The sequence below is a fragment of the Manihot esculenta genome, chromosome 13 (genome assembly GCF_001659605.2).
Source record: "Manihot esculenta cultivar AM560-2 chromosome 13, M.esculenta_v8, whole genome shotgun sequence".
Classification (NCBI taxonomy): domain Eukaryota; kingdom Viridiplantae; phylum Streptophyta; class Magnoliopsida; order Malpighiales; family Euphorbiaceae; genus Manihot; species Manihot esculenta.
The window spans coordinates 1,871,965-1,989,669 of NC_035173.2; the positions used below are offsets into that span (position 1 = coordinate 1,871,965).

Consider the following 117,705-nt stretch of genomic DNA (forward strand, 5'->3'; position numbering starts at 1 on the left):
ACATGCCACGTGGCACAGATCATTGGTTAAATCATAGGGATCTAACGGTTAGAAACGTGCAATTATTTAGCTTTTAAGATTTATTTTTTCATTTCCAAGACGAGGATGTCTTAATAATATTTGTCTGATACATGACCATTTTCAGAGATCTTACTGGTCAAAGTTCAACCAACTGTTTCCTCAGCACGAGTGCCCCTAGATTCTCGCTCTCCTTTCGGGCCTCAATTTTGGTTGGATCTCAAAATCTAACAGATTATTTTTTGAATTTTACTATTTAATATAAAAATACTTATTAATTAATTTATCAGTTTTAAAAAATATATTAAAATATATAATTAATATTTTTATTAAATATTATAAAAATATATATAATATACTTATTATTTAATCATTATAGAATATTTATTAATTAAATAAATTATTTTAAAATATCCTTCAAAATTTTAAAAGTGTAAGAATTAATATTTTTATTGTTGTCTCCCATGATAACAGATAAATATACTCTTATTAAGTTTTGAGATAAGAAAGAGAGAAAGAAAAATTTTAAAGGCAAAATGAAAAAAAATTCTTTGACGAGTGTTTCTCTTTGCGTTCATCGGTTGGTTTCCATTTAGGTTTGTTTTTTGAACATTTTCATACTTTTTGGCTAGATGAAGGTTCTTTTAGTTTTGTGGCCGTGACTTCAGCATTGCATTACTCCTCATCATCGGCTTGACTTTAGAATTGTTATTTGTTTCTTATCTTGTCATCTTTCTAATCGTTGATTTTAGGATTAATTTATGGCAATTAAATATTAGGGTTTGTATGTTATCTCTAGTTTGCTTGATTGATATTCGTTAGATTGAATATGGACTGGTGATAATAGGTGTCGGAGTTTTGTATTTGACTTCTTAAGATGGCTTATTGACTATATGAAATTTAGAATGTCAAAGACTGATCTGTTATCTAGGAATTTTGATCGGCGAAATATATAATGATTTAGAGAAATTATATTTTTTTGTGCATAATTGTTTTCATTGGTTTCTCTTTTCTAACTTCAATTTGATTATTTTTTTTTAGTCTTTGTTTGATTTGGTACTTTTTCTGTGAATTTTTCATTAAGTGATCGAGTTTGTTTTGTTGTGAGGGAGAGTGCTTGATGGATAGATGTGAGAAATGACGACTTCGCTGACTTTTTTTTTTTTTATTAGTCTTTCTGAATGACCTTATATATCTTACTATTGGGAACATATCTTGTTTATATTTTGGATTAGTCTATTTAGACCTTGCAAAAATGCAATGAATCATGCATTTGATTAAAAAATAACTTGGCTCTATTAGTCTAGCATTCAGATTTTATTCAAAAAAAGTTAAATATTTATATAAAAATTTATATATAATTAATTATAGTATATATTATAAAATCAAAATTTAATTAATTATTATAAATTTCTAAATAAGGCTATTTTTCATATTTTTTAATATTAATAAAAATTTATTTTATGGGTTAAAAAAATTAAATTATTTTAAGAAAATAATTTATTCTTTTAAAAATAATAAATTATTTTTCACACATTAAAATTTTTATTAATATCGCTACATATAAAATTGATAATAAATTTTATTTTTTAAAATTAAAATTAAAAAATAAAAAATAAATTATCTTATTAAAAATATTCTCGAATATTTTTCATATAAAATATTTTTTATGAAAAATATTTTATAAATATAAATTATTTTCTGCAAATAAATCTAATCCATATATAAAGTATTTATTTCTGTTTCCATCATTTATCTTCCTCCTTTTGCTTCTCTATTGTCTATTGTACATCTCCAAAGATTTGCCTCTCTCTCTCATAGCTTCATAAAAACTCCAGGATAAGAACAGATTACCACCTGGGTTTTGACGGCCAAATTCTAAAAGAATTAGGATAAAAAGACCTAATGGCATAGTTAAGCATTGAGCATTTAAAAGTTCAAATGTTGCCAGCAACTAGCTCCGTCGAGTAAAAATAGTAAGAAAAGAAAGATAGTTGTATGGAGAAATAAAATTTAACTGAAAAGAGTTAAGAGAAATAGATGAGAAATTAAAAATAAGAGGATTTTTGAATTTCAAGTAAATCAAAGTGCTGAGTTATATAGTTCAATTTTAAGAGGTTTTAAATTTAATATTCAAATTTTCCATTCTCTTATTTATAGTGAAAAAAGAAAAAATTAACTTTACAAATCATATATGAGTTGCAGTAAAAAATCGTATTACCTTTATTTAGAGAACGATATGTAACCAAGTGTATGAAAGATAAAATAATATATATCCAAATGATTTTTTTTAGAGAAATTTAAGGGATATTTTTAAATTAAGTTGGATGTTTTTTTTTAAAAAAAAAACTCAAAAAATCATATTAAATTAAAAAAAAATATGAAACGATATCGTTTAGAAGAACGACCGTCGTAGTTAGATTGGTGTACTCCTTTCTCTAAGCTTCTGCCCTTTCAAGTGTTGCGATCCCAATGATGGCGGCGGTGCGATCTCGATCTCACCTTTTCTGTTCACTACCATGGAAGCTAGGCTCTTTAGGCTCCCGTTACGCTTTCTCTTCATCAACCGTGGGATCCATCAGCAGTAACAAAGGTATACTGGACCTAAACGAGGTTGAGAAGGTTCTCAGCGATGTGAGAGCGGACGACGTGAAAATCATACCGGTCGGAAAGCACTGTAATTGGGCGGATTATATGGTGTTCGCCACTGGTAGGTCTACCTGGCACGTCAAAAACATCGCTCAGGCGCTTATTTACAAGGCAGGTTCGTTTGCTCATTTGATTTTGAAATTCATTTTACACCTCTAATTCCAAATTGTCTTGCTTCTCGCGAAATTGTGGTGGAACTGTTTATTTGTTGGTGTTTGGTTATGGTTTCTTTGGTGCCTAAGGATGAATTTTTGTATAGATTGGAAATTTTTTTATGTTGCTCATTTATTCGCGTATTTGTAAGACCAGGCTAAGGAAAAGCAGAAAGGAGCTCAGCGGATGATGCTTCCAAGCGTGGAAGGACAAGAGGGAGGAAAGTGGATTGTCATTGATTCTGGTTTGTTCTGCACTCTATAACGCTAATTAGTTTTGTTCCTTAAAGGATTTTGCATAATCTCACGTTCTTATCTAATAGTCTTTAATTACCCAAGTTGGGTTACAAGGCAGTTCAAATTGCCTGAGTTTTTCTGGAATTAATTCCAGATTCTGGTGTTCTGATGAAATTTATGGTATTTATGTTCCATGTTGTTACTTTAATCATCCTTTTCGTTTCTGTATTTTCTTTAGGCAAGGTGATAGTTCATGCTCTTGATGAGAAGGCCCGAGCTTATTACAATTTGGAAGATCTTTGGACTTCTGACACTCCCCCAAAAGAATCAGTTAAGGTAAATGATAAATTGAACCAAATGATATGGTCTTAGTTGGATCACTTGTTTTTATACAAAAGAAATTGAGGAATGAAGAAATATAAGATTGAGTCTTTAGTTCCATTTTTCGTTGTCTTTCTGGCGTTAAAATAATGGACTTTTAGGGAGTAGCCATCATATGTTATAATATGGATTCCTTAGTGTGCCGCCATGACTGGGATTTTTGGAGATTTCTTATTCCCTTTATGTGATGTTCTTCCCTCTGAAATCCCAAGTTGCTGCATACAAATATGATGTAGATTATGAAGGTGACTCTATGGGGAAGTTATATTTTAAAATAGTTGTCATTTTCTGTCCTCACACCATTGTCCTTTTATTACAATGTAGATTCAAAAGTCTATTATGTGAAGACAAGGTAAACGAGAGAAGATACATCTACTTATCACATATTAGTATCCAACATAATGTTCTGTTTAAATTACTTATGACTATCCTTAATCAAACAGTGCCTGTTGCACAAACAAGCATTTAATTTGATCAGAAATCCAAGATGATTTTGGAAATTAAGTTTAAAGTTCTTATGTACGATATTCCAGGAAAAAAAAAACACTTATATTTGTTGAAGAATGTTGTTATTTTGAGCTAGCTATTGCTGTCTACATTTATATCTACCATTTTTTTTCTCTTTTGAATTTGTTAACCTGTTAAGTTTCAATTACTTTTTTGATTAGGGAGTGTGAAGTGAGAAATAGTATTCTGAATGTTCCTGGTTCAATAGTACAGAATGCTCATGGCTGCTAAGTTGTAAACTAGAATGGATGCCAATAATAATACAATGGTCTTATTTATGCATATTGTCGTTGTCTGGGCTTGAGGTGTTTTATGCCTGTGGTATGGTTTGTGTCTTGGTGCTTGGTTTTGAATCACTTCCTATATTTTGCCAAAGAGCTTTTAAACATTTTAATTTGAAGTTATTTTGCCACAATATGCGTCTAACACATTATTGACTACCATGAATGCATACCTTGTCCTATCATGTTTTTTTTTTTCATGGGGATTATTCTGGTTTATGTGGTTTCATTTTATGTTTTGTGTGTAGAATATCCAGGAAAACAACAGGAACTTAATTTTTACCATTATTTTTGTCTGTTCAGGATTTAGAGAAAGCATTTGTGAAGATTCGTCCCAAGAATAATTCAAAAAGACCAGCACAAAATCGTGCCTAAGCCTAAACAAATAGTTACATGACCAGATGACTCGATATCTGCTGATTTAGTTTTCACTGAAGTTTTCTTTTCTTCATTACATGTGAACTTGTACATTGTTATCTTGTGAATGCTCATCTGCAGTTATGCTGCCTGTTATTTTATATAGGGATAATTGCATAAAAATTACCATTTGTTTTGACTCTTTTCTCAAATATGATCCTGTGATTTAACTTATAACAAAAAGAATTTTCTTTGAGACTTTTCTCTCTAACATTATTAATAAATACTGAAAGTGGCATTTAAAAATCTGTAAATTATATTTTAATCCTTAAAGTGTTGGACAATATATAATTTAATTGATATATTTTTAAATTTAGTTATAAATTTTTATTTTATTGTAAAATAATTTTTTAAGTTATAATTCATTTCTATATTCTTATAAGTTGGTTTGTAAATATTATAATTGCTTACAAATAAGTATTTATATTTTTTTTACAAATTAATTTTTCATATTCATTAAATTTAATGTATTATATTTGACAATCAATTAATAAAATAAAAATTAAATAAAAAATTTTGACACAATAAGCCTTTATATTCAAGCCAAAAGAATTTATTTTTGTCTAATTTTTCATTTTTTAATAATTTTTTTATTTAATTAAGATAAAAAGAAAATGACATTTCTTCTTTTAATAATGTTAGTTATAGTTGTTTTTAGTTTACTTATTACTAAAAATAAAATAAAATAAAATATATATATTAAAATTTTTATTTTATTATAATAATATATTATATTAAAATGTTATAAAAAAATTAAAAAATTACATACGAAATGATAGGAAATTAAAAAGTTATATATACATTGTAACAATAAAGATAATAAATGAAATTATGGATAAGTAATTAGTAATATTATTAAATATGAAAATATAATTTAAAAATAAAAATAAGATATATTATTTGGCATAAATATACAAATATAGGAGTGATACATGACATAATTATGTGAACTCATTTATCCATTTCTACATAATCTATTTTAGAATCTAATTTTATAAATATATCTAAATATATAGATTTGTGATAATATGAAAAATATGATTTAATTGAAATACAAACCGTGAAAATTAAACGAATACGAATCCGATTTAATATCCGAATTCATTTTAAATCTACAGTTTAGTTTTATATATTTTAATTAATAATTTATATAAAAAGTATTTTTTATTAAAAAAATATTTTAATTTTAATTTTTTAAATGATAATATAGAAAAAAGTTTATAAATATTATTATAAAATATATGTTTATATTAAATTAACTATTCATATAAACAGGTTTCAATAATGGTACTTATATATAAAACATGAATCTGATTTAAACCCGCAACATATATTATTTTTTAAATTTGAATCTATTTTAAATTTAATTAAAATTATTCAAATTGAGTTTGATTATATCAAATATTTAAAATTATTTGATCCGTTGCCACTCCTATTTCAATTTGTTATCAATGTGAGACTTTTCTTTCTAATATTACTAATGAGTGTTGATGTAACGATTAAAAATCAATTAAAACTGATTTTTAGTTTAAATAAATTACAATTTATGACTAATATTTAATTATTTTGAAAGAATAAAACTCAATTTGTTAATATAAGGCTTTTTTATTACAAATTAAAATAGAAAATCCTACTAAAAATATGTGAAATTAGAAGGCATTTAAAAAAAAAAAAACAAAGAAAATTATTATTATTATTAAGAATCAGATAGCTTTGTAATTATCTTTATTCTAATTATTATTCATTCTTGTGTGAATATAGACACGTGACACAATCTGTACATACCAAAATCAGCAAACCATAGTGTATCAAATTTGAATCTAATGCTCCTAACTTTCGTGCTCCCGGAAGAAAACTGAAATAAACAATGTATTTTTTAATTCTTCCCCTTTGTTATATTGAATTTGTTAATGTAAATGTTTTTAAAGAAATTTTTTTAGGGGTTGTGAATCTGAATTATGATAAAAATTGGTGTATGTACTTTGATTCTCAATGATTAAGATTGGTAATTAACTAGTAAAAATCGGTCTTAAATACTTTCAAAATCAATCATGGGAAAGAAAAAGGAAATAATAAAAAATAACATCCAACCTTGTGCAAACTGAAAAAGGAAAGAATTTAAAAATAAAATTGAAATCCATGTAATAGAAGAATACCAATCCACGTAGGAAAAGGATTCATTTGTTTGCGTATAAAATGAGGCAAATTCTGATAAATCCCTCACCTAACTGGTTCGTTTGTTCTTATTTGATTTTGAAATTCGTTCTTCTCCTTTAATTCCCAATTGTCTTGCTTCTTGAGAAATTGTGGTGGAGCTTTTTCTTCGCGTATTTGCAATTCTGATCGTGCTTTCAACCATCCGCTCAATGGCTCCATTAAGTCCACATAAAAACATAAAGAAATGCAGAAAAAAGAATCAGCATCATTGGTTTAAGCATGTTCCTAAAGAATTGGTGACAGAGATTCTTGCTCGAGTTGCCTCTTTATCCGTCACTGATCTCATCAATGCCAAAACAAGTTGCAAAGAGTTTTTTGAAGCAGCATCAGAAGATTATGTCTTTGAGCATGTGAATATCACTTCTTTCCCTGTCATCCCATGGTGGATCAACCATGGAGCTTCTTCTTTCTTGGAAAGGTGCAAGAAGAGTGAAAATCCAGAAGCTTTATTTAGACAAGGAATGATAGATTATTTCAGCACATTAAAACATGATTCTGGACTAAAATTCTTGAAGAAAGCAGCCAGTAAAGGGCATGTGGAAGCTACATATGTCTATGGTATAATACTTGTATGCTATGGTGGCAAACATCAAAATAAAGGAGTGAAGTTACTGTCTGATTTGAAAAGATCAAAATCTAGTTTCATTATTACAGAATGCAGAAGAAAAGTGCAAAAGATTGTGCGGATGATGTGGGTGAAGAATTACATAGTTGGAATTGGACAAACAGAAGAAAAAGAAAAGTTCCTGAAGAAGAGGAAATCATGCAATTGTTGCAATACAAAGGCACTGTGTTCTTTGGCCGGTGATCAAACGAGAAACTATTCAAGATGGAAATCTGATGAAGATTTTGAAGATGACCATTTTTCATGCGATTCTTGTTTATGGGATCTTGAAGCAATGAAGTTTTGTAAGATGCTAAGAACAGGAAGCTATAGATGAATTAGGATGGTGTTTTAGTAATTTTGATGAGTTAATATATTTTCAACGTTATATTTTTATAAATAAATTATTAAAAATTATTTTAAAATATATATTAAGTTAAATATAAAATAATAAATTATTAGTTTTAAATTGTATTTTTTTGTCTTATATAAATAAATTAATTTTTATAATCTATGAAATTTATTTTTTTATCATTGTAGAAAATTACCAATTTTTTTTATCTAGCTAATAATTTCCTGTTATATTTGTACCTATATTATAAATAAATCATGAATATATATAAATTATAATTTCATCTTATAAATTAATTAAAAGAAATAATAAATTAATAAAAAATAAAGTATAAATTTTGTAACTATGAAAACTAACAAACAAAAGCATACATTATTGATTTATTAATACATTTTCTTATTTATATATTTAAATATATTTTAATAAAATAATTATTTTAGTAGTTAACTAAAAATAAAAAAGAAACAAGCCATCGAAATAAAATTAACAATATTTAAATTTATATGATATTCATTATTTTATAAATATAAAATTATAAAGAGTAAATTTCATTTTTCATTAATTTTTTAAAAAGCGACGAAATTAAGAAAATGAATGTTCATTCTTTTTTTCTTTTTGGAAAAAAAAATCTTAAATATGTAAGAGGAATGACTTTTTTCTTTTAAAATTTATGTAGACTTTAATTTCAAATTTATGTCGACAAAAATTTATACTTAAAATTTAATTTCAAAAATATAAATTTAAATATTTAAAAATTTTTCATTGAATCTTCTTTCGGAAAGAATTTTGTCGACCGGTTTCTAAATCGCGGGTGTTCATTGGAACAGGCCTAATAATTGGTGTCCATCAGTTGAGTGAAATCCACAAAGTACCCTTAGAACTTAAAAATATCACGACTTTGCCATCCAGTTGCAATTGCGTGCCTGTGAACGGCTGCTTCAAGCTCAATGGTTGCGTGGTGAAATAGTCACAAATCCAAATCCATTAACTAAGTAGTGCACAGGCGCTGACCTCGTTTCCTCCTTTCCATTGCCAAAACAACAGTGTTTCTCTGGCTGCTTCTATTTCTAACTCTCCTCCTCTTCTCCAAGCCTGCTCCTCTTTCATTCTTCGGAGGCCCTGTGCAGCTTTCGTCATGGCTGCTTCTGTTGCTGGATCCAACGTCGTTGCCTTCATATCCGCCAATTTCGGAAGTTCCGGTGACCGCAGATTTGGTCAGTTCCGTCAATGGTCTCCGATTACTACGGGAGTCAGGCAACTCCAACCTGGCATTGACTACAGTGTGTATCGAGGAAATGTTTTGCTTCCTCTGGTATTTTGTTTTTCTTCTCTTCTATAGTTTTTTGAAAAAGGGTTTTGAATGAGAGTAGTAGTTTTACTATGGTGTTGCTGATTTGGAATTTGCGGATCCGTCGAAGATTTTTAAAACTTTTGAGTGGTGGTTCTAGCAAATTTTGTAATAGAAAAAACTCTATTTGTAGATGATTTGGCAATGATATATAGTTGATTCATTGATTGTGATTGCACATACAGGCATAAGAACTCAGGTTGCTAATGCTGAAGCAGCAAGCGCCGAGGCAACTCACAAGGTGGAAGCGCCTGTTGGTGTAGTGACTGGAGCTTCTAGAGGTATTGCTAAAGCAGTTGCCTTATTCTTGGGAAAAGCTGGTTGTAAGGTCAGTGAAGTTCCCTTATTTCAGAGCTCTTCGCTTTGGTGTTTTAGTTGAAATGCTTCTTACTCAACTGCATTGTTGTAGTGCCGGAAGTAGTTATTTGTTTGTTTATTTATCTATGTACAAAATAGGCATATGCAGAAAATCATCATCTCTGTGCATTGTAATTTTCAAATGTTTGAAGTTTGAATGCCTTTTAATAGTGTGGTAAAAAGTTATTTGCTAATATGGAGTTATGCTTGCCATTGTGTTTTATCTGGTTTCTTGAAGATGGACTTAATACTGAATTTTCTTGCTGTTAGTTCATTATATTCTGAATAGTTTTCTAAAGTCTTCATTGCACATTACTGTTATTAACTGTATTCTGAATATTGTAAAGTTTAATGTGTATTTATTAATTTTTTATTACTTCTAAATTCGTTATTCATAAAATTTATATGTTGCCAAGCTTAAAATTGAATTTGCTATTACAGGTGTTGGTAAATTATGCTAGGTCATCAAAAGAGGCTGAGGAAGTTTCCAAAGAGGTGAATGACCATTCTTGAGAAGTTCATATAATTACCTGTGTGGGATTGGTTATAATCCTGGTCACTAGTCTATCCAAAAATATAAAGGACTTCCTTTATTTAATTTATTGTTTCTTATTTAATTACAGATTTCTCATTCTGTTCTTTTGCCATGTCCTCCTTCGCTTAAACTCATTGAAAACTTCTCCAGAAGTTGAAGAATAAGGAAAAATGAAAAATAACACTCATGTATTCAGGATGAAATTGTCATGGACCATAATTGACTTGCTTTTATTCGTGCTCTGTCCCAGTTGTTGTACTGCCACAAAAAGGGAAAAAACCTTCACTTCTTGTATATGCTGTTGACATCTCTCATATATATTTTTGGTAACGGCAATGTTGCTAATTCATACTGCATGTTTGAAACAATTACTGACTTTCTATGCGTATATCTTGCAGATTGAGGCTTATGGTTAGGCTCTCACTTTGGGGGTGATGTTTCAAAAGAAGCTGATGTGGAATCAATGATGAAAACTGTAAGTGAATGTACCTTATGTTGGTTTAATTTATGAAATTAATTAATTACGGTGTGCTTCATGATTTGTTTCATTATCGGATCCACAGGCTATTGATGCATGGGGAACAGTTGATGTACTAGTCAATAATGCAGGTGAAAACAGCATACTCTATTTCTCATTATTTATTGCTTTCTTTTTGGTTGCCCTAATTTTTTTTTTACCTTGGTTTCAGGAATAACACAAGATACATTGTTGATGAGAATGAAGAAATCTCAGTGGCAGGAGGTTATTGATCTGAATCTCACAGGTGTTTTCCTTTGCACACAGGTACTTGCATTAAGACCCAACTAATTGTTCTATTGGATATGTGAGTTCTCCTACTTGATCTGAGGTAATGCATTCTTTGCAGGCAGCAGCCAAAATTATGATGAAGAAGAAAAAGGTAAGATCACATGCCTATCTTAAGTTCATTGATTTTCCTTGTTTTTGGCAAATTAGGCTTTGATTTCTTCACTAAAACCCAATTAATACTGTTCTGTGCCTTTCTCTTTGCATGTTTGTAGTTATTCCATTCTTCCATGCTGTCTTTCCTATTGTCAATTCTTCTTCTTAAATAATTATTGATAGCTTTGGACTCTCTCTCAAAAGGAAACTTACAAACTTTGGAACATTTCTCCAATTCATTTCTCCAATTCCATAGTAGTTTCAATTGGTGCTTTAAGTGTGAAAGCAAGGCGGACTTTGAGATTGGATCAGTAACATACTTAAAGCCGGTAATTTGCAGAAATTAAATGAAAAGAAAAAGGAAATTCCTCAAAGTTCAGCTGAGATAGAAATAGACTTTTGTCTTTGCCTCCATTGATCTCTGTTTACAATCTAATGCTTTCAACTCCTAATGTTATATGGGTTTCATAGGGAAGGATCATTAACATATCATCCGTTGTGGGTTTGGTTGGCAATGTTGGGCAAGCCAACTACAGTGCTGCAAAGGCAGGAGTTATTGGATTGACAAAGAATGTTGCAAAAGAATATGCAAGCAGAAATATTAACGTGAGTTTTAATAATTTTAATCTTTGTGTTTTGGTGTTTTGACACATTCCAGGATTTATGCAGTCAGTGTGACTTTATGTACATTAGCGCTAATGAATATATTTTCTAGGTAAATGCTGTTGCCCCTGGATTCATTGCATCTGATATGACAGCCAAACTTGGGGCCGATATTGAGAAGAAAATCTTGGAGTCAGTCCCCTTAGGTGAATTACAAGATCATAAAATAAAAAATTTCTCATTATTTTTATTCTCATGACGAGTCATTTCGCTTATTTTAAGAACTTTTTGAAAGTCACATCAAGTCTTCCTAGTTAGGATTTTCATGAGTTGACAAATTTGAATGAAATATTTCATAAAACAATTGACACTATCATTCATTATGCATTCAGGAAGGTATGGCCAACCAGGGGAGGATGCAGGATTGGTAGAATTCCTGGCTATTAGTCCTGCTGCCAGCTACATCACTGGACAGGTTTAGAATCTTTCTGTTTTTCTTTCTATTTTTGAATATTTAACCAGTAGGATTATAGCCCAAAGTTCTTCCATTTAACTCTTTGTTGGGGTTGCCTTTATCATGCTAAGGCACTAAGCTTGGGCATGGCTTATCTTGGCATTGGTTTGACTTCGCCTTGTGCTGTCTTCATTACAGCAGGAAGTAATGCACTATTTGAAAAAGACTCAACTTAGTAATTATATTTAATTATTTATTATACAATTAGGAGATTTAGATTTCTATTTTTAGGATTTTTTTTTATTATTTAGGAATATTCATAGTTATATTAGGTTTAGCATTTTGTAGCTAGAAAGTCTGTGTGATTTGTAATTCCTAATTAGCATTTGATTTTGGACTACTAATCCTAATGTTAGTTAAACTCCTAATCCTAATTAGGTATAGCATTTTGGGTTCCTAATCTCCACATATTTTTGTGGACTTTTGGTACGATATTACTATTGAAAATTTAATATGTTAAGTCCCCTGGATATGGATCGCATCACAGGTCTGTTAACAGTGAAATCAAAGTCTAAGGATAACGAAACATAATGTAATTTTTTTTACCAATTGTTGCTGTAGTGAGCTCATGAAAGGAGCTCTCACCTTTTTGAACTTGTTAAGAGAGGCTTCTGATCTCAAAAAAAGATGAAAGAAAATTTTGCTTAGTTTTATGGATTCAATCTCAACAATTTATAATGCTGGGTGTTACAAGCAGACTAGAAGTCTTACGGAAAGATAGAAATTAATCGACATAAGAAATCTAAAGCTGGAAAGACTTTGAAAGCTACTCAAAATAATTCAGTTAAGAAGTCTAAGCAAAATAGAATTTGAAAGCTATCGAAAGTGTTTTTTGATAACTTTGAAGGTTATCAAAATAGTGTTGCCGTTACTCATTCTTTCTCTTGTACGTGGTCCCTACAAAAGGGTCCATAACATCACTCCCCCTGGATATTGAGCTTGTACTCAAGCTCAAAATGTGGATAAGCTAAGTTGCATCAGTTTCGGGCAGTCCTTGCCACTGTACGAGGATTTCCCCAACACCCCTGTTAAGTCGAGAGCATAATACTTTCAACGGAGTAGGCACCACTTTCCCGTCAATTATGTTGGGCAAATTTGGTATGATCTGCGGAGGAGTCCTTTTATGAGCTTTCAACAAGGAAACATAGAAGACATCATGTAACTTATTAGTTGATGGTAGCTCTAGCTTATAGGCTACTTCTCCAATGCACTGTAGAATTTGAAAGGAGTAGTTTGGAGAGAACTATGGAATGATAGGAGTAGTTTGGAGAGAACTATGGAATGATGTATTATAGCAGTATTCTGCCCAAGGTAGCCATGTGACCTTGTTTAGGTGTATCTCCTGCAAGGCAGCGGATTTACATTTCTATGGTACGGTTCACTTACATTTCTATGGTACGGTTCACCACCTCAATTTCCTCCGTTGGATTGGAGATGATAAGCAAAAATTTGGCCGTCCGATTTAGATGATAAGCAGAGGAAAATGCTAACTTAGTTCCACAAAGGCGAAATAATTTTCACCAAAAGTGATTGGTGAAAATAGTATCACGATCACCGACTCGGGTAACCCATGCAATTTAAAAGTATTCTCAAAGAAAACATGTGCAATACTCATTGCTGTATAAGGATGAGCAAGTGGAATAAAGTGAGCAAATTTGGAAAATGGTCAACCACCACTAGCAAAGAAGACTTCCCACCAGATTTAGGCAACCCATCCACAAAGTTCATTGATATGTCGGACCAGATTTGCTACCAAATTTGAGCAACCCATCCACAAAGTCCATTGATATGTCGGACCAGATTTGCTTCGGATTGTCCAATGGCTGAAGTAGACCAACTGGACTCAGATGCTCAGTTTCGTTTCGTTGACACACAATACAAGCAGCTATGAATCCTCGAACCATTGATTTCATCCCTTTCCAAAAAAAAATCCTGGTGGATGCGTTGTAGTGTCTTTTGTAAGACTTCATGCGTTCCATGATGAATACCAGCAATAACAGAAGATGTTAAGGGGATGTCGGGAGCAAATAGACTTTATTATGATAAAGAATGAGGCCACCTGCAACAGTCCAAGAAGCTGGCCTTTTGCCTTGTACAATTTGGTCCCGCAACTCCCGTAATTCAGCAGAGGTTGCAATCTCTTCGCGTACAGAATCAAATCAAGTGACAATGGGAAGTGAGATGGGACACTATAAGGCACTATCTTCGTCCAATGTTGTTGTGGAGATGTAGTAAGGCGTTGTTCGAGAAGGCACTTGAGGCTAAAATGATCCGTACGGATCAAGAATGATCTTTTCCAAAGTTAGGGCCGCCAATGCTGCACTGCCTTTGCCAATCCAATCAATTCTCGTTTATAGGCAGGTAATTTTAAGTGGCGATCTGCCAATTTGCAGCTGAAAAATGCCAATGGGTGCCCATCCTGCTGTAATACAGCTCCAATTCCTCCGCCGGAGGCATCACATTCTAACACAAATGCTTTGGCAAAGTCTGGTAATTGTAGGAAGGGAGCTTCGGAGAGAGCCTTTTTCAATCCTTGAAATGATTTTGTTGCTGCTTCACCACAAAAATGGATTCTTTCGCAAGAGTTGCGTCAAAGGGGCTGTTAAGATACCATAATCTCTTATGAATCGGCAATAATAGCCGGCCAGGCCCAAAAAACTCCTGAGAGCTTTGATGGATCTTGGTTCAGGCCATTCGATGAATTTTATTTCTATCGACTGATACTCTTGCACCTGTAATTACATGGCCCTAATACGCCACCAGCATTTCTCCAAATGAACACTTAGAGAGCTTAAGAAAAAGATGGTGAGCTCGTAATAATTCAAAGACGGTTTGGATGTGCGTGAGGTGCTCCTCCCAAGATGTACTGTAAATTAAAATATCATAAAAAAAAGGAGCACAAACTTATGTAGATGCTTCTTAAACACGTCGTTCATGAGAGCCTGAAATGTCGAAGGAGACCAAAAGGCATGGTTAAAAATTCAAAGTGACCTTGACGTGTGCCCTGAAGTTTGTACTATTGGGATGGGGAATTTATCCTTCACTGCCTTGGCATTCAATTCCCTATAATCCACACAAAATTTTCACAAAATTTTCACTAATCTTGTTTGGAAACTAACAACACTGGGGAGAGAGAGGAAATTTTCACTACTCATCTTGTTTGGGGACTAATAACACCGGAAAGAGAGAGGAAAATGGAGAGCGACTGGGTCGAATAATCCCCCGTTTCAGCGTGTCATCACACTGTTGCTCTATTTCATCTTTTTGTAGATGTGGATGGCTGTAGGGTCAAACCACCACCGGACCAGTATCAGGTAGAAGACAGATTCTATGGTCACGTGAGCGGATCGGAGGGAGACCCGCTGGCTGCTGGAATAAATCTGCAAATTTGTCGAGCAGGCTGCTCAATTCAGTTTGTCCCGGTGATGATACTGGTAGTGCATTTAGAATTGGTTTGGACAAAAGTTGTTGCCCCTGCAATGTAATTTTGTTCCCTGCAATTGCAAAATGCATTTCTAAAGTTGCAAAGTCCCAAAGAATGGGACCCAAAGTGGCCAGCCACTTAACTCCAAGAACTAAGTCAAAGCCTGCTAATGGAATCACAAAGAGATCAGTTGTAAAAAGGTGAGAATCGATACTCAAGTTTACTGCTTCACAAATGCCCATACTTGGCAGTCGGTCCCCATTGGCAATTGATACCTGCAACTTCCATTGTGGTTGAACTGGAAGATGTAACCTTCGAACAGCTGTTTCACTAATAAAGTTGTGGGTACTTCTCGAGTCTACCAATACCAATATTGTCGCATCACCCACTTTGGTTTGTACCTGCATTGTTTGGGAATGTTGCAACCCACATATAGCATGGAGGGAAATGGCTGGGTCTCCTGTCATCTCATGATCCACTTCCTTTTTGTGCTCCACTCAATCTTGAGATTTTTTTTAAATCATACATAATTAAAAGATTATTTATCAAATCATGCAGAATTTGAAAATATTTTTGACATTCTGTGTATCAAAAAAGCATATTCGACACCATTGGTGTCGAACTGCCACGGGAGCATATTGTTCTGCCACAAGAAGCATGTTCGACACCATTGGTGTCGAACTGCTACGGGAGCATATTGTTCAACACCATTGGTGTCGAACAATGAGGTTTCTGCCACAAGAGCTCATTGATCCCATGGTGGCATACGTGGCATATTCGGTCTAAGGTGCCGATATGTCTGTCTAGCACTCTAAATACTCTAGGTGCTGGACAGGCTTAAATGCTCAAGTTCGGCACTTTGAGTGCTGAAATAGCCACAACGGCTAGTTCCCATGTCTAGCGACTAGTTCGACACTCTCAATGTCGAACTAGAATAAAGCTACCCTAACGTTTAACTCAAACGGCTATATTTCTAGCCACCCCTCTATAAATTGCCTTCTATAAATTGTTTAACGAATGACAAACACCATCCCAGTCAATAGACTTTCTCATTGCTTATTTGCATCCTTTGTTATTTTCTTCTCTATAATCTTGCTTATTTTTTATTAAATCTTCGATAAAAATTAGTTCTTTTTCTCTATAAATTTTATAAAATTACTGTATCTAATTGTTTCGACTCGACTAAAAAAAAGAAATGCCGGTAAGTTTTAGATATTTTTTATTTTAAATTTAAATTATTTTTATTTTTATAGTAAATAAAAATAAATTCTTAATAGAAATTATTTTATTTGCAGGAATTGAAAATTTTGATTTCATTGATCGACTCGGTGAAAACGTGTGATTCATATTTAAAATGTATGTATATGAAAAATTATAATTTTTTTAAAATAAATATATCATATTTATTGTGTCTAATTTTAATTTATTGTAATTTTAAAAAATAAAAAAGTTTACTTATCAATTATAGAAATATTAAATTTACAAGGTTTTTTATTTATTATCAGAAAAATGGCCGTTCTTGCGTATGCTAATATTCATTGGGACAAATATTATAAATAGTTATTATGGATACGTATGATGGAGATTTTTTAAAGGTTGTTCCAATAGGTAAAATGATAAGTTTTAATCAATTGATCAAAAAAATTATTCGTGCAATTAGATTAACCGAGAAGAATGAATATATAGAGATAATTAATTTTAGAAAGCCTACAATTGTGGATGAATTCTTAAAATTTGAATGCATGGAGATATGGAGAAGATAATGTATCTAGTATGTTTAATTAGTATCAAATTGGTGGTATGCCTAGTATATAAATATATGTTAAGATACTTCGCTCTGTTGATGCGACGAATGAGGATATTGATATAGGTTCATCTGGAACTGCTGTGAAATCAAATATTGAACAATGTGAAGGGCAAAATTCAGTGGATGATTATAATTTATCTGATAGTATTGGAGGTAGGTCAAATAATTTATCTGATAGAGTAGAGGATGAGAATGACGATGACGATGACGATGATTCATGGATGTCTACTGAGAATAATGATGAGGAGGATAGTGGGAGTAACTGTTGATATTAAAACACTCGATTTCTTAATCCTATTTTGTCTGTTGTTCATCCTCTCCCATACTCAGAAATAGACTTTGATTTACTTAGGATGGATCCTTATGATAAGCCAGAAACTCGTTCCTTTTGGGATCCATCTAACAGTTTTCAGTTGAGATAATATTTTCTTTGAGAGATGCAGTGATTGCAACTGCAAAAGAATATCACCTAAGACATCATCATCAATTTTGCTACCTTGAAATAAGAGAGAAGACTTATTTTATAATGTGTAAAGACAAAGACAGTGGTTGTGCATGGAGACTTTGAGTATAAAAAAAAGGAGAGAATATATGGAAAATTACGATATATAGTGAACCGCACACATGTACAAATCCTTAGTTGATGAAAAACCATAACCAATTGGATGAAAATTTCATTTGTTCATTCATCTTTACATTAATTGAACAACAGTTTGATATAAAAATTGCTGCCCTACAAGCCGAAGTGAGATAAATTTGGGTATGAGCCGTTTTATAAAAAAACATGGAAAGCAAAGTAGAAGGCAATTGCAAAGCTTTATGGGGGTTGGGATGAATTATATAATTGGTTGTGTAGATTCATGACTGTTCTTCATTATTTCAACCCCGAAATAGTATACATGATTGAGGATAATCCATATTAGATAAATAAACGATTAAATATGATATGTTGTGTATTTGACCGAATGTTTTAGGCTTTTAAGCAATCGATTAAAGGATTTAAACATTGTTGACCTGTAATCTTAATCGATTAGACATTCCTATATGAAAAATACACCGGGTGTATACTGTGTGCAACCACATTCGATGGAAATAATCAACTCTTTCCATTAGCTTTTACCATTGTTGATAAGGAGGATGGTGACAATTGGTCGTGGTTTATAGATTGCATAAAAATCTGTGACCAATCGAGAAAATTTGTGTGTAATTTCAGATAGTCATGCTATAATTCTTAACGCGATGCAGAAATATTGGTAGCAACCTCCAGCCGGTTATCATCGTTACTGCATAAGACATGTATTGAGTAATTATAATAAGACATTAAAAAATGCTGCAATAAAAAAATCGTTGCGCATAGCAGGTATGCGTTTTTATATGAAGATTTCTTTATCTATTTAATTTAATATCACATTTTGCTGATGCTAATTTTACTTTAATGAACTTGCCATTTATATCAGCAAATCAAAATCAAAAGAGAAAGTTTTACGAGGCAATAAATAATATTCGGAAGGTGCACTCTGAATTTTATGACTGGGCAGTTAAAATAAATTTACAGAAATGGACGAGATCACACGATGGTGGACAAAAATATGGCGTGATGACAACTAATATGTTTGAATCCCTAAATGGCATGATGAAAGGATTTCGAGCGTTGTCTATAACGGCAATGGTTGAGAAAATATTCTTTCAATCTGTCCATTATTTTGATACACGAAGGACAACATTTTTGGATCAACAAAATAGGGGATATGATTTCACTCGGGCTTCCAGTGAAACTTTGTGTGCTAATACAATTAAAGCGAATGGATATAGAGTTAGACGGTTCAACAGCCAGACAATGGTTTGTGAAATAATTATTGCTCAAAGTAGGCAAAAGCAAGTGGTGAAACTCATGGATCAAACATGCACATGTGGCAAATTTCAAGAGATAAGGATATCATGTTCACATATTATTGCTGGGAGGAGGAGGAGGAGGAGGAAAGAAAAAGATAGGGATTATTTCGTTGACAAAAAGAAACAATAAGGACGTGAAACTCATGGATCAAACATGCACATGTGGCAAATTTCAAGAGATAAGGATATCATGTTCACATAGAGGAGGAGGAGGAGGAGGAGGAGGAGGAGGAGGAGGAGGAGGAGGAGGAGGAGGAGATTGCCACCAATATTTATGCATCGCCTTAAGAATTCTAGCATGACGATCTGAAATGACACACAAATCTTCTCGTTTGGTCACAGATTTTTATGCAATCCATAAACCACGACCAATTGTCACCATCCTCCTTATCAACAATGGCAAAAGCTAATGGAAAGAGTTGATTATTTCCATCGAGTGCGGTTGCACACAATATACACCCGATGTATTTTTCATATAGAAATGTCCAATCGATTGAGATTACAGGTCGGCAATGAGGAGGAGGAGGAGGAGGAGGAGGAGGAGGAGGAGATTGCCACCAATATTTATGCATCGCCTTAAGAATTCTAGCATGACGATCTGAAATGACACACAAATCTTCTCGTTTGGTCACAGATTTTTATGCAATCCATAAACCACGACCAATTGTCACCATCCTCCTTATCAACAATGGCAAAAGCTAATGGAAAGAGTTGATTATTTCCATCGAGTGCGGTTGCACACAATATACACCCGATGTATTTTTCATATAGAAATGTCCAATCGATTGAGATTACAGGTCGGCAATGTTTAAATCCTTTAATCGATTGCTTAAAAACTTAAAACATTCGGTCAAATACACAACACATCATATTTAATCGTTTATTTATCTAATATGGATTATCTTCAATCATGTATATTGTTTCGGGGTTGAAATGATGAGGAGCAGTCATGAATCTACGCAACCGACTATGTGATTCATCCTAACCCTTATAAAGTTTTGCCATTGCTTTGCTTTCCATGTTTTTTGATAAGACGGCTCATACCCAAATTTATCTCACTTCGGCTTGTAAGGCAGCAATTTTTATATTAGACTGTTGTTCAATTAATGGAAAGATGAATGGACAAATAAAATTTTCATCTAATTGGTTATGATTTTTCATCAACTGAAGATTTATACATGTGCGCAGTCCACTATATCTCGTAATTTTTCATATATCCTCTCCTTTTTTGGGTACTCGAATCCTCCATATACAACCACTGTCTTTGTCTTTTACACTTTATAAAATAAGTCTTCTCTCTTGTTTCACGGTAGCAAAATTGATGATGATGTCTTAAGTGATATTCTTTTGCAGCCGCAACTACTGGATCTCTCGAAAAAAATCTTATCCTAACTGAAAACTCTTTAGATGGATCCCAAAAGGAACGACTTTCTGACTTATAATAAGGATTCATCCTAAGTAAATCGAAGTCTATTTCTGAATATGGGGGAGGATGAACAACAGGCACAATAGGATTAGGAAATTGAGTGTTGTAATACCGACACTTACTCCCACAGTCCTCCTCTCCATTATCATCATCCTCAGTAGACATCCATGAATTATAATCATTCTCATCCTCTACTCTATCAGATAAATTATAATCATCCACTGAATTTTGCTCTTCACATTGTTCAACATTTGATTCCACAGCAGTTCTTCACATTGTTCAACATTTGATTCCACAGCAGTTCTAGATGGACCTATATCAGCATCCTCATTCGCCGCATCAGCATCCTCATTCGCCGCATCAACACAGCGAAGTATCTTAACATATATTTCTATACCAGACATACCACCAATTTGATATAAGTAATTAAACATACTAGATACATTATCTTCACCCCATATCTCCATGCATTTGAATTTTAAGGATCCATCCACAATTGTAGGTTTTATAAAATTAATTGTCTCTCTATATTCATTCTTTTCAGATAATCCAATTGCACGAGTAATTTTTCTGACTAATTGATTAAAACTTATTATTTTACCTATTGGAACAATCTTTGAAAAACTTCCATCATAATCGTATCCATGAGAATTATTTATAATATTTGTCCTAATGAATATTAGCATATGCAGAACTGTCATTTTTCTGATAATAAATAATAAAAAAAACATGTAAATTCAATATTTCTATAATTGATAATTAAACCTTTTTATTTTTTAAAATTACAATAAATTAAAATTAGACACAATAAATATGATATATTTATTTTTAAAAAAATTATAATTTTTTATGTACTTTTTAAATATGAATCACTGTATTACGTTTTTACCGAATCAATCAATGAAATCAAATCTTTTAATTCTTGCAAATAAAATAATTTCTATTAGGAATTTATTTTTATTTACGATAAAAATAATTTAAATTCAAAATAAAAAAAATCTAAAACTTACTGCCGTTTCTTTTTTTTGTAGTCGAGTGAAATAATTAGATACACTAATTTTATGAAATTTGTAGAGGAACTAATTTTTATTAAAGATTAATTAAAAAATAAGATTATAGAGAAGAAAATAACAAAAGAAGCAAATAAGTAATGAGAAAGTTTATTGGCTGGGATATTGTTTGTCATTCGGTAAGCAATTTATAAAGAGGTGGCAGAGAATATGGCCGTTTGAGTTTGCCATTGAGGTTGGACATCTTCACCTCTAGGGTGTCGAACATGCCACATCTTCACCTCTTTATCAAGGGTGCATAGAATCTTTGCACGTCTGAGGTGATAGCTAGTCCAGCACTTAAAGTGCTGGATAGCATCTTAGGTACCGAACATGTCAGTGAGCTCCCGTAGCAGGGGCCTCATTATTCGACACCAATGGTGTCGAACATGCTTTTTTGACACTCAGAATCCGAAAATATTTTCAAATTTTGCATGATTTGATAAATAATTTTTAATTATGTATGATTTGAAAAAAATCTCGTCAGCTGCTTAGATATGGCTTCCAATAGCCCATACATTTCTTTTTGTTCTTAGCATTGCTGTTGATAACGTTCTTCTGAAAACTGGATATAGGAATCCAGTTTATGTTGCAAATTGGATTGTTCCGTCATGACGCTTGGTTCTGATAACAAGATGTTAAGTCCCTTGTTTTTCATCTATTCTTACCTTGACCAATTGTTGCTGTAGTGAGCTCAAGGAAGGGAGCTCTCACTCTTTTGAACTCATTAAGAGAGAGAGTTCTGATCTCAAATAAATATGATAGAAAATTCTGCTTAATTTTATGGATTCAATCTCAGCAATTTATAATGCTGGGTGTTACAAGCAGAATAGAAGTCTAACGGAAAAATAGAAATTAATCGACATAAGAAATCTAAAGCTGGAAAGACTTTGAAAGCTACTCAAAATAATTCAGATAAGTCTAAGCAAAATAGAATTTGAAAGGTATCGAAAGTGTTCTCTGATAACTTTGAGAGTTATCAAATAGTCTGTGGTTACTCATTCTTTCTCTCGTACGTGGTCCCTACGGAAGAGTCCATAACATGATATGATTTGAGAACTTGTTGCTATGTTTCTCTGCCTATTGAGGATGTATTTCTCTATCCCTTCAGAACTCATTTCTCCCCGACTTCCCCTGTTTTTCTTGTTTTACATCACCATGCATCTTGGGCTAATTTGGGTAAAAAGTTGAAAATTGACTAAATTGAACTTCTCAATAAAGATACAGGTGAAATTGAGCATTAAGTTTGTAGTAAATTGTTAGCTAAAGAGAATCAACTCATGAGGAGATCACTACTAACTAACATCTTGATCAAGAGATTCCCTAGTCCTTCATTGTCATATAAGGGCTTGCCTTGCTTTTATTCAACAGATAAGGACCACTGAGCTTCCTGCACTAGGTTGTCGTTCTAATAAATTCCTTTGTTTTGCTAATCGCATGGTATCTGGATATTCTCATTGATACAGTTAGTCTCATCGTCTGCTGGCCATGATGCAGCGCCAATTATAACCATTGGGGTTTAGTACCAGCAATGGAGTTCATGAAGCCCATTCTTCATTTTATTTTCATGATTAATGAGTTATATCAATATGTTGTATTTTCGCAGGTGTTCACTGTTGATGGAGGAATGGTTATGTAAGTTGGAAGTCCTGCCTGGTTGACCCTGAAATGGTTCTACACTTCATCAGGATGGGGAGATTTTTTTTTTTTTGTTTTTTTCACGTGGGTATGACTAGCTTTGGCGGTTTTTGACTATATACTTGTGTAATAAAGTCATGCTTGAAGTTTTGTTAAGATCTTGCCGGAACCAAACAGATGTACAACAGTTGTCCTAAGCTTTCTTTTAGCAAACAGAAATGTAGATCTTGATCTTATTATTTTATTTTAAAAAAAAAATATTGACATGGCGCTTGGTGTAAATTGATGGTATTTCAGTTGATTCTGATTTTTCCGCAATCCCAGTTGTTGGGATCTGGGAATTGGATATGTTCTGCAGCTTTCGAACTGCTCAAATTCTTTTATGCTATATCTTTTATAATTTGGCATTACCTGAGAAATATAGAAGTTTAACATTATTATAGTGTATATTAAACACTAAGTTTAAATAAATTTCAGTGATTATGTTTGTATACTACACATTTGTCTCTAGATTTTGTTAAAATATACGTGTCCCTTTCAAAAATTTGAATTGAATTATTTTTAAAGAATAAATTGAATTCTATAAGAATAATCATCCCAAACAGTGTGAAGTATAATTACTTAAAAAAAATATATTGATCAATTGTTGCAATTAGAAATAAAGAAAAACAAAGCAGGAGTGATGAGACCCGGCTGGTTCGCCCAAACCATGCAATTAACTAATTAATTGCAGCACTGATGCAGATTTACTGTAATAAGATCCTGTATGGCTATAGTTCAACTTATCAGATGAATTGGTGAGTTCAGAAAACTCCGATTCATCTGATGAAGTACTTCGTGTTTGAAAGGTAGAATAAGAATATCATGAATTATTGTGACATGGAGAGCTTCTGGAGCAAGTGAAAAAATCCATTAGAATATTTTTCTGTTGGTGGTGGATATAGCATAGCAGCTGACGCTGTTACAATAACAAGAAAAAGTTTTAAAATTATCCAAAACTCTGATTTTCTCAATCAACTAAAGTATCAGTTTTTCAAAGATTGCATTTAGAGCATGCCTCCGCTGGCTAAGAATATGATTTGCAAGTCCACTCATTCTATCACTGGGTAATTAACCTAAAGCTTTAGCCTAATCAGAAGGCATCCCAGGTTACAGAATAGCAGAGTATTTGGTAAACTTTAAGATCACTATCTTCTGTGACAACAAGATTTCTATAGCAGAGACCAACTATCAACCTGACAAGGATGAACAGGACCATATTGCATCACACAACTGTACATTTCTGCCATGTCTCCACGATTTGGTTTATTTTTTGTATGATCAATTCAGGCTACCAGCGAAGAAGCATGCTTGTAACTCCTTTTTTTTTGTGAATAACTTACAGAATTTTCTACAGCCACACCTTGTGCGCCAAAGCAAAAATACTGGTTCATCAGCTTCTTATTGATGGGCGGTTTATGCTTCAGAGATGGATTCAAGCTCGAGGGGCCTGCAATATCAATACCCTTTTCTTTATCCACCGAAGCAGGTGAAGCCATGGATGATACTGAAAGAGGACTTGAAGGTGATTCAACTGAAACAGCTAAATGTGGCATTGCCTGAATGACACCATGCGTTAGCCCGGCAGTAAACTTCTTTCTGGCTGATGGACTGGGAAGACTACTTCTGGAAGAAAATGCCCTTTTGTTGCTTGAAAGGCATGACAGTTTTGAGTATCTCTGCCTAAGTGTTATCGGTCGGTCTTCCAAACTTCTGGATAAATTAAAGGAGTATAAAGAATCATCATCTGTCAACCCTGCACTAACAGCTTTTTTCTCTTTTTTCTTAGGCCACTGGAGAAGAGACTTTAGATGCCTTGCTGCATTATTTAGAGAAGCTGGCTTTTTATTATTCACCGAATTAGCTGTGCCGAATTCGCTCACTTCACTCAAGCACGAACTGTAATCTACACTTGTTACCTCACAACTCGCATCAGATTCATTTTCAATACCAGTATACAAGAATATCTCTGCATCAGGAATTCTGAAAGAAGTGCCAGGACTGCATCCTATACCCTGCCCTCTTAAATGGAAAGCAATAGCACTTCTAGCCACATTATCCTGACAATTAGACATCCCTCCAGCTGAAATCAACTGCTTGATTAGAATTTCAGAAGAGGCTGTTCTCGGCCGTTGCTTGAGGAGATCTAGTGGAGTCATGCTATCAGCATCACGAATATTTAAGTTAATTAATGGTACAGTCATGAGAAGTTCCACCAAATTAGATTGAATATTCTCAATCACAGCCAAATGAAGGACTGTTCTTCCATCATTGTTCCTCACATTGATGATCTCTTGGATGTTTATGATCTTACCCCCTACTAACTGCTTCATCAGCTCTATCTGCCTATCTACTCTGTGGAAACCTGGAGTTCGAAAACCTGACACTGCCATATGGAGAAAAGTATCTCCATACTTGTTTGTTATGGAGATTAATGAGGGAGATGCGTGTATCAGAACCTCCACCACAGATAAATATCCCCTGTAAGCAGCTACATGTAACGCCGTGTTTCCTTGATAATCTGTGGATGTGATAAAGCTGAAGGATGCTATCAGATCCTTAACTACCTGCACAAGCAAGATGATAAACATAGTCCAATGTCATTTTCCTGGAAGATCCAAGAACTGGATGTCTAATCTGCATATACTTGAGAATTGCTCTAAGAATCCATACAACATGATCAATGAATCTGTAGTCATGATATCTGATATGCTGTCCATTTTACTGAGATGCTAAGTGAATTGTAATCAGAGATCTTTCAAGTTCTCTAAAGAACACATTGGCAGTAAAAGGTTTTGTAGGAAAGGGACGGCGAAAGGGGGAGTGCTAGCACCCCGCTGTGTAGCTCATCCAACAGACAAGAAAGAAAAACTATAGAGACCTATAATTTACAACTAGTCTTAGAAGCATAAGCTTCAAGAAGCTGGCCAAAAATTTGAAAACTTACAAATTAATCTTCTACAAGAATCAATGGATGAATTAAAGCATTTTATGAACATGAAATGAATAGGGCCTACCTCAACCTGTCCTCTGCCTGAGGCACTATGCAAGATAGTGGATCCTTGAGCATCTCTATAAATAAAAACATCAGGGCAATCTCCAAGAAGCTCCTTCAATATCTCCAAATTGCCACCTCTAGCAGCAGCATGAACAGCTCTATTCATCATCTCCTGCTTAAACTCTGAATAATTCTCACCCAGCTGCTGCTCCAACTCTTTTTCAGAGTTAAGAACACAACTCCTTGAAATAGAAAAATCAAGCAGGAGCCTGAAAACATCAGAATTCTTGCTCCTGGCTGCAGCATAAAGTATATCAGTAACACCATATTCTCCTTCTCCAAAAACAAGAAGGGGGTCTCTCTTCAACAATTCCTTGATGAAGTTCACATCACCAGCTGAGGCAGCAGTGTACAGGAGCCAACCACCATAGCCACCTCTAACGAGAGTGTTATAACCTCTCTTTGTTTCACATTCTATGAGAAGCTTCTTAGCCACGAAAGCACGGCAATTGGCAACATCACTGAATTGTTCCTCGTCGTCCCACACGGTTTCAAGGCGGCGAATTCTGCGAAGGGAAGTGAGTTTAATGAGGAGATTAGTGTCAAGGTAGAGTAGCTCCCTCACCAAGTCATAGTGACCGTTGGCTGCCGCAAAATCAATTGGCGATGCATACCACCATTGGTCTCCGGTGCTTTCCCACCTAAGAGGGAAGTGTGAAGGTGGCATTTTTGGCTAGAATATGTAAAACCCAGTTCAGGTTTTGAACTTCTTAACAATAAAACATGGAGAATTCAAGAATTCAGGAGGAGTTGAAGAAATGAGAGCAAATATACTAGTTAAAACGCCATTATCCACATCTGATATGCCAACTAAAGCTTTAAACTTTGAAAGTTAAAGAGAAAAAGCCAAAGAGACTGATCCTTTTCTACTTAGGAAAGTTCTAGGAAAGGGAACGAGAACAAAGAATCTTGGATTCGAGGAATAAGAAACAGGTAGACTTAGGAAAGGGGCAGACGCATCATTGTGATCCTAATAAACAGTTGATAGAGGGAAAATGAGAAAGAAAAGTAGCAGAGGAAAACATTATGATTCAGTTCAGAAGAGGCTGAACTGCAAGAAGAAAGAAAAAGCAGAGGAATTTAAGGTGAAATTTAGGAAGACAAAAGAGGAATGTAAGATTACTCTGTTAAAGGAAGAAAAGGAAGCAATTTTAGCAGTAGATAACAAAACGAGAAAGAAGAAGGGCCACCCACTTGATTATGGATTTTTGATGAGGTTCTTATGGTGGAGAAAAAAAAAAACTAAAAGCCTGAGATTCCTTTAGCTCCTGAAAGTTACTCTGAGAGAGAGAGAGAGAGAGAGATCATGGAAGTGGTAACTGATCATGAAAGGATTGTATGTGTTTTATTTTCACTACAGGAAAATGAGAATGGCGACAATGAGGTAAGTTTCGGTCTACTGAATGACACTTTGTTGATAGGTTCTTTCTCTTGTTTTTCTTTTTTCAAAAAATTATAATTTAGTTTCTGCAAAAATTCGTTAATTAATTTTTAAAAATATATTAAAATATTTATAATATTTTTAAAAAATTATTATTTAATCACTCAATTATTTTAAATATTAAATATTACAAAAATATTTAAAATATTTTCCATACTAAAATTAAAATTAAAAATAAAAAATTTAACTAATAAATTTTTTTAAAATTATAAGAATTAAATAATTTTTTAAAATGTTGTAAATATTTTATTATATTTTTTAAAATTAAAAAAAATTAATTAATAATTTTTTTTTCATAAAAATATTTACTTTGTTATGCATTTTCATCCTCTTCCAACACATTTTAGATTTTTCAGATTGATGTTCGGAATTAGTCTTTTTCACGTGTAAGATATTGCTCATAAAATATCACCAATTAATTCTTATCCAAAAGAGATTTTATTGAAATAAAAGAAAGTCAATGCTAACAATCCAATACTCATTTAATATTTCTTTAGTGAAAATTTTTTAATTGTAGTGTTTACATAAATTACAATTTTTTAGTTCTACTCATATTAAACTTTAATACAATACAAAATTTTATAAAAATAATTAAAAGAGTATAAAATTTATTAAAAACGTAACTTCTATTTAAAAAAATATAATTGCACTCACATGTTTAATCTGATGTTAAAGTGCATTAGAATAAAGCCGAGAGATTTCAGTTCTACTCCTTCAACCTTCAATTTTCGATTCAAAAAAAATAAAAAAAAATAATTAATATATTTTAAAAATTAACTAATAATTGCAAATTTATTTTTTTTTTCAAAAAGTTTGATAATATTCTAAAAAATTAATAATGAAATTTATTTTTTTATTATATTTTTATTTTTTATTTTTGAATTTTAAATTTTTTTATAGTCTATAATTCATATCTGAGAAGAAAATTAAAAAAAATCTAAAATACTTGTATTATTATAATAAAAACTAAATCTAATCAACTATTAAATTAACGTATTTCAATTTGTTGTTATTTAATTATTTATAAAGTTTATATAAGTTTAAAACTTTTTAATTATTTTACTTAAATTCTTTTAATTAAGTTTTATTTTAGCATAATTTAATTAAAATTAAAAAAAATAAGTTGCTTTCACTTTATAAAGCTGAAAAACTAAAATAATGATTTTAATATGTGATGTACATTAAATATTATCTTAGAAATAAAGTAAAAAAAAAACATTTATTTCTTTTAAATTGATTTGCATAAAATTGATTAAAAATGAAAAAAATAAATAAAACGTTTTTTTCACCATGGAAAAGCTGAAAATCTAAAATATAATTAAAAAACCTTTTATTTCCTTTCAGATTGATTTGTATTAAAACTTATTAAAAATAAATTAATAAAATTTTAACTGTATTTAATTGGTTGAAAATTATAATATATTACATTTAAAATAAAAATAATTTATATTCTATACTTTATTTATAACTTTATAATATATAGTTTATAGATGTATCATTCACTTAATTCAACATTATAGTAAATTTGTATAAGAGACTATGCATAATTAATAAAAATTATAATAAATTTTTATATCAAGTTTTATTTTTTATTATTTATATAGGTGTAAGTGTAGTTTTTTGTTTTCTTAATTTTTAATTTATTAAACTAATTCACTTAATAAGTATTAATAAAATCTTTTTAAATTTCAGTCTATCTAATGTATTATATTATAGAAAAAAAAATTTATTTAATTAAATCAATGGCTATTTTTGTAATATAAAAGTTTAATTTTAATTTCTATAAAATAATAATAGATTTTATTTATAAAAAAAAGACTTTATGTAAATAAAAATTCAAGGAGAAAAGTGAGTTGGACAAAATAAACAAAATTTTAATTAATATATAAGTTGATAATCCATTTATAAAAGCAATAAATAATTAAAATTTAACAGCTAATCAAACTTATTACTTGAAATCTTCAATAATTAACTACTTGAGGGGATAAAACGGAGCGTTTTAAGTTGCTCGGGAATATTTGTAGGACAATGATGGAAATCTCATCCTTCTCAACTATTGGTAAACCGGTGCACACGGCTGGCCAGCCAATCGGGAGCAGCCATGTAGGCTTTATCGAGGGCAGGGGCAGCCATCATCAATTTCATACAATTCAACAGCATTTCTTATTGCTTTCAAGACCAATTAAGGCTAAATTTTGTCTTGTAGGTTAAAGAAATTCTCTTTGGTAGTTGCTTTCGATTTATATATATATATTTTCAAGTTAATTTATATACTTTGAAAATAAATTTCTTGTTTTAAGATCTTAAAACACATTATTCCATATTGAATTAATGCATTCGAGGTTTTTTAAATAAATAATTTTTTTTATTTTTATAATATAGTCAAATCTTAATGATATATATACAAAAAGGGTATAATGAGTGGCCAAGTGACCAAGTCTTTAGTTTTTCCCAAAGTATAAAAGAGACAATATTTGATGGCTTCAATCAAACAAGTGGGACTACCACTACTCATTGTCTCTACATTCATCATCAGAACTAATTCAAACATCCTTGGATTAATCTCCCCTAATTCCCTAATCTCGTTATTATTAACGTTAATGGCCTTCATCACTCCCAACAAAGCCATGCCGGCATGGCTTTCTACTAATCGCCCCCATTGGATTGTACTATTAAACCAGGGACTATCAGCTAAAAATTACTGAAGAACACTTGCATCTTTAGCTCAATTGCCCCAGCATTTTTTGGGCGCTGTCCTTCCAAGGATTTAGAATTCTAGGCCCAACTGAAAATTTCTTCTAATTTAAGCTTCAATTAATAAATTCAATAAATATAATTAGTAGATCCAATTATTAATTAATGACGTGTTGAAAATAATTAATAAATTCAATTATCCAATCTCTTTTTCTTTCTCCCCTTTGGGTGAAGGATCAAAGGCAACTCATTTCCATCCTTCAATTTTAAAATGAAAGCAAATGCAACACTTTTCCAACAAGATTGCTCCCTTTTGTACGTGTGATGAAGATGTCAAGTGGATTTTTCTAATTAATAGTGATTAACATATATAAAAATAAAAAGGGTATTATGGCCTTAGAGGTTAATGAACGTAGCCCTTTACAAAACATATAAAGATGAAGAAACAAAAACAAACATCTCCCAATTGAGTATTCATCACAATGAAGAATTCTTGTGCTATTCTTCCTCCATACAACGCATGTTTTGCACAGTCCACTTGTTACTAGATAAATAAGATAAACAGATGACAATAATAATAGATTTCAGGACTTGACAAAATAATAAGAAACTGACCCATCTTGCACGTTGCTGGGGCTTCATGGCCAGAAATCTATGGGGACCCCTTGTATGCCTAGTGCTTTGAGCTGATTTCATCTTTCATGCATTTGGCTTTATTTTCACCTCCCATCATCAGAAAACATTGGATCACGAGATTACTTCTCTTTATGGTAATCAGGTAACCTCAGACAAAAGCATGTGATGCTGCATCTTCACTATGAACCCAATAGTCAAAAGTGTACAAGAAGAGATACCTTCAAGAACAAATGCCAAAAAAATGCAAAGACCCAAAGATAAAGAGACAAGAAGCTCAGTTCCAGGTGGTACATCTTTCAACTGCATAAACCCCACTTAGATCCCCAAGTTTACTTCATTGTGACCTCAACGTAGGTCAAGAAAGATTATCACCGACAAATATCCTAAACAACCAATTCCCATAGAAGTGAGCAGGTCATGTTCATCTTAATGTGCAAGGCCAAAATGAGGAGACAAAAAAATATGAGCAGAACACTAGCAGATCAATTATTAAAATACAATAACTGAAACCTTGAAAAGGTCTAAATCTAACCAACATTTTTATTCCTTCATATGGCGGCTGGAAAAAGTATCAATTTCCATGAGCACATGTTTTTGTTTGAAGGAAATCTTGGCTATCAATATTTGACTCATATTTCAAGGGGTATTCTTCTTTAGAACGAAAGAACTGAATCATAAGGAGATTTCAACCGGCATCTATCAGCCTGAATCCTCAGTATCATAGCATCCCAGGTTGCTAAAAATTAATTTATGGAAGTCAAGGCTACCGAAAACACAAACTCAAGCCATGGCCCTGTGGGTGAACCAGCTTTAATCATCCAGTGGTTGCAAAAAAGCATTCCCTTTTTTCCCACTTGCATCATTTGGTTATTATAGCTAACCTTACAGAAGGCACATCCATCACATATGCATCATCTCCTATATAATAATCTATTTTAAACTTGAACTGCTATTGATTGATCATCTGTAAACAGAAAAAGCATAGAAATGGAAACTGAATTCAAGAATGCCAATACTTACTAGCAAAATTTGTCTCCACAAATCCTCATGCAAGAAGTTGGACTACAATCATTCAAACTGCCTGATTGCACGCACATTCACAATACACGAACCCTTGAGCAAAATAGAGTAAAAATGTTAGTTAACAGTTATTTGCAACTAAAACTGACACATCAACAGCCTACAACTGATATCACAATTGCCAAAATGGTGATAAGTTTAAATATATCCACAAGTTGAGAGTGAGCTTCTGTTACTTTCAACAAGATTGGTGATACTAGATCTCTACATTTCTAACCACCAAAATTTTAAACGGCCAAGAACTATCAGTACAATGACAACCCTATATTTTTCTGTTAATTTGCTTCTTTTATTATTTCTAAGGGATTAATTGCCAAAGAAATGATCCATTTTACCAGAAATCTTTCTCAAAACCATTCATTAGCCATTTGTCTTTGAAACAATTGAGAACATTATAAACAATAATAAAGAAAAGGGAAAAAAATACCTGTGTTGCATCTTATGTTTATAGTTTCTGCATAACAATTTCAATTTTCTTAGCAGCATCATACAAATGCTTTAGCTTGACATTTTCCAAGAGCAACTGACATGTCTGATATCTAGGCATTATATCTTTACCAATCATTTCCTCAAACAAGCGGTAGGCCCATTCACATTGGTTTGCTCTACAAAGTCCATGAATTAAAAGTGTGTAGGCTGATACATCAAGACTGAGATTATGCTTTTTAATCATGTCATCCAATAATTGACGCAACAGACTATCTACCTTGCCGGTTCTAAAGCATGACTTAAGCAATGGGTAGTAAGTCTGAACATCAGGCTTACAGATCCTTGAAGTTTCCATCTCCTTAAGCAGTTTCAAAGCTTTTAGTTCTTGAGCATGATGGCATAACATGGCAATCATGGAATTGTATGTAGATGCATTGGGGGAGACACCAGTACTTGGCATCTCCTCCTCAAAAACATGAACAGCTTCCTGTTGTCTGCCAGCTCTCCCTAATGAATGGATCAGAGAATTGTAAAAAAGTGTATCAGGTTTACATCCAACTGACTTCATCCTATGGGCTATTTGCAAAGCCTCTTCATACTTCTCTGATTTTGCCAGTGCACTCATCACAGTGGTGTAAGTAACAACATTAGGTGTGGATCCTAGGGCTTCCATTTCATCAAGGAGCTCATAAACCTTGCTGAAGTCACATCTACGGCAATAGAATTGGACAATGGTGGAATAGCTTATGACACAAGGAAGAAAACCATGTCCTCTCATTTCCTGAATTGTCCAATATGCTTCTTCAACACGATTGATTTTGCACCAACCATGAATAAAAATGTTAAATGTGTTAGCATTTGGAGAAATGTGAGATTTGAGCTCCAAGAATATCTCACGGGCTTGCTCCACTTTGCGTTCTTTGCAAAGGGTGTCCAACAACAAGTTCATAGACTCAGTATTCTTCTCCAACCCAAAAGTTCCTAACTTGTCAAATAACCTTACAGCATTTTCCCATTGCCCTGCCCCAGAAAACCTTCTCATAGCCTTACCTAGTGTCTTAAGTGTAACAAGTTGACCTTTCTGCATTTCCTCTAACAAAGCCGTCATCTCATCCATTTGTTTCATTTTCCCCAGACTGTCCACCAACGTATCATAAGCTTCTGATGTATGCTTATAGCCACGCGACTCTGCCCATCTAAAGACACCCAATGCAGATTTCCAATCATCCTTAAACTGGAACAACAGTTTGTTAACAAGAACGGGAGAAAGCTGTATGCTATTACACAATTGATCATGCGCAAGAGATTGAAGAATCTCATCAAGACTATTCCCAACTCGAACTTTCGCTACAAGAATCCCTATGTCTGCTTGTGTTGTCGAGTCCAGACATTGCTCTCGACAATCAAGTTTACGCTTGGCAAAATGGGGACTCTCAGTTTTATCCAAAGAAGAAACGAAGAGAGAAGAAAGAGCACGAGAACAATTATTACAGTAAGCAAGGTAAAGGGCACAAGAAGGTGATGGGTCGAGAGGGACACGGGTGGTTCTAAGGCAATTTCCAAGAAGTGCAGCCATGGAGAAGGGGCAAGATAAACCTGCATCTCAAGTGAATTTACAGCATGATTAGTGTTCAATCGGATGATCTTAACTAAATTATACTAATTTCACCTCCTAAAAATGATTTTCATTTCCTGTTTTTGAATTAAACAAACCCAAATGCTAGTGAAAATTGAAAAGGCGAACACATGAACTTCATTAAAATTAAAAGGATGCTCTTGAAAAAATTAGAAAGCAAACAAAAGGGACAAAGAAGAACGGAATGAGAAGGTGTTGAAACCTTACCTGATGGATTAGAGATCACAGAGAGAGCAGCGACCATAAACCTTCCTGGCCCGTTCAACCTAAAAAGGGAATCAAGCCTGAGGCCTACCTCTTCCAATTTCAAAACATCTCAGATTTGAAGGCCAAGCCCAACAAACATTCAACTCGCATCTTCATTTTTTCTTCTTTTTTTTTTTTGTTTTTATTTAAAAAACCATCCACATTAATAATAATAATAATAATAATAATAATATTAAAAAAAAGTAATTTTTACTATTAACTTTAATCACTAATATACTGCAGTCACTCACTTCAATTTATTTCAGAAAATCTATTTAATGTTTCAACACTTGCAATTTCCGATAAAATGCATATATAGCTTATCGCTTAAAATAATAATAAAATTCATTTATCATATAAAATAGAAAGAAAAAAAAAAAAATCTTTTTAGCAACTTCCGATAAATTTGTAAAAAAACTTCCCTCTTATACTTTTTCATCGAAAATTGTTAAAAATCCAAAAAAAAAAGTATCTCAAAAAAGTTCAGATTATAAAGCATAAAAATATGAAGAATGAGTCTTTTTGTTTTTTATTCGATCTAAATTTTTTTTATTTATTTTTAATGAAAAATTAAAAAAATATATTTATTTTTGATTAATTAAAACTTAATGCATTAAAGATACTTTAACATTTATATTCAATTATAAAAATTACTTATTATGAAAGAAGTTGTAATAAGGTTGAACTTTTCTTAATTTCATTAATATAATTTTTATTTTATTTTTTCCTCTTACAAAATTCATTGGCCTATATATTTTTTATTTTTGTAATCACATCAAATTTGAATGCAAGTTGTTTTATATAATACTTATTACAACTCTCACATTCTATGATAGTTATATATATCTTTTATATTTATTTTACATATTTAAGTGAGTTAACAGAAAATATTTTTTTATATAATTAATTAAATGTTTTTTAATTAAAAATATATGAATAAATTTATAAAAAAATATAATTTAATAATTAATTTATAATTATTATTTTTTAATAAAATAAATATATAATTAAAAATAATAAATATATATTATTAATCTTTTTTATTATTCTATATAAATTATAAAATAAAAATATATTTAAATTTCAGATGGTATTCTAATTACTAAAGTTTAAAAATTGAAAGATTAAAGATTATAATAGTTAAAAAAGAGAAAGAAAAAGCATTTCACTTGACATGACCTCGTTACTATTTTATAAAAGTATTTAAATATTTATATATTTTTTAAAATAAATTAAAATTTAGTGGCAGCAGCGAAAAAAAAAAGGTAAAAAAATATCTCAAAAGATTTTATTAATTATTTTATTTAATTAAATATTTCTTATATTTAATGATCTCATATGGACCATGCAAACGGTCCATTTAATTTGAAATTAAATTAAATTGAAAAAATTAAAAAATTAAATTTCAATTTAATTTAAAAATAAAACAGAACTGAACTATATATAAACCGGCTCGACTCTATTCCAAAATTCGGTTTTCAACTTCTCATTTTTCATTCACGTTGAAATGAGTAATCAATGTCCAAACAGCCAATGTAAACCAAAACAACAAAGAAGAATCTTAATCACACAGAAATAAGTTTCATTTAATCCATCAAAACAAAAAGCTATAAACCATCCTAAACAGAAAGAGAAATTATACAAATAACAGAAATTTTATTAAAAAAGAAAAACATACAGCGAGCGAAGGCTTTATGAGCGCGTGAGTGTTGTGATCTGCTGCGCAACATTCCAGCGTGAGGAGCAATATTTCCAAGTTCAACATAACACCTAGATGTCGTGCGGGCAGCAGCAGCGGCGTCCAAGAGTGCTCGAGGCTGCAGCGGCGTCAAAGGATGCTTGGAACTGCGGCAGCGTCCATCGGACTGTGACGCTGCAGTGCAGCCGGCGTTCCAGATCGTTGGGCAGGTAAAGATGGCAAGGTAGGAGAGAATAGAAAGAGTAGGTGGAGAAAGAGACGAAGGAAGATAGAAAATTGTTAGGGTTTAGTAAAAGAGGATTATATATCAATGAAATGAATGGTTGAGGTTGAGATTTATTTAAAGGCATGGATGGTTGGATTGAATGATCAGTAAAATAAAGAGTTAGTAGGGATTGGAGACAAGGACCCCAAAAACCAGTACAATGAAGTTTTTCTGTTCAAATTAAATACCGTTCACCTATAATGCTTTCCTTCTGCTCACAATTAATTCTAATTTCACAAATTTATGTGAATATTTTTTTTATTTATTTAAATAAATACATTAATTAAAATAACAATTAAATTTACAAGTAAAATACATTTCTAATTGATTGAGAAGAAGTACCATAATAACAGACTGGTTTTGAACTTCGCTCAAGAAAAATGATTTATTTGTTGCAATTTGGGAATAATTTGATTTTGCTGATCAAGATTTTGTAAAATAATTATATTACTATGTTAAGTATACATAAACATAATTCTCAAGTGTGATGTTGTTAATTAGTTAATTTTTTTTATTGTAGGCAACTTTTTTCAAGGTTAAATAGTTTGAACAGTTTTTTTTTTCTTTTTTTTCAGAAGATTAAAGGATTATATTGGATGAAAAGGCTACATAAAGGCAAAAAGAGAAGGGATTTGGGTTGCCATGCATAAGAAAAAGGGGAGGGGGGGGGGGGGGGGCAGGTTGCCAAGCCCAACACTATATTGCTGTGATTTTTTTTCCTCAAAAAATAATGCTATGATTCTTAGAAGCAATAAGGAACGAATGTAAAAACCATATGGCACTTTGTATTATTCGTATGGAATACAAAATACAACAAATATTGTTTTCAAACTCCATAGCTTAGACAACTACAAAACATGAACCAAAATCAAAAGAACTGCACTCCATTTTTGTTTAAACATCAGATGCCTGCATCTAAACCTTTCATTCATTACACCATTCAAAAAAAATCTCCAATTTCCTCAAGGTAGGGTGGAGGCAATGTGACGAATCAAGTCAAGCACACGGGTACTGCAGACACAAATGGTTAATGTCAAAAGAATGTTCCTTGAGATGCAAATTATGAGCTTTTGCAAAGGAAAAGGAAAAGTGAATAGTGAACTGATCACAAAGGAAAAGGAAACAAACCTGTAGCCCCATTCATTGTCATACCAAGAGACAAGTTTCACAAAGTTTTCATTCAAAGCAATTCCAGCCTTGGCATCAAAAATACTTGACCTGCAACGACAAGTCATCTTTGATAAGGCAATGAAATACCCAAAATTATAGCGCAAGGTCCTAGATAATCTGTCGAAATGTCCAATTACAATGCTCTACTGTAACTTTACCTGCTATCTCCAATGAAGTCGGTGGACACGACATCTTCTTCGGTGTAACCCAAAATTCCCTTAAGCTTACCCTCAGACTCTTCCCTGCAGATCACCAGAGTAGACGAGTAGATTAGAAACCAGCTAGGAAATCATTACATACTGCATTTTAGAAAGAAGGCATGATTGTATACTTGATGGCGTTTTTGATATCCTCATATGTTGCCTTCTTTTCAAGTCTGACTGTGAGATCAACAACAGAAACATCCACAGTTGGAACACGGAAGGACATTCCGGTCAATTTTCCATTGAGTGCTGGGAGAACCTTTCCAACAGCCTAGGTAAATTGCAACAGCAGAAAACACAAATTACTCAAGCTGATCAATTTGCCAAAAGGGTACACTCATGGTATAGCCATTAAAGAACAAATAAACCACACAAGATACTGGGGTTACCTTGGCAGCTCCAGTGCTGCTAGGAATGATGTTGAAGGAAGCGGCTCTTCCACCTCTCCAGTCCTTCATTGATGGCCCATCAACAGTCTTCTGCGTGGCTGAATCACGGCATTACAAGCAAAACAGGAATATTTGTCAACTTAATACATCCTGTAGGTGCACACATCAGCAACACGAACAAGGACGTACCAAAAGCTTACCAGTAATGGAATGGACAGTGGTCATTAGACCCTCAACAATTCCGAACCTATCATGAATGACCTGTAATAGAAGATGAGATTAAAAAATAACCAAAAACAGTAAAAAAAAATGAACTTGAGTTTCAACTATAGAGGAACAAAGCATTTACAAAGAACAATAGATATTGAGGATACCTTGGCCAAGGGAGCAAGACAGTTGGTAGTGCAGCTAGCATTGGAAACAATGTCAAGTTCTGGCTTGTATTCATTCTCATTGACACCTACAACAAACATGGGTGCATCTTTGCTAGGGGCAGAAATTACAACCTTCTTAGCTCCACCCTGAACAATAACAAAATGGAACTCAATCCCTTATCATTTAAATTTAGATCCAAAGGTTCCTAGATCTCTACAACAATTCTTTTAAGACAATCTAATACCTAAGCAAATTAATTTTTAAATTGGAACAAAGAGTAGTGACATATAAAATGAACTTATCCCAATAAAGCACATATGCAGGAAATTTTTTTAATCGAGATTAAAGAATTCGAGAAAAATGGGTTCTAAATCATTATATCTTCGTATACATCTGTAGATGATGAATATCTATACAGAAATTAATTATCAAGAACATCAAAGCAAAACAAGAGAGCACGAAACAGACCTTCAAGTGAGCAGCAGCCTTTTCCTTGTCCGTGAAAACTCCAGTGGATTCAACAACAAACTCAGCACCAGTCTGGCCCCATGGAATCTCCTCTGGGTTCCTACCGATTGCACAAACAAACATAAAAACAGCTCACACCCACCATTTCCATGCATCAAAACCCCAACTACTGCAAGTGATAAACAAGGTTCTTACCTAACCCCAAACACAGTAACTGGCTTATCGCCAAAGAGAAGTGTCTTCTCGTCCTTGACCTTAACATCAGTGTGCTTCCAGTGACCATGAACTGTATCATACTTAAACATATATGTCTGCATTTCCATAAAAGAGCATTACCCATTAGCAACAAAAGCACAGAAACAAAAAATAAAAGTGACCTAGCAATGGAAATTACCATGTACTCAGTACTAATAAAAGGATCATTAACAGCTACGAGTTCAATATCATTTCTCTGAAGTGCGACTCTAGCAACCAACCGGCCAATTCTTCCAAAGCCTGAAAACCCATTTCATAATAATCAAAATCAACTCCAATTAACCAACTCAGATACTAAAAGTAGCCTAAGATCAGAAAATTACCATTGATACCAATCTTAATCTTCTTATCACCAGCTGCAAAATTAAATAAATAAATAATTAATTAAGGAACACAAGCTCACATTACTATCAATACAGCAAAGGGATTGGGCAAATACCCATCGTAATTGATTGAGAATTGGAAATTAGAAGCTGAAATTTAGTATTAGAGAGCTAAAACGAGACAGATTACAGTGATGGAAGAAGACGCTAATCAAGGGGTATATAAAGGAATAGAGTGAAAAAACCTGCTTTTTCTGAACTTTCTTGGGGAAAAAGAAAGGTAAAGCCGCTGATTAAGCATGAACCTTGCACCGGCCGCTGATTCTTTTCACCGTGGGTTTAAATGAGGGAACTACACGCGCTATCGTGGCATTTGAGATTACTTTCTAGTGGGGTTGACGGTGGAAGTGTTGCGCACTTCCCTCATTGAGAGTATGGATCGGATTTTCCTGGAATGGGAATATTCGTTTCTCAGAGTGATTATCCGGTGGGCTCGCGAGTTGGCGCACCTGCAGCTGGGAAAATGAGGCGCGCGTGGGTCAATTGCACGGGGTTGGTCATCTGAGGTAAGTTATTAACCGTTTAAATTTACTGCGTTTAGAAAAAAACATTTTACCGTTTCCAGACTCTTCTAAGCTCCGCCAAAAGAAAAGTCTATCTTTATGATTCCAAGTTTTCTAGAAAAGAATAATTTTCCTGTCTACGTTCAAAATAATAATTAATATTTTCTTATAAACGGTATTTTAATTACATGTGATTTAATGTTGATTTGTTTTTTTTTTTCATTTTATTATTATTTGATTAGGTAGAATGAATCAAGTGTTAGTTTTGACCAATTTTGAGGTGGCATGAAGGTTGACATCAATATGATTACATGCCAACCACTACTCAAGCATTTCATTATTATTTACACATATCAATTTCTTATAAAAGTCAGCAAAAAAATTAATACTTTTTTAGAATATTTTTGTTATTTTAAAATTTTTATAATTAAATATGATATCTATTTTTTAAATATTTTTATTTAATATATTCTAAAATATTTTTATTACCAATGCTAAGTAGATTTAATATTTTTTAATAAATATAATTTAAACTTATTCCCTCAACCTAAATTAATGACAAATGAAAGCATACAAAAATTATATTATATGAAAAATATATAAAACATAGGCAACATTAAAAATAAAAAAGAAATGGCGTCGCCCGGACTCGAACCGGAGACCTTCAGTGTGTTAGACTGACGTGATAACCAACTACACCACGACACCATTTTGGTTTTTTTTTCAATTAATAAAAATATCATATTAAATAATTTCAAGTGAAACCTTCATAAATTATATATTTTAATTCATTAAATTGGTAAATAACTGATTTTGGATTGAAGTTCTACTTATTTCAAATATAAAAAAGAATAATCTAGAATATTACACCATTGTTTGTGACTGCACTCTTCTTATTAGTCAAAGAATGTGATTTTTCTAGAGAATAAAAAGAAGTAGCATGCAAAATTAGAAAAATGAGTATTGATTCCTGCAACAAAATGGGAACATTGAGACAATTGATGGTTGGCTGAAGCTGGTCATTGCTGACCTCTTCCTTCTTTTCCTTTTAATTATTTTTCTCTAAATTTAAGGACTTCGTATCAAAATCTCTTTCTTTTTATTGTTTTCTTGCTTTCTTTCCACGTTTTCTTTTGTTGGTGAAGGTGTTTATTTTTTCTCTTCTCTACAATGGCTACTTCAAGATGGATCAGGCCTGAGGTATGCAAGTTTCATAACCCCATTATGTTGCACTGATGTTTTGATTCATTGTTAGTTTTTCAGATGAATAATGTCATGTCTGTTCCTATGATAGAATTCATTCTAAATCTGATTGGCTAGAATTATAATTTTTTACGGACGAAAACCCAAAATTTGCACACGCAGTATGGAGATTATAAATACTTAGTAGTTTTCTGTGATCAGGTGTTTCCTCTCTTTGGAGCTGTTGGTGTAGCTGTTGGCATTTGTGGGATGCAACTTGTTAGGAATATCTGCACAAACCCAGAAGTCAGGTGATCTTTTTCACAACAATTTTGTTAACAAGGATTTTTGTTTCATAAATTGGTCATTGTTTTATAGTTTATACAATAGTCTATAGCTTGGAATAGGATCAGTTCTGTGTTTGAGAGACTGAGTTTATATTGAATGTGGCCTAGGGTGACCAAAGAGAACAGGGCTGCAGGAGTGCTGGAGAACTTTGCTGAGGGTGAGAAATATGCAGAACATAGCTTAAGGAAATTTGTCCGCAAAAGGCCTCCTCAGATCATGCCATCAGTCAATGGCTTCTTCTCTGAACCTGATATTCCAAGTTCTAACTAGAAATTCAGTTCAACCATTGAAAATTTGAATGTAATAGGACATTATTATTATTATTATTATTCCGTTTTAAGGGAATGAAGCAAATGCACATTGCAAGTTGAAGTCTTTGATATATGGCGAAACAGTATTGCATAATAAAGTTCATCTGTACTATTTCTGTTTATTTGTTTTTTTGCTTCTCATGTTCTCTGATGTTAGCAAATTCTCTGTCATTGTCATGTGTGATAGTTATTATTCCTGATATCAGACAAAGGAGTGACAATACAATGACAGAGAATTTGCTATTAGACATGACAATGTCTAGATTTCAGCACAATCTCATGAGATTTGAAGAATGGATTCGATTGAACATGAACGCCAGCTGGTCTGCCGTTTCATCAGTATACTGTACTTGCTTTCTGGGAAAAGTTATGAACTGAAAATTTTGATGCTCTTGAATTCATTTTGTCTATTATTTGCCTTGCTTCCTAGTTGTACTGTACAAGGTATGAGTTTGTTTGTTTACACTTCTGCTGGTTAGTTTTGCCTTATGCCTTATGCCTAAGTGCTACTGCCACTTTTTATCAGATTGCACTACAATGAATCATATGACCTAATTATGAACCAAATTTCATATTGACAAATACTGAAGCTGGGGCTTAATGTCTTCTATTCTCGAGATAATCTTTCTTCATTTCTTGTTGATGATCTCCTTGAAAATTCTGCAACCAACTTCGAAAATGAAGAAGAACTGTCCTTGAGCAACTGCCCGGGAGAGTCATACTCTATCACCTTCCCTGCATTAACCAAAATGTTTGCAGCAATGAATTCAGATTGTTCAGAAAAAGCAGACTGCAGCGTGACAATAAGTTATCCACCTAATTCTATTCATCTTTGTATTACATCCAATTATCCATCTCTCATTTTCTGAAGCCAAACCTAAAAAAGCAAGTTGCATTCACATTTTATGAAGCATATATTGTGGCTGTCCCATGTTCAAAGCCTAGTGAATGTAAGTTATTTTCGTGAAATGAATACTTCATTTTGTGTAGGATAATCAGGTTACCTTCACCAAGAACCAAAACCAAGTCATTGTCGATGACAGTAGGTATTCGATGCGCCACGGTGATGACTGTGCATTTACTTGTTTCTTCTCTTATAGTCCCCTGAATGATATTGTCTGTTGCTGTATCAATCGAAGCTGTGGCCTCATCCAAAACCAAAATTCTTCTCTTCTTTTGAAGCACTCTAGCCAGACAAACAAGCTGCCTCTGCCCAACACTCCAGTTTTCACCATCTTCAGCAACTGCTTCATAACCAATAATTCAGTATTAACTAGAACATACTACATTTTCTGAAGACATATCAAGTAATAAACATATACCTGGTGCTTCAAGAAGCCTATGGTCCTGCTTCACTATATCAGCAAGGCGACACTTATTGAGAACCTGAAGAACACATTCTTTCAGTGAATATAAATTTCAGATCCTGCAGTGAAAGGAAAAGAGTTATGACATTTACCTCCCAGATTTCATGATCTGAGTGTTCTTGCAGAGGATCCAGATTATTCCTCACAGTTCCTTGAAATAATGTGGGGTCTTGAGGAATTATACCTAGCCTAGACCTCAAATCTTGCAAACCTATCTTGGAAATATCCAGCCCATCAATGAGAATGTGTCCTTCTGAGGGCTCAATCATCCTAAAAAGAGCTTGAATCAAAGTAGACTTTCCACTTCCAGTTCTGCCCACAACACCAATTTTCTTTCCCCCAGGGAAAGTGCAATTTATTGATTTGAGAACCATTGGGAGAGCAGGACTGTATTGGACACAAAGGTTCACTAGTTCAATTTTTCCATCCACTGGCCAATCAGAATTTGGCCTACAATCTTCAATCACCAAGGGAGCTTCACTGGGTACGTTAGTAAACTGAATAATTCTCTCAACTGATATCATTTTGTTCTCAACATTGCATAGATTCCATATAACCCAAGCCTGAAGAACATTCAGGTTCAGACCATAGGTAGCTGCTAGCCCTGCCAAGCCTGATAACCAGTTTAGCAGTCGTTAGTTTAACATTGACACCTAAGGGGCTTAGACACAGTCAACTTCAACGTAATTTTCACTGTAATTTGCACTTCAACGTAAGTAAATATGACTCTATCTGTAAAATATTCACATTTGATGACATTGTTGATTAATCAGGCGGAGGGATTGATAAATAGGAGGAGCATGAGGAGCTTACTTGGATCAATAGCTGAACTGGGAAGGCTCACCAAGATGATCAAAGCAAGGAAGAAGACGAGGTTGAAAAGAAAGTTTATTCTAACGCATAGCCATTCCATTGCACCTGTGTTGTGGAAGACTATGCGAGAATAATCATCAATGAGGCTCAGGTTTCTCAAAAAAAAGCGATCTTCCTGATTGAAACAATGAATAGTTGCTGCCCCTCCAATGGACTCTGAAAAATGATGCAAGATAGGAGCCTTCCTGATTCCAACCATCCTGGCTAACTCTCTAGCAGTGGTAATGTAATAGTCCTGTAGAAAATTTTAATTTTCTCAACTATGAGTTGGATGGAAGAAAAAAAAAGAGCATCTATCTATTTTTCCATTTCACGTGTGGAGGAGATATGGTCGAGAATCATCCCAATAGTTTGATTTTTTGGGGGTAGTGTTCTTGCCTGATACCAGATGGAGATTCCGATGATGACAAGAAAGAGAAGGAAGATCTGCCAGGCGACCTGAGACATTAGGATAATTATACTTAGAAGTTGAATTAGTGCAAATGCCAATCCAGCTAATCTGTAGGGAATGTCTGTGTCCACTGTGCTTTGATCTGTGGAGGACTGCAAGGAAGAAGATAAAAGGAGAACATTATTTCTTGGAGATACATGCATACACAATACTATCTCTTTCCTTTTTGGTTTAAAGAACTTGGAAATGGATAAAAATGCTCACCCTGCTGAGAATTCTACTTGAAGGCGTTGAATCGAAGAATGAAATAGGTGCTCTAAAAACTGATTTGATCATTCCAAGGAAGAGTCTTTGAGCAGTTTCAACTGCAATAGTTGCCAGCAAAACTGCTCTACCTAATATAAAGATTGAGCTTCCACCAGACAACAAAATGAATATTCCAATCAACTGCTGTCTGGTTACCTTGTGTCTGTCCTCTGATGCCCAAGCAATCCAATAATTGCTTCCCATCTGGAGTCCTTGGAAGAGGACTTGACACAGAAGAATAACTGGAACAAGGGCACCTTTATAAGCTGAAGTAACAAAAGTTGAGTAAACACTCCATTTCACTCTACCAGTTTCTGTTAATTCTTCCTGAGTTCTCTCTGAAATTCTACTGTCACTGATAAGTTCTTCACATTTCTCTTCTGTGACTTCATTTTGATTTAACTGAGAGGGTCCACTGGTTAAGAAATTATCTTCTGGGGGCGGATTTACTTGGTTTAGTGACTTTTTATGAGCAGCCATTTGAGTAACAAGTTCCCCAGTTGAATCTGCAATTAAATCTTCATATTTTCCTGACTGGACAATCACACCATCTTTCATCACCTGTAAGGATGCAGTTGTGAGTAAAGATGAGAGTCTTCAGAGGACAATAATCTTCATATTTTATGACGCATGGATATGTGAAAATGCCAACTTACTTACCAGAACAAGGTCAGCGGCATCTAAAAATTCCAGTTGATGGGTAGCATAAATGATAGTCTTCTGGGACAATAGTTGCATGAGACATTTCTGCAGGAAAATAAGAAAATCAAGGTTATCAGAGACATTGTAAGATATGAATGAAAATACAGGAGCAAATTGGTTTGATTAACAATAAAAAGGCTTTAAAAAATAAAAGTAAGGTGCTTACCTTGAACAGATGTGTTCCAGTATGTGCATCAACAGCACTAAAAGGGTCATCCAGGATATAAACATCTGAATTACTATAAACAGCCCTTGCAAGTTGAATTCTCTGCTTTTGTCCTCCACTCAAGTTCATCCCTCTCTCCCCCACCACAATCAAATCTCTGTCCACCCACATCCCAATATCCTGGTTCAAAGCACATCCTTCCAGAACTTCCTCATAGAAAGCCTTATCCATATCCTTGCCAAACAACACATTTTCTCTCACTGTGCCTGTTTGAATCCAAGAACTTTGGGGAACATAAGCTTTTGTTCCATAAACCTTGATTCCTGCTCCAGAAGTTCTGGGGATCTCGCCAAGTATACTACAGAGAAGGCTTGATTTGCCAGACCCTACTGTTCCACATACTGCAACTTTGTAACCCTTCTTTATTTTCATTCTCTCTGTAATTTTAATAGTAGGTTTCTTTGAGTTCTGATCATTTGTTTCCCAAGCATATTCTCCAGTCTCAATTTCAATTGAGATGTCAGATGCTTGTGAAATTTGATAAGGTATTTGCTTTCTCTGATCCTCTTCTTTCAAGAACTCTTGGATCCGATCTATTGAGACCTTAGTTTGAGCGATCATGGAAATGAGCTCAGGCAGGTTGTAGATGGGTTCTTGCAGAATTCGGAATGTGGCTAATGCTGAGAGGACCGTATCAGTTGTTAATGGTGTTTTTAATAAAATGCATACTCCAAAGGTAATGACAGAGACTAGAGTTGGTGAAGCCCAAAAGAGAAAGGCAATGAATGAGCTTGTATAGAGGTATTCTTTCAGCCATTTTCTTTCTGTCTTTCTGAGTTGAAGAAGCTTCTCCAAAAATGCAGATTCCCATGAATACAGTTTCAAGACTCTCATGCTCTTCAGAGTTTCTGAAGTTGCTTTAATTCTTGTGTCCTTGGCTTCCATGATCCTGGAGTGCAGCTTTTCTTGCTTATTGGCCAATGGTGTATTGCTCACCATAATCAAAATTGTGGAAGAGAAAGCAGCAAATGAAGGGGCAGCACCCAGATTCCTATACAAAATAACAAGGGCTAAGAAGACCTGAAGTGGTAGCAACCATACTCCATGAATGTTCCAGCAGAAATCCCCAATTCTTTCCACATCCACATTGATCATATTTATGATTTTACCAGCGCTTGGACCTGCAAATTTGACAGACAGAGATTTCTTGTAGACCAGTACCATAAGAGCTGCTCTTACTCGTATCCCAATGCGTTGAGCACCAAAATACCATTGTCGTTGAGTTAGTGATTCGATTGTCTTTGAGAGAAAGAAGATTAAAGCAAGAATTAACCCATAGAGGTAGCTTGAATCCTTATGTTTCTCAGACAAGAAATTCACAAATCTGGTTATCAGAAGGGGACCCATGTAGGAGGCAATTGTATTAACTCCTGCAAAAGATGAAAATAAGCTTTAGAGAGAGAGAGAGAGAGAGAGAGAGAGAGAGAGAAGTAACACAAGAACGAAGAGGTACCTGCAAAAACACCATTAATGGTCAAGGATTTCCATATGGCATAAGCAATGGCCTCAGGCAAGTTAGAAGTTTCAGTTTTCCTTTTCCCAAGTGATTCTTCAAGCAAAGAGGAAGAACACTTTGCAGTTTCAGATTCAGGAACTAGAGGAATGTGAGACAATTCTAGTTTTTGGATTCTTCCTTTTCTAAACAGTGGATTTAGCCATTGGAAGGTGAGTTGGCTCCAAATTCCAGCCTTAGTAAAAGGTGAATCATTTAACAAGCTTTTGTGTTCTTCTTGAAGCAAAGGGTGTTCAAGACTACTTTGTATCTTAGCATTACAAAATGTTAGAGCATTGAAGCAAAGCAGCATTGATAATGGCAAGGAAATGAAATCGACAATGTTAGTTTCAGGCAAGAGACTAGGCAATTCTATGGGACTGAAATGGGTAATCAAGTAAACTGACACAGAAAGCGAATAGAAAATGCAGGAAAATACCCACCAAAGAATGAGGACAATGGGCCATCTGTTCCCTTCTCTAAGAGTTGTCTGTTCAGAATATAATGCAACTAATGTAGCTAAAATCCAAGTCACAGATGAGAAAACAGATTTATTGTCAATAACTCTTAAATCCCAGAACTTCACAACCCCAAAACCAAGATTCAAGATGACAATTAAGAAATTAGAAAGAACAGTGATAGTGGTAAACAGGGTAGATTCTCCCCTGCGAATGGCACTACCACGTCTCCTTCGTCTCCAGATTTCTATCAAACACCATGCCAATAACAATATTGAGAAAGCTACATTGGCAATATCTATGGAGAGATCCATTTTTACTGCTACCCAAAAATCCCACTTCATCTTCGTTCTCATCCAGTCAGAAAACTTGAACCCAAAAGCTGAAGCCATATCCAGGAAATGACAAGAGTTTCTGCAATGTTTAAACACCTGACGAAAAAAATGAGAACCCATTAAAGAAAACAGAAAGGAATAAAAAAAGCAAGAAAGATTCGAAGATCAAGTCCAAATAGTGAAATTTTTGTTATTGGATTAATTTAGAGAAACGAACCTGCTAGAAAAGGTGAAGCAAAATGGTGATTTATGGGTTGGCGATGGTAGGACGTGTAGGATTCAATATAAATACTAATACTTCCAAAGTGCTTTAAAAGAAATTACATTTTACTAAATTTTGAAATAATTTAGTAACTTCACTAAATTTCATATTAAATAATCAAAATAAATTTGATTATTTAAATTATATAATTATATTTTGTAATTTAATTAAAAATATAAATGAGTTTATTCCACCATTTCAAAAAAAAAAAAAAAAGAGTTTATTCCAATAAGATGACAAAATAAAAAAAAAGAAAAATTTCAGTCAACATCGTCAGACTATCATTAGATTTCTGATAGCCTATGTCTTTTGAATCCGACCTAATACCCTCTGAAAATTATGTCTCTAGCATTTCTATGATGAGAAAAAAAAAATTATATATATATATCAAAGTGTTTTTTTTTATATAAATAATTCAAAGTGTCAATTTATGAATTAAGTAAATCAAAGCATAAACAAATTCTATTCCTTATGCAATGGCCAAATTTTATAATGCTACCTTGAAAAGATATTGTTAGTTTGACTATGTCTAAAATTATATTAAGATATATTTTAAAATAATTTATAATAATCGTTAAAATTTATATTCGCATATTTAATCTGATAATAAATGTATCTGAATAAATTTAAAAATATCATATTCACTCCTCAATTTACATTTCAAAACAAAAAATAGTCTTTAAAATTTAAAAAGCTATTATTTTTATATTTTATTTTTATTAAAATATAATTTTTTATTAAATTTATTTTTATTATTTAATTTTAATTTAAAAAAATAAAATTTATTAATAAATTTATATATAAAAATCTTAATAAAAATATTAAAGTGCGTACTTAAAATAACTTTTTTATAAGAAAAATATATTTTTAAAATATCTAAAATGAAGCTTAAATGAATAAAATTTTAAAAATAAAATTATTTTTAAAAAAGTAGTCGGATTAAATTGTGGTTTATCAAATTTTAGGAATTATTAATTAATTGTATTTTTTTTAAAATCATGCACGTGGAATTCCATATGGGGATACTATTATGTCTGCTGCACTAACCGAAGTCATATCCCTAATGCCTCGTAGGTACCAACTCACTTTTCCACAATTTTTGTGTCTCAATTTTCAATTTAGGAATAATGGATATATATATATATATATATATATATATATATAGCTTTTTAATTTAATATTTTTATTTTTATTATCTTTAAAATTTTTATCTATTAATATTTTTATTGTTGTTTTTTTAAATTGAATTAATAGATTCAAATTCTTTTATTGAATAATATAATGAATTAAAAAAAATAAAATTAAGGTCACATGCACAAGGAATCTATGATGTGAAATGGCATTATCCCAAAACAAAGTGGAATATTTTTTCTTTCTTTTTATCAGTAACATTGAATGCTGCTGAATCTTTTTGGATGCCACTAACTGTAAAGTAATGATCAGAGCCGTTGATTGACTTCAGTCATTTTCAATTCTCAAGTTTCCAATTTGGTGATCTATAAAATTTCTAGGACATTGCTAAACCCTAATTTTATTTTAACCTAATAATGGCACGTTGCTTCCACACAATGGACCTGTGGAAGGACAAACCAAAGGTGTGCGCATCACGTGGCTCAACAAAAGGAAAGTTGGATAAGGACACGGAAAGCTGAAATCTATGTGAGAATGATAATAATTATTAATTAAATAATTTTAAAATAGTAAAAAAAGAAAAAATAGATAAAATTATAATTAATTATATATAAAATTAATAAAAATATTTAAACTTGGAATTCATATTAGATAAATTTTAAAAAAATATTATTTTTCTGATGGCGCCACCAAGGATTTGCCATGTCGTCAATTGCAAAACATGACAGGTAGGCCATAAATTGAATATTAAATTCCGTATGCTAACTGTGCAGCTGCCAAAGTGGAAAAGTTATGGACTTGATTTTTCTTCTTTTTGGGTAATTGATGCGTCATTGGGATGATCTAATTGCTGTGATTATCCTCAAAATATATAATTTTTAGGTAAACATTATCCAAGAAAAATGTATACTATGTCGTTCCATATCTATATTATAGTCAGAGGTGAATATTCATAGGTTTAATTTAAAATTAAATTAAATTATATAAATTTAAAATTAAAATTTTAATATTTATAAAAATTAAATCGAATTAATTTTAATTAAAAATTAAATTAAATCGAATCAATTTGATTCGATTCGATTTGATCGGTTTAAATTTTTAATAAATTTTTTATTTTTTATACTTTATTTTTAATATTTTAAATTTAATTGAAATATTTTAATATTGATATGAGTTAATATATTATTATTCCTAATTGGTTCAGTTTATTTTTTTAAATTTTTTTTTCATTAAAATTAAATTAAATTAAAATAATTAAAGTTTTTAAAATTAAAAATTAAATTAAATGAAAATAAATAAAAAATTAAATTAAAATTTTTAATTAATTTAATTCGATTAATTAATAGCATGAAATTGACGTTTTTAATTTAGAATTGGCCGCCAGGTTCTGAGGTTCCTCGTTAATTCCTTCTTCCACCATCTTTTTCCAAGTTAGCTTAAGACAGGTAAAAGTCCTTCGCATTTGAATGCAATTGGTATTTAAAATCGACATCTTTCAATTCTGAAAATAATTTTCTTCGATAGTGAGAAATTATATAACTTAATATATTTCAAATACAACGTATATGATTTTTTAAAGTTAATTGACTGAAAAACATTTACGATTGACTTATTTTAATTTAAATATTTAAATTTTAAAAATTAATTAAAATTATATTAAAATATAAACATTGAGTTAATTTTTCTAAATTTCGGTCAATTAATTTTTTTTTAAATTCGATTCCATATTTAAAACTTAGTTCTTTAAAATGCAAATTTTGATTTATATTTGATTATTATCATTTTTATAAATTATTCTATTGTTATATTTTTATTAAAATTATTATAGTTTTCTTAATAAATTCATAAATTTAATTTGGTGATAAGTGTATTTGAATAAATATATGAGAAATTAAAAAAATTTTACTTTTCAATCTCTATCTCTATTTTTTTAAAAAAAAATATTAAATTTAATTTTATTTTTTTAAAAATTATTAATATCTAAGATTGAGGTGAGGAAAATAAGGGCGAAGTGAAGTATCTGAGATTAAGGAAGGAATGAAGGGCAATTTGCAAATAATAAATAATTTTTAATTTTTAAAAATTAAAGGAAATAGTTTTTTTTGGGCACGTGCATGTGTTCCAATTGCCATTTTTCTATGAGGGATTGGACTTAAATGAGACTAATTGAAAAGTTAAGGGTTTATTAGAATGAAAAGATGAAATTAAATCTAGTTAAACTTTTAAAAAATTGAGTAATTGAATTGAACTTATTTTCATAAGATTTTTAAATTTCAGAAAATAATTTCTTATTTATAAAGAGAAAATTATTTTTTTAAAAAAAATTATTTTAATATCTAAAATATTAAAAATGTAAAATAAACGAAAAATTAAACAATTTCTTAATTGCTATGCATAAACTTTAACTTAAATCAAAATCAAATTGAATTAAATTATAATAGTTAAATAATAAAATTTAAAAAGATAATAATTATAATATAAAAATAATTTTTATTCAAATTTAATTTAAAAAATAATTAATACCATCAAATTGACATTTTTAATTTAGAATTGGCTGTCGGGTTCTGAGGTTCTCGTTAATTCCTTCTTCCACCATCTTTCTCCAAGTTGGCTTCAAAAGTCCTTCTTTGCATTTCAATTCCATTGCTATTTGAATTCGACATCTTTTAATTCTGAAAATGATTTTTTTATATTAATAAAATTATAATTTACTAATATTTTTTTAAATAATAATTTAATTATTAAAAATATAATCCACACATTTCACAATAGATATATAAAAATTAAAATAAATATAATAAAAAATTATAGTCAAATTTTATTTTATAATTGAAAAGTCAAGGGTTTATTAGGATGAAAAGATGAAATTAAATCTATTTAAACTTTTAAAAATTGAGTAACTGATTTCAACTTATTTTCATAAGATTTTTAATCGTAGAAAATATTTTTTATTTGTAAAGCGGAAAATTATTTTTTAAAATATATAATTAATTTTACTATTAAAATATTTTTTATTAATTATTTTTTAATATTTAAAATATTGAAAATGTAAAAAAAATTATAAAATAAATGAAAAAGTAAATGATGTTATGAGATCACGTGAAAAAGTAGATTTTTCATGTGTATGAAAAAGTTTAGTTTTCTGTAAAATTTTTTTAAAGTACATTTCCTGTTTCTTAATGGCCACTGCTAGAATCCTGATATCATAGGTTTGAGATCTACCATCACATCTGCCACTCTTACCAATTTCTTTTCTCCCAACTACCTAGACACTTCCATCTGCATTATTAAGTCTCCATATTGCAATGAGAGAATCGTCTCTTCTCTGCCAGCGGATTTAATGGACCCCAGCAAGGTCGCAGCTTGATCTTCTATGTCAAGCAGCGCGACTTCGGATTAACCTTTCCCTTCTCTCCCTTCTTTATCAAGGTTTTCGTCACTTCAAAGTAACCTATCGAATGCTATCTCCCAATTCTATCCTCTTCGTGTGCTCTTCCGAGTCAATCAGCCTATCCTGAAGTTTTGCCTTTTATATCGCTCTGTTTTCCACTTTTTTTCGCTTGGTTCGGACAAACCACAGATTCTACTACTTTGCTCTCCAAGAAGGAATTCTACTACTTTGCACCCCATGAGAATTTTACATCTTCTCGAAATATAAAAAACTAATAAAAGGCTGGGCTAAGACTTTTGTGGTAGTAGAGTTGAAGGAATGCTCTGAAATTAACTAAGATGTTGATTTGTCATGGAGGGAGGTTCCCTAGTATCGTATCGACCTTCCTTGACTACCTAATAAACCAGATCTGTCTTGTTCGACTAACCTCTGTCCGAAGGAAATATGATATCAATAATTAATACCATCAAATTGACATTTTTAATTTAGAATTGGCTGCCGGGTTCCGAGGTTACTCGTTAATTCCTTCTTCCACCATCTTTTTCCAAGTTGGCTTCAAAAGTCCTTTGGACCTTTGCATTTCACTTCCATTGCTATTTGAATTCGATACCTTTTAATTCTGAAAATGATTTTTTTATATTAATAAAATTATAATTTATTAATTTTTTAAAATAATAATTTAATTATTAAAAATGTAATCCACACATTCCACAATAGATATTTAAAAATTAAAATAAATATAATAAAAAATTCTAGTCAAATTTTATTTTATGATAATAATTATAAATATTTTATAATAAATATATTATTCTTAATTATTATATATATATATTATTATTTTAAATTAAATAATATATATGTTATAAATCTTCACAATAATTGATAAATTATATATTTAACGATTAAATTTTTTATTTTAATTTTGATATTTGAAAATTGACTAATCGGTATGTTAATTTATTCATAAAAGACTAATTGAAAAGTTAAGGGTTTATTAGGATGAAAAGATGAAATTAAATCTATTTAAACTTTTAAAAAATTGAGTAACTGATTTGAACTTATTTTCATAAGATTTTTAATTGTAGAAAATATTTTTTATTTGTAAAGCGGAAAATTATTTTTTAAAAATATATAATTTATTTTACTAATTAAAATATTTTTTTAATTATTTTTTTAAATATTTAAAATATTAAAAATGTAAAAAAATTGTAAAATAAACGAAAAAGTAGATAATTTCTTAATTGCTATACAAAAACTTTAACTATAAATTAAATCAAATTGAATTAAATTATAAGAGATAAATAATATTAATCAGAAGGTATTAAAATAAAAGAATTGAATTAAAAAAATAATTTAAAATAATTTTTATTGATTTTTTAAATTCTATTCTTACTCTTTTAAGTCTATCATTATAATAATAATAATAATAATAATAATAATAATAATAATAAAGCAACTAAATTTTTAAGTTTTTGTAATTATACTGTATTGTTCTAATTTTAGTAAGTTCATTATAATTTTCATGATTAGTCGTAAATTTTATCTAATGATGCATCAAATTAATTTTAAATAGATATATAATTATAACTAACCTTTAAAATTAAAATAAAATTTACTAAAATGAAAAAAAAATATAATCATTAAAACTCAAAAAGATTTTAAAAAAAAAAACCATTAAATATTTATAAATTTATTTTATTTTATTTAATAAATTTGAAATTCTTTTTTTTTAAATGAGAATCGATAAGTTGAATCTGAGAGCGTGTATAAATTTGAGATTCTTAAAATGATGAATTATTATATCAATTTAATTTTCTTTCACTTTTTAAACATTTGTACAAATTAATAAATCAAATATCATATAGAAAAAGAAAAAAAAGTTGCATTTTTCTTCATTTGAACATGAGAGAATGAAGTGGGCATGATTACCAAATTGGATTAATTTTCTCTTAAAGGCGCATTTTAAATGTTACCGTTAGCCTCGAGATGAAACAGAAAACTAGCCGTTGCCTTAGCGTTCCGGCCCCGGGTTCAATTTTCTTTGAAACGCTTGCTCTTCTACGCTGTCAAATATCCTCCTAGTTCCATTAAACACATCTTCTGTTTTGATCCTTCAATCCAAACAAAACCACTCCAGATTCCTTTTTCTTTCTTTCTCCCAGTGGATTTACTAGCCACAATTGTAATGGCATCCAAAACGGTTGCGAAAGACATCATCACTCTCCGCGGTTCTTCGGCAATTGTGAGCGAGTTCTTTGGTATGTTATAGTCAATCTCCTTTTTCTATAATTCAATTCTTGATTTTCTTTGTTGGGATTTGGAGAAAGGGCTGATATTTGTGTTTCTGTTTGATCCTTTTCAGGTTATGCAGCGAACAGGTAAAAGAGTTCATTGGGTTTGGATTCCAGCGTCTTTGATTTTGTAAATTTCTTGTCTTTATTGGTCTTGAAAGGATTAGTGATAGATGATTTGTTGTTTAGTATACTGTACAATCGAGGGGTTTATCCAGAAGAGAGCTTTGTGAAGGTGAAGAAATATGGGCTCCCAATGTTGCTTACTCAAGATGAAGGTGTTAAATCCTTCATCGCCAACTTAACTGCTCAGTTATCAGGTAGGAATTTTTCGCATACTTTGGTTGGGAAGAAAATCCTTTCTCGACACTGTTTGCTTGGTAGGAAAATTAACCAAATCCAGATTTTCTTTTTTCCCCTCATTTAATCATTGGAATTTATGGGATTTAGCTAAAAAAATATTGAAATTTTGCATAGAATGGCTGGAAGCTGGGAAGTTACAGAGAGTTGTTCTTGTGATAATGAGCAAGGCTACCAGTGAGGTCCTAGAGAGGTGGAATTTTAGCATTGAGACTGATAGTGAGGTGGTAGAAAAGGGGTAATATTTTCTTTAAAACCCTTTAGCATTTATATTTGTTTCCCGTTTCTTGAAAGATCTTATACGATTTCTTAAATGAAAATGAATGAGATCAGGGTTTCAAGGGAAAAGAGTGATAAAGAGATAATGAGAGAGATACAAGCAATCATGCGTCAGATAGCTTCAAGTATTACTTACTTGCCATGCCTGGATGAAGCTTGTAAGAATCTAAAATTCGTTCTTTCTCAACCAAATTTTTTTATACTTTGCTTCTCAGGTTTTGATTCTGTATGGTGCTTTTATCTGATTACGTGTTGGATGGTTTGTAGGTGTTTTTGATGTGTTAGCATACACAGATAAAGATGTTGCAGTACCTTTCACTTGGATTGAGAGTGATCCAAAATTGATATCCAATCCACAAATGGTGAAATTGCATTCTTTTGATACTAAGGTAAGAAACATGTCGATTTTAAAGAGTGTGTGCGCGTGTGAGAGAGAATTATTAATGGAGTGTTGACATCTTTGATGGGGGTAATGCAGATACACAAGGTTGACACTCTGGTTTCATACAAGAACGATGAATGGGACGAGGAGTAGAGAAAGCTTACCTTTCATCTTGGATCTTCATGTACTGTGAATCTTTTATTCACATGATGTATTATGAATTCATGAAGAGGATTTCAAACTATGTTCTGAAGCTTTTACAAGTTTTCCTCACTTTTGTCACTTTGTGTTCTTAAACTGATATCTTTTTTTTCCCCTAACAAAAAAAAAAAAAGAAAAAAAAAAAAGAAAATGCAGCAACTTAAAAGTAGAGAGGTTTATAGAGAGAACATTCCAGTTGAATTAACATACGATCAAAAATGAACAAGCGGTCTAGGAATTCGTCAGAAAAATCTGGGACGACTCCGTCGTTTGTCAATGGAGATACACACATATTTACAATAATTGGATGAGCATATGCAACTTGGTCCATTCAACATAATACAGCATTCTTTCTATACACAATTGCTTGATACAGTTCCACAGTGGTCTGGCATTCAGGACGCTCCAAGATGTGAAAATGGACTAATAGATGCTATCAACTCACACCACGATATATAGCACCAGGTCGAAGATCATCCATGTTATCAATATTTCTATACCCATCAAACTCCCTCAGGCATGACCAGCCCCGGCGAGTTAGAAAATCACGGTAGTCATCTTCTGTGTAAAAAATTTTTTCCTCCGTATGCACTGGCATGTGGTCTGAATCATCATATAGACACACTTTTACAGCTAATCCTGAAATTGGAGTCAAAATGTGCAGGCTATACTTAGTATCCTACTAGTCTTCAACCTTCTAATTTGTATGCAATATAAATAGTGATATATATATATATATATTTATCAATAACATGACTAGGAGTAGGAATTATCTCAATTACCTTCATCAAGGTGAAGGGTGTAATTTCCCACAGGCATGTCCCTGTCAAGACTACGAATTACCTGGTCTTCATCCTCCAACCAAAATGCACGTTTGGTCCTCAATCTGAAAGCTGACTTGATTGCCTCCTTGATGGCATCTGCAGTGCCATCAATACCAATTCTCCTTGTATAGTCCCCATACTTAACTGTTATTACTCTTCCAACAAATGATTGACTCTCAGCACCTACCAAATGGGAGAATTAATGAGATAGTAAAACAAGTCAAGGTACAATCTCCATAAGCACAAAACTGGTATTTCTGTCAAACAGATATTGAAACAGATTCCTTTTAGCAAGTCATTATGGAGGAAGATTTGACATCCTAGACAAGTAAACAATTAGATTTCAGTCACCATTTCCAGGAGTCTCCCTCCAGTTCCAGGGAGGAACTCCACTTGCTGCAACTGCCTCAGCTGCAGTGATGGCCAGGGGATGTCCATCATGATCCAGACGTCTTTCAAGGTTGAGTGCTGACCTGCCACTGGCTGCACACCAAGGAAATTCAACGAGGGTAATGCATAATTCTTTAAAATAAAATACAAGGACAAGGTGCATAGAACATGTAAATAGCAACACAAGGTGCCCAACTGATTATGAAAGACTGCATGAAGATAACATCTAAACTCTTTCCTTTAACATCTAAGCTCTTTCTTTAGCCAAAAAATTATGACTCAGAAGCCAGTGTAGTGGATGAGGGAGAGAATGAATTCGGTTGTGCAACTAAATTAACAATTCTTTAGTATGAAATCAGGAAAAACAAGTGTTAGCCTGCCCTGGCTAGCTGCATGCCTAGGAACTTTCAACAAGGGGAACTGATTGTGGAAGGCTGCATGAAAATGAAATCTAAATTCTTTCTTCCACAAAAGTGGATAAGGTTGAGAATGCATTTGGATTTTGGAGAGTATAAAGTGTAAACAAACAAATAAATTCCCCAGAAAAAAATAAAGAACATAGAGCAATTGAATATGATACTGTTCACACACCCATGGAACTCTAGGAGGGAAAAAGATCTATTTTTTCTGTCCATGGTTGATCCACACAGCTACTGCTTTGACCAAGGCCAAGGAAAACGGCAATGTCCAAGGGATAGAATCAACATCCATTGAGAAAATATTCCAGGGGAAAACAACATTGTGTTGGCTTCTCTTTTACCTTGGTCCTATCTACACCAGCAAAATACATGGAGCTATGCAACTACATGTTCAGCCATGTCACAGTGTGCTCCATCAAATACAAATACAATCTATAAGAGGAAAACCATATACAAATTGGAAAAGGCTGCAAGGACATCATATTGCATGGGACACAAAACCTGAATGATTGACCTTTTCATAAAATATTCTTCACCAATTCCACAATTATCTCTAGCTACATGTAAATTAGAACAAGTTTAAAGGACATCATATTGCATGGGAGTTGGGACATAAGCCTGAATAATTCACCTTTCGATCCAATATTCTTCACCAATGCAATCATCAGCTCTAGCTACTAATAACCAGTTGACAACCAAAAGGCTGCTTGGTATTACCGCTACTAAATAGTAAATACTATCATGAAATGTCCTTTTATTTTAGTCATTTTGCAAATGGTTGAAAGATTCTTTAATTTCTCCATAATGCATTTTTAAGAAATGACACGTAAAAAAAAAAAAACAACTTACAAATTACTGTGAAAATATATTTCATTATCTAAAAACTAGCCATTCAACTTACTAGCTATTTGTATGGTAATGAAGAATTTTCTTGAGCATTAACATTTCAGAAAGAAATTGTGGAAGCTTCTCGGCTAGACCCTTAAAGAACACATTCAGCATCTAGTACCAGAATTAACTGATGGGATAAAATGGAAGATTTCTTGATTGTTTAATCTTGCAGACACATTAATATGTTGGTAGCAGCTACGATAGTGATGGAGCAAAAGGTAGTAGAGATTCACCTACTAACAAACACATACCCATATATACACCCACCTAGAGAGAGAGGGAGAGAAAGGAAGTTCCTAAGATAAATTACAAAGCTTATAAGTGAGAATGACTTACCTTCTACAGGTCCAAAAGAGATACTTGCTTCATCAAAGCCTGGGGAAGTCAAACAGATATTGCAATAAATATTAATGTCATGAAAGTCTTCATATATGTTGCATAACTGCAATTAGGGAAAGCAATTTAAGCCATAAATGTTTATGGAATTAAATTATCAGAAGAAAATGACCTAAAAGTTAAATAATACCAAACAACATAGACAATGTCTCCACCAAATGTTCAATCAATAAATGAGGGGACTTAGGTATATTCAAAAATGAAATTATTAAAGGGCATGAAACAATAATGAAAGCTGAAAGAAGAAAAAGAATCACAGTAAATTAGAAAAGCTAGATATACAATCGTGCTTTATTTGCACAAGTATATCTGGAATTGTGTGTGAATACATATCTATGTGTGTGTGTATGTATATTAGCACGAGACTGGAATTATAACATTTAGTAATTCCATGATCAATGCATAACTCCTCTTTAACCCAAAATAAGAAGTAAAAGAAGAAAGCCAAATAAGCTACCAAGTTAGCAATAAGATAGCACCCCAAGGGTTCATAATAAGTTTAGTGTGGATAACACCGTTGTTTAGTTTGTCATATTACCTACTCCAGACTTCACCAGGGTAGAGGCGTAAAGCTTAACAAATAAAAAATGAATAACAGTCCATAAACCACAACAACATACAGTTGAACATATAAAATAAAATAAACAGTCAAGTCAGTTATGTCCCATGGATATAAGACGCGATCGTGGCCGCATTCACAGTCATGGTCACAATTAATAGAAACAGATGCCATTACGTGGCAGTAATGGCCTACCGCTACATAAATTTTTTTAAAAAAAATTGCAAAATTCATGAAATGAAAAGATATTTAAAGATATGAGTATAAATAAGATACCTAATCAAATAATAAGCATTAATACTTGAACAAAGACACTTAATCCATTATTATTAGACATCTTTAACAATAATAAATTTATTCAATCCATTATTAGACATCTTTGACGATAATTAGTTTATAGCTAAAATAACAATGTAGATAATATAGATAGTAAAAATAATTCTTCATACTCTAGATTTAACAAAAAGAACTTGGCATCCAACATTATTTTCTTTAACAAAAAAGTAAAAAAATGGCAAAAACAAAGATAAATAACTCAAATTTTATAAGGTATAAATGTGTGGAATTAGAAAGATAGTTGATGATCTTAGCTTAAAAGAAAAGAATTGAGACATTTGTAGATATATAGTAAATTTTTTATGGAAATTTGAGAAAAGTGAGATACAACAACATAAAACTTCCCAATCTAAGAAAAAGAAAATGAGTTGTTGCCCCATATGGCGTTAAAAAAAAGGTAACGAACTGTTACCGTTATTCAACAGTAAATAATGGCTGCCACAGGAATAAACTTTTTTGCCCTTCAAATAATGAGTGTAACCGTAACGAGAGGTCAAAAACCTATAAATAACAGTCGTTGCATTAGTACCGGCCTTTATTTAAAACCATGTTACGTCCACTCCCACCCTTAAAGTCATGATCATCACTACAGTTAAGCAGTTCTATTTTTGGCGTTAGCTCTCCCCCAGCCATTACATAAATAATCTCTTAAAAACCTTAGCCAAATCCCCACTTCTTGCAGAAAGATAAATGTTACCATCAAACTAAGAAGGGCTCACATTCACAGACTGAATCAGCTATAAGAATGCAGTCATGGTATTAAGATCAACACGAAAATCAGACCTGAGAACCACATATGTTTGAAATTTACTATAAGATATCTTCATATATTTTGAATGTTGATTCCAAAACCCCCAATTTCAATAGTCACAAAAAATTGGAGTCGCCAGAACCACTCAAGTTACTTCTCTTGGGAACAGCTCATAGCACAAGAAGTAAGAACATCAATCTGATTTTTCTTTAACTGTTATATTTCAGGCCAAAATTTTATTTTCCTAGCACCATTATAAATCCCCATAACTCCATAAAACCTTGTTTTGACACCCAGTCACAAAAATGAGCCCCAAAAACGCTCTCTACCAACTGTCAAGGACTTCCAAGAACAGGCAAAATTGATCATTTCCCAGCTTATTTCAGATTTAAAACACCCTAATTCCACTTCACCATCACAACATCCAAACCACATGTTTTTATCAAAGGCAAAGCACTATAGTTGTAGACGCCATTACTTCTATTCTTGCTAGTGTTGTCATACATCACATCAGCCTGAGCTTAAGAGCATATCAATCACAGAACCAGGAAGCATCTAAGCACATTACTTCTTAGCAGACAGAGAACAACAACTTCTAAGTTGGGCCAAAATAATAATAAGAAGAAGAAGAAGAGGAAACCTTTATCACTTATCCAAGAAGAGAAATTGTAGAAATCTAGTACCACTCAGTAAAATCTACATCCCGAAAAGCACACAAGTTTAAACAGCTCATGACCTATTCCGCTGAGTTCAATAAGCTAATATCAAAACCAACCAAAATAGGAAAAACACCGCACAAGCATACAAAGTTCCTTATTACCTTTATCAGCAAATTGCATGTAGGAATCAACTTTAGTAGGAGTGGGACTCTTATACTGTGCATTTTTGCTCCGCTCCCTTAATATCTCGTCAATCTCCTTATAATAAGACATTTTTGCGGACCCACTTCCTCTATCTTGATGCTTAGCCTTCTTGAACTCTTTCAACAAGTTCCTCCACTTGTCGGTGCACATAGTAGGAGATCGATCAAATCCCTTCTCCCTCATTTTAGCCGATATTTGCTCCCACAAGTGCTTGTTAGACTTAGAAGTATTGAACAAACCATCCATTTCTCGACGAAGAGCTATCAAGCTTCGAGTTTCATCTTGGACCCATGTCTCAGCTCGCTTTTTAGGCGCTTTCACTTCATGATTATCCTCGCCACTGCTCTCACCGAGAATCATCTGTTGTTGCTGCTGAGGCGGCTGTTGCTGGTGAGGATTGTGAAGATGGTGTTGATGAGGTGGCAAATCACCGTTGCTTGAGACAACTTCGATAATCATGTTATCTCTGGTGGCGGGTGGAACTTCTTCCTTGTAGAAATTGATGGGGCGAGGCTTTTCCGATAAATACATGGTTGAAGAAGATCAGAATCTGGGGGTTTGGGGAAATGGGTAGTTTTAGAAAGAAATGGGATTGAAGAAAGTGAGGGATTTCATGAGAAGAAGAAGAAGAGAACCCATGATCGTGAAGAATGAATTAAAGGATAGAGTAGAATTTTGTTTGACGATGCTTTTCTTCACCTTTTTGAAGACGGTAAGTTGAGTGTGCAGTGGGCTTCAGCGCATAGCGATAGACAGAAAGAAAGAGAGATGCGTCAAGTAAAAGCATGATTTTTTATTTAACAACAATTACTATTTACTTCATATCACAAAAATAATTATTTTCTAAAACTATATTATAATTTATTTATTATAAATAGCTAATTGCCGCTAAAATACTTCAAATTTAATTTTATTATTGCATAAATTTGTAGTTAATTTAAAATTTAGATAAAATTATAGAAATTAAAAATTGATATAATTGTAAAGACATAAAGGATTTGATTCGTTCATCTTACAATAAACAAAATTGGTAATATATGTTTAAAAAAAAAAAAAGGAAATTGGAGAAAAACGGTGCATTTTGAGGTGAAACTATTACAGAAACGACATCGTTAATAACGGCTAAATCACAAGTTCTGCTCTCCTTAGTAATCACACCCGTCCATGTCTCTATCTTTTTCCGTCTCTCGCTCTCTTCTCTGCCCCTTCACTTTCCAGCTGCAGCTTTTGTAATGGAACCAAACCCTAAATGCTACTGCTACCAGCTGGTATTCTCCTAGAGAAACCTAGTTAAAAAGTTATAACCTTTACTGTGTTTTGATACAAAATCCTCCATGGAAAAAACATTGATCATCATTACAAGATGATTTCTTTTTCAACCCCCTTTCTCTCAATCAGGAGCTTCCGTTGTTCTTTTCAATTTTATACCCTTTTATCGTATTTCACTTTCAGCCAATAAGGTTAGCTTTAGCAACCTGAAGTTTCTCTCAGGTATTGTACCTAACATGTTATGTGCGTTGCTGATTAGGCTTTGGTTGGGGTTTTAGCGAATTGAGTTTTCTTCTTTTATGGGTTGAATTCACTCTGTTAGTTTATCTGGCTAGTTCTGATGTGGTTTTGTATAAACCGTTGGCCGCTACTCACTAGCCTGGTTATAGGCCCAAAGCGTATTGCCATTGCACTAGTGACTGGACATTGGACATTGACAAGAAGAAGATTTTAATGATTGGAAAAGGAATCACCAACTTGTGTTTTTTTTGCTGCACTAGTGCATGGGTTTTAGGGGTTTGATAAAGATTCTAGAATTGGCTTCTAATATTTAATTTGATGGCTGTTTTGATACTTGATTCCTCAGTGCAACTTTTCTTTCGGTCAGAGGTTAATTGATTAACTAACAATATCCTTTAATTCTATAAAGCATTGGTGATTCCTTCTGACAGTCTTCAGTTGCAGTTTAGCAGTATCCTTTAATTCTATAAATAGTTTGAATGTGATCATTATGCTGATTTGAGGAATTTTGTTTGCTTTATTTTTTTTTCATTTTTCCATATATTATATGAGATGAGGAAAGTTTTGGCTCTCTGACTAATCTCCCTGCCAGTGTGTGGTTTAAATAGGTTCTATCAATCGAATAAAGGTAACAGCTTCTTTTCTTGGCTATGACCAAGGCCTGTCTAAGTAGATTTTACAGTTTCTACCATGAAGTGGCAAGGTCATTGTCTTCAAGGAGAAGCCATGGAGGTAGATCTTTCAGAAACTTATCCACTTGTTTTGCACCTTTGATCACTCCAACAGACTCTCTCATTGTCTGCCCCTCCTCATCACTGTCGTTGACTGCTTGCATTACGCATCCTGGTGTGCTCCAACGTTCAGAGGAATGGTTTGCGCTGAGGAGGGACAAGCTGACAGCAAGTACCTTCAGTACTGCCTTGGGTTTCTGGAAGGGAAACCGTCGGTTGGAGCTCTGGAATGAGAAGGTTTTTGCACCGGAGTTAAATATCATTGAAGCTTCTAAGAGAGCCGTGGAATGGGGCGTTCTAAATGAAGCAGCAGCTGTAGACAGTTATAAAACCATCACAAGCCATGAAGTTAATCATTTGGGATTTGCAATCCATCCAGCACAGGAATTTGATTGGCTTGGTGCTTCCCCAGATGGTCTTCTTGAGGGAGGCATCCTGGAAGTTAAGTGTCCCTATAACAAGGGAAAACCAGAGAGTGCTCTTCCTTGGTCAATCATGCCTTTCTATTATATGCCTCAAGTTCAAGGGCAATTGGAAATAATGAATAGAGAATGGGCAGATTTGTATTGCTGGACACCGAATGGAAGCACAATAATCCGAGTGCATAGAGACCGTAGTTATTGGGAGCTAATACACCCCATTCTACGTGAATTTTGGTTGGAGAATGTGATGCCTGCCAAGGAAGCTCTGTTGCTAGGGAGGGAAGAGGAAGCTAAATCATATAAGCCAACATCCACTCACAAACAGACAGGACTTGTAATTGTTAAGAGCTTAAAGGTAGCTAATGAATCCAAGCTGTTGTGCAAGGAGATTGCTGGTCATGTTGAATTTTATAGCTGATAAAGTCCAAAATAGTATTTTTGCAGTTTATCAGTCCTAGAATAGGCTTCTTTACTGTGCAAGGAGCAGCAGAAGATTAACAGCATGGTCAAACAGATTGCTGGTAAGAAGCGGTGGGGCGAAAAATTGCCATTAAGTTTTGGTATTCTGCCAAGTATCTAATGAGCTCCTTTGTTTAGTATTTCATCTATGATTTAATGTATGTATTTTCTTATTATCAAAATTGATTCATGGCTAGATGTTCCCAAAATAGCCAACTTTTTATAACGATGCCTATGCAAGAGAGTGACCAACTTGAAGAATAAGCAGGTTGATTAAAGCAAGCATTCAGCTATAATAAGCACTGCTAAAACCAAAAAAACTAGCTAAAGTACATCAGCCAGATGAAAAAAATAGCCATTGAGCCAATTCTGCAAATTTGTTGATCCAAAATAACAAACCGCTAATTTAAAATAAGTAAATGACCGTTTGCCATGAAATTCTAAGAATGCCACTCTTATAATGTGGAAATGTTTCAAGGAGTAAAGCAGGAGGAAAAGGAAAAAGAGAAGGGGAGATGGATTCAGGATTATCGTGGGCTGACCAATGGGACTACGACAATCCTGACCCTCCACCACAGCCAGAGCCAGAGAAAGACAAGGAGAAGGGGAGCAATGAAACCAAGAAGAAATTTGGGAAGAAGATACTGAGCCTCAAATGGATGAAAGATCTGCGCAAGAAGTCTCAGAAATAAACGAGATGCGTCTCTGGCTCCCATCAACTTTCCTTTCAATGTTGATTCAATAATGAAGATATTGTCAGTTCCATGAGAATGTTTCAACCCTCTTGTCCTTTTCTTCTTCATCTATCATTTCCTCTGGAGATAAATATTTGTGCAGATTGTTAATTTTATTTCCTGCAGATTGCTTGGACAAAGGGGTTGTAATGAGCCTAATCAAATAGAATATCCCAATAACTTATTCTGAAATATTATCTTGTGGAAGGGGAACCCAATTGGGACCTAATATACAACAAGAAGAAACCAAGAAAAAGAAAATCACTAGTTGGAAACTCTGATTTCTCTGAGTTCTATTCTTTTTTATATGTTTAAACTTATTTGAACATGTTTGATTAAAGTGAATTTAATTAGAATATTATGAACTTTGTTTTTAATAATTAATATTAAATTTATTTTTCCAATAAAAAATCTAAATTTACGTTCTGGATAAAAAGAAATTTATTTAAAATTTTCAATAACAAATTGATCAATTGACTTGGAAGGCAGCTTTCTCCAGTTCACAACTTCAGATTATAAAACAGTGGCAAAATTAGTAGATGAGTAGAAATCACCAATACAACAAAAATCAAAGAATCCATAAAAGAAGCAAAAGTACTAAGATAAGTTTAATGCTCTTATACAAATTAATTTCTAAACTTTTTAGTATATAAATTTATGTTCTTCCCATGATAATCATAACTGAATCCATAGAAAAAATCAAATTAAATCAATTCTTCACCTTAATCACATGCCCACATAAAATCATTTAACATTCATTTCTTAAGTTAATCATATTCGTTTTATACTTAAAACATCCATCAAACTGAATTAATTTAAAAATTCAATTCCATTTTTATTATTTTCAATTTATTTAATTTTTATTTGTAAAAAATTTAATTTTAATAAAAAAAATTCAATTTGATTTTTATTATTTTCAATTAATTTAATTTTTATTTTTAAAAAATTTAATTATTTCGATTTGATTTTAATAAAAAAAACAGTAAAAACCAACTAAATCAAGTAGTAGCAAGACTATGTTATTTTTTATAAGTTATTAATTCAAAAAATTTAAATGTTTTGATCAAGTTTATATTCTAAACTTTTAAACAATTAAACAAAACTTTTAAGATTTATCATGATTTTATCTATAAATTCAAATAAATTTTGATCAAAATTTAAAATTAATATAAATGATCCCACGTTTTTTAATTAACTATATTTTTAGTATTTCAAATGAAATAATTTAAAATTTTTATAATTTCACATTTATCTTCCAATCTTTTTATCTATTAAATAAAATAAATCACATATTTTCATAAATTTATATTTATATTCTAATATACAAATATTGAAAAAGTAAGAATAAAATTATCAAAACACACAAAAAGATCAACAATCATATTCTTGATTAAGAATCTAAATAAACTGTGATGTTCTAAAATCTAATAGAGGATAAACTTAAAGTATATATTTATGAATTTGGTACAAATGGCTCATTCCTTCTTTTCTTTATTCTTTTCCCTTTTGTCCCGTAGTCAAATGTAATCACTTTCTATTATAGTATAATTTGTCGTTATCACGTGGAACCATACATGCAAATGTATTGCGTATTTTTTCATTGTCATTTTTTATCGTCAGATGATCATTTGATTCTTTTGACACTATAAGGTCATGATCCTGGATATAAGGAGTGTGTAACCCTACTGGCCCATCAAGTCAATGGGCTGAATCTCCCTTCGATGGACCTGAATTCTGTTCTGTCCGGTCTATTTACACGAAGTCAGAATTGGGTGCTAATAGATGGACTCACGTAGTGGGTTTTGATGAGACTAGAGTTCCTTTTTTCTGTATGGTTTAACTGAGACAAGAGTATTCGAGACCTAATAGTTATCAGTAATAATAAAGAAATAAGTAATAGATAAGTGAGATTAATTTTAAAAAAAAATATTTATCTATTTCTAACTGTTTTCTTTTCTAAATTAACCTTTATTATTATTTTTATTTTTATTGTTATTCGTTTAGGTTTTATTCTTTATATTACTATTAAAATTGCGAAAAAATTACTGATTAATTTAATTTTTTTTCATCTACTTTAACTAAAGATGCAACAAATATCATGATAATTGATTTTACAACTATTCAATATTGAAAGACAAACTAAAAAGTTAAAATGTAAATGTGAATTTTCTGAAAAGTTTAAATTATTTTATTTAATAAATTAAAAAATTAAAATATAAATATGGATCCATAAAAATATTTGGATTATTTTAGTTTCTAAATAAAAAATATAAATTAAAAAATAATAAAAATGTCAAATAAGATCACAGAATGTCAATTTTAAATTTGGATCAAAATTAATTTGAGTTTATAAATAAAATCATGATAAATCTTCAAAATTTATTTAATTATTCAAAATTAAAAGCTTAGAATATAAATATAAAATAACAGACGTCAAAATTTTTTATAGGTTAATTGGCTTTTTTTTATAATATAGAAATAATAAAAAATATAAAATTATATTAAAATTCCAAATGGGTTAATTGGCTTTTTTTTTTTGTATATAATATAAGAATAACAAAAAATATAAAATTATATTAAAATTCCAAATGGGTGTCTAATTACAAGGTTCATTGCACAAATATAGACTAAACCAATAAAGAAAAGCCCACTCAAAGCCAAACTCAGCCCACAACAGCAACGCCTTTCAAAATCATCTCATCCAAAAGCATCATTAACGATCATCAAACAGATAACAGAAAATGAACAAACAGCTTACATACCAGAATCAAAGCATCCAAACAACCACAAATCACAATCCATCACCCAGAAAAGCAAGACTTAAGGAAGGAAAACCATAAAAGGCAGAGATTAAAGCCAATATAGTTATGAAGCAACCGCCTATATTCCATCAATCCAAACCACCCCAACTCTAATCGGCTAGAGAGCGCACAAACAGGAAAATCCTCAGCCATACAATCAGAAATGCATCGCAACTCAGCTAAAATTCCTCAACAAACAAAAAACCAAAAGAGACGCTCAATCAAAATAAGAAATCGAAACTCATGTAGCCCCTGCCCATACCCAAAATCTTTTTCTCTCGGTGCTCAAACTTTTTGTTTGACCAACTCTCCCCTTAACTAGTATTAAAATATTTCAATTAAACTTAAAAATAAAATATAAAAAATAAAAAACTCAATAAAAACTTAACCTACCAAACCAAGTCAATTCCTACTCAAAATCAATTCAATTTAATTTTTATAAATATTAAAATTTTATTTTCAATTTATTTAATTTAATTATAAATATTTTTATTTTCAATTTATTTAATTCAATTACAAATATTAAAATTTTATTTTTAATACATTTAATTCAATTTAATTTTAAACTGAAACTGAACCGATCAAATCTATCAATACCCCACCCTTTTTTCCTCCTAAGCTACGGGATCAAGATGTTAACCCACTCCTCTCCTAGCACTTCATCGACAGGGAACATTCAATATATTCAATTTCTTTTATTATTATTATTATTATTATTATTATTATTTAATAGAGAAAAATGAGGCTCAATACAAGCCCCATACTACTAATGCATATTACAAATCCACCGTAGCAGGTAAAACAGATTGTTCCTTTTCTCATTTGTAGAAAGCAAGCTACGAGCCAATAACATGAAGTACTCTACCAGCACCGGAAGTATGGATATGCAAGTCCCCAACTAGAAGTCGAGAGCTCTGGCGAAACGTTGACTCCATCCAAAAGTATGCACTTCACTGAGAGGAGCCTGCAGCTCAGAATCCGCTTCACAGCAAGCAGGAGTCTAATAGCTCCAGCTCCTCAGGAGACGAAGATCTTGTATGCTAACATTCACATAAAAAATAAATCACTGCTGGTTTTAAGGAAGCAGGATGCAGGCATATGATCTCATTTACAACATGTGCACCAGACAAGCCACTTTCTATCATTGACGACATATAACTCCTTTCATGGCCAATGCAGAATAAATCTGACCCCACTTACACACAGATTAACATGCCATTTCTGCCCATCATGGGCAAAGGAATGCGTTCTTCATGGGTCTCTTATTAGGCTACATGCCAAATAAAAGAAAAACCAGAACTTAAGATCCTTCACTGTGAACGATATGCGGAGAGCTAGTGAAATGCCTCGGAACATCATACCCTTCTTTCTTTCTTTTTTTTTTCTTCTATTTCTGTTATTCCTTTTTTTTTTCCCTTCCTTTTTTCCACACAACAATATATAAGGGCACTCAATCTGATCTGCACCCAAATAAACCTTGCGACCCAACAATAGCTTCTTCTGAAACAGTCAGCACGTTCAGAAGGCAAAACAAGACACAAGTGGAACCATAAACCAAGATGGCCGCCTCATATTTTCTGCTTAAATTCTAAAGAACAAATTATGCACATCTCAATCTTAACATGCAACCAGAAGACACAAACAGACAACTATCTCTAGCCATGAAGACGAAGGCCACAGCTAGATCCACCAAGAGAGGAAGACATGGGTGCACCAATCTTGCCATCTATTTGCTTCTCATTGCATTTCTGGAGTTGCTTCCAACAATCTGAACAGAGCAACTCAAGGCAAAAAGTTTCCACGTATTCATTGTCATTAATACACCGGCCACAATGAACACACCGCGAGATACAAAGTGTGCATGCCCTACATGCCCAAGTAGAATGTTCTTTCTGCTGACATTCCACTGCAGGGCAATCATATACTAACCTCAAGTTCTGGCACCTTGGGCACATCTCAATATCAATAGTACGATCATCCTCACATGACAGATAAAAGTTTCCTCTGTGATAAAAATGTGGTTTGTGGGCATTCCGCTGCATCTGCATATTTGAGCCCAATAAAAACAACAGTTCTTCAAAATGCTTCTGTGTCACTCCATAGAGCCCACCAATCCTCAAATGCTTCACCCCTTGTGTACCCATAGTCTTGAATGCCCTTAAACTAGTTACAACGCCTTCAATGCTGAGTCTTGTACATCCAGGTACACTCAGCTGCATAAAGAAAAATTATCACCTAATCAACATCAGAAAAGCAATACAACAAACATAATCTGCATAGTTTCATAGATCATTAAATTTAGGGAAAATGAACCTTGACTATCCAAGTTCACCAACTAAAGCCTCAACTTTAATAAGTTCAGTTTGATCCCTTCCTTGCATAAGATGGTAAAGAAATCAGGTGCAGGTAAGCTGTAATCCTACAGTGCATGAGACACGCTACAAATACTGTTGTTTTGGACAAACTATTATTCAAGACGATGGAAAATTGACCAAAAAGCAAAGATGTTGCTTCCTACATCAGTTAACAGCAGCTATGCAGTTACTATCTACCATCTGTAATATGAACAGTTCACATTCCCACATATGATCACATTTCCAAAGTTTCTTAAATTAAAGTTCACAGAATAACCAGTGCCAACAGTACACATGTCTGTACTACAGAGGGAAAATCCATGCATCAAGAAAGTAAGTCTCTTTACAGAATATGGAGGAATCAACATTATCATAACTGAATACTAATCAGAATACAATTCACTTAACTTTTTTCTTAAAAAAGGGAGGCATAATCACAGGGGAGGAAGAGCAAATTCACAACTTCATATAAGCCACAGACATTAAGATTCAGAAACCAATGCAAGAAACATCATTACAAAAAGGGAAAGAACTCACCTTGGTTAGCCTAGGGTTATTTTGAAGGACACATTTCAACCCATCATCAGTAATTCTTGGACACTCAATCAGGCTCAGGCAATGCAAGTTACCTTGAGCCCTATTAGTTAATTGCAAAAAAACATCATCAGTGATTTTCTCATTCAATGGTTGATCTATGTGAATGCTCCTCCATAAAAGTGGGTCATTTCGAACTGTAGAACGTAATGATTTGCATACAATTTCAACAACAAGAAGATCCCGTACACCAAGATAACCAAGAGCAAAACCAAAGGCTGCATGAGGAGCTCCCACATCTCCATCAGAACGCATCCCAATACCCTCATAAGATTCTCCAATTATTATATCCACATTACCAGCATCTTTAATGCCGATTAATTGGTTTCCCAGGCTCATAATGTCTTCCACATTACAAGGCAATCCAAAAGCACCATGGCCAGATGCACCCCCTGCTTCCTTCTCTAGAAATCCATCACCAAATCCACCAACTGCATTCAAGCTATTATCAAACCCAGCTGCATTCAAGCTATTATCAAACCCTTGGAACCTCATTGCATTGTTCCAAATAAAATTCAACCCAGCAAACAACTGATAATTCCCATCACTCGTGGCAACTTGATTCCTACCATACCCACCATAGTCCACCTCTAAATCTTCAAGCCAACCTGTAATCGCAGTAAATGTAGTGCTTATGTCCATACCAAAGGGATCCGATGGCAAAAGATCAAGAATGTCCTTATGCACAGACTCCTGTGAGCCACACCTATCGGTCCTATCCCTCCCATAGTCAAAGCAATTCTCAACCTTGTCCTGTATACCCTCCACAAGATACCCATTCGCAATCCTCATTGGGGAAACCAAATTTTCGTCAGGAAGATGCCCCGGAAAGTGATGTCGATGAGAAAAATTCAAGGCCATCCTATGTAACGAATTTAGTCTATACGAAGCCAAACCCGAATAGGAAAAAAATATCAGAGAGAGAAAAGATAGGGAATTTTAGGTAAAACAATAGAAGGGAAGGGAGAAAAAAAAAAAAAAAGGAAAAAGAGAAGAACAGGAGACAATAGATCTAACAAGAAAACCCTCAATTCCGGATAGCAAACTAAAACAACGCAACCAAAAATTTCACAGAGTTTCTTGTTCAAAGAAACCTAAAATCAGCTCGAATAAAATTGAAAAGGGTACTACCGATATAACTTTTCTCAATCTACACAATTAAAAAAAATAAACCAATAAACCTTTCTTCCTTCTTTTTTTTTTCTTAGGGCTTGGAATAAATGGACCATACGAAAACAAGAAACAAAAGATAGATCGAATTAGACAATATCAAATAAAATGAAAGCAATGATACCGCAAATTGGAAGAACAGAACCCTAATTCAGCTTCACAGAACCGCAACCACAATCGACAGATAACACCAACAGAATCTCTTGGTATCGAATTCACGAAGAAGGGAAAAGAAACAGATTAAGAAGAAGAAGAAGAAGCAGGAGGTTTTGCAAAGAGTGGAAACTACGAGGCAAAAAAGTGAAATAAAAATCTGGGTTTTTTTCCTATTTAATGAATTTTTTTGGGTTAGGGATATTTTTCTGGTGGGGAATTCGATCCAAGAAGAGGGAGTCTGTCGACCGAGTTGGGAGAGAGAGAGAGAAACAAGAAAACGCGAGAAAATAGAAGCAAAGAAACGAAAGGAAAGGAAATCGAGTGAGAGGGTAAAGGGCTACGGTGAATTTGTCCCCGTTTTAGAAGAGAGAGAATTGTTCATAGGATCCTGACACGTGGTATTTCTTATAGATTAATAATAATAATTCTATAAAAAAAAATAAATAATAATTACAAGGTTATCTTCTTTTAAACTCTTTATTCCTGGGCCTAATTGAGTTTCAGATTTGACTGGGGTAATTATTGGATTCTTTTAGGTGTTATTATTTTGAATTAATTGCTTATTTAAATAATATTAAAAAAAATTAATGAGTCATTATATCCAAATTAAAATAAAAAGTACACAATTTTAGAAAAAATTATTTAATTTTTATATAAAGGGAATTTATAATAATTACAGTTGTTTGCAGTTTAAATATATTAAATAAATTACTAAAATTAGTTTTAAAAATGAATTTAATATATTTTGTTAGTGAAACTTAAAAACAGCTAATAATATTATTACAAACATTTTTTTTATACAATTATTCATGTTAGAGATATACACATTTATGATTTGATAAACATTTAACATGCTATTTCCCAAAAAAAAGTACTATTGCAATTAATTATTATAATCATTTAATTACTTAAAATTTTAAAACTTAATTAAAGTTTTTAATCTAATGCATTAGATTTATTACTTTGTAAAGACAAATAAATGAATTTGAAATATATATTTTTTAAAAAATTCTAATTGTTTATTATATATTTTAATTTTTTAAAGTTGGTTGAAGGAACCTAAAAAAAAAAAAGAAAGAAAGAAATAGCTGAAAACCCAATATAGTTTGAAGATAAGGTTTTAAAGGAACATCAATGATAGTAATTAAGAAGCTAATGATGATATGGTTTTGGAATCTTTGTGGATTTGTTGAGCTAAGAGCAAATTAAAAAATAATTTTTTCTAGAAAAAAAAAAAAAGTGGAAATGCTATCTTAAGACTCAAGCAAACTCCTCACCAAGGTCTAAGGTGTTGGCTTTGTTGAGCTATCCTTGTACGTCATGGCAGGGATCCCTTGAGGCTATCTCTCTCACCCTTTGATATGACTTCATATTTCACCACCTCACAATACCCTCCTCCATTACTTTCTTTTTTTAGCGTAATTACACTCTTCACTTCATTTTATTCTCATTTTTACACTGATCATATGTTTATTTTTTTTTAATTGAAATTAAAAGTTTGATACCCAAAACTTATTGGCGTGTGACAAAGAGGAAATTAGACGATTTCTCGAAAGATTCGTAGGAATCCTTCATAACTAAGTTCTCGAAAGTCTCCTTTTCAAAGCAGCTCAAATCCCCAAGAATCTAAATACGAATTCTCCTCTCAAAAAGGGCGGGGCCTCCTGGGAAGCCTACATGCTCTTTCTTTCATCTTTTTCACTGAGCACAAGAGACCTTGGACTAAAGTAATTTGGGGTGGAAGCTGGGAAAAAAACAAGAAAACGTTCCAATGCTTACGCAGCCAACTATTGCGTGTTCTAGAAAATAGACCATAAACCTGTTCATACACAACAACTCCAAGCTAAGCCATTCTGCTCAACAGCTCAAGCATTTACTTGTACACAGGATGCTGCATCTTCAACACCTCAGACAGATGAAAGGAAAACAGGCATCAATGCTGTATCACTCTCCTCCAACTCAATCTTGTGCATGTTATAAAAGAATATCAGAAATCCTAATCATTTTAGTTATTTTAAATCAAACCTGACACAACGGCAGTAAACCACCAAAACCTCAGCTTTAATAAAGACGCTAAATAAATAATGACAAACAATTGGAAAATTTTTTAACTAGAATCTATAGGTTTTAAACCTTTCCCCTCTTTTCTCCTCCCTTTTCTTTGGTTTTGGGGGGTTGGTGTTGGAGTGGGAATTCCAGTAAAGCAATGGTCTCTTCATCAATTCCTTGACTTCTTTCTAGATGATTTCGGTGAAGGCTTTGATTTCTCTGCAGATGCCTTGGAAGTAGCTTGGTTTGCTTTTGAATTTGAGGAGCTGGAATTGGCAGCACTTGCACTAGCATCATGCTTTTCTCTAACTACAGCACCCTGAGATCCTCTTACCTGAGCCGCTCTCTTATCCTTTCTCTTGGGCCTGTAACTTGATCTCTCTCTCTTGGGGAGCCACCTTTCTGGATCTGGAGGAGGACCTGGATTTGCAGGATCAAACCCTTTAGGATACCTTGGCTTTCTCTTTCTCTTTTTCCTTGGTTTCTCTTTCTTGCCCTCTTCTTGTACTTCAGCAACCGAGATATAAGCACCTTCAACATGCTTTGCCCCAGAGGTCTTCTCCAAACTATCTACATCGATCCCTTTCAGACCTGGTAAAGGTTTCAGCTGCTTCTCATAAGCTTCTGCCTTGTCAACATTCACACGAGCAACTGTACTTACCAGCCCAGCTAATGCTTCCACACTTCCATGGCTTTTAACAAGCTGCTCATATAGGTGGGCAGCATCTTCCTCCCGCCCATGCCTGATCTTGAAGGCAGCAGCTTCTTGCATAACAACATCCAGCTTGTTGTCCTCAGTCATTGCATTTGACCACCATTTGATTGCAGAGTCAAGGATGGCAGATGCACCATCAATATCTCCAGCCCGCTCTTTAAGAGCCACAATGGTTGCAACAGTGGCAGGCATGTGCTGAATATCAGGAATTTTAGCCAGGGAGTCAGCTGCAATTTGAGGATGGCCAGCAGCAGCAGCAATTTGTGCCCTTGCAAGAAGAATAATCTTGGATTTGTCAGGGAACTTTTCAGCAAACTGCCCCAGTATTTCTTCAGCTCTATTAGCCTTATTCTCTCTAACTAACACTGCAGCTTGAAGCAGTACTGGCACTACGCTATCAGAAAACATGTCTGTCAGAGTTGCAACAATTTCTCGTGCCTGTTAAACATTGGCAATAAATGGAGGCCATTAAAAAGCTGAAATCCCCTAGATCACTTAGTCTTCACAATTTTAAGAGTAAAACTTGCAAACTGATGAATGCAAAAAGACAAATAAAAGACCTGATCCAACTTATTTGCATGAAGAAGTAAAAGCACCCGGTTTGCATATATTGTCTCCCTCTGTTTTGCAGAAAGCTTTTCAAGTCCATGAGCAAGCTGGAAACCTTGTGCATCTTTTTCTTTAAGCCGATCAAGTTTCCTCAGGTTATCAGAAACATCTTTTGTTCCTTTCACAGCAACAAAGTTGTTAACAGCCACAGCAAAAGATGATTCGTCTGCCAGATTTCGGTTAATAATATCTGTGTAAGCTTCCATTGCCTCTTGAGATCGTCCTAAGAGCTGATGAAATAAGCTATGTGCATTATTGGCTATCTGTAAGCTATTCAAAAATGCATAAAGAGAAGCAGAAACTTTTTGCATTACATCATTATACCTGCTGGACGTATGCCAATTGGACAGCTATAGGAGCCAATTCTATCTCTATATCTTCCTCAGCCAAGTTGTCATCCATCAATGTTTCCTGTCCAATTCTGACAGATATATGAAAAGATATGGAGCATGTTAGTCCATCATATTTGCATCACCGGGGAAAGTTATAGATCAAAGAATAATTCACACCGACTTAGAACTTTCAATTACAAGAAAAAGATGTTCAGACTTTGCTGACATTTCACATTGTCACAAAAATGAGCAAAGAAGCTTAGTCATGTCTCAAGTGCTGAATAATTTATTTCTCAAATTAAAGATAGCTGTGATGCTTAGCACTAACTAATGCACAAGAAATTGATGATGGAAACTCTTGCAAAGCAAATATTAGAATTCATATGATCATTTTTAGGGCTATTCAATAAGTAGAGAGCAAGTTTTTGAAAACAAACTAGTGCATCACCTTCTGGCTGTCAGCAAAAGTTGTTCTGCTTCTGTGTACTTATTCCTTTCAATCAAAGAACAAGCAGTGTTGTATGCCAGCTCAAAACTGCTAGATGCTTTAATCCGATTTGCCTCCATCATTCCTTGCACTTCAGAAGCTCTCCCACCCAAAACCAAACCAGCAACAAGGTTTATTTCCAGGGAATCAATCTTGGACTTTAGAAGCTTCTGATAGACATCAACACAAGCACCCATTTTCCCCATGCGAAAAAGAATCTGTGATTCTAACAGCATGGTTTCAGAATTTCTCTCTTGGGCTTTCAAAGACTCCAAGGCTTCATTCAACTTGTTCTGTCTGTATAAACAGTATGCCTATTTAGAGGAAAACGAAAGCCATTTAGTTCCAAATCGAATTAAGACACTATGAGAACCAGAGGCTTAGCAAAATTTGCTTCTGGTGTCCCATTTAGCATGAGTATTAAATTCATGTGACCACACTCAAACTAAGAAAGCAATCCAGGGAGCAGATAATGAAATGAAAATACAAAAAGATATTAACATTACAAGCACCTAACTAGAAGCAAACCACAAAATGTAAAAGAAACCATATACTTGAAATACAAAATAATATCCCAAACAAATGTTTTTATTTTCCTTTCATATTTTACATCATTAATGAGTTATTATTTAACCCATCATACATCTTTAATTATGCCCAAATGGCATGCATATAAGCAACTAAAAAACTTCTCAAATGCAACCGCAATTTTCCACCCATAATTTAATAAAAACCACCAAAGGATTATTTAAAGCAAGCACGACAGTAACCAAAAACCAACAAACCAACATTTTAATTCCAAAAGAAAAGGAAGGATAAGAAGAAAGAAAAGCACAATTTGGCCTACCTTGAAAAAGCTGAAGTCAATAGGAACTCTCTGAGCTGACTGAATAGTTGAAAGAGCATCGTCAATGTTATCAGCCTTAATCAGAGCCACAACCTTGCATCGAAGCGCATCCTCATCAGCGGGAGCAACTCCAAGAACTGCAAAATGGCAAAAAATTCAACATTCAAAAAGCAAAACACGTAACCTAACAGTTGAAAAAAAGTATGGGATTATTAAAAGATGATAATTGGACCTTGATCTGCGACTTTGACAGCTTGCTCGTACTCGGATCGCTGTATGTGCTTGTTGAGAGCAGTGAAGAGATCTTCAATGGCAGGCGGAGGCTGCCATGGCGAGGGAGAGGGTTTCCCTTTCTCTTTGGGCTTAGGAGCCATGGTGGTTTTCTCGGAAACCAAACAGAGAAAAGAGAAAATGCAAGAGCTTTCAACTTCGCCTGGTTATTAGAAGTCAGGCTTGTCATTCCAAGGCCACAATTGGGCCGACTAGCGGGTTAGTAGATTTGTATGGGCCGGAATGCTGGAGGCCAGGATGCCGTAAGCGATCAAATATTTATAATAAAAAATTATAATTAATAAGAATAATTAATAAATATTAAATAAAGTTGATATTATGTTTTTTTCTTTTTAATTTCAGTTGGTAATATAGTTTCCCTATAGTTGTTACTGTTCTAATTTTACATCAATTTTAATATAAAAATTTAATTTCAACTATTATTAAATTATTTTCATATTCAAGCATATAGAAAAATTATTATTTAGTCAATTGATTTTTTAATTTTTTTTAAATGTATTAAAATATTTTAAAAATTTTTTAAAAAATCTACTACTTAATTTTTTTTTATTAATTTTAATCGTTACGTATTATAAATTTTTTTTTAAAATGCTTATATTATACATAGATTAATTAATATGAGAAATAATAAAACTATTATATACAGAGATCAATTAATATAATATATATATATATATATTATTTGAGTTAAAAAGTAGAAAATTGAGATAGTTGAACATAAAACTATCATATACAACTTTAATACAGATCAATAACTGCAATATAATTTTTATTTTTACTGATAATAAAAAGGTATATAATACTTTTTATTGTATAAATAAAACACAAAAAGCTATAAATATTGATCATTGCTGGTTTCATCACTTCAGTACGAGATCGGGCCTTCAAATACAGTTCAAGCTTAAAGATCCGATTTAGATTTATTGAGCAGATCAGGTTATTCACAAAATTAGGCCCACTCGCTACAGGTTCAGTCCGGTAATGTAACGTGGAAGGTATAATAACAGTCACTTTGCAGCCCTCTCTCTACATGCGCTGGAAGAATTAAATAGCCGTCTGACGTGGAAAGGACGTCTGACGTTTTCATATGTATAGACTTATATGACAGAGACATGTGGTACTGTAATAAAGAGGCTATTACGATTACTAGCAGACAAAAGAGAAAAAATAGAAAAAAAGAAATTCCTTTCCTTTCATCTAACCTTATATAACTATTGTAAATTCTATTTTCACACTTTCAGAATATTAAATATATTTAATGAATTATATAATAAATTATAGATCAGTGAATATCTTAAAAGTTATATATGAAAAAATTTAAACTCAAAATTTCATCTATATTTTATGAGAAAGAAGGACAAATTAAATTATCCTGATCCGCAGTATAATGCTTGTTACAGCATATGGGATTAGGGAAAATGATTGTGCTTGGATTGCTCTTTGCTCAAAATTGTGAAAATTAAAATGGCTATAATTCATTTCCAATCATGATGTTTCTATCAGTCCTTCTGTACACGCACGGGCAAGTCCCAACTCCCTAGCCCCCGTGCCACACTACCTAACATGCTTGCCTTGAGACTGCACAATAACATTAATAAAAAATGAATTATTCAAAGTAGAGTAATCAGTGAAATAAAAGAATTATTACATTAAATAATAAGAAATATTGTTCTTATTATATTATAATAAACATTAAAATAAAAAAAATAGTAGAGACCTTTTAATTTTTATAATTTTAAATGCAAAAATCCATCCATCCATCCTTCCCCCTAATTGATTTCAAATAATGATCCATCTGATATGGCAAAAGTCTACAGTTGATATATCTGACAATGGTGGATCAAACATATACCAAATCGAAATAAGCTTTGTTAAATTATTACTACATCCAAATTTATTCCCCAATTTGATTCTTTCCTTTTTATTCTTTTTGAAAATTATTTTTCTTTAATCTTCTCATGGGTTCCATTTACCAACTGTTGAGTATGTGAAGTGTTAAAGGGGGCTGCTTTGGCCGCTTATGCTCTTTCTCTCTCTATCTCTCTGCATCTTTGGTCCAATTGGTCCAAAGTAATTGAAGAAAAGGGAAAGAGGAAAGAAAAGGAAAACTGAAGTCTTTCTTTCTCTGCTTCTCTTTCAAGTCTCTTGTAAGTATCAAAATATTCTTCTTCTTCTTCTTCTTCTAATGTAATCTGGGTTTGCTTCATTTTATCGCTTCTTTTTGTTTTTATTGTTGTTTTTGAGTTTGTAATTCACTTATTTTTCCAACCACTTTCCCCGTAATTTTGGCGTTAGATTTCGTCTAATAATGCTATTTTGTTGTTTCTGATCGAACCCAGATCCTATCCCTGTCTGATTCAGCTGTGAGATACTAAAGAAGCTTTCAGCTGTGAGATAATAAAGAAGCTTTCTGCTGTGTATGAAGTTTGTTGCTGTTATTTTTTTTCCCAGTTTTTTGAATCTGGGTTCTTGAATTTTAATTGTTAAGGGTTTCGATTCATGTCCTTGGATTCTTTAGAGGTGAAAGAGCTTCTTCCCAGTTCCCCAGATGACGATATGTCGAAACGAGAAGCTTTATTTCAATGCTTTAACTTATGCTTCTGGATTTTACTTAGTTTTGTTAGGAAGTGGGTTTCTGTGTGGGTGACTTTGTTCTTCTGTAGTTTGATATGGATTTTTTTGCATCTATTGCTGTTCTCTGATCGTGAAGTTGTGTTTAAAATCTGCCTCAGAGGAGTCTCTGAACACAGCTGGGTTTTGTAGAAATTTGTATACTTGTGTATATATTTTGAGTTATGATCAAGCAAATACTTGGTAGGCTTCCACGGAAGCCATCAAAATCTTCGGAGAATCGTGAATTTGGGAGTCCATCTGCACCTTCTCTGAATACTTCCACTAGTTCTGGAAGCAGTGATCTTGTGAGTAATAGGCCTGCCACTGTCAATAGTTCGTCTCCTCCAGGCTCTAATTCTGCTTCACATTTAGGTTATGGTCATGGAAGTAAGCCTACCCAGTCTGTGAATCAAAAAATAAATGGCAATTTAGTTGTTGCTCCTTATGAGACATTGCCAGGATTTAAGGATGTCCCCAATTCTGAGAAGCAAAATTTGTTTATTAGAAAGCTGAACTTGTGTTGTGTGGTGTTTGACTTCATTGATCCAACTAAGGGTTTAAAAGAAAAGGACATTAAGCGCCAGACGTTGGTGGAGCTTGTGGATTATGTTACTTCTGCAAATGGGAAGTTCACAGAAACTGTCTTGCAAGAAGTTATAAAGATGGTATCTGTGAATTTGTTTAGGTCGCTTAATCCACAACCCCGCGATAATAAGGTTCTACAAGCGTTTGATTTGGAAGAAGAGGAGCCCTTGATGGACCCTGCATGGCCTCACTTGCAAATTGTTTATGAATTCTTTCTTAGATTTGTTGCTTCTCCTGAGACAGATGCAAAGTTGGCAAAGAGGTACATTGATCACTCTTTTGTTCTCAAGTTGCTAGATCTGTTTGATTCTGAGGATCCAAGGGAGAGGGAGTACCTGAAGACAATTCTACATCGCATCTATGGGAAGTTTATGGTTCATCGCCCATTTATAAGGAAGTCTATTAACAACATTTTCTTCCGATTTATTTTTGAGACAGAGAAACACAATGGAATTGCAGAGCTTTTAGAGGTTTTAGGAAGTATAATCAATGGGTTTGCTCTGCCGCTAAAAGAAGAACATAAATTGTTCCTTGTTCGGGCATTAGTCCCTCTTCACAAACCAAAGTGCTTACCTATATACCATCAGCAGTTGTCATACTGCATTACACAGTTTGTGGAAAAAGATTGCAAGCTCGTAGATACTGTTATAAGGGGTTTATTGAAGTACTGGCCTATAACTAATAGCTCAAAGGAGGTAATGTTCCTAAGTGAGCTTGAGGAAATCTTAGAAGCAACCCAGCCAGCAGAATTTCAAAGATGTGTAGTTCCCCTGTTCCATCAAATAGCTTGTTGCTTGAGCAGTTCACACTTCCAGGTAATAAACCATTAAAATCTAATACAAGCTTCCTTCATTGAAAATTCATCAAAATGTTGTCTGTTGGCAATTCCTTTGATTTTTTTTGCAAAAATATTTGCAGTTTGGATTTTGACTGTGTGCTTTTCCTTTGAAGTGGCTTTACCTTTTCAGTTGGACTCGAGAAGCCTGATATGCTGAAGTCTTATGTGCTATGTTCTATGTTTAAACACTTAGCTTTTGCTCTGATCTCTTTTATTACTTATTAGTCATTTCCTTTTCCTTTTCATAGAACAACAGCTATGTGCCAATTTTCTACCATTAGAATCTGGTTGAATTGAGGCATATGCATTTTTGCGGTTAAAGTTGTCGTTTTTCTGCCTTGATTGATGTTGTAGATGAATTAAATTCATATGCCTTGTACTCTCAAGCTTGATAACTTTTTAATTATAGACTAAATGTATTTGATTATGTATACAAGAATTTAGTTCATCTTTTTCTAACAGTGACCGTAATTATTTTGGTTCATTAGAATGGCAGAATGGAATTCTTCTCAGTTTTTTATTTTCACTTAGCCAGTAGAAATGATTAAATAGAATATGTTTGCAGATTGTATGCCATGCTGAATAGCTTGAAATCTTATTTCCAGTCAGAAAAAAAAGGAAAACTGGTTGTCATCCTTTTGCTGGCATAGAGTTAGCACATTCTTTTTCCTGGCTGAGGCACAGATATTGATATGGCTTGTATTGGAGAGGCTTCAAGATATGGAGCCGTCTTATGTGTCCTGACTCCTGAGATGAAAAGAAAGCAAGATATTGAACCTTCAAAATGAAATAATGTTGTTTGATCTTTTCTTTTTTCTTTTTGGTTGGTATCAAGCCCTCAAAAAGCAATATACTTTTGACTCTTGACTGACAAATTTCAAGGCCCTATTTGTCCTGTCTCCTGTTGTATAAAGAAAGTAATTTAGTTGTCCTGTGTCAGTAAATAAGAATTTAGTGGCCTGGTATGGGCGTTGGAGTAATTGAGCAAGCAGTGTGACTACAGTAATCTATATTTATATTAGATTCTAGATGCTATTGGTTAGTCATGCTGCACGTCTTTAATCTAAGTTCTGCTAACTAATCTTTTTCTTCAGGTGGCAGAAAGGGCTTTGTACTTGTGGAACAATGATCATATTGAGAACTTAATCAGACAGAACCGAAAAATTATACTGCCCATCATCTTCCCTGCCTTGGAAAAGAATGGACGTAATCACTGGAATCAGGTAGTGCAGAGCTTAACTCTTAATGTTCACAAGATCTTTGCTGACGTTGATCCTGAGCTATTTGAAGAGTGCTTAAAGCAGTTTGAAGAACATGAGGCAAGGGAAGAAAATATGAAGGTGAAACACGAAGCCACATGGAAGCGCTTAGAAGAGATTGCTGCAACAAAATCTGCTATTCCCGGCAGTATACCCACCCTAACATCTTCAGGCTAGAGCTATAGGGATATCCATGTTTAGTATAAAGTATTCAATTTCATCGATCGGTCGAGGAGCCAAAGATGTGTATTAATCTTTAAGAGAGAAGAAAAAAGTCAATTGTTTTGTTGCTGCACTCCAACTTTTTTCTGGTTGTTAGAAGTCACGAGAGTAGGGGGGGAAAACTTCGTGAAGCGAAGGAGTCGCCGATGCCATTTGCTGATGGGGATGATACATACAAAGGTACACTTGGAGCAGGAGTTAAACAAGCTGTGCTCCATATTTATGATGGTGGGGGGCGGGGGGGAGGGACATAACTAGTCAGCTTGGCCTTCTTATAGATATTTTAGTGTCTCACGGAGCTACGACAGTTGCTTTAAGCACTCAGATCTGATTTTAAGTGGCTTTTATGCACTTGCTGAATTTCTTTGATCTCATTTCTTATGTGTATGTATATAAATATATATTTTGTAAAATTTAGCTTTGTTGGTGTGAATCATACTTTTGCAACTATTTTAATTTGAAGATGGTGATTCTTTTTCCTTCACTTTTGGTTGGAAAACTATGTTGCCTTTCCTGCAAAGTGTATCCCATAACATCCAATTCTTCTCTCTGTTTCCCCAGTCTTCTCAGAAGGCTCTATTTTTGACATTCTTGCCTTGGTAATGGGAAGAAACGAGGGTGGTATGATCTGTGTGATACTGACTTTTAAATAATTGAATGTCTTAAGAGAATTTGAAGCAACCGTCAATAAACTAATGCTTGTGTTTAATTTCAGCATGCATGGATGGATACAGGGGCAAGTAAATTTCTTTAGCAGAATCACGTAAAATTGATCAAGCGCTCCCAGGCCTTTCTGCCCCAATATCAATAACAAGTCTGTAACGCATAAGCATCAGCGGGGATAGCTCAGTTGGGAGAGCGTCAGACTGAAGATCTGAAGGTCGCGTGTTCGATCCTCGCTCACCGCATTTAATTTTCCATATTTTCAGAATTTAAATTTTTCTAAGAACTATATAAAAAAATGCAAAAATATCTTTTGATATCGAAAGAATTGAGCATTTTATTTTTCATATTTTCAGAATTTAAATTATTTTAAGAATTATATAAAAAAATATAAAAATATCTTTTGGTATAACCGTAGAGGTTTAATAAAGAAAAAATTATTACTTAATATCTATGATATGAAAAATTTACTAATTGATCTCTCAATTTTAAAAATTATATTAAAATATTTCGGATATTTTACTAAATATACTAGTTAGTCTTTTTATTAATTTTTAATTTTAACGTGAAGTATTTTATTATTTAAAATTTATAGTTTTAAAAAACTCATTATTTAGTACTTAGATTTTTAAATCGTCTGCTATCTAGTAGTACCTTCATATCAAGAGCATTTTAACTTTTTTTATAATATTTAATAATTAAAATTAATACAAAAACTAACTAGTAAGATTTTTTAAAATGTTAAGACTGTTTTAATATATTTTTAAAATTCAAGAAACATGGAACTAAATAGTATTTTTTCTTTTAATATATTTGTAAAATTCTACTTGTTATTGAATAGTCATTCTGCATTTCTCTAATCCAAGTTCTGCAAACTTACCTATTGCTTCAGGTTTCAGAAAGGGGTTTGAGCTTGTAGAACAATGATTATATTGAGAACTTTATCAGACAGAACCGAAAAGTTACACTGTCCATCATCTTCCTGCTTCGAAAAGAATGGACATAATCACTGTAATCAGGTAGTGCAGAGCCAGAGCATAACTCTTAATGCTCGCAAGATCTTTGCTGATATTGATCCTCATCTGTTTGAAGAGTGCTTAAGCAGTTTCAACAAGATAAGGCAAAGGCAGAAAATATGTCAGAGGCTCTATTTTTGACAATCTTGTCTTGGTAATGGAAAGAAGCAAAGGTTGTATGATCTGGGTGATGCTGATTTTTAAATAATTGAATGTGTTGCTTAAAAAGAATTTGAAGCAACATTCAAGAAAGGATGCTTGTGCTTAGTTTCAGCTGGATGCAGGGGCAAGTGAATTTCTTCTGCAGAATCAAGTAAAATTGACCAAATTAACAATCACACTAGCACTGGTGCACAAGCACTGGTGCATTGCCCAAGCCTCCCATTGACTTATCTTGGATCTGACGAGGGACGTAACACGGCAGTGGCAAATGGACTGGACTACACCAGCACAAGGCATATGAATTCTCGGCTCCCATTTTCCAATGTATGTTTCTGCTTTTCAAGTTTAAATCATTCATATGTACAGACATTTTCTTCTTTTTTTTTTTTTTTTTTTCTATGTGAATTTTATAACAATTAAATTTTTATGACACTCAAAATTTTAAAAACGCTCCAAGTCAACAATTAAAAAATTTAAAACCTACTAAATTTTTTAAATAAAATTCAAAGATGTAAATATATATTCTGGCATTAAATAATGTAGTTGTCCATTAATTTAAAGAAAACTTAGGTGTGATGTTTGAGTTATAGTATTATATTCAGGAATCTTCCCACCTTTGTAAATGCAACGATTCTTCCCTATTATCCCTTGTTTTTTATGCTTTCTTCGCTGATAGGATAGATGATATGGTTTACTTTGATAAGACAACTAATATCTCTCTCAATCAATATATAGTTTTTTTGTTACTTCGTTCCGGACAGAATACTAAATTTCGTTTCCCAGCTACATTGTTAGTGGAAAGATATCAGAATCAATGCACCATCAAGGAAGCAGCAGCAAGACATATATGGCCACAGATATTCAGCCACAGATAATATCCAGAGAGATGATTAAACAATCCTCACCAACACCAAATCACAAAACAATTCACTGCCTCTCTTTCTTTGATCAGATCTGTCCTCGCATCTATGTCCCTCTTGTTTTCTTCTACCCTGGAAAAGATCACACCATTTCCATTAATGATCACAAACCAGAAACTGACACTGTTCATAAATCCACTTTGCTCAAGAGTTCTCTATCTGCAGCCTTATCCTTTCATTACCCACTAGCTGGAAGGATCAGGGATGATCTCACTATCGACTGCAGAGATGATGGAGCTGTATTTCTTGAAGCAAAAGCCAACTGCGAGTTATCTGACATTCTCAAGCATCCTAGGGAAGAAACCTTGAAGCTCTTGTTTCCTGATGGCCTATGGTATAAAGATTCAACCTTGAGCAGTACTCTTGTGGTTCAGATCACATTTTTTGACTGTGGAGGAATGTCAATTGCTGTGTGCATATGTCACAAGATCATGGACATGGCAAGTATGTGTTCTTTCATCAACGACTGGGCTTCCCTGGCTCGAAACTCAGGCCAAGAAATATGTCCCGAGTTCAATATAGGGTCTTTATATCCGCCTCTTGATCTACCAGTCATGAAAAATAATTATCAGCCTCCCAAGAAAGTGAACTGTGCTTCCAGGAGGCTTGTTTTTGATGCTTCAGATATAGCCAAACTCAAGACCATTGCGGCAAACGAAGTTAACAATCCTACACGGGTCGAAGTGGCCACTGCACTACTATACAAATGCGCCATTTCTGCAGCCAAGGCAAGCTCAGGTTCCCTAAAGCCAACGGTTTCTCACCATGCAATGAATATGCGAACCAGGGTGTTTCCTCCATTGACACAAAGATGTTCAGGAAATCTAATTGGGCTCTTTACAGTGTCCACAATGGAAGACGACAGGGAGATAGAGTTCGTTTCATTGGTGAAAAAGATTAGAGAAGAAAAAACTCAGTTCTCCAAAACCTGCAGCGACGAAACATTAACTGGGGAAGGATTGTGTTTACTCGTTTTGGAAAGCACGAAAGGGCTAAGAGAGAATGATTCTTCTAATGGTAAAGATCAGGAAGTGTATTTATTAAGTAGCTGGTGCAGGTTTCCATTGTATGAAGCAGACTTTGGATGGGGAAAACCAGAGTGGGTGACTTCAATTTGCTGCGAGGTGAAGAATGTTATAACTGTGATGGACTCGAGAGTAGGAGATGGGATTGAAGCATTTGTGACCTTGGAAGAAGAAGCCATGGCCATGTTTGAGCGTGATAAAGAGCTTCTTGATTTTGCCTATATATATTGATTCAGTTTCCAGTTGAAAAAAATTCATCACCTCCTCTCTCTCAAGCTCCAGGTGATCTGCTCATGTGAGATTTGAGTCTGGTGTGTGACAGAAGTGTGGTTAATCTAAAGAGTGTAATAATTGTCTGTCTTTGTAATAAAAAAGAGGCTGAAGAATTAGTAGTGTAATGAGATGATTATCCTCCTGTATCATTGAAGCACCTCTCTAAGTATGGTTGGCCATAACTCAAGAAAATTGGGTAAATCTTCTATTTAACATAGTTGACACTGGAATGATTTATTTTTTAAAAAAAAAAATAAAAGAATTTTTACAAAATTATAAAAAAATTTCGTTTAAGGTTAATAAGTTTTGTCCCGAGGAAATGAATTGGATAAAATTAGTGTGCAATGTGAAAGCGTCAGCGGGGATAGCTCAGTTGGGAGAGCGTCAGACTGAAGATCTGAAGGTCGCGTGTTCGATCCACGCTCACCGCATTTATCCTTTTTATTTTTTCTTTCTCTCAAAATCCAAGTATTTCTTCTATTTTAAGGAATTGGATGGATCATGGATGACTTCAGGGCCGCCTTTAAGGAAAAAAAACTGCACTTATTTTTTTAATAATTTATTAATTAAACAATAATCCACTATATAATAAACAATTTCTAAACTCACAACTTGCCAAATGGCTAATAATTTTGTCCGGATATATGATTAAAAAAATTAATAATATTGTTGATTTAGTTTTTGTTACTTCTCATTGCAGACAGATTATTAAACCATCCTCCATAACATGTGCAGATCTTGCCATGGATCATGGATCAAGATGTGTATGGTAGCTGTGAAGAATGTTATTATTTTGATGGATATGACCCATTGTGTGTATCATATTTATATAGTTTACGAAATCTATTTTCAACATTACTTAGCTTGCTAATATCCACATGTGAAATAATATAATATTCTGAATTTCTAATTGTATACACAATTAATATAATACGGATATTTCTTTCGAGTGGTTGATTGAATTCTATCGTATAGCAATATTTAAAATATTAATTTAACTTCAAAAACATAACTTTCACTTAAAAAATAAAGGTTAAATTAGATTTAGATTTATTAAATTTTAAAAATTTTCTTAATTACTTGTTATAAGGTGGTAGTGAAAAAAATAAAACTTTTCGTATCCAAGGCCATAAATTTCTTACACGCAACAATATATTATAGTCAAAGTTAATTTATTCAGACCTTTCTCCATCAAACAGTTCACAACTGTGTATAATGGGGCTGTTTATAACATGTCCTTTCATTGTGAACTAATTCCGGGGAAGTAAATTGAGTTTGATATCTTACAGTAAGCACTAGCTAGAAAGTCATGGAGATCAATGTGAAGATTGTCAAGAAAGAAATCATAAAACCATCATCTCCAACCCTAGATTACCTTAGAAATTTTAAGCTCTCTCTTCTTGATCAGTTCTCGCCTGCTGCTTATGCATCTATGCTTCTGTTCTACTCAGTCAATGGTACTGCCGATCAAGATTTTGATGTTTTTGAAAGATCCCAGCAACTAAAAAGATCATTGTCTGAAACTCTGACTCGATTTTACCCATTGGCTGGTAGAATCAAAGACAATGCCATAATCGAATGCAACGATGAGGGAGCTCTTTTTGTTGAAGCAAGAGTTGATTGCCTTCTCTCCAAGTTCCTGGAAAAACCCAATAACCAGCTGACAAGAAAATTAATTCCTGTTGACATTGTTGGATTTTCAGAAGAACACAAGGGCAGTGTTTTGTTACTTGTTCAAGCTTCCTTTTTTTCTTGTGGTGGGTTGGCGATTGGCGTGTCTATTTCTCACAAAATAGCTGATGCAAGCACTGTGAACACTTTCATCAAGGGTTGGGCAGCCGCAGCTCATGAGGCCGCCGACGAGCAGAAACAGCTCCCATTACTTTACGCATCATCGATCTTTCCACCCCAGAATTTACCGTTTCATAGAATGTCAACTGTAAAGCTGAATGAAGACAAGTGTATTACAGAGAGATATGTGATTGAAGCTTCAAAGATTGCTGCCCTGAAGACTAAAGCTGGCAGCGAAAGTGTTAGAGACCCAACAAAAGTTGAAGCAGTCACTGCATTTATTTGGAAATGTGCAATGAAAGCATCAAGATCAAACTCAAAGCAGTGCAGACCATCTGCTTTGGCTCAGTCAGTGAACCTACGCAAAAGAATGGAGCCTCCTTTGCCTGAAAACACTATAGGAAACCTGATGGGCCACTTCGCTTCAAGGGCAACGGAGAGTAGCGAGATAGATTTGGCAAGCTTGGTTGTTCAAATGAGAAAAGGAATGCAAGATTTTGGCGAGAATTATGTGAAGAAACTCCAGGGAGACAATCCATTGGTAGCAATAACCGAAGCTTTAAGAGAATTTGGGAGCTTGCTTCATGCAGGAAATGATACAGATTTTTATATATTCACCAGCTTGTGTAGGTTTCCATTTTATGGGATTGATTTTGGGTGGGGGAAGCCAATCTGGGTGAGTTCTCCAAGGGACGCTTTCAAGAACATTGTTGCATTGATAGATAGCAGAGATGGAGATGGAATTGAGGCTTGGGTGACTTTGACAGAAGAAGATATGGCATTTTTTGAAGGTGATGAAGAACTGCTTGAAGTTGCTGCTTTGAATCCAAGTGTGATGCACTAGTATTCTCTCTAAATATCTAATGAGGTTTTCTTCTGCTTGTTGCTGGTTAATTTTGGTCTTAGTTGTTGGATTTGTGATTGTGTATAGTGTTATATGTGTGTGTGTTATTATTCAATTAAAAATATTTAAATAATAATAAATTTCTATATATTTTGTTGCTAATTAAACTAAAAATGAATTACTATAAATTTAATTTTTTTGAAAATCGTATTATTTTCTTTTGTCTCTTTTTTTAGTTTGTAGATAGATTAATTGTTGCATTAAGATCAATTATTACTATAAATAGGTGTCTTAGATTTACTATGGATTAATTAATTGATACTACATATATTCTATATTTTATGTGAATAATAATAGAGATATGAAAGATTGTGAATTGCATAATAATTATATCATATGACATAAAATAATAATTTTTTATATATTTTTAACTTTCTATTTATATAAAATAATAATTAATATATATGTTATATGCAATTTCTTATTTTTACCATTATATAAATGTATGACTTTTTAATATATAAATATAATTTATTATATTGGTTGTTATTAACCTTCTGATTTCTTATTACTTTTTAATATAATATATTATTGATATTGTGATAAAAATTATATTATATTTTATTATTAAAAAATTATTATATTTTTTATTTTAATAATAAATATAATATTAAAAATATATTTATAAAAATTAAATAATTACCATATGAAGAGATGTTTAAATAATAAAAATAAATTACTATATATATATATATAAATAAGTCTATAATAAAATATTATGTAAAAAAATTTTTACTAACTCACAATAATATTAATTTATTGATTTGAATTTTTTTAAATCATATTTAATATAATTTAATTAACAAATATTATTTATTTTTATTTTTTAATATAAATAATTATATAAGATAAATATATATAATCAATTAAAATTATTATAAAAAATATTAGTTGTGATAAAGTATAAAAAATTAAAGTTAATAAAACTAATTCTATAAAATATTATTAAATTAAAATTTTATTTAATTTAAATAATTTATAAAATAATAAAAAAATATAAATAATTAAAATATAATAAAAAATAAAATAGTATTTGTAATATCATATATCAAACATTATAAATTATTATTATAATTTATTATATTAAGAATTATTATAACTTTAATCTCTCCTTTTATAAAAATATAATATTTCTATATTTATTTTATATAAAATCCATTAACATAATTTCCTTTTCACAATTATATCTCTTTCATTTTTAATTAATTTATATTATACAATTATATAGTTTTGTATTTGATTAATATTTGAGATTTTTAAATATTTTATTTTAAATTTAAAAATTTTACATATTAAATGAATTTTTAATTTTATTTTATAATTTTTTTTATTATATAACAATAAATTATATATAAAATATTTTAATATCTGCCGCACGCAACCTGACTAATTTACTTATATTTAGTAGGTCATTATAAATAAAAGGAAATAAATTTTAAAATTTTTTATTATATCAGGTATTTTTAAGTGATTAACTTAATTCATGAAATGCCTAAAATCAATTATTACAATAAAGTCTATACATCAATTTCAGGATAGAATTTTCTTTTTATACATCAACAAAATTAATCCTTATCATTATTATTTTTTTGGAAAGAAGTTATACCTTCCTAATTTAAGCTTGAGAATTTAATAACCAAAATCTAAACTTATTCAACACCTACCATATATAATAATATTCATGAGAGGAAAATCTCCATTTACTAACTTTTCCTTTTCAGATCAAAACTCTGGATTAGATACCAAAAACAAAAAAAATAAAAATAAAAAATAAAAAATAAAAAAAATCCTTTTATAAAAGGGTAGGTTGTGAAAATGACAGAGCAATCATAAAAAAAGTAAAAATGGCTGAGGCAATGAAAATGGAGATTAAGAGTAGAGAGATGATAAAACCATCTTCTCCAACTCCCCCTGATCTTAAAATCTTCAAGCTATCTCTTATTGACCAGCTTCATCCTTCTGTTTTCACACCAATACTTCTCTTCTACTCCATCAATTCACCTGCTGCAAATAAATCCCATCATCTAAAATCATCACTTTCCAAGTATCTTACTCTTTTTTACCCTCTTGCAGGAAGAATAAAAGACAGTAGTTCAATTGATTGCAATGATGAAGGAATTGTCTATATTGAAGCAAATGTCAATTGCCCCATCTCAGGAATTCTGAAACAGCCTCCAAATGTTGATGTGCTTGAACAATTTCTCCCTGGAATTGATCGCTCTATTGAAGTGAACACTGATCGGCCTTTACTGTTTATCCAAGAAAACTCATTCACATGTGGTGGAATAGCTATTGGGATTCTCATTTCACACAAGATTACTGATGCAGCCACCGTTGGAACCTTCCTTAAAGGCTGGGCTACTGTTGCTGCAGATGGTTCCAGTGAGATTCTTGCTCCAAATCTCACTGCACCTTCTGTTTTACCACCTTTGGATTCACCTCTCATATTACCAGCTGATGCTATAAAGGTCATAGCTAGCAAGTCCACAACAAGAAGGTTGGTGTTTGATGCATCAAATATTGCTGCTCTTAGGGCAAAAGCTGCGAGTTCAAACGTGCCAAATCCAACGAGAGTAGAAACAGTAACTGCTTTTATCTGGAAACATTCAATCAAAGCTTCAAGATTGAACTCTGGGTTTCCAAAGCTGACTATAGCATCCCAAGCTGTTAATATACGTAAAAGAATCATCCAAAGCTTGCCTGAAAACTCTGTTGGAAACATTCTGGGATGCTATTTTGTCTCTGCCAGGGAGATAACAGATTTGCAAAGCTTGGTTGGTTTATTGAGGAAAGGGTTAGAAGAATTTAACAAGACTTGGGCGGATCATTTTCAAAGGAATGATCCAGTGTCTGCGTTTCTTGGGCTTTTGCAGGAAATTTCTGGGTTGCCGAAGCAGGCGACTACTGATTTCTACAACTTCGCCAGTTGGTGTAAAATGCCGCTGTATGAAACTGATTTCGGCTGGGGAAAGCCAACTTGGGTTGCTATACCTAAAAATGAGGCATACAATACTGTTGCAATAATGGATACAAGAGAAGGTGGTGGAATTGAAGCTTGGTTATGTCTGAGCGAAGAGGACATGGCCTTGCTTGAACATGACGAGGAGCTACTTGCATATGCTACCATTAATCCAAGTATCATATAGTTAATGTTACATGCTAAATAAATTTAGTAATATCATATGAAATTTAATAAAATACATTATTATTATATTATGTTTCGTCAAACTCAAAATGGAAGTTAATTGGTAAAGTTTTATTAATTTATTATAGCAAATATGTTAAATTTATACACATTATAATTAGTAATTAAATACACCAAACAAACGAGTCACTGTCCCATTAGATTGAAATTACAATATATATACTTTGAAGATAAATATCAACCATTCTGATTAAACCCTAACAAAGGAGGTTATGTGTATTCATTCATAAAATTTTATTAATTTAAATTTAAATATAAGACTTACAATCGGTGATATAACATTTATTCATAAGTTGAGTAGTCTTGTATACTCCCTGATCCATGTGAAATTACTGTGATAAATGACTGCATGTAAATCGAAGCAACTCTTGATCCTCTTTGAGTTTTGCCATGTCTTCCTCCTTCAAGTGTATCAGTGCCTCTATTCCATCCCCAGAGGCAGTGTCCATGAAAACAACCAGATCCTTGAAGGTTAAGCTGGGTGCCCCTACCCATATAGGCTTGCTCCACCCAAAATCTGCTTCATATAAAGGAAACCTGCACAAACTAGTGAAGTTAAGCGTAGCAATCTCACCTCTCATGAAGCTCTCCGCTCTTTCCTTTATGAAATCCAAGTGTTCATCGCCTTTTTGAAGTTTTTTCACATACTCTTCATCAATCTTGCTTATTGAATCTCTCATCTGGTTGACAAGATCATCTTCCCCAGAAGGATGAACGGATGGAATTGTTATTGCAACACGATAATAGTTCCCAAAAGAGTGTTCTGACAATGGCGGATTCATCCTTTTACGCAGGTTCACTGCATGAAGCATCAAGTATATCTTTCGTCGGCCTGATTCTACGGTGGTTGCAGCCATGAACCGGCTCCATATGAAAGCTGATAAAGCTTCAATACGTGAAGGTGGTCGCTCATTCTCTAAGCTTGTAGCATATCTTGCTCTCAGAGACTCTATTGAAGAGGAGCTGAACACGAACCTTTTTGTCACAATATTTTGTTTAGTGATACCAATAGATGGATTAAACCCTGATATATTCTTGGGAGGGAAAAGGGTATCTGAGACAAATTCAGGGCGAACTATATCAGCTTCTCCACGAGCAATTGCAGCCCAAGTTTTGATAAATGTCAAGGCTGAAAATGCATCTGCAATCTTGTGTGAGAGGCACAAACCGAGACAAATTCCACCGCACTTAAAGATGTTGAATTGGATGCCTAATGGCAACTCTTGAGCTTGATCTAGTTCGAACGGAAGCAACTTATTGAACTCAGTGGGCTCTGGATTATCAACAACATCAGAGAGCTTGGAGGACACTTGTGCTTGCAAAAGAAGGGCACCCTCGTCGTTGCAGTCCACGAAATGATTGTCTTTAATTCGTCCTGCTAAAGGGTAGTAATAGGTTAAGACCTGAGATAGAGATTGCTTGAGTTCTTCGTATATTTCAAGGTTGTTGGATTTGAGCTCCCCATCAGTTGGATAGAGGAGGATGAATGGGTTGTATACTGGTGGAGATATTTGATCAAGAAAGGAAAGATTGTAATGATGGAGATGATCAGGGGTTGGAGAAGATGGCTTTATTATTTCTTCGGAGATTATTTCAATTTCAAGCTTCATTTTTTTCAGCAGTATTCTTTAGCCTATTCAAAAGAAAGTGTCCTTGTGTAATTGCTACTGCAATTCTCTCTCCACCGCCTCCATTGCAAGCAAACTTGACTATATATAGAAACACTTTACGATTAAATCACGGGACGTTGCGTGTGTAAGAAGATGTTTTTGTCCTCGTTGATCTGGCAGCGAAGGCTTGAGATGTCGCTATTGAGTTTTTAGTGCAAGTATTGAACAATAGATTCTAGATATCCTCACCAACCAATGTTACTTATCTTACTTGAATCATATTTTGCAAGTTACGTTCTTTTATTATTACAAAGTTAGAAATCTTGAGTGTAATTCTTTTCTTGTGACAATGAGTAACTCTTGGCTGCATCCTCTATGTTCACATGAACAAGAAAGATGAAGATAGGTGGTGGGAAAGGGCAGCTAGCTCCTACTTGTTAGATATCCAAGTAGCCAAAGCACTTACTGATTCATGAGCTTCATATTATAGATATTGAGGGAGCCCAAAACACTTGCAAATCTTAAATTTTGAAAGAATCTTTTTTGATAAGCATCATGAAAAACTCTTAAACTTGATACAATCAAGCTTGGGGAGGAAACGTGTAAAATTAGTAATATAACCTTTGCCTGTATGACAAGAAATTAGACACACAAGGCAACAGTATTAATGTTTTTATTACAAGTGGAAGCCTCGGTTTAGTTTAAAATCGAATCGAATCGAATTGAATAAATTAAAAATTAAAATTTTAATATTTATAAAAATCAAATCGAATCAATTTTAATTAAAAATCAAATCGAATCGAATCGATTTGATTCGATTCGTTTTGAATGGTTTGAAATTTTAATAATTTTTTAAATTTTTTTACACTTTATTTTTAATATTTTAATTCTTAATATGATCTGATTTTTATATTATTAAAAATAATATATTATTATCACTAATCGATTTTGTTTGATTTTTTTTTTATTTTTTTTGATTAAAATTGAATCACACGAAAATAATCAAAATTTTTAAAATTAAAAATTGAATCAAATCAAAATAAATAAAAAATTAAATTAAAATTTTAAATTAATTCAATTTAATCAATTGATGGCTTAAGGCCATGTAGAGCTTTGCTAATCGCTATATCTCTTTTTTTTTTTTCTTCTCTCTCTCAAACATTGTAGATATGAGTAACCTCCCATCAAATTTTATCTATATTTGACAACATTCTTAATTTATTTTTCGATTCTTAAATATCAAATAATAAAAAATATTTTTTCAAAACTTATAATTCTTAGAAACAAAGCGTAAATTACATGGCAATTAATTTTGTGTTGAGAATTTTATTAACACATATATAAATTTATTAATATAGTTTATTTTTTAAATTAAAATTTAATAATAAAAAATAAATTTATTTATTAAAGAATATTTTTCACAAATGTACTCTAATACTAACATGCTTCGCTATAATTAAGAAAAAATATAAATATTTTATTGTACAATTGAAAAAAAAAACCTCAACATCAATTCGTTAATTCAAATAATTTGAAGGCTTTGTGAGTGTGTAATTCAAATAAAAATTTTATTTTCTTTCATTAAATAGAAAATAGTACTCAATCCTTCACTCAGAAATATAAATTTATTCTTTTGTTTTCAATTATAGACTATTTTTTAAAATAATAATTTATTGGTTAGCTTTTAAATGTAATTTATTTACTACGTATATTACAAAGTAAAATTTGTTAATTTTATAAATAATTCAATAAATAAAAAATTGAGGAGAGAGCATATTTAAAAAATTATAAATTTTATTATTTTAACTATTATAATTATACTTATTATTAATTAATTATTTCAAAAAAAGTTAAATAATATAAATGAGAAAACGAGCTGGCTTGAAGTTGCCTTAGCTCCAACGCTGATTCCACTGCCCAACACGGTGACGGAGCCTAGTCAGCATTTGCTAATCCCCAGCTAACTAACTTTGTCGGTTAGCAATTATTCTCTGCATCCACAAACAGCAATTCTCTTTATCTTCTCGCTTCTCCAAATTATACCTTCTCTCTTTTGTCAGAAAGTACAACCTTCTAAAGCAGCATGAGATAGAATCTTCTACTTTGACCCCTCCGCTCCAAATATTTGAATTGGACTCGTCTCTTCCTCTCTAACATCAGCAATGGCGTCTCCTTAAACATCAAAACATGGAAAAAATTCAATCTTTATCCACATGAAAGTAAATTCTTTTCTCTCCCTCTCTTTCTCTCTCGTTCTCTAAACAAATGCCAAGCGTAATCGCTAAACTTTATAGCGTTTTCTTCAAATATCAACAAAAAAGCCTTCTGCAGAGCTTATCACAGCTTCCTTTCAGCGATAAAACTGACTCTTTTGGCTTAACTTCTCGGCCCCATGAATCTATCGCCTCCAGCAACCCTTTATTTACTGACGGTGTCGCTACCAAGGACATCCACGTCGACCCCTTTTCTTCTCTTTCTCTCCGGATCTTCCTCCCTGAAACCGCTCTCGCTTCTCCATTAGCTACTCGTCGAGATTACGATGTACCCACTTATGGAGGATATTCTCCGCCGACGAGTAAGTTCAACAGGAAGTTGCCTGTAATGTTGCAGTTTCACGGAGGTGGGTTTGTAAGTGGGAGCAATGATTCGGTGGCAAACGATACTTTTTGCAGGAGGATAGCCAAATTGTGCGACGTAATTGTTGTTGCTGTTGGGTATAGATTGGCACCAGAGAGTAGATACCCAGCTGCGTTTGAAGATGGCCTCACAGTTTTGAATTGGCTGGCCAAACAGGCGAATTTGGATTCTTGTAGGAGATTGGGTCTTCAAAATCGCATTTTTGATAGCTTTGGCGCTTCCATGGTTGAGCCTTGGCTTGCAGCTCATGGAGATCCTTCCAGGTAACCATTCAGTTCTTTAAAATTGTGTTTTTCTTGAGCTTGCCCAGTAGATGCTGCAGACCCAACTCTGTATCCAAACAGGTTAATTGTGCATAATTGTTCGTTTGTCCAATGATTTCGAGTCTTGGCCTTTTTTGTTTATCGTTGGAATTAAAACTGGAATTTGTGGAATAGTTATTTTGAGCCATGGGAATAGCCTAGATTATGATTCCACATTTGATTTACAGATCAAGAACACACTGTTGCGTAATGTTGGAGCTGTAAAGAATAGTCTTACAGCCTCCTTTGTTGAATTTTACAGCTCTAAACATTGTTGACATTGTTTGAGGGTCAAATATTGTGTGTTAGAAAAATTTATAAATGACAAATTATATGACATTAAATTAAAAATTGATTGGATGACTAGAAATTTCATGTATGAATGAAGTCTCAAAAAGCTCGACTACGTTTTGATTTGATGTCAGAATAGCTTACCATCTAAAAGTTCAAGCTTGTGGGTGAGAGTTGAAGAATGGGTTTCTAAAAGTTTCATACCTTATTTCAATTTTCTCACCATTTTTGCCTACAGGAGCTCCTCAATGGATATAAGGTTTTTAATGTAGTTAATTAGCTGTTATTTATCAACATTAATTAATTAATTTTATACCTAATTGGAATTCATTGAGTTGCTAGGTGTAATCACTGGCTATAGATACTGATCAAACTGGGAGTAAAATACAGTTACTGATTAGTTGTACTTTGATTTTTGTCAATGGATTTCTTTTCCTTTTATGTGATGGAGTTCTTCACTGACTTGGTCCTGTTATCAGAACAGGTGTGTATTACTTGGGGTGAGCTCTGGTGCAAATATAGCCGATTATGTGGCACGAAAGTCTGTAGAGGCAGGCAAGCTATTGGATCCTGTTAAGGTTGTGGCACAAGTACTAATGTACCCTTTCTTCATTGGAAATACGCCCACACGTTCTGAAGTTAAGCTGGCAAACTCATACTTCTATGATAAGTCTATGTGCAAACTGGCATGGAAGCTCTTCCTACCTGAAGAAGAATTCGACCTAGATCATCCAGCTGCTAATCCTCTTCTCCGTGGGAGACAACCACCTCTTAAGTACATGCCACCGTCGCTAATAGTTGTGGCAGAAAATGACTTTATGCGAGACCGGGCCATTGCTTACTCGGAAGAACTACGAAAAGTTAATGTGGATGCGCCCCTTCTTGATTATAAGGATGCTGTGCATGAGTTTGCTACACTTGATGTGCTGCTCCACACGCCGCAGGCCAAAGCATGTGCAGAGGATATCTCTATATGGGTGAAGAAGTATGTATCCCTCAGAGGCAATGAGTTCTCTTACTGAATGAATTGGAAAAGAAGAAACAGATCTTTCATTGGTGTAGAAGCAGTGTTACCCCTTTGTCATTTACGATGGTGGAGAGAAGGAGCATTCTTGTACATATGCTGAGGTCATAGCTTCCAGCCAAGTTTTCCATTAGTTAATATTTATGTGAGGAATTCTTTCCTTTCTTGTAAGGTATATAGCATTTGCCAGAGGTTAGAATTTTCAGGAATTATAGATGCTTGTTTCCTTCTTAAATATACTAAAAACATTCTTTGTTCGACTCTTCATTTCATTGTTTATACATTTTGGATAATACATATTGAAATAAACAAAAGATATGCCATTCTCATGTGTTCTATCTGATCATTCAAAGCTTCCCCGTCAAATTCAGCAACTTTTTATATGAGCTCACTTATTTGCTTATGAGGATGCATATGATACCTTGCTGGTGTGAAGCCTGTTTTCTATGCTATATTAAAGACGGAAAACAAGATAGTATATCCTGCACAAATTTCCCAAGAACAAAGCATAAGCAATTTATAAATTCTGAATAAACTAATACTGCAAACTGATAGCTCTTGAATTGGCCGGCTAAATAATGCATTTTATAATATCTGTATATGTGTATCACCTAGATAAACAGGAAGCTACAGTGTCCTCTCTCTTTCATTGCCCTCCTCCACACACAACATAGTAAACAAAACTAGATAGATGCAAACAAAATTGAAGACCTATCAGTTTGTTCTCTCTCTCTCTCTCTTTTATTTTTATTTATTTGTGCCTTGCGATGAAGTTTTCCCTTGAGCCTGCCACCCAGAGAGGTAGCAGAAGGAAACAAAACATTACTGAAAGAATGCCACCAGAAAATACATGAGAACAGCATAAACGAAAACAGGACATTCATGTATGGATAAATTACTGAGCTGGAGAGAATTGATAAGCCAAAAGAGACAGATTATTAAACTCCTTAACTCTAGGAATTCCATGCCAATGTAAGAAAGAATGTGCTTGATTGCTCTATGTTCACCTTGCTCTATGACTGCTGGAAGCAAGGCAATATTCTATGCTCATTCTTTTTTTTTTTTTTTTTCATCGAGTACTTTTCACAGTAGAAATAAAATACTAAGACTTTGTAATCTTCACGACAACAACAAGGAAGCTTCATCAGATTATAAATATCCCTTTCAAGATTCAGTTATTGCATAAATGTTTTATACACTTGAAGAAGAGATCATGTCTCCTGTTCCCTATATGCAATCTGAATTCTGCAGTGATAATAAAAGTTATGAGACTACTTTTCTAGATCTCAGTCCCTTCTGCTCCGTGCCAAATTTTTCTGCAGTGGAGAATGATAGTCCTGCCTGGTTTGATTTAGATGAAACTAGAAGCCACAAGAGGATAAAGCAGGAACCCTGTAGCAGGACTCGTGCAAATAGCTTGAATAGCGTGCCGAAACTTCACTTCCGGGATTATATATGGGCTTACACAGAAAGGTATCTAGCAATTGAGGCTATGGAAGAAGCAGCAGCAGCCATGACGGTTGGAGAGAGAAATGAAGTCAAGGATGAAGAAGGCAGTGATGGGATGAAACTAGTACAACAACTCATTGCTTGTGCTGAAGCTGTGGCTTGTCGCGACAAGAAACATGCTTCTGCATTATTAGCAGAGCTGAGAGCTAATGCCCTTGTATTTGGAACATCATTTCAAAGGGTTGCTTCCTGCTTTGTCCAAGGGTTGTCTGACCGGCTTGCGCTGCTTCAACCACTTGGGACGGTGGGAGTTTTAGCCCCCCAAGCAAACTCGGTCAATACTTTTAAGGCCGAAAAGGATGAGGCCTTACGCCTTGTCTACGACATTTGTCCACAGATCCAATTTGGTCATTTTGTAGCAAATGCATCCATATTAGAAGCCTTTGAGGGAGAGAGTTCTGTTCATATTGTGGACTTGGGGATGACATTTGGCCTTCCCCATGGTCTACAATGGCTCAATCTAATACACAGCCTTGCAAAACACCCTGGCCAACAACCTCACCGCCTCCGAATAACAGGTGTGGGAAACTCTGCTGAGCTCCTCCAAGCAATAGGGGATGAGCTAGATTGCTATGCACGAAGCTTGGGATTGAACTTTGAGTTTTTGTGGGTCGAAAGCACCCTAGAAAACCTGAAGCCAGAACACTTCAAACTCCTTGCTGGTGAAGTTGTAATCATCAATAGCATTCTGCAGTTGCATTGTGTAGTGAAAGAGAGCCGAGGAGCACTAAACTCATTTCTGCAGATACTACACGAGTTATCGCCAAAGCTTCTCATTCTGGTAGAGCAGGATTCAAACCACAACGGACCTTTCTTTCTAGGGAGGTTCATGGAGGCATTACATTACTATTCAGCTATTTTTGACTCACTAGACGCAATGCTGCCAAAGTACGACACAAGGCGAGCCAAGATAGAGCAGTTCTTTTTTGCCGAGGAAATTAAGAACATCATCAGCTGTGAAGGACCAGCAAGAGTCGAGAGGCACGAAAGGTTAGACCAATGGCGCAGGAGGATGAGCAGGGCTGGATTTCAGCCGTCACCAATAAAGACGATAATGCAGGCCAAGCAGTGGCTAGAAAAGGCCAACTTTTGTGAGGGTTATGCAGTCACAGAAGAGAAAAGCTGCTTGGTTCTTGGATGGAAATCAAAGCCTATAATAGCAGCTTCCTGCTGGAAATGCCCATAATCATATCTATAACAGCAATAACACTCAGCAGCAGTTGCAGAGAGGGCTGAAGATCGAAAAATAAGACAAGGGTGTGAACATTTGATGTTGGAAATTGATCAACAGCTCAATAATTGAGAAATCTTTGTTGTTTCTCTTTGTTTCCCTCTGAAGTGTCACAAAGAATTCTGAAAATTGTTTTATTCTTTTTGTTAATATCATCAAAAACAGACTTAACATATGCCGGCTTTGAAAATGACATTAACATCTCATCGAGTATACCAATTTTGTTAGTGAAAACTTCTCTCTTCAATATTCAGTGACGTTAATATTGATAACACAATCTGGAAAATCCCTATAAAAATGTGATTTATTTTGCACTCAATCAATTACTTTCTAAGTTCGTCCATTCATATAGATTACTGACTTGAGTGCCTTACCTGTTTTTTTTGCAGATATCAAGTCAAAAAATATTCGCAGACCACATAAATATTTTTTTTTTCTTCAAAATACATCAAGAATTTATTAGTTAGTTTTTCGATTTTAAAAAATACACTGAAACGTCTCAAACATTCTAAAAGGTATTAATTAGCTCTTTCATTAATTTCCATTAAGTATTTTATTGTAATTTGAAAAAACTTATTAATATTTATAAAAAACTTATTAATTACTCTCTGCATACTAAGACTATTTTAGATTTTTTTATAATATTTAACGGTTAAAATTAACGAAGAGACTAATTATTAGACTTTTTAAAACTTTAGGAATGTTGTAATATATTTTTAAAAATAGAGAAATCAACTAATGAGTTTCTCCATATTGTAGGGACTAATTAATAAATTTCTCATAAATAAACATTTTATTTATGTATGTGACACTAATAAAAATTTTATTGGCTACTTCAAAGAAATCTCTTTTGCCGTGAATAATTTCATCAGCTAAAATTTTCCTTCTCACCTATGACGACAATCACATTTTTTAGAGAAAATAAATTAAGATTATTCTAAAATATAAAATTAATGTTTTTAATTTTAACATAAATTTTAAATTGATCAACTAAACATATATATTTGACTTTATTTTATACTTGCTATTAAATTGATCAACAAGATTAATATATTTAATAATGAAAATTAATTAAGTCAAATTAAATCATAATTGTTATCTTATTTTTTTTAATAAGAGATTGAAGCGTGAGAAATTTAAATTAAAATTTACTAAACAGATATTATATATAAAAACTTCAATGAGAGATAGGTTAGTTGATTTTTTTTTTATCTTTTAAAATGTACAAACTATAAAATTTATAAAATTTTAAATTTAAATTTATCGATTTAACTATTTTAAGATTTTCACCGTTATAATAAAAAAAAATGATACGGATACAAATATTTGAGCTTATTTCAATGAAATTGAATTTGATGTGCTGATTGTTTAGGTTATGCCAAATTAGGGTTCTGCAATTTATTATTATTATTGTTATGAATAATGAAATAGTATGGTGATACATCTCTCTCAATTGCTTTATTTGATTTAAATTTGTTTGACTAGAGGATTGGACACTTCAACCCCAAAAAATTTGGGAGTCACTATACATTTGATTTTTTTATTAATTGAATATCTATACTGACATATGGTTGATGAAATCTTAGCAAACCTTTTGAAGATTTGGTCATTTAATTATATTAATTAATTTTCTTATCCATGCCATGTCTCTCATCAATATTTGACTCTTATACCTAAAAATTCAATTAATTATTTTATTATTTTTAAAAATAAAAAGTTAATATCAATGAATTTTATAGTATTTCTCTTTTAAATGAAGATGAGAAATAGAATTTGAACCTTCTCAACTTATTTGTGAATAGGAACTCTATAATATTTAAAATTCAAAATTAAGGTTTTTCATTATCTATTTATTGATTTATTTGGGCACAAAATACGGAAATTAACTTAATTTAATTCTAAACAATCAATTTTTATTTTTTTTTAAGAAAAATTTATAATTTTATTATTACATTAAAAAAATCACAATAAAAAGAGGTGGATTAAGATACCAAACTCTCACGCCTGATTTGGAATGGACACCCGTGGTTAACAAATGGACAATCACATTTGCATATTTATAATTAAAACAACATTTAGTATTAATAATTTCACTTAAAAAAGGTTTACAATTATCAACAATCAAATCAAATGATCATCTAACAGTAAACCCTTATAAATTAATTGCTTGAACAAAAGGCATCTGATTCAATCAGAACCCGCTGCCAACCTTCACTCTTTATCCAATTTAAAACTTCAACAATACCTATAGTTTCTGCATTTTTTGCTAAGAAAAAATTTGGATAACGTCAGACTTTAACCACCTCAAACTCCTCATATGAGTCACGTACAATAGTATCTAAACCCACAAAACCTAGATTTAGGCCAGTAAATGCATCCACATTGACCTTCATACATCCTTTCGGTGGCCGTTGCCATGAACGCAGGTATTCTAAACTTGGTGCAGCAGCAGTAGCCGAGGAAGAAGCAGCAACAACAATCCAGTTTTGTAGGAACCATGAGGTCATATAAAAAATCCTATTAGTCCACAATGCCTAACAAACCATGAGGATTACTTTGCATTTATCAATAGAGGCTAGAACAAACACAACTAAGAACCAATCCATCAATGAATTAACACCTGGATACTGCCATCCTACATCAGTTTGTACCCAAACTTCTCGAGCAAAAAAACATTGAATCAAACTATGCATTATAATCTCACTTCTACGTTGACAAACTAGACATACATTATAGACTTGCATCTGACGTCGTTGAAGCACATCATAATAAGACACCACATTCGAAAGTGCCCTCCAAATAAAATTAAGAACTTTAGGGGGCACCTTGCATTTTCAGAACTTGCTCCAAAGGCCCGAGATAGATGCAAAAGGAGAAGCATAAGAATACTGCAGCTTATAAGCACTTTTAACAGAACATTCTCCATCTCGTTCAACCTTCCAACTAATGCGATCCGACGCCAAAGACCGCCCAAGTGGAATTGATAGAATCTGTTGAACATCTCGTTCATTAAACACAGAGGCAATAAGAGGTAAATTCCAACGGTTCTCAACAATTAAATCAGAAACACAATTAATAGCACAAGGCTCAGTAGGAGGTATAGAAATAAAAGAATCGTGAGGATCAGGTAATCATGGAGAGTGCCATACAGAAATATCACTACCCGAACCCACTCGCCAAACAATGCCTTGTTGTACCAGCGACCAAGACTCCCAAATAGAACGCCATACATAGCTAGGATTATGACCAAGTGGTGTTGTTCAAAGTGATGAACTAGGAAAATATCATGCTTTCATGACGCGAGCCACAATAGATGCAGTTCGAGTAAGCAAACACCAACATTGCTTGCCTAGAAGTACCAAATTAAAATAATAAATCCTCTTGAACCCCAAGCTACCAGTCCCTTTATGTTTCGCTAACCGATCCCAAGCCATCCATCTTATACCCTCACGGTAATTTTGTCCTTTGCCCCACCAAAACACATTCATTATCCGTTCAATTTCATAACATAAAGTCTTTGGTAGCAAAAAAAAAGACTCATAATATAATTGGGAAGTGTCTGCAATACTGTTTTAATCATGACTTCCTTACTTGCCCGACTCAATGGTTTCTTCTTCCAAGAGTTCAGCCTCTTTCAAACCCAGTCTTTAATAAAATCAAATACTTCTTTGCGATTCCGACCAATAGGAGAAAGCAAGCCTAAATAAGTGCCAAGAAAGTCTTTTTTCACAACACCCAATAAAGAGCAGACTTGGAAACGAATTTGATGAGGAGTCTTCTTGCTAAAAGTAATGGAAGACTTCAAAAAATTTATCATCTGACCCGATGCTTTTTCATAAGAAGCCAAGATCCTTTTAAGAGAGGTAGCTTGCTCAACAGAGGGCTTGAAAAATATCAAGTTGTCATCAGCAAAGAATAACTGAGTCAATACAGGTCCCCTAAACGAGACCTTGCTCTTATGAAGCACACCATCACTAACCGCTTACTGAATAAGATAAGAGAGGCCATCTGCACATATAATGAATAAGGGGAGAAAGGGTCATCCTGCTGAAGACCCCTCGTAGGAACAATAGGGCCATACTCCATGCCATTCTATAATATCCAATATTGTACTGTTGAGATGCATCGCATAATAAGTGCAATCCAATTCATATGGAACCCCATTTTAATTAAAACAACATGCACAAAGCTCCATTCCATTCTTTCATAAGCCTTACTTATGTCAATTTTTAAGACTGCTGAAAAATTTAATCCCCTAGATCTCCTGTGAAAAGCATGCATATCTTCAAAAACTAAAATACATTTATCCTGGATATGACGCCCTGGCACAAAGGCTGATTATCAGTAATAATAGATGGCAACCATTCGCGAAGTCGATTAACAATCATCTTCGTCATAATTTTGAACACCACATTGCAAAGAGCAATGGGACAGAGATCAGTCATAGCCTCAGGCGTTGTTTTTTTAGGTAAGAACAATACCTGTATCATTCAGAGAAGTTGAAAAGCTACCAGAATGCAACAGCAGGATGAAACCGACTCACCAATAAGATCCCAATAAGCTTGATAGAAACCCGGACTAAATCCATCCATCCCAGCCGACTTGTCTGGCTTCATAGAAAAAACAACATACTTAACCTCTTCTTTCGTATATTCCATCATTAAACTCGCATTCATAACATCAGTAATAAGGTGAGGAATTTTCGAAACAACATCATTAGTATCACAATTGTAATACCCGGCTAGACTCCGGTATCGGAATTTCTACCGTCCGGTGGAATCTCGAATGTCGGAGACCTCTAGAAGGGTAAAACCATGTTTTCATAAAATGTTTTAATGTGTTTTATGTTTTAAGCATGAAAGGAAATGAGTTTTTGCATGAAAAGAACCTTGGAGGAAAACTCAGGTTCGGCCGCCGAAACTCAAGTTCGGCCGCCGAACATACAGGCATTTCGGGTGTGCCTTAGGCCCCCGAAGGCATAAGTGAGGAAGTCCAGGTTCGGCCGCCGAACCTCAAGTTCGGCCGCCGAACCTCAAGTTCGGCCGCCGAACATGGCATGCATGCAGAGGCACGTTCGGCCCCCAAACGTGGCCTGGCCAGCCACTATAAAAGGGTCCCTTAGCTGAAAACGGGCGAGCTTTTTCCCCATTTTCGGCCAAGGTGAGCTCTCCGCCGTCCCTCACCAATCTTTGATGTTTTTCCTCTAGATCTTTCAAGATTTTCATTTGTTTTAACTTTGTTTTGAAGATTTGAGCTTTTGAGCAAAGTTTTGGAGCTTGGAGGTTCAAGAACCCAATCTCTCCCAACTCCGAGTTTTAGGTCGTCTCTCTCTCGATCTTCAAGAGGTAAGAGCCGATCTTAAGCTCATTGCATGTCTTAAGTAAGTTTTAAGTAGATCTATGGGTTAGAATGCATGTTTAGGTTATGGTTATGTTTATTGGTATAAATGTATGTTCATGAACAATGTGGATGCTTGATGTGTTGTAGATGGGGTTTATGATGGTTTGAGGCCCCTAGGAACATGTATGCTTGTGTATGAATGTTATAGAATAGGTTTGTTGCATGTTTGGAAGGTTGGGAGGCGAAATGTGCAAAAGGAGCCAATTTTCTGCCCTTTGGCAGAAACCAGGTTCGGCAGCCGAAGGACTTTCAGCCGCCGAACATGGCTGGGGAGGCAAGCCTTTCGGCTGCCGAAGCCTGCCCCCGAAAGGAGACTTTCGTCTCTGTCTGGCAGTTTCGGCCGCCGAAAGTGCCGCCGAACATGCATGAGTTTCGTCTCTGTCTGGGAGTTTCGGCCGCCGAAGGTGCCGCCGAACCTGCCTGACTTTCGGCTCTGGAGGGACTTTAGGCCGCCGAACCTGCCGCCGAAAGTGCCCTGTCCAGGCCTCCTTTGCATGTTTTTCTATGGTTGTTTCATAATGTTTTAGGGGGTTTTTGGGGAGTAGTTTATAGTTATGTTCTAGTATGTTTGGTTCCTCATTTGAGTCCACCTGTGTAGGTTCGGACCCGAGGAACCGAGGACCCCAGCAGTGAGTCCAGCTGCTTCGGTGTTGTCAGAGTCTGCCAGAGGTGAGTGGAACTAAACTTAAATCTTTTAAATTGAGAAATTAAATGTTTTATCATGTTTCATGCATCATGATTATGCAATAGGATGATTGCATTAGTTTCACGAATATGCCGCATTGCATCGATTGTTGTTGATGTGGGTGAATATTGGATGACCCAATTAGTCCATGACAGGAAGACCAGGACCCCATTCTACGGCCTGGCACAGAGTAAGGAAAGACCAGGACCCCATTCTACGGCCTGGCACGGTTATGGGACTCGAAGACCAGGAGCCCAGAGGAGGCCCTGGGACAATGGTAAGTAATGTATGTTATGACAGGAAGACCAGGACCCCATGCTACGGCCTGGCACAGAGTTAGCTTGGACTAATTGGTGACAAGTTCACCCAGCCCTTATGTGAATTGTCTGTGTTATGATGCATTTCATTGGAGCATAGCGTTAATATGTTTTATAGTTCTACTCACTGGGCTTTTAGCTCACCCCTCTCCCTTTACCCCCAGGCTTGCAGGTACAGGATAGAGCAGGAGTCCGGATAGAGTAATGAAGTTTTGGTTATGTATTAGTTAGTGTGGACATGATGAATGATTTTGATGTAATGTAAAAGTACAGTTTAGATATGTAATGAGATGATGTTTATGGATGTTAGAGGTGCGCTTGACCATAGATTGTTGTTATCCCTTTTATTTCATGATCTTAGAGACTTTTATGATGTTTATGTAAACCAACTCAACATATGTTATGTCACCCATTGGGGGCACTGATGAGATCCCACAGAGGGATCAATGTTATGTTAATGTGTATGCACAGGTTGAGTTTGGTTGATGTATATGGAAAGAAAAGTTTTAATTTTTATGTATGTTGTTGATCATGTATGGGATTATACAGGTTTCATGTCAGGCTTGCTACGGGTCCCGGCGGCCTTAAGCCGATCTGGATCCTAGTGCCGGTAGAGGTCCGATTTTCGGGTCGTTACAGAATCTCCCGTAGTAAATAATTGTTGAAAATAATTCATCATTATCTCTTGTAAACCCGAATCCCAAGTGCACCAGACCCCTGATCATTTTGCAAGGAACCAATTCTATTCTTTTTATTACGGATAGAAGCTGCATGATGGAAAAAACGGGTATTGCGATCAACATTAACAAGTCAAAATTCCTTAGCTCTTTGTTTCTAGTAAAGTTCACGAAGTGACAGAAGCTCATGGAATCGATTTTTGGCAGCAAGGAAAGAAAGCATGTCACCTGCAACTCGAGAACCTCGCAAATTACCCATGGTAGCAAGATACTGATCCATCTCAGCTTTGTGCAATTGTCGAAACTCTTTGCCCCAAACGAACAAGATATCCCCACAACCAGAAAGTCTTGAAACTAAATCAACACCCATAGAGCTCAGCCAATAATTCGTAATCAAATTTCTACACCCTTGTTCCAGAATCCAGGAGTTTTCAAACCAGAATCTGTGAGCTTGCTTTCTAGGAACTATGCATCAGACCTCCAAAAAAATTGAAAGATGATCAGAAGAGGTTAATTCGAGAACAGTAGCACGCACAAATGGAAAACACACCTGCCATAATTCAAAGACAAGAATGCGATCAAGCTTTTCCTCTATCAAATTGCCACTCTCCCTACAATGTTCCCAAATGAATCCTTAACCATCCATTTTAAAATCAAACAAGCTCGCCTCAGCCAAAGCATTCTGAAAACCACGTAAAAGGTGAGCAGGTTGGGCTCGACCACCCCTTTTCTCTGAGCTTGCAAGAATATCATTAAATGCAAACCCATAGTAGGTCACTATGAGAAACTAAAGTTCTTAAGAGCTGCCAAGAATGGGAACAGCGAGCACGATTTGGTTCACCATAAAAATCAATTAATCTCTAGGTACTAATAGAATCAACCTCCACTTCTACATCAATATAACAAGGGGAGAATCCAATTAAATCTACTCTTTTAGCAGCTTTCCACAATAAAGGAAAACCACATTGATGACTCACACAATCCAAAGAAAAGAAATCATCATAAAATAATAAAATCTTTATTTCTTCAATTTTATTGGAAAGACATAGTGTTTCAATTAAAAAAAAAACATCGGCCTCTTAACCCTAACCAGCTCCTAGAGAGCCTAAACTACTCATGGGTTGCCAAGCCCACGACAATTCCAACTTATACAACTCATTGATCTCGGCGGGTCTGATGAACAGAACCCACCGCTATATCATTTTTTGATATCATGAAATCAGTCTTTGCAGAAGACTCAGGACTAGGTCCAAAAAATCCATCCTCTTGGCAAATCCATTTCCGCTTTGGGTCAATCATTGTAAGCCCAGCGTCCCCCTTAACTTGAGTATCCATAATATCAGTTGCCATAGGATCATTCTAATTAATATGCTGACTCATGTCATGATTCATGCTACCAGTAAGGGGATTATTCAAATTCAAATCTGAAATGCCAAGATTCTCAGTCTTGCCAAAACTGTTACAGGACATCGACCCCTCTTCCACCACCGCACCACCTATTCGCAGCCACCGTGCTCCAATATTATTCTGACCTCTTCGTTTGGTAGCACGTAGTTTAGGACCATACCTACAGACTACAAGCTTATTCTTATGATTCAACTGCTCAGGATAGAATCTTTTCATATGCCCCAGAAAACCACAAACGTAGCAAAAATTTAGAAGATTCTCATATTGAAACGTAATAGAGGACCAAGGCCCCTTCTCCTATCGAATCCGTGTGCCAGTAATAATAGCGGTACGAACATCCTTCTTGATACGAATCCTCATGTAGGAATTCCAACCCCTTGCAAAGTTATTCTCATCAGCCTTTATGAACTCTCCCAAGGAATCGCCAAGGCTCTTTAACACTGCATCTAAACGGAAACCAGATGGTAACCCATGAATCTGTATCCATAACTGAACATGATGCAAGGGAACATCTAACGAGCTACCATGATTACCAAATCTGTTAAACAATAGCAAGTGATTCCCAAAGGTGCATAGGCTCATCTCCAAAGTATCCTCCAAGTCAATCTCATGGTAGAATCGAAAAACATAAACTCCAGCCATTTCCTCGGACACCGTAACACTATGATGAGGCTGCCATAGATGAGCAAGGGAATGTTGCTTGCCATCAAAGTTTATTGATTTATTCGTGAGAAAACGTCCCATCAGACACAGCGACAGATCTACAGGTTCAAGATTCAAAAGGCCCTCTTCAAATACCAAACCCTCCTCCTCCTCACCATCCACAGTCAAGCCAGCCATCTCTGCCGTTATATTGTCATCAGCCGCCATAGAAATCAAGAGAAAGAGACGAAACACAATGATAGGGTTGATCTACTTGTACAAGACAAGATGAAAAAAGAAATAAATCCTCATCAAAAGTCCACTTTTTCAGAATTTTTCAGAATAGTTTTTAATTATATCTATTTTAATTATATTCAGTATTAGAGATAAAAGAAAGATTACATTAACTAATTATTTTAATTATATCCGCTAATTACAATGCTCTCAATAAATGCTCGGATTCATTTCAAATCAACTTAAAATTATATTAAATTATTTAAATTTATTACAAAACTAATGATTATTATTATTCAAATAATAGTTAAATTCGTTTAATTTTGTATATTTTATATCATAATATATATTTGATATTTAAAAGAATTTGGATAATTAGTACAATATACATCATTTCAAACATACCACATATATTAATGTTTAAGTTCTACTTACTTTAACTAATGTCGATTATCTTAAAAATATCAGATTCATTCACATCCTATATACAATTACACACAAATCTCGATTGAAAATATAATGGATAGAAAAGATAAAGCGTGGAAAGACAAAAATGGATAGATGCCTCCATTAGATGAAAACTTCCCAAGTGAAAAGCACACCATGGATTATTTTTTTGAAAAAAAAAAATCAAAAAGTTATTAAGTGTATTAATTATTGTCTTGTTTATTGAAGTCAATTGATTAATATGTTTCATATTTAATTTTAAAAAAATATTTACTAACAAAGTTTATAATTTAAACCCATTACCTATCGAATTTAGATAAGAACTATCACTGGTTTACTGTATTCATGACACAAATAACTTTTTATAAAATTAAAGGAATTATTAATTTTTAAGCAATTTACAAGAAAACTTGTATTTATAATTTAGACATTAAACCTTGTGATGGAATCATGGCATTTATATAATCTTCTTTCTTTATCAGAAATTCAACTAGTTTGAAAGTTTCTAGTGTCCCTTTACCAATAAAAAGTTGCAAAAAATGAGTATGACAATGATTCTCTGTCTTTTTCTTCCATTTATTTCACTTGACTTGAAGAAACTTAATTATTTATTATTATTATAATCATTCTAAAATAGTTGTTAAGATTGATGTGTGCTCGCTAATCATTGGTTTTCTCTTAATCTTTTAGCTAGCCAGCTTATGAACTGGCATATGGGAATCTTGCCTTGACTTTATATTTTCTTTTTAATGATCAAAGGCAGCACGCTCTTTAATCATTTTCTTTGTAGAAATCAAGAGTTTTTTGCAATGGGAAGAAAACCTTGCTGTGATAAAGTTGGATTGAACAGAGGTCCATGGACCATTGAAGAAGATCAAAAGCTCATGAACTTCATCCTCAGCAATGGGATTCAATGCTGGCGACTTGTCCCAAAACTTGCAGGTATACATATATATATATATATTTTACACAGCAACAGATGAAAAAGAAAAGAATAAGAAAAGAAAACCTTGGCATTTGATTGTTCATGTCTTCGTGCAGGCTTGTTAAGATGTGGAAAGAGTTGCAGATTGAGATGGATGAATTATCTGAGGCCTGATCTCAAGAGAGGTGCATTGACAGAAGCAGAAGAAGATCAAATAATCGAACTTCATTCTCGTTTGGGCAACAGGTAATGTTTCATGAGAAAAATTTATATTTTGTAATGAAAAACGCACAACACTAGTAACATCACTCTTCAATCACAGTAGAGAAAGAGTACTCAGTAATTTAATGGAGTTCGACCGTAAGGTCTATCTCGATTATATTATTGAAAAAGAGTGCTAAAATCTCTTAAAACTCTCAAAACACTGACTTTTTTTGAAATTGTATATAATACGATTATTTATAATCCTCGTGAGAGTGAATTTTATCTAATTCGGATCACAACGCTAAACTTTTCAGGTTAGATTACAATTCAGCTCATGAGATAATATATTGAATGTTCGCTTAAACACATCAGATATATTCTGCAGGTGGTCCAAGATTGCAGCACATTTCCCAGGTCGTACAGATAATGAGATAAAAAACCAGTGGAATACCAAAATCAAGAAGAAGCTGAAGCTCCTTGGTATAGATCCCAAAACCCACAAGCCTGTTGAGAAAGAGAAGGATTTTGCATCAGAAGAAGCCAGGCAGCAACCTGCAGAAACCTCCAGGGAAGAGTTGAAATTCCAGGATAATAATCCAGGCTTCATGGGTAATAATCAGATAGAAAATAATCAGGTTGATCAGTGTTGCTCTCCAGGACAGGAATCTAATTTAGTCCAGAAAAGTGAAACCATGATTACAGACATAGATGCTGCTCAATCAGAATCATTTTCTTCAACAAGCATGCAAGAAGGTTCTCATCAGCACTGGATTGATAACTTAGAGGACTATTTGCTTTCATGGGATTGGTTTAGTAATCTGGAAGAGATTTTTCCTCTGGACACTCACCAATGATATTGTGGATTTTTTTCTAAGCACTTGTTTGGTATGCTTTTCTTCTGAGAAAAGAATTAAATTGTATAATAGAACTCAGTTTATTTCTAGAAAAAACTTATTTGTTTAGAATCAATTTAAATATAATAAAATTCAATTAAACTCTTTTATATTAGATAAATTAATAATAAATTTAAATTAATTTAATTTACTTATCTTTTTTATTAGTTTTGAATTAAATATAAATATTTATTCTTATAAATAATAATTATTTTTATCACATTTATTAAAAAATCATTATTCATATTTTTATAATATTTAAAATAAAAAATTTACATAATTTTTTATCATTAAAAATATAAAATTATTTCTTTAATTAACAAAATAATATAATAAATTTATTAATATTATTTATAAATATATTAAGTATTAATAGTAAATATTAAATTAAAATAATTTTTATAAAGAGTGATTATTAATTAAAAATAAAAAATAAATTTAAAATTTAAACAAATAAAAAAAATGAAAAAGTTTTCCAAAGCTAATTAAGTAATTTTGATGTGAATACTCTCAAGTAAAATTATTTCTTATAAAATTCTAATAATTTTTATTCATTTTATTTTTTATATTTATTAAAAAAATAATTTTTTTCTTAAATTTTCAATTATATTCGTATTAAAAATATTGAATATTATTAAATATTAAAAAATATTTTAAAAATTTTTAAAAATAAAATAAAATTAAATTAAATACGATTATAATAATGAATTTATATATTATTATAATATAAAAAAATAATAATAATTTTAAAATAATTAAAAAAATAAATAAAAATTATAAAATAAAAAAAATTTATCAATTTGTATTTATATATTATAATATAATCGGTAGAAAGTATCATTTCATGACAATATATTACTGCGTCAAAAGTTGGAATCAATTGGCTTAGAATCGATTCTGATTTGATTTAATGGGAGAGGTCCGTATCTAATCGCTTGCTAAGCAGTTACAATCATAAATTAGACTGTTTAACCAATTCGATTTCAAATTTGATCCAATTTAGTTCACAGTCCCAACTGGACCATGGCCAGCAGCCCCGTCAAAACATTCGAAACCCCACGAAGCCTGCTCGAATACGTGGCTTAAACGGGGTCAACAACAGGAACAGAGCCAACAGCCAGTGTCTGCTCCATGACGAGAGATTCATCATGCGAGATGGAGGAATTTCTGGAGCTTTCCAGAAACACCAAGGTCTCTTCCCACAGCCATAATCCTACCCTTCTCAATATGTTCTCTCCAGAAATTTCCATGCGTCTCTTTAAATATCACCGATTCCATCTCCCATCTTACCCATTATCAATACAATTTAGAAAATCATAAAAATTCACTGCTCATAGAAATACATCAAACATGTCTCAAGCTTTGTCAAATTTGAGCCTTTCTCTTCCTTTACCTTCAAGAAGCAGCATTTCCGGATCAAGAAACTTCTACTTCCTGAAAACAAATGAGTCAGGCTTTAATTCTTCCCTTAAGGCTATGGCAGCAGATAGCAGAGAAAACCTTGACCATCTGCAGAGAGCCAGCAAGCACCAGCAACAGACTCAACCCAAGAAAAGGGTGGCTCCTGTTGCCCCAGTAGGTAATTTATTATTTCCTTCTCAATTATCCCAAGTGTGTTATATTTACAGAACCCAACTTTTGATTTATTTCTGTTTGCCTTCATTTCTGCAGGGCTGTGGGACAGATTCCCAACAGCCAGAACAGTGCATCAGATGCTGGAGTCAATGGAGAGAATGATGGAGGACCCAATTGCATATTCGAGCGGGTGGCCATCAGCACCACAATCACCGATTAATGGAAGTGGCTACGGCGGAGGAAGGACACCATGGGAGATAAAAGAGGGAGAAAGCGCGTACAAAATGCGGTTTGACATGCCTGGAATGACCAAGGAAGATGTGAAGGTGTGGGTTGAAGAGAAGATGCTGATTGTGAAGGCAGAGAAGGTGCCAAAGAAGAAATCAAACGGTGGAAAAAATGGGGAAGAAGAAGAAGAAGAAGAGGAGGAGTGGTCTGCCAAGAGCTATGGAAAATATAGCAGTAGAATTGCGTTGCCTGAAGACATTCAGTTTGAGAATTTCAAAGCTGAGGTTAAAGATGGAGTCTTGTATATAACCATCCCAAAAGCCAGAACCACTGGCAAGATTCTGGACATCCATGTTCAGTAATTACTTGTGTGTATACAAAAGTTGGTAGCTTTTTGGTTTATTTTCTGCGAAGATTTCTTTGCTTTTTGTTGGTTAACTCGGAAGAAACTACTGCAATTTTGGACTAAACCAGTTATTTAGTGGAAGAAATTTTCTTTTTGTCTGCTTTTTTTTTGTTATTCAAGGGGTTAATTTTGAGATAGGAGCTGAAGCCCAATCATCCACATAACACAGCATTTCAGCAACTCCAAGTCCTTTCTCATCATCGTTTGGAGTTATGTAAAAATAATTACAAATAATATAATTAAAATCAACAAACCCATTCTTTTCCCATCAGTTATGTAGCTTATTATCATATTGAGCCATTGTTAACCTATATAAAAACTTTTATAAAAAATGAAAAATTCCAAGCTTGCTGTATCACTTGTGGACTAGAACTAAGAGCTATATGTGGCAACATGGATGCCATTCAGAAAATGTGTCGATGAGTTTGACAAGATAGATTGGTTTTGGCCTCTCAAGGAGAGAGTGCAATATATAAAAGAAATCTTGGTTGATAGTTGAATGGTCAATTTGGCATTTATTTGTATCCTCCTCTTTAATCTTGTTGATGTAAAATCTTGAATCAATTGAAGGGTCACCATTACAACAAAAGATCATAGTTTGGTAAGATGCAACTACAACTTATGTATCACTTATGTGTTGATTGCTTACCAACTTGTGAAAAAAATACTTTTAAAATTATTATATTTTAGAATTTAGACTATAATAAATTTTTATTATATATAACAATATCTTTTAAAAATGATTTATTTTATATTTAATAATATTTTATTGAAACAAATGCCCTAACTTAATTATCATGAATACTTGAATCTATAAAAGTAAAATGAGTAAAACATTTTTCATTAAAAAAAGATAGAGCATAAACTCCACACTATTCTACTTAAAAATAAAATTCAAGTTAAAATATATTTATAAAATAAAGTAAATTCAAAATAGTAAATAATATGAAAATAGTAAGAATATGTTAATGAGTTCCCCTTGTCAAGGCGCTAATCTAATTATTTTTATTTTCAATTATGAATAACTTGCTATAAAATTTAATTTTTATAGTTAATTGATATGAATGATAATTAAATCTGAAATTTATTAATTAATATTTCAAACTTGATTAATTTTATGAGAATATTAACCTGTAATTTAGGTTGAGTAGTAAGAACAGTGAATTGGAATCAGGCTTGAATCATGAATATGTCATCCATAATTGCAGAAAAACAGCCGTTGCTAAATCGCTATTAAAGGACTGGATTTGTCTGCTTTGCTCAGTTCAAATTCAAAAAAAAAATTAAAAAAAATGCAATATATGCTAATTTAATTTTAATTAAAAAGGT

At 33.3% G+C, this 117,705-nt stretch overlaps 21 protein-coding genes, 3 non-coding genes and 1 pseudogene across 30 annotated transcripts; 16 read left to right on the plus strand and 9 right to left on the minus strand.

The window, feature by feature from the left end:
- The first annotated feature begins 2,425 nt into the window (after positions 1–2,425).
- Positions 2,426–4,781, plus strand: LOC110629483 (protein Iojap-related, mitochondrial). 2 transcript variants are annotated; one of them, XM_021776468.2, is made up of 4 exons: positions 2,426–2,778; positions 2,977–3,064; positions 3,295–3,392; positions 3,762–4,033. In XM_021776468.2, the coding sequence occupies exons 1-4, from the start codon at positions 2,491–2,493 to the stop codon at positions 3,780–3,782; spliced, it is 495 nt and encodes a 164-aa protein (XP_021632160.1). In that variant the 5' UTR covers positions 2,426–2,490; the 3' UTR covers positions 3,783–4,033. The 2 variants fall into 2 exon arrangements, with proteins under 2 accessions (XP_021632160.1, XP_021632159.1); XM_021776467.2 differs by lacking the exon at positions 3,762–4,033 and adding an exon at positions 4,529–4,781 and having other exon boundaries at positions 2,427–2,778.
- A 1,955-nt stretch (positions 4,782–6,736) lies between these two features.
- Positions 6,737–7,839, plus strand: LOC110630585 (putative F-box protein At1g67623). The gene has a single exon (XM_021778132.2). It carries the CDS (start codon positions 7,009–7,011, stop codon positions 7,798–7,800), a length of 792 nt encoding a protein of 263 aa, XP_021633824.1. The 5' UTR covers positions 6,737–7,008; the 3' UTR covers positions 7,801–7,839.
- Positions 7,840–8,773: 934 nt separating this feature from the next.
- Positions 8,774–12,586, plus strand: LOC110629120 (annotated as a pseudogene).
- An 11,615-nt stretch (positions 12,587–24,201) lies between these two features.
- On the minus strand, positions 24,202–27,737 carry LOC110629323. The gene is made up of 2 exons (XM_021776230.2): positions 26,367–27,737; positions 24,202–25,916 (listed from the first exon to the last, which is right to left on the minus strand). The coding sequence occupies exons 1-2, from the start codon at positions 27,072–27,074 to the stop codon at positions 24,636–24,638; spliced, it is 1,989 nt and encodes a 662-aa protein (XP_021631922.1). The 5' UTR covers positions 27,075–27,737; the 3' UTR covers positions 24,202–24,635.
- Positions 27,738–30,974: 3,237 nt separating this feature from the next.
- LOC110629325 (pentatricopeptide repeat-containing protein At3g04130, mitochondrial) lies at positions 30,975–34,682 on the minus strand. 3 transcript variants are annotated; one of them, XM_021776232.2, is made up of 3 exons: positions 34,531–34,682; positions 32,686–34,283; positions 30,975–31,561 (listed from the first exon to the last, which is right to left on the minus strand). In XM_021776232.2, exons 1-2 carry the CDS (start codon positions 34,565–34,567, stop codon positions 32,704–32,706), a joined length of 1,617 nt encoding a protein of 538 aa, XP_021631924.1. In that variant the 5' UTR covers positions 34,568–34,682; the 3' UTR covers positions 30,975–31,561; positions 32,686–32,703. The 3 variants fall into 3 exon arrangements, with proteins under 3 accessions (XP_021631924.1, XP_021631923.1, XP_043805851.1); XM_021776231.2 differs by having other exon boundaries at positions 30,975–32,291; XM_043949916.1 differs by having other exon boundaries at positions 30,975–34,283.
- Positions 34,683–37,296: 2,614 nt separating this feature from the next.
- On the minus strand, positions 37,297–40,034 carry LOC110629047 (glyceraldehyde-3-phosphate dehydrogenase, cytosolic). Its single transcript, XM_021775892.2, has 12 exons — positions 39,833–40,034; positions 39,717–39,749; positions 39,533–39,633; positions 39,334–39,449; positions 39,139–39,238; positions 38,670–38,816; positions 38,496–38,556; positions 38,296–38,393; positions 38,035–38,177; positions 37,862–37,945; positions 37,662–37,751; positions 37,297–37,544 (listed from the first exon to the last, which is right to left on the minus strand). The coding sequence occupies exons 1-12, from the start codon at positions 39,834–39,836 to the stop codon at positions 37,496–37,498; spliced, it is 1,026 nt and encodes a 341-aa protein (XP_021631584.1). The 5' UTR covers positions 39,837–40,034; the 3' UTR covers positions 37,297–37,495.
- Positions 40,035–40,913: 879 nt separating this feature from the next.
- TRNAV-AAC lies at positions 40,914–40,987 on the minus strand. Its single transcript has one exon. It is a non-coding gene; the product is annotated as a tRNA-Val (tRNA).
- Positions 40,988–41,235: 248 nt separating this feature from the next.
- Positions 41,236–42,240, plus strand: LOC110630185. The gene is made up of 3 exons (XM_021777541.2): positions 41,236–41,479; positions 41,684–41,772; positions 41,917–42,240. The coding sequence occupies exons 1-3, from the start codon at positions 41,450–41,452 to the stop codon at positions 42,077–42,079; spliced, it is 282 nt and encodes a 93-aa protein (XP_021633233.1). The 5' UTR covers positions 41,236–41,449; the 3' UTR covers positions 42,080–42,240.
- Positions 42,241–42,389: 149 nt separating this feature from the next.
- LOC110630183 (putative ABC transporter C family member 15) lies at positions 42,390–48,541 on the minus strand. 2 transcript variants are annotated; one of them, XM_021777540.2, is made up of 11 exons: positions 48,488–48,541; positions 47,439–48,366; positions 45,926–47,355; positions 45,718–45,804; positions 45,016–45,618; positions 44,739–44,903; positions 44,301–44,595; positions 43,580–44,100; positions 43,443–43,506; positions 43,125–43,364; positions 42,390–42,855 (listed from the first exon to the last, which is right to left on the minus strand). In XM_021777540.2, the coding sequence occupies exons 2-11, from the start codon at positions 48,325–48,327 to the stop codon at positions 42,728–42,730; spliced, it is 4,422 nt and encodes a 1,473-aa protein (XP_021633232.1). In that variant the 5' UTR covers positions 48,328–48,366; positions 48,488–48,541; the 3' UTR covers positions 42,390–42,727. The 2 variants fall into 2 exon arrangements, with proteins under 2 accessions (XP_021633232.1, XP_043805127.1); XM_043949192.1 differs by lacking the exon at positions 48,488–48,541 and having other exon boundaries at positions 47,439–48,471.
- Positions 48,542–55,064: 6,523 nt separating this feature from the next.
- On the plus strand, positions 55,065–56,726 carry LOC110629895 (mitotic spindle checkpoint protein MAD2). Its single transcript, XM_021777094.2, has 7 exons — positions 55,065–55,312; positions 55,417–55,432; positions 55,535–55,665; positions 55,823–55,943; positions 56,039–56,142; positions 56,252–56,373; positions 56,463–56,726. The coding sequence occupies exons 1-7, from the start codon at positions 55,240–55,242 to the stop codon at positions 56,517–56,519; spliced, it is 624 nt and encodes a 207-aa protein (XP_021632786.1). The 5' UTR covers positions 55,065–55,239; the 3' UTR covers positions 56,520–56,726.
- A 1-nt stretch (position 56,727) lies between these two features.
- Positions 56,728–62,762, minus strand: LOC110629894 (trihelix transcription factor GT-1). Its single transcript, XM_021777093.2, has 5 exons — positions 61,954–62,762; positions 59,428–59,466; positions 57,743–57,874; positions 57,350–57,574; positions 56,728–57,206 (listed from the first exon to the last, which is right to left on the minus strand). The coding sequence occupies exons 1-5, from the start codon at positions 62,525–62,527 to the stop codon at positions 57,004–57,006; spliced, it is 1,173 nt and encodes a 390-aa protein (XP_021632785.1). The 5' UTR covers positions 62,528–62,762; the 3' UTR covers positions 56,728–57,003.
- A 370-nt stretch (positions 62,763–63,132) lies between these two features.
- On the plus strand, positions 63,133–65,410 carry LOC110630315. Of its 2 annotated transcripts, none has more exons than XM_021777747.2 (2): positions 63,133–63,487; positions 64,114–65,410. In XM_021777747.2, exon 2 carries the CDS (start codon positions 64,156–64,158, stop codon positions 65,074–65,076), a length of 921 nt encoding a protein of 306 aa, XP_021633439.1. In that variant the 5' UTR covers positions 63,133–63,487; positions 64,114–64,155; the 3' UTR covers positions 65,077–65,410. The 2 variants fall into 2 exon arrangements, with proteins under 2 accessions (XP_021633439.1, XP_021633438.1); XM_021777746.2 differs by having other exon boundaries at positions 63,134–63,487; positions 64,098–65,410.
- Positions 65,411–69,334: 3,924 nt separating this feature from the next.
- LOC110629815 (F-box protein SKIP14) lies at positions 69,335–73,265 on the minus strand. The gene is made up of 3 exons (XM_021776960.2): positions 72,895–73,265; positions 71,544–72,480; positions 69,335–70,865 (listed from the first exon to the last, which is right to left on the minus strand). Exons 2-3 carry the CDS (start codon positions 72,459–72,461, stop codon positions 70,308–70,310), a joined length of 1,476 nt encoding a protein of 491 aa, XP_021632652.1. The 5' UTR covers positions 72,462–72,480; positions 72,895–73,265; the 3' UTR covers positions 69,335–70,307.
- A 1,609-nt stretch (positions 73,266–74,874) lies between these two features.
- LOC110630355 (signal recognition particle subunit SRP72) lies at positions 74,875–78,393 on the minus strand. Its single transcript, XM_021777810.2, has 6 exons — positions 78,198–78,393; positions 77,966–78,102; positions 77,080–77,432; positions 76,624–76,720; positions 76,251–76,529; positions 74,875–76,128 (listed from the first exon to the last, which is right to left on the minus strand). The coding sequence occupies exons 1-6, from the start codon at positions 78,337–78,339 to the stop codon at positions 75,145–75,147; spliced, it is 1,992 nt and encodes a 663-aa protein (XP_021633502.1). The 5' UTR covers positions 78,340–78,393; the 3' UTR covers positions 74,875–75,144.
- Positions 78,394–80,143: 1,750 nt separating this feature from the next.
- On the plus strand, positions 80,144–84,254 carry LOC110630356 (serine/threonine protein phosphatase 2A 57 kDa regulatory subunit B' theta isoform). 2 transcript variants are annotated; one of them, XM_021777811.2, is made up of 3 exons: positions 80,144–80,403; positions 80,596–82,269; positions 83,387–84,254. In XM_021777811.2, exons 2-3 carry the CDS (start codon positions 81,052–81,054, stop codon positions 83,726–83,728), a joined length of 1,560 nt encoding a protein of 519 aa, XP_021633503.1. In that variant the 5' UTR covers positions 80,144–80,403; positions 80,596–81,051; the 3' UTR covers positions 83,729–84,254. The 2 variants fall into 2 exon arrangements, with proteins under 2 accessions (XP_021633503.1, XP_043805605.1); XM_043949670.1 differs by lacking the exon at positions 80,144–80,403 and having other exon boundaries at positions 80,428–82,269.
- Positions 84,255–84,608: 354 nt separating this feature from the next.
- On the plus strand, positions 84,609–84,681 carry TRNAF-GAA. Its single transcript has one exon. It is a non-coding gene; the product is annotated as a tRNA-Phe (tRNA).
- A 1,754-nt stretch (positions 84,682–86,435) lies between these two features.
- Positions 86,436–87,989, plus strand: LOC110630357 (acylsugar acyltransferase 3). Its single transcript, XM_021777812.2, has one exon. It carries the CDS (start codon positions 86,462–86,464, stop codon positions 87,788–87,790), a length of 1,329 nt encoding a protein of 442 aa, XP_021633504.1. The 5' UTR covers positions 86,436–86,461; the 3' UTR covers positions 87,791–87,989.
- Positions 87,990–88,190: 201 nt separating this feature from the next.
- On the plus strand, positions 88,191–88,263 carry TRNAF-GAA. Its single transcript has one exon. It is a non-coding gene; the product is annotated as a tRNA-Phe (tRNA).
- An 810-nt stretch (positions 88,264–89,073) lies between these two features.
- LOC110630462 (BAHD acyltransferase At5g47980) lies at positions 89,074–90,615 on the plus strand. Its single transcript, XM_021777973.2, has one exon. It carries the CDS (start codon positions 89,142–89,144, stop codon positions 90,465–90,467), a length of 1,326 nt encoding a protein of 441 aa, XP_021633665.1. The 5' UTR covers positions 89,074–89,141; the 3' UTR covers positions 90,468–90,615.
- Positions 90,616–92,350: 1,735 nt separating this feature from the next.
- Positions 92,351–93,767, plus strand: LOC110628985 (vinorine synthase). The gene has a single exon (XM_021775812.2). The coding sequence runs from the start codon at positions 92,372–92,374 to the stop codon at positions 93,671–93,673; it is 1,302 nt and encodes a 433-aa protein (XP_021631504.1). The 5' UTR covers positions 92,351–92,371; the 3' UTR covers positions 93,674–93,767.
- Positions 93,768–93,919: 152 nt separating this feature from the next.
- LOC110629747 (stemmadenine O-acetyltransferase) lies at positions 93,920–95,432 on the minus strand. The gene has a single exon (XM_021776850.2). It carries the CDS (start codon positions 95,340–95,342, stop codon positions 94,062–94,064), a length of 1,281 nt encoding a protein of 426 aa, XP_021632542.1. The 5' UTR covers positions 95,343–95,432; the 3' UTR covers positions 93,920–94,061.
- A 1,994-nt stretch (positions 95,433–97,426) lies between these two features.
- Positions 97,427–99,875, plus strand: LOC110630448 (probable carboxylesterase 16). Its single transcript, XM_021777955.2, has 2 exons — positions 97,427–98,242; positions 99,057–99,875. The coding sequence occupies exons 1-2, from the start codon at positions 97,608–97,610 to the stop codon at positions 99,592–99,594; spliced, it is 1,173 nt and encodes a 390-aa protein (XP_021633647.1). The 5' UTR covers positions 97,427–97,607; the 3' UTR covers positions 99,595–99,875.
- Positions 99,876–100,016: 141 nt separating this feature from the next.
- On the plus strand, positions 100,017–102,509 carry LOC110630447 (GRAS family protein RAD1). Its single transcript, XM_021777954.2, has one exon. It carries the CDS (start codon positions 100,783–100,785, stop codon positions 102,289–102,291), a length of 1,509 nt encoding a protein of 502 aa, XP_021633646.1. The 5' UTR covers positions 100,017–100,782; the 3' UTR covers positions 102,292–102,509.
- Positions 102,510–112,885: 10,376 nt separating this feature from the next.
- On the plus strand, positions 112,886–114,238 carry LOC110630066 (myb-related protein 315). Its single transcript, XM_021777377.2, has 3 exons — positions 112,886–113,087; positions 113,187–113,316; positions 113,660–114,238. Exons 1-3 carry the CDS (start codon positions 112,895–112,897, stop codon positions 114,126–114,128), a joined length of 792 nt encoding a protein of 263 aa, XP_021633069.2. The 5' UTR covers positions 112,886–112,894; the 3' UTR covers positions 114,129–114,238.
- Positions 114,239–115,298: 1,060 nt separating this feature from the next.
- On the plus strand, positions 115,299–116,478 carry LOC110629593 (small heat shock protein, chloroplastic). The gene is made up of 2 exons (XM_021776627.2): positions 115,299–115,746; positions 115,839–116,478. Exons 1-2 carry the CDS (start codon positions 115,518–115,520, stop codon positions 116,330–116,332), a joined length of 723 nt encoding a protein of 240 aa, XP_021632319.1. The 5' UTR covers positions 115,299–115,517; the 3' UTR covers positions 116,333–116,478.
- Positions 116,479–117,705: the final 1,227 nt, after the last annotated feature.

What these genes read in the sequence shown, in the direction of transcription:
- LOC110630315 (XM_021777747.2), top strand. Translation starts at nt 64,156, where the DNA reads ATGACCAAGGCCTGTCTAAGTAGATTTTACAGTTTCTACCATGAAGTG.
- LOC110629325 (XM_021776232.2), bottom strand. Translation starts at nt 34,567, where the DNA reads ATGGTCGCTGCTCTCTCTGTGATCTCTAATCCATCAG. An exon ending in TGTGATCTCTAATCCATCAG is followed by an intron (nt 34,284 to 34,530) that starts GTAAGGTTTCAA and finishes CTTGAGATGCAG; the next exon opens with GTTTATCTTGCCCCTTCTCC.
- LOC110630448 (XM_021777955.2), top strand. Translation starts at nt 97,608, where the DNA reads ATGCCAAGCGTAATCGCTAAACTTTATAGCGTTTTCTTCAAATATCAA. An exon ending in GCTCATGGAGATCCTTCCAG is followed by an intron (nt 98,243 to 99,056) that starts GTAACCATTCAG and finishes TTATCAGAACAG; the next exon opens with GTGTGTATTACTTGGGGTGA.
- LOC110629047 (XM_021775892.2), bottom strand. An exon ending in GTTACTGTGTTTGGGGTTAG is followed by an intron (nt 39,239 to 39,333) that starts GTAAGAACCTTG and finishes TGCAATCGGTAG; the next exon opens with GAACCCAGAGGAGATTCCAT. An exon ending in GCAGCACTGGAGCTGCCAAG is followed by an intron (nt 38,178 to 38,295) that starts GTAACCCCAGTA and finishes CAATTTACCTAG; the next exon opens with GCTGTTGGAAAGGTTCTCCC.
- LOC110630356 (XM_021777811.2), top strand. Translation starts at nt 81,052, where the DNA reads ATGATCAAGCAAATACTTGGTAGGCTTCCACGGAAGCCATCAAAATCT. An exon ending in TGAGCAGTTCACACTTCCAG is followed by an intron (nt 82,270 to 83,386) that starts GTAATAAACCAT and finishes CTTTTTCTTCAG; the next exon opens with GTGGCAGAAAGGGCTTTGTA.
- LOC110629815 (XM_021776960.2), bottom strand. Translation starts at nt 72,461, where the DNA reads ATGGCCTTGAATTTTTCTCATCGACATCACTTTCCGGGGCATCTTCCT. An exon ending in ATAACCCTAGGCTAACCAAG is followed by an intron (nt 70,866 to 71,543) that starts GTGAGTTCTTTC and finishes TTCTTTATGCAG; the next exon opens with CTGAGTGTACCTGGATGTAC.
- LOC110630183 (XM_043949192.1), bottom strand. Translation starts at nt 48,390, where the DNA reads ATGGGTTCTCATTTTTTTCGTCAGGTGTTTAAACATTGCAGAAACTCT. An exon ending in CAAGTAGAATTCTCAGCAGG is followed by an intron (nt 44,904 to 45,015) that starts GTGAGCATTTTT and finishes TCTTCCTTGCAG; the next exon opens with TCCTCCACAGATCAAAGCAC. An exon ending in CAGTTCAGCTATTGATCCAA is followed by an intron (nt 44,101 to 44,300) that starts GTAAGCTCCTCA and finishes ACTGGTTATCAG; the next exon opens with GCTTGGCAGGGCTAGCAGCT.
- LOC110630447 (XM_021777954.2), top strand. Translation starts at nt 100,783, where the DNA reads ATGTTTTATACACTTGAAGAAGAGATCATGTCTCCTGTTCCCTATATG.
- LOC110630355 (XM_021777810.2), bottom strand. Translation starts at nt 78,339, where the DNA reads ATGGCTCCTAAGCCCAAAGAGAAAGGGAAACCCTCTCCCTCGCCATGG. An exon ending in TTGACTTCAGCTTTTTCAAG is followed by an intron (nt 77,433 to 77,965) that starts GTAGGCCAAATT and finishes TCCTCTAAATAG; the next exon opens with GCATACTGTTTATACAGACA. An exon ending in CTTTTGCTGACAGCCAGAAG is followed by an intron (nt 76,721 to 77,079) that starts GTGATGCACTAG and finishes TATATCTGTCAG; the next exon opens with AATTGGACAGGAAACATTGA.
- LOC110630185 (XM_021777541.2), top strand. Translation starts at nt 41,450, where the DNA reads ATGGCTACTTCAAGATGGATCAGGCCTGAG. An exon ending in CAAGATGGATCAGGCCTGAG is followed by an intron (nt 41,480 to 41,683) that starts GTATGCAAGTTT and finishes TTCTGTGATCAG; the next exon opens with GTGTTTCCTCTCTTTGGAGC. An exon ending in TGCACAAACCCAGAAGTCAG is followed by an intron (nt 41,773 to 41,916) that starts GTGATCTTTTTC and finishes AATGTGGCCTAG; the next exon opens with GGTGACCAAAGAGAACAGGG.
- LOC110630462 (XM_021777973.2), top strand. Translation starts at nt 89,142, where the DNA reads ATGGAGATCAATGTGAAGATTGTCAAGAAAGAAATCATAAAACCATCA.
- LOC110630585 (XM_021778132.2), top strand. Translation starts at nt 7,009, where the DNA reads ATGGCTCCATTAAGTCCACATAAAAACATAAAGAAATGCAGAAAAAAG.
- LOC110629483 (XM_021776467.2), top strand. Translation starts at nt 2,491, where the DNA reads ATGATGGCGGCGGTGCGATCTCGATCTCACCTTTTCTGTTCACTACCA. An exon ending in CTCAGGCGCTTATTTACAAG is followed by an intron (nt 2,779 to 2,976) that starts GCAGGTTCGTTT and finishes TTGTAAGACCAG; the next exon opens with GCTAAGGAAAAGCAGAAAGG. An exon ending in GTGGATTGTCATTGATTCTG is followed by an intron (nt 3,065 to 3,294) that starts GTTTGTTCTGCA and finishes TATTTTCTTTAG; the next exon opens with GCAAGGTGATAGTTCATGCT.
- LOC110629747 (XM_021776850.2), bottom strand. Translation starts at nt 95,342, where the DNA reads ATGAAGCTTGAAATTGAAATAATCTCCGAAGAAATAATAAAGCCATCT.
- LOC110628985 (XM_021775812.2), top strand. Translation starts at nt 92,372, where the DNA reads ATGGCTGAGGCAATGAAAATGGAGATTAAGAGTAGAGAGATGATAAAA.
- LOC110629323 (XM_021776230.2), bottom strand. Translation starts at nt 27,074, where the DNA reads ATGCCACCTTCACACTTCCCTCTTAGGTGGGAAAGCACCGGAGACCAA. An exon ending in CAGGCAGAGGACAGGTTGAG is followed by an intron (nt 25,917 to 26,366) that starts GTAGGCCCTATT and finishes TTGCTTGTGCAG; the next exon opens with GTAGTTAAGGATCTGATAGC.
- LOC110630066 (XM_021777377.2), top strand. Translation starts at nt 112,895, where the DNA reads ATGATCAAAGGCAGCACGCTCTTTAATCATTTTCTTTGTAGAAATCAA. An exon ending in ACTTGTCCCAAAACTTGCAG is followed by an intron (nt 113,088 to 113,186) that starts GTATACATATAT and finishes GTCTTCGTGCAG; the next exon opens with GCTTGTTAAGATGTGGAAAG. An exon ending in CATTCTCGTTTGGGCAACAG is followed by an intron (nt 113,317 to 113,659) that starts GTAATGTTTCAT and finishes TATATTCTGCAG; the next exon opens with GTGGTCCAAGATTGCAGCAC.
- LOC110629593 (XM_021776627.2), top strand. Translation starts at nt 115,518, where the DNA reads ATGTCTCAAGCTTTGTCAAATTTGAGCCTTTCTCTTCCTTTACCTTCA. An exon ending in GGCTCCTGTTGCCCCAGTAG is followed by an intron (nt 115,747 to 115,838) that starts GTAATTTATTAT and finishes TCATTTCTGCAG; the next exon opens with GGCTGTGGGACAGATTCCCA.
- LOC110629894 (XM_021777093.2), bottom strand. Translation starts at nt 62,527, where the DNA reads ATGTATTTATCGGAAAAGCCTCGCCCCATCAATTTCTACAAGGAAGAA. An exon ending in CATGCAATTTGCTGATAAAG is followed by an intron (nt 59,467 to 61,953) that starts GTAATAAGGAAC and finishes TGACTTCCCCAG; the next exon opens with GCTTTGATGAAGCAAGTATC. An exon ending in CTCTTTTGGACCTGTAGAAG is followed by an intron (nt 57,875 to 59,427) that starts GTAAGTCATTCT and finishes CTTGGTGTGCAG; the next exon opens with CCAGTGGCAGGTCAGCACTC.
- LOC110630357 (XM_021777812.2), top strand. Translation starts at nt 86,462, where the DNA reads ATGGCCACAGATATTCAGCCACAGATAATATCCAGAGAGATGATTAAA.
- LOC110629895 (XM_021777094.2), top strand. Translation starts at nt 55,240, where the DNA reads ATGGCATCCAAAACGGTTGCGAAAGACATCATCACTCTCCGCGGTTCT. An exon ending in AGTGAGGTGGTAGAAAAGGG is followed by an intron (nt 55,944 to 56,038) that starts GTAATATTTTCT and finishes GAATGAGATCAG; the next exon opens with GGTTTCAAGGGAAAAGAGTG. An exon ending in TGCATTCTTTTGATACTAAG is followed by an intron (nt 56,374 to 56,462) that starts GTAAGAAACATG and finishes GGGGTAATGCAG; the next exon opens with ATACACAAGGTTGACACTCT.